At 35.0% G+C, this 124,003-nt stretch overlaps 2 protein-coding genes across 2 annotated transcripts; one reads left to right on the top strand and one right to left on the bottom strand.

Annotated features, from left to right (window-relative positions):
* Positions 1 to 6,080: 6,080 nt before the first annotated feature.
* Positions 6,081 to 78,066, bottom strand: LOC149793460 (glycogen synthase kinase-3 beta-like). The gene is made up of 9 exons (XM_089967454.1): positions 77,657 to 78,066; positions 71,654 to 71,844; positions 51,492 to 51,575; positions 47,855 to 47,965; positions 43,937 to 44,067; positions 39,670 to 39,776; positions 30,109 to 30,302; positions 22,854 to 23,040; positions 6,081 to 18,236 (listed from the first exon to the last, which is right to left on the bottom strand). The coding sequence occupies exons 1-9, from the start codon at positions 77,739 to 77,741 to the stop codon at positions 18,064 to 18,066; spliced, it is 1,263 nt and encodes a 420-aa protein (XP_089823580.1). The 5' UTR covers positions 77,742 to 78,066; the 3' UTR covers positions 6,081 to 18,063.
* A 140-nt stretch (positions 78,067 to 78,206) lies between these two features.
* LOC149793459 (uncharacterized) lies at positions 78,207 to 118,162 on the top strand. Its single transcript, XM_089967453.1, has 9 exons — positions 78,207 to 78,256; positions 81,143 to 81,284; positions 83,852 to 83,912; positions 88,779 to 88,824; positions 97,440 to 97,465; positions 100,556 to 100,624; positions 103,088 to 103,223; positions 112,299 to 112,472; positions 114,886 to 118,162. Exons 2-9 carry the CDS (start codon positions 81,166 to 81,168, stop codon positions 115,563 to 115,565), a joined length of 1,311 nt encoding a protein of 436 aa, XP_089823579.1. The 5' UTR covers positions 78,207 to 78,256; positions 81,143 to 81,165; the 3' UTR covers positions 115,566 to 118,162.
* The last annotated feature ends 5,841 nt before the right edge of the window (positions 118,163 to 124,003 follow it).

Here is a 124,003-nt window from a genome sequence, read left to right as displayed (position 1 = left end):
TATCATGAATGCCAAATACATGCTGGAGACGGTGAAGTAATATATCATGGTCTATTGTGTCAAATGCTGCAGACAAATCAAGGAGGGTGAGGATTGTTATCTTTCCACTATCCAACGCAGAGAGAATGTCATTAACTACTTTTAGAAGAGTAGTTTCAGTACTGTGGCAAGGGCGATATGCAGATTGTACAATGGTAAAAAGACTGTTTGAATTCAGATGAGATACAAGCTGGGATAGAACAACCTTTTCTAAGATTTTTGATATGAATGGGAGATTAGAAACTGGGTGGTAGTTCTTTAAATCGTTATGGTCTAGTGTTGGTTTCTTCAGCAGAGGCTTTACAGTGGCAGTTCTGACAAATGATGGCAATTCCCCTGATGAGAGAGAGGTATTAATAACGTCAGTTAGTGAAGGCAATACTGGATCTAAACACTCAAGCATCAGTGATGTTGGAATTGGATCAAGTTCACTCTTCATCACGATTGTATGTACAAAATCCAATGAGACAGGTACACATGGTATTGGCAGGAAACTCGTCTTTTTTTAAATGCAGCAAAAAACTTGTGCTATAAATGGCACTCGATTGTTAAAAATCATAGTTCCATTCCAGCAAAACTTTTCAAAATAGAAAAAGGATTTATTTAACTTAAGCAGTGTAGGAAGAGCTAGAAACTACATGCATATACAATTAACAGTTTTAGGGGCAATATCATGCATTGATGATCAACAATTTCAGAGTCACTTGCTTTGAAAGTTCAAGGAAATCCGCTGCCTTTTAAGTTTTATGCATTGAATGCTTGGTGTCATCTTGTGCTCACACAATCATAAGTCTGGTATTTGAACCACAATTAAAGAGTCAGTACATACTCCCAAGAGTTGTGTGAATGGTACAAAACAACAATATCTTGCATTTTATTTTTGTATAATATTACTTTTGTATCATCAACATATTTGTATGGTTTTAGCTCCATTGGCCATTGCCTGTTGTGCATCCTCTGTGTCATCCATCAATTGTCCATTCGTTAGAAGAAAAACTGTTATTATTACTTCTAAACAACTGAGAGGAATGCCTTGAAACCTAACTTGCACATTTATCTCACGGTAAAGTTGGTCATTAAATCTTAAATAACATAATACCTAATCTTTGTTTTTTTATAAATTATATATTTCTGCACATTTTTGTTCGATGATTTACAAAAACAGAATCTAACAAACTGGTACACAGCAATGTCTGCCATTTTTTCTCTGTTAGCCTACTGGTTCACTTAAGTTTCAAACTAATTTTATGAGGAAACAGTGTACAGGAGGCAGTTAAAATATCCAGATAACCAATTCTGTTCTTAAAACGCAAACTGCTATTTACATACTATTGTTAAAGTTTCAAAAAACAAGTTTGTTTTTATCATCAAAGGATAACATGCGGAAATTGGGCGGTGATAGTTGCTAACGTACTTGGAGAAACTTAATGGTCAATCAGCTATCAACACACGTGCCTGTGAATGTGCAAGAGTTTGTCAGGGTAATTGATATAAAGACTAGGTCTAGCTACTGATGGCTTGATGAATACGTTTTGCTACAACACAACACTAGAACTACCCTGGCTAAGGCGAGGGGGCATTTAAAAATGTATGAGTAGTCAATGTACCTCTAAAAGAAAATCACAGGGCAGAGTTGTTTTTCCTTTCTTAACAGAAGAAGGCAACGTTTTAAACTTTAGGCGATTTAGTCACCCATTCTGCATGGTTGTGTGACCCATGCTAAAAGACTATGATGTATTAGTTTCAAACAAAACTATGTTAGCCATCTTGAAAGTTCTGTTGCTACTCTGCATGGATGGTCCGATGGGGTTTTCACTACAAGACTTCTTATGTTGTCTAGTTGGTTCTAAATAAAAATGGTGCTGATCAGACAAAAATGTCATAGTCATGGTGGCCATTCTGAAAATATCGCTGCTTTGCTTGAATTTATTGTCATAGTGACATGGTTTTTCAGACCTCCAATATGACCACCACGGTAGCCATCTTTAAAATCTTATTATTATTACATCATCTGAATATATCATACTGACATGGGTACTCAGAAACATGCTTCTTATGATATGCCATTGGTTCTTTAACAAAATAGTGTTGATCTTATTATCATTGCCCCAAGTGTTGGGATGACCATATAAACAATGGGTTTTCAACATAATACTCTGTGCTATATATTGTTGATGTTTGATAAAAATGATACTAATGTGACTTCCCAAAATTTGAAAATCTTGCAGCAGCTAAATTTCCTAAACCACTGCATACCAGCATTAAAAAAAAACATTTGCAAAATGGAGTTGGTCATTGTTAATAGGTTGATCTAACCACCAAAATAGCTGCTGAGACATGGAAATAGTTATAAGGCATTTTTTCCCAAATGGATAACCGTGTCTCAGCAGAACTTTTCACTAAAGCATTATAACATCCTGCAACTGATTTGGAATGAAATGGGCACTCCTCTAACCTTGAATAGTGCAATACAGTGATAATCAAAAACAAATTCATTTCCATTAATATTGGCATTGACGTGGAGTTTTTCCTAACAAACATCTTGGAATATTTAAATGATTCTGAATAAAAATGCCAAATATCTGAACACCATACCAATTAAAACTGTTATTTGGATGAAGCTGATGATAATGCTTGCAGTTTGTTCTTTTACTTCAGCTTATGAATACAGTGATGTATACAAGTAAATTTTATTCAGACTTTGTATTTAGATGGAGTCCAGTGATAAAGTTCATAGATCTCTGATGTTAAGTGCTAAGGTCATGCCTCAGGTTAGTAGTTGTACTGACTTGTCAGCATGATATCCCAAGCATGAATGGATTTTATTAAATCCATACTGTAAATATATCAGATGCATGAATGAGGCACACACTTAGCCTGTGGGGATATCTTAATTGTCTACAAAAAGACAATTGATTTTCTGCATAAAATCTGGTTCAAGGTCAAAGAACAATGCAGAATTTTGTACCATACTTTTAGTTATCTTGGGGATATGGTAACACTGACAAGAGAGTGCTTTTGTTACCAAAATTTGGTGTGTTGGAGTTAATCAGAAATTATTTTCAATACTCAACAGTTCAACAATAGAATTATACAAGCATACTATTATCTTGAAATTCTTCATTCATTTTGGTTATTACTGTTTATTACTTGTGATAAATTCATTGCTGAAAAAGACTAATGCAACAGCACAATATGATGCTGCTTGTAAATGTAGAGAGATGAAATTTAATAAAGCCAATTAATGTTCATAGATATTTATGTTTTTAATATGAAAAATTCAATTGTCTTGAATTAGAACATCAGCAGTTTATGCAAAGATGGAAATAATTCAGAAATCTGGAATTTGTTAATTCTGGATCACATTTTTTTGTATATCAACAGAACCAGGTATTTTATAAATTTTTCATCTTTCTTTTTTGGGTACATTGACATCTGCTTATCACCACAAATCAAGAACTATCAATTGTTGAATCTGTCCATTTAGTTGCTATTATGCACCATTGATTGTTTCATAAATAGAAGAATGGCTCATTTGATCAGTAAAGGACTGTCTGTACTAGTAGCAGTATTTTTCTTCCTTTGTTTCATTTTTTAAATGACTTAAAATAAGCTCCTTGAATGGATTTATGCTTATTTAGGCGAAAAGAATTTCCAGGTAAGATCATTTCTTCCTTTTACTTGTTAAGTGTTAAAACCATCTCTGATATTCTTTGGCAATGACAAGAGTTTCAAAATAACTGTTGTGGTGTTCACAGTGGATGTCAGCTTGGCACCATTTTCATTTATATTACTAAAACATGAAGGCAAATCCAACTTAGCAAGCAAAGTAACAAAGGTGGGGTGTGAGTGAGATGTCTTTACAGAATTCACTTCAATTATTGTTTCATTCTATTGCAATTAGAAATTTACAATGCTCATAAAACAAATTCAGTTCTAAATTGGGTTTTAAACATTATTAGTTACTAAAGTCCAACCAACAAACTATCTTTTTTTTTTATACAGAATACGGTCTCAATAACATATGAGAAACACTTTTCAGTCTCTGGATTCGTTAAAATTATACAGATATAAATTATTGGTCTGTAAATCCAAATATGATGCTGTTTTTGAGGTAAACATATAGGTTAAATGACCTTGAGTTGTTTATTCAGACCATATTTAATGTGTCTGTGTGTAATTAACTTTCAATATAATCTGATTTTGCTTATCAGACATATTTAATACATGTAAAGACTGGTTTTCCTGGAGAAAAAACAGAGATGAGATATATTTTAGGCATCTCAAAAAGATTGGTCTGTTATTTCTTGATGTGAAGTGTAAGAATTTACATCCATAAATAATTATGTTATACAAAATTACTGCAGTACACACACATACAAGAAATTAGAGTATTAGCAACTGACTGAAATGGTATACTCAACATAATAGATTTGTACACGAAAGAATGGCACATCAGAACTCATTTTTCACAAATATTAAACGATTGTTGATGCAAATTAATAAGATGAGGGTAGTGAAGAAAAGACTGATAAAATATTCTTAAATTGTTGATAAAACACCAAACTTACACATTATACAAGCAGGGCAGAAAAAAAGATTACATTATTGAATGAGTTACATTAGTGACACAGATGATCATTTCCAGGAGACATAATTAAATAAGTAAGCATATAAAACGTTTAATAATATTTACTCATTTATTCTGACAATGATAGAGACTATGAGTTTAGGGAAATATTTGATGATGTAGTATCTATCACTTTTTTTAGATTTCTATCTTTAAATATAGGAATCTAGAAAAATGATAGATACTATGAATTTAGGGAAATATTTCATGATAGAAATCTAGAAAAATTATAGATACTACAAATTTTGGGAAAAAATTTAAATATAAAAAAAATTGCACTACGATGAAGAAAATGAATTTAATAACATAAATGTAAAGGAATAAATGCAAAAAGAAATTATGAAATAATTTTCCACTTGCTCAAATATGTGTCTGTAGAGGAAAGGTTTAATTGACTTCTTAATGCTAAAATTTGGTAGTATTTGACAAAAAGGGATCAGACATAGCCAAACCGTAATGATGGATACAATTGGTTGTAAAAAAAAAAGTAGATTAACCCTTATAAAGATGCATATGGAAAGCCCCTTTATAAAATACGTAAGAACAGTCAGGATCTCAATATTTGTCTATTTTTGCTAAAGGCTCTCTCTAACTTTAGAAAAGCTTGTAGTATATTATATATATATATATATATATATATATATATATATATATATATATATATATATATACACAACTTAAAGGAAGATCATATTGAAGGGATTACTTTATTAAGAGGAGTTATGTATATTTGAACAGCATGATAAAGTCTTAAAGAGTTAACAAATTTTAAAACCTAAACAATGAATAAACAAAACTTATGGATTGGCAAAATGGAAAATATATGGTAGCTATTTTAATAGTTGGAAGCGAGAAGAAAATGGGGTATCACTAAAGTGCCGTATTTCTTTTTTAGGATTGTCGTTAAAATTATAATATGGTTATGAAATTAAGTCTTGTGGTCAAATTCAGCATTTAAATCTGTAAAAGAGGCTCAGTACTTCTTCACTGAAAAGTAGACTTCACACTAGCTTAAAAAATGGTAGCATTTACACTGAAATTTTGTACTGAAGTTTTATATTCAAGAAAGTAGTGCTGTGTAAAGGAAACAAATATAATTCTTTTTCCAACTAGTGCAGGTAGTGGTGGTACCAGGAATTTGTTCTTTGGAAACTTCAAAATGGGGAGAAATATATGGGTAGCTGCATGTATTGGTTTAATTTAGTCAAAATAGCAACAGAAATGCCTGGTATCATTGGCAGTGTAATTATTAAGTAGAACGAGATACCTTTAATTATCACTTGAACTAGAAGAGAACTGTAAATTAAACTAAAAAAGAATTGGTACAGAAAAGCTACAAAACTGGTTTTATAAATTTAAAGAAGAATATAGATTTGTACTTGAAAAGTAAATTAAAAAAACCCAAATCAGCTAAATATTCATTTTGTTTAATATTGTGATTTTTACTACATTATCGAGACAGTAAGTAATTTAAACTCAGACATAAACATGCGCTGTAGAGAGTAACACTGCAAACACATTGCATGCAAAATCAGGATGTTGTCTTCACCTAATGATTTTGTTTTCAATACATGCTGCTTTCATTTAATGTGACATTCAGTCTGTTTTGTACTGGATCACATTGTCAGGCTGACCTCATTCAAATGCATCCACGTAATTTAACACCGATTTTGACAAATATACCTCTCATGGTATGTAAATAATAACCTTTCATAGGAATATGAAAGCATGAGGATCCAAATAAAGTGAAAGGTACGAGTAATCAAATGTTCAATGTGGAATAAAACTAAAAAAAGACACACAGTTCAGTTATATCAAAGGTCATTACTAAAATCATACATAAAACTAAATGCATTTTATGATACAAAAGCAATCAAATACTGTTTGAAAACGATTTTCCTTAGGTACTGAATATCTGTCTTCAGAAAACAGATATAAAAGTTTTAAAACAGAAACGGTGTTAAAAAAAAGATGAAAAGAATATTTTAAACTTGAAAAGGATCTTTCATTATTAATAATTTTAAACAATTAAAAATAAATAAGATGTGGTATTAGTTACTTCCAAGAACAAGAAAATATGGTCAAATCACTTTTTTGGTGGATTTACAGTTTTAGAAGTTACTTATGTATGACTTCTACAAAACAAGTTAGAATCAATATGTCGATAAAATGAAACTAAATTTCACCAATTCTGTTTCTCTGTGCACACTTGTTGCAACAGACAATTTCCACAATGATATGAAACAAAACAGAGTTTTATGACACAAACAATAACAAAAAGGATAGCATTATAGAATACAGTAAATTAATATGAAAGTTGTTAGATTGTTAAAAAACCAAATTAATGAAGTACCAATACAAGAATTTTGTGGTCTTAGGTGTAAGCTATGTACGTATATAGAACTGCCAAAGGAGATTAAAAAAATATATACTGAGATATTAAAAAATCAGTTGTTAGAAAAGAATCTAAAATTATTTATTTAAAAAGATAAATTTGAACAAGAAATAAATTAGTTACCATCGCTAGATATACATTATCAGGATAAATTTCATCACCATATGAAATGCTATTTAGTGGATAGAATAAATACACTTCATATGGCCACTACTTCATCTGACAGGCAACATAAATGGATTTTGAAACATTTAGAAAATGTAATGAAAACTAAAAAAAAAAAATTAAATTTTTTTAAACAATCTAAGCAATGTAATGATTGTAAGAACTTGAACAATAAAGAAAAATGACTGAAAAACAAGACCAGATGAAATAGGATCAAGAATACTATAAAAATATTCTGCAGTCAATAAATGAACACAATAGAAAGTAAAAGAATGAGAATTGAACATTTGAAAAGTTTAATACAACTCGTACATTTTGTTAGAGAATTCAAGAAGCACTTAAGAACTGCGAATTGGAAATCCAGTAGTAATCTCGAATCACTAATGGCATCGTCTATAGAATTTGAAACTGAATGGTTAGAATTCTTGAAAGTCACAAGAATACAAAACTCACATCAAGTATCTTGCACTACCATAAATTGCACGAGTTATATCTACAAGATCAATATGAACAGAGAAAGTGCTTTAGTTGAAGAGACTTTTGTCTAAGTGATGCAGAAGAAAAGCCAATTAAAGGTAATACAATGTTATAGGATACGTATATAATCACTTTAAGTAGAATTCAACTGCAACTGCACAGATCCAGACCTGCCATCACAAAATGCACTGGCATATCTGGGTCTGAGCAGTTTCTTAGGAGTAATCAGTAGAACAAATAAAATAGATCCTGATCTGCAGGCACATTATGCTGCAGCAGATCAGGATCATTATTGCTTGCAGTTAGACTTATAAGCGAGTACAAATGGTACACACTATAAACATTTTAACTCATTGATTTGAAGATTTATAGAGTAACCAGCTTGTGATCTACCTTAATTTCATCTTGTATTATTGACTTTCGCAAAATAAATCACCATACGGTTTTTGTCATGACTGCAAAACAAAAAAATAGACCTAGTATTCTCACAGAAGTCAAGAACAATTGCATTATATTTTTCCACCATCACTCATATTGATATTGCCTACCACCAAATCAGAATGCTAATACTGCTAGCTTGTTCCTTTTATATTTACATAATTTAGATTCAAACAATTGTCTATGAGAAAAAATGTACCCAGTATTAGTTTCCTGGTATACACCAATAAGTTATTCTAGCCACTGATCAAGTTTATCACCAGGATTATTAGAATTACATTGCCGTCTTTGAAAAGTCATTTTCTGTTTGAGGTTTTATTTTATACAAGTGACTGGCAGATAAGAACAATAAAATCAGACAATTTTTTATGTTCTATTTCAATTAAAGCCAGTGTGAACTTTAGTCTTTTACACCACATATTATCATATTATGAGATTCTTGTATGTATATTTATTTACTGAACAGGTGATGATTGATCTATGCTATAGAAGTGCTCCTGAGGATATAAATTAAAAATTAGCGTAAATCGGAAGTAATTTTTCCTTAGGATACTTGTAAATTAAAAAGGTTTCCAGCAATTTATACAACTGGGTTTTCAAATAATGATTTATGCTTAGTTTTCAAACAAATTAATGCATATAATACCAACTAGAAACAAGATGTCTACTGTAAAAACCCTGTGTTGATATCACTTTTGTTTGAGTAGTGACGATTCCAAGATGATCATATTGGATATCAGATTGGAACATTATCATTCAAGATATTGTATAAATACTTTCAAGTGAAAACCTCATGTTTATATAACCATAATTCAGGAGAGGTAGTGACAAGATTTTCACGTTAGCTGTCTTTGTGACCATAGCAGATGCTCACCAGTTATTATGTACTTTTGAGAGAGTGACATATGAAAGGTGAAGTTGTTTGCATTTGCACAACATGCACAATGGAGCTTTATTAGTTATTAAAATAGGGAAAACAAATTTTGCCAAGTAGGTAATACCAGCTTCTGAAAGTGCAATGAATGAATTACAAAATTTCTGAAAAGTAAAAAGTTGCCCAGTCTTTTTTTTTATATACAACTTACCTCTAAGACTAGGAAGTGAAAATGATCTAGCAAAACTAAGTTTTTTTAAATAATGTATGAGCACATCTCAACTGAGCCCAGACCGTATATTCTAGAACCCAAATTCCCAAATTGCGCCCATCACTCATAAACCAAAATAAAGACAACATTCTTTTAACAACACCCAAGATATACAAGGTCATTGTTAAGCAGCCAGTATAATCAGTGAGGAAATCATGGTCAATTCTTTTTCTTTAAAATCTAACCCTATACAATATACAAAACTGTACAAACCACCATAATGGCTCTTGGAGCAGCACCATTTTCATTTCAGATTATATGAATATATATGAATGCATCTCTCAAGTTTAATGACAATCCTCCATGTTTTGTGTTGTTTTGAGTAGTGATAACAAACTGACTTCCAAATGAGCAACACCTCTTTGCCATAACCTACCAAACACAGCTTGTCCCGAAGGACTACCAAACACAGCTTGTCCTGAAGGACTACAAACACAGCTTGTCCCGATGAACCTTTGTTGTGAAAGTGCCACTTATGCTACACAAGGCACATCAGTCGCCTTAGGGGTAGTAACATCAAAAAATTATTTAGCCAATTTTCAATTCATCTTAAATCCAATCAAATAAACTTTACAGGCTATTCGGTATGTGGTCATGTAAAATACAAGACAAAGGACATGTTTTACAGGCATTTTCAATTTATTTTGGACTTGGTTTATTTATTTTACAATTAATGAAAAGACACATCCACATGTATCATACAGGTTACCAACAAATGCTTCCTTTTACCCACGTAGCATTAGAAAAGATTTTTTTAAAATGAGGTTCATTTATTTTACTTCTATATAAATATAAAACCTGGTCTGATTATCTGACAAATTTAACATACATGTGAGTAATGGCCAACACTTAACACACTGACGTGCATCTAGAGCTATATTTTGTTTAAAATGTACAAATGTTAACAGAATTTACAAAATTTTAATATTAAATCCACATATATGTACACACATATATATATATATGTGCACCAGCATTCATACTTAGTTTACATGCCATAAGGAAAAACAAAAGTGTAGCATTTCAATAAGCAAGCATTAAACAATAGTTTACAATGAATAGAAAAAGTGTCCATAAAAATGTACCTGCCTGCATACTATGAAATAGATGACCTGAGTAGAAGCTGTACGGTGCTAGATGTTTTAATAGTTGGGGATGTTGCATACATGAATTAGTCATCAGATTAACCACTGAATATCAATACCACATACACTCAATATTAAGTAAAGTCCAACTGCAAAAAGCAGACTCTGATCTGCTGGTGCATTATGCGATGACAGATCCAGGTTAATATAGCTTATTATATTAATGACTCTTAACAAACTGCATAGGAGCAGATTTGCTGATACAATATGTGATGGTATATCGGGGTCTGTGCAGTTTTCAGTTGGACTTGAATTATAAATGAGTACAGATGGTACAGTGTGATCCTGCTATAATGCGAATTTGGATATAATGCGGTTGTGGTGTGGCTCCTGAAATTTCATATATTCATTCACACATGAAATGTATGTGAAATAGTGTGTTTGGGGAAGAGATCGTGTATGAATTTGAATATAATATGATCATCACAAGGTTCCTGAAATTTGAATAACGTGTATTTTTCTCATACCTGGATTATTTTGTTGTTGTGTAATATACGTGAAATAGTGAATACAAATGTTTATTATCATTTTGGGTAAGAGAAACTGTAAGAATTTGATTATAATAAGAACGTGGTGTAGTTCCTGAAATTTTAAATACATGCACATGTATTTTTCTTATATCCGGATATTTTATTATTTATAAGTATGAGGTATGTGTGTGTGATTAGGATTTTTAACATAGTTTTAAAAATTTTGTAGTCATGTCTGCAGTGTGGCAGTTTATAGTGATGTCTAGCACTGTGGCATCATGCCGCAGACATATAGTATGATGTCCCACCCAGTCACATTATCCTGACACCAGGCTGACCAGTTCTAACACTAACCTCTTAATGCTGAGCAATTAGCGAGGCAGCTGTTGGTACCATTTTTGTAAGTCTTTGGTATGACTCGACTGGGTTTGAACCCATGACCTTCTGCTTAGGAGATGGTCACTCTAATCACTAGGCCTCCGGTGCGGTGTTAAAGTACGAGGAAAAGTGTGTAAAATGTTTATTATCATTTGGGGGAACAGTTCGCTTATGAATTTGAATATAATACGACCGTGGAGTGGCTTCTGAAATTTAGCGATTTCAATAGGTTCTTAATCAGTTATGCTAAAATAAACATTATTGGGAATGTTACTTATTACTGATCCATGAGTAAAGCCACTAAGTTGTCTGTGTGATTGTCTTCAATTAATTCTGTATACAATCGTTGCTCAAACAGCCGACATGTGTTTCTTCTTTCACTGCACACACAACCAAGCAGCAGACAATGTGGTGGTTGATAAAAGAGTCTCACAATTTAATAAACATTAAAAAAAAATGAAAGCCAAAACCATGTTTGCTGGGCCTGGCAGTGTTACTAGACACACTCAGTTGACCAGTAAATAATGTCAACTTTATCAGCTGGAAATTTAAAGGGCATGAAATTATACATGCGTTCAGCTTAAAAATCTTTATAAAAGTATTTTTCTTGTTTCTATCAATATTCACAAAATCTGAAGTAAACGTTATATGCATGCTGAAAGCATGTTTTGTTTGTTAATTATTCTTGCTGAAGTCGTTCAAATCAATAGGTGTACAAGTGTTAATTATTGGACATTTACAATGGATAAAGGTACACGGAAACACACAATTTTTTTTTAGCAGCATAAAATTTGTACAGACACCATTCACAGACCCCGGAACGCAATGAACTGTAAATGTACTTCGTCTTCTTAACCTAATTGTGCTGTTAATTTTTCCCAATGAATTCAGACACATAACGATCTGTTACAAAATTACTGAATAGTTTAAATATGTATGCAATTTTTGCAATGGAATTACATGTATTATGGATTAAATGCATGCCAATACAATATCAGACGGTAAGTAATCGGTGGCAACACTCTGTTCATGCTGTATATTAGATGTTGAATTCAGACACAATGATCTGTGACAAATTCACTGAATATTTTATATATGTGTGATATTTTACAGTGGAATTACATGCATTATGGATGAACTGCATGGCACAACAGTAAATGGTGCTGATACCCTATTTATGATATACATTAGTATTTACCCTATTCATGATATACATTAGACATGAATAAATGTATATGTGACAATGCGTTGTTCTCTGAAAAAGGTAAAATACTGTAAAACCCTGCATTAATGCAACCCCCCTTTTAACGCAATCCAATTTTTTAAACCCCAATTATTGCATTATAGCAGGGTTACAATGTACCACAAAAAATAGGTATTTATGCATTCTAACATCTACATATTTTATACAGTTTAATATTTGCCATTAGAAAATCTTGGATCCTAAAACTGACCCATGGTATCAACGAGATTGTAAGGTTGACCTATTTTACTGAAAGGAGAGCAAATAATGAATACTTTAAGCTGTACTAGATATGTTATGGGATCTGTATCACAGAATGACGAGGTTGTGAGAAGAGCACTTGTAAAGATGCCACGGGGAGAGAATATAAAACTCTGTACATTGTACAGGTCAGATAGGATGACAATGGCTTCAACTTTGTTTGGCACTACCAGCTATACTTAAACTATATGTATGATCTACTATGTGCATTTCAATACTACAGATTTAAATTTTTTTTTTAAAACAAGAAATATCAGACAATTCTGGATCCAATCTAAAACAATTACATTCAATATAAAAAACTATCTAACAACAGACTATAGATCAAATGAAGTATAGCACAAAAGAATTTAATATTTTACAAGAGGGTTATTGTTCATAAGCCTGAATGTATGTGTTGCTCTTAGAGCTCTCTGGTTCAAGTAAGGTAACAAACTGGAAGCATGCATGTTTTTAAAGTTTGTGTTTTCTTAATCAAGCTTCTGCATGATATTAACAGAACTTAATTTTTCTGTTCCAGACATTTACGTAGATAATTCTGCTTTTTGGGGGGACATAAAAAGATGTTCAAAATCTTTGAAATCACAATTCTGATTTAGTGCACTCTTTAATTTTACATCTGTCAACATAAAATGTTAGCAAGACATCTGCATGCAATTTCATGTCAGGAAGCATAGTGACAAAGTTCTCCGGTGAAAACAATTAATATTAGATGATGGAACAAATACTATAATAAAACAAATTTTAACGTCTTAAAAAAAAATCTGAAATTTTCTCTACTAAAATATAGTCAACAAAATTATGTACACTGAGGCTTTTATGTATACCCTGACCATGAAGAAACCCTCACTGCATCAAGACATCAATGGCCATGTCTGTGTATGTCATTAATTGGTCTTCAACATCAGTTGCATTTCAAAATCTGACTGTAGCTTTGTGTGGGCTACCAGGAAATCTGCTAGCCCTGCTTAAATACAAGCCCAGAAATGCTACTTAATTTTTAATCTGTTAGCTTCACACTTTCTCCTTCCTTGTAATACGTGATTAGTAATTATTCTTCTTTGGAAATAGTTTCTAGTTATATTCAGAAATAAACTGCAAACAAATCATAGTATCATGGTGAAGACTGCTGGGTTAACTAAATTTCAACTGATCATAACCCAAACCCACCATTTTGATAGCCCCTGGGCACATCATTTGCTAGACACTGGTAATGCTCTAAGGATTACAAGTCTATCAGATTCAGCAACAGTCCCTTGTCTGTCAATTTATATACTTATTTAAACATTGTGGATTTTTTTTTTAAAAACAGACTATATCTACACCTCTATGTATCATAGTTTAATTTTTCCACAAATGTATGTATTTTTCAGGTGTTTACCAACTTAATGCGAATTAAGGTTTTAAGTTGTACTGCAAACAAAGTTAAAACATGCAACTCAAGGACATATTAATGGCGAGAAGAAAACTGTCTTGTTTTTAAAATTACTGTCTCTTGTTCTAATTCCATTGAAAATCCACATCCACTAATGATTTAAATCTCTATTGGAAGTGATTCCAATAAGTGGTTTTCAATAAGACCTTACGATCAATATCATTTCCAATTAAATCTCAGAATGACAATGTCTCATTAAAGGTAAGTTTATTGTCATATTCTAAGACTACGACACTATTAAAATTCTAGAATAACAAGATAAATAACTTAACATGGTACATGGGTACATAGCCATCAATAAAAAAGAAATGTTTATAATGTAACTAATGGTAACTCCATCTAAATTTACCTGAAAGGAGTGAAATCCCACTTTATTTAAACACCCCAACACCACAAAAGAATAATTTTATCTTTTCTGTTGGGTCCATGGTCCATCCTCAATCCTTACACAGCACTAGCATTCCATCCTTTCCTGATAATGGAATAACCCCAAGTGTTGATACAATAACATGTACATGGTATAATGTTAGCAACACAAAGTTTTTTAACATCATGATGATTGCCTTTTTACACCTTAAGGGTGAGAGCATATCTAAGCTACAACTGCAGCTGAGTAACTGAGGATTTGTCAGACATAAACAGGCCTACTTGTTAGCACAGTATCTGCTACATTAGGAAAGATTTTCTTTGGAGCATTATGCTACTTAGCAAGAAAGTAAGTTTGATTCACACTGAAATTTTCTCAAAGCTACATTATAGTTGGGCTGTAATGACTTCAATTTTTACATGTAGTAGAACCTGTCAAATCGTCAGTAAACCAAAGTACTTCATAGGCAGACAAACTCTGCACTCAAGGTGTAATCATGTAATGATTAACACAAAGAGTAACCAGAAACTGTCAGCAGTTCATTGGAATTTTGAATACTAACACAACTGATAGCTGGTGACAGATAGGTTCAATATAAAAATGTGTCAGGTGACTTTTGAATTTTGTTTGTTCTGATAGCATTCTAATGCAATATTAGCTATTTCATGCCAAAGAAATGAGATAAGTGCCTTTCCAAGGACACACAGAAGCAGTGAACCCAGGCCGTCCTAGGCCATTATCTAACCTGCTACCCTTCCTTTCCAATCCAGCAAAGATACCATTATCTTCCTTAAGGGATCCACAGTGACTTATCAGCATGAAAGATGCATGGTCAAGAGGTTATTTCCACAGCCTGTGTCAGTTACATTGGTGTGTCCTTGGATGGGATACATTACTTGAATCGCCAAAGCACTAAATTTATTTGTATCACTGTGCCAATAAAAACAAAACCAGACCAAGTTATTTTCCTAAGATAGCAAATAATTCCATCAATTACTCTGACAAGTGTAAATAGTTGGAGATAAAATGATCACTAAAATACATTTGCCTGAAAACATAATAATTAGTAAGTTGATATATAAAATGTTGTAAAGGTATGTTTAATAAATATAAAGCTACAACACAATATCATGAACTATTTATATACTTACATAATATTGAGAATCATTTATTACTTGCCTGTAAGAATTTGGCAAAGCTTTGTATCACAAAATATTGAAATTATGCATGCATGCAAACTGGTGAAAGGTGGTCCTTGTTCAGGTTTTGCATTTACCTTTGAACTTTTGATCTTAAGGTACATGTTTTAAGTGTTATACATTCTGCATTTCAAAATGTATTTGCCTGTAAGGAGATCAGTTTTGGATGAACAAAACCGTGCAAGAATTTTCTTTTGTTTTTTAAATTGTTCATTAAAAATCAATATAAATTATTTGCTGATGATAAGAAAAGAATGGGGTATCTGAAATGTGTGTCATTTCTTCAGTCAGATCACACCAAAAAAAAAATAAAAAAAAAAAAAAAATAAAAAAAAATTAGATTCATCAAACAAGGCAGGACTATTTTGTCTACCATGCTATTTTACATGCCCCTGATCCCCATGGTATCCAATCTGCAAAAACTTGAAAATGTTGGTGGCAAATTGGCAATGCTTATAATACAGTAAACCCTGTCTTGAAAGACCACTGCTATGTAAGAATACCTGTCAGGAGAGACCACCTTCTCAATGCACAAATTTATAGATTATGTAGCATTTGTGACCTGTTATGAGACCATCTTTTTTGGAAAAATTGGTGGTCTTTTAGACAGGTTCTACTGTACACACAAAGTGGATTGACCACATTATATTTGTACTGGTGTAGAGACGAGTGTAGTGCAGTGAACTTGTGGTGTAATAATCTAACTCGGGCTGTAATACTTTCACCCAGTATAAAGTTACAATCAACTCATTAAGCATGAATGCAGTTTACCTGGCAAATTTAAGGGTTACTTTTTATATTCAGATATATCCGTAAAGGACTTTGCAGCAAGTAGCAACTCCACAGATTGCAAATTAATTCAAGTTTAACACCCAACAGCACAATGTATCCTGGACCTGGCTTCATCTGTAACACCTAGATATTGCGTAGTGTAGATGGGTATAAATCAGTGCTAGCTGCATTGACATGAGTGGAAATTGACTAATACAGTTTGTACGTACTGTATCTGTGCAGCTGCATTTCTGCAGCTGTTCCAATACAACTGTATGAAGAGATGAATAAAAACTTTACACAATTGTTGAAAGTCTTTCTGGAAAGTCTTATTTGAGCTGAAAAATACCGGGTTTGTTCATCAGGTACATTTATACATGGGTTAACAATTTGTTTGGTTTTAATGCGAGTTACTAACCAATGACTTTAAAAAAATGTTGCTGCCATAAATACCATTCAGACATAAAAACTGATCCTGACAAGCATAAATAAATCCACAGTAAGATGAGTTGTGAACATGGCTGTAAATTCAAGAAATAAAGAAAACCAACCAAACAAAATTGACAGCCTCACTTTTTTGTATTTGACTTCTGTAAAATCAACTAAACCTAAAAACCAGAATTTTTGGGATATGTGACCTAATATTGATAAAATCTGTGAGGACTTTACAATATGTAAAAGTGCAATTTTGTGACTGCAGTAAACATACAGATATAGGGATTTATGCAATTTCTTGAACACATGTGAAGGTTTATAAAACACCTTAGTTAATCAACTGCATCATCATGATTAAAATCTTTTCCACTGTCATAGCTAAAATAACTGCCATTATTGCATACTGCATTTAAACTACAGCATCAACACAAAACCTAAACACAACAATTGTTAACAAACATCCAGATGCACGATAATGATAATGGATGTCAGGGCAGACTTGTATGTTTTTCCCCACACACAACAACGCGCATTAAAAAATGTCTTCGTTTCTAACAAGGTCATCATTTTCAGTCGTGTAAAATACGACGTTTGTTGATCTCATCACACTCATGTGTCTCCCTCAGAATGCACAAGTATCATAAGAAAGGACTTGCATATGTATCTTAAGTTCCTTCACTTTGTCGTTATTATGTTTTGCACAGTTGGCAGAATTGGTCAAGCAAATAGGTTTGCTCATTTATCATATGCTTTGCTCATGACAACATTCTGAACAAGTTAAATTACTGAAAATAAATAAGAAACAACATATTATTAGCATCACTTCATGCACACTTGAGATAAAACACAAATCCACAGGCATCAAACACAGTGCTGTTCCTCCTGAATTTCCACTTGACTGTCCCAAATCCATTATTATTATCATCCAAACAATTAAAATATTCCATGCATGCATCTAAATGTGCTTTTAAAATGCCTCCATCTCTTTCATTTGGCAGTCTGACCAGTCATTTACACAGTAAAGTTACAGATATTTAGTAGAAAAAACCTAGTCTAATGCTATGCTATCCTCATGCAGCGCCTCCTCCTGAAGCCCCCTGTGTGTTGCTTGCATCACCACCAGGGTTGGCTGTGGTTGTTGCCTCAGGGGTTTGCCCTGCTGTACCAGTCTGTCCATTTGAGCCCAAAGACCTGGCATGTGGGGGTACCAAAATATCATTTAGCTGTGGTGCAATTGTGAGCTCTGAAATTAAAGTTATTATAGAATTAGCTATCCTTTCAAAGATATGTTGTTTGTATATTTAAAAGGAATGAATCGATGCAAATAGTTTCATATGACATGTTCAATTAAAAAATCTGTGTCTTTAGTCGAGTTGGCAACTGATCAATTCATATGAATATGGTTGTACATGGTACTGGCAGACAAGAATAATCTTTATATTTAAATTCTAAAGGAGAATATCATGTAGACCTAATAAGAGTTCTCTGGGTTGCCGAAATCTGGATGAAAGTATGAGTACTTTTCATTTCTTGATATATGAAAATTACAACTACTCAGTCCTCAAGTTGTATTGTCCGTGAAATTCTGTTATTTCATCCATTTATAAGTGCCTACTTTCAAACAAAGTTCAAGGGATTGTAATGGGATTAGGTGAAGTTGTACTGGTTAAGATTTTAGCAGATAAGGACATTAATACACTTGTTAATCGATTGTGAATTCGTAGTAATCATTTTTATTAAACGACTAATTACACACACAGGTGGTATGACACCTCCCTTAGATATGAAATGTGTAGCAGTTTTAATCCTATATGATAAATCTTTATGCAATGTTTGGAACACTAACATTTTATTGTATATTGCATTCAGAAAAATAGGGCAACCCAAGGAACATCAGGTCAAAATCTTTAAAGATTTTGATCCTAAACCTGCAGGGAGAAATTTGTTAAGTTTGTTTAATAAAAAGTGTAAGATCAAACATTTCTTAAAGATGAGATGATAAAAATGTTAGTTGAATATGGTCATTTGTTTCATCTTCCAATGCCTTGGAAAATTTATTGATCTGAAATGAAATTTAGATCAGGAAATAATTAATACTGAAAATCAATTGTAATCGCGTCAATAGTTCCCTTAAGCTGGACACAAACTTAAATAATGGCTAGGTAAAGGCACTGAGAATTGTTATACTTGTATCTCACAATCAATAACAATTATCATGGCAAATATAAGGATTAAGCACTGATTTAAGTTGAATTCATAATTATATATCACTATGACATATTTCATGTTCTTTTTCTCAAAATGTAGTTAAAAGACTGATCAGCTTGTGGTAAGCTGGTTACAATATAATACTGACAAGCCAAGATGTTAAGTATAATTACCAGGAATCCTAACAAATATTTTGGAATCGAGACAACCAATAATTATCAGGTATCCTAACACAAATATTTTGGAATCGAGACAACCTATAATTATCAGGTATCCTAACATAAATATTTTGGAATCGAGACAACCTATAATTATCAGGAATCCTAACATAAATATTTTGGAATTGAGACAACCTATAATTATCAGGAATCCTAACATAAACATTTTGGAATCGAGACAACCTATAATTATCAGGAATCCTAACATAAATATTTTGGAATCGAGACAACCTATAATTATCAGGAATCCTAACATAAATATTTTGGAATGAGACAACCTATAATTATCAGGAATCCTAACATAAACATTTTGGAATCGAGACAACCTATAATTATCAGGAACCCTAACATAAATATTTTGGAATCGAGAGAACCAATAATTATCAGGAATCCTAACATAAATATTTTGAAATCGAGACAACCAATAATTATCAGGTATCCTAACATAAATATTTTGGAATCGAGACAACCTATAATTATCAGGTATCCTAACATAAATATTTTGGAATCGAGACAACCTATAATTATCAGGAACCCTAACATAAATATTTTGGAATCGAGAGAACCTATAATTATCAGGAATCCTAACATAAATATTTTGAAATCGAGACAACCAATAATTATCAGGAATCCTAACATAAATATTTTGGAATCGAGACAACCAATAATTATCAGGTATCCTAACATAAATATTTTGGAATCGAGACAACCTATAATTATCAGGTATCCTAACATAAATATTTTGGAATCGAGACAACCTATAATTATCAGGAATCCTAACATAAATATTTTGGAATCGAGACAACCTATAATTATCAGGAATCCTAACATAAACATTTTGGAATCGAGACAACCTATAATTATCAGGAATCCTAACATAAACATTTTGGAATCGAGACAACCTATAATTATCAGGAATCCTAACATAAATATTTTGGAATCGAGACAACCTATAATTATCAGGAATCCTAAAATAAATATTTTGGAATCGAGATAACCTATAATTATCAGGAATCCTAACATAAATATTTTGGAATCAAGACTATAATTATCAGGAATCCTAACATAAATATTTTTAATCAAGACAACCTGTCATAAATGATTAACAGATTTGTTTCAAATTACAAACTTCTAAACAATCACATTAAAAATATATGTATGCCTGCACACAGGAACAATTAAGTTCCATAGAGAATAAATGGCATATCCAGTCCTTCAATTCCAGAATGAGTAAATGGCATATCCATTCCACAAACTCCAGAAAAATGAGTTCCTTCAATATTTTTGGCAAAAAAGTCACAATAAACATTCATTTTCTTAACAAAAATGATCTCACATTTCTTTTCTCTTCATCACTGCAACCTAATTCACCAATTACATTTCTGATCAACTAATTCCTTGCGAATCAAGAAAAAATATTACTGTGTCTGTCTACCATACTGGTGCTTATTATAGTTTTCTTTCTACCTTTATCTACACAGAAAATGCCTGCTTAAAATGTTATCCCATAAAACGTAATTTTTTGAAAGTTTGTGAATATAACTCAGAATGCACAATTAAGAAAAAGAAATGTAATAATTCTCCAAAATTGAGGCTTGTTGGCATCTCTGTTCTGCATCTTCCTTGTGGTGTAGAATACAGAACATAGAACCATTACTTGTCAGATCCCCATCAATGATGTCTAAATCTGGGTCTAATAAATATTCTGCACCCATGTCCTGGAGCCACATCTTGATATCATGTTTTTATACATCTCTTTGAAACTATAGAAAATTAGTATCAGTGACTAAAAAAACGTGGAAAATATATAGCAGTATTGTCCTGCCTGCAACTATGCCACTATGACCTTAGCAACTAAATGCCAATGGAATTATGTGACCCTTGACATTTGTTCTTTTCCACACCTACTGCTAGGGTATTGCACCCCACCACCCGCCCGGCCGACACCTATTCTGTGACTAAAAAAACGTGGAAAATATATAGCAGTATTGTCCTGCCTGCAGCTATGCCACTATGACCTTAGCAACTAAATGCCAATGGAATTATGTGACCCTTGACATTTGTTCTTTTCCACACCTACTGCTAGGGTATTGCACCCCACCACCCGCCCGGCCGACACCTATTCTGTGTTTAACAGTCTTCTATTGGGGCCTTAGGAGATCATCATTCATCTCAATAAAAGTGTTATATATTTTTTAACTAAACTTACCATCCAAAAATCACTTTATTAAACTCACCATGACCATGAAATGTGACATTTAGACCACCCCAAATGTGCAGGCCACCCAAAATTTGGTTAAAGAATTTATTCTAGAACAAACATTGTTGTGTAACCAACTTTCCTCTGAATCACAATGGCCATGGCCTTTGATACCAAAAATCAGACCTCTTTCATACCTTACATTCAAGCCCTCCATGAACAATGATTATGGTAGATCTTCTTGAACTAAAGTCATTATGCAAAACCATCTGCTTTCTTGACCTTCAGACCCCAAAACTGATTGACTGCTTCTTTACCTCAAGTAAAAGTCATCCCCAAAGCTTTGTTCAGACTCCTCCATTATATAAAATTTAAATTATTTCAAGTAATAAATGTTACTTCAGACTGGAATGTGTGTGTGTATGTATGTATGTTTGTGTGTGATTGGGATATTTAACGTAGCTCAGACTGGAATGTACCAATGCATACTTTTATGGTCAAAATATTTTCAAGCAAGATTTTGAGTCTGGTAATATTATATGCTGATAGGAACAGGTCTCCGATTTAAAATTAAGTTACTATGCAAAAATCATTTGTATTCTTTCAGTTGCATTAACTCTCACCTTGGACCTATTCAAACAAAATCAATATGCAAACTTTCTTACCCAAGTGTAACCCACCCCCAAACTTTGGTTAAGGTACATTGGTCAAAAACAGTAATTTCTTTTTAATTTTTTAGCCACAGTGACCGTAACCCCAAATTATTCAGAGGCTTTGTCCTTATCTCTAGTCTAAACCATCCACACAGTTTGGTCCACATCTGTTATGCTTAACTACTGTTACTGTTCTGAAACCTTTTTTATTCCATCAGTCAAAGTGACCCTGCGTTTTTACACTCAAATCAATATGCTTCTTCTTTACTCAAAATGCAAGCCATTCATATAGTCTGGCCAAGATCTGTATTGTAAAACTAACGTTAATGTACTGAAACCATTTCTCTTCTTCTGTCACAGTAACCGTTTTGAAATGATAGGTTTTAAAAGTTTCAATGTTCCGGTCTTTAAACGAAACAGGGAAGAGACGGATGGATGGACGACATTTTAACAACATAATATAATTTTTTTAAAAATACAGTGATGCTGTTATTACCAGAAAAAAACCCATCTTGCTTGTTCATTAATATGGGTTTGAAAAAGCAGATCGATAACATCTAGCCGAGATCAGACTCCCTTACCTTGTTGAGTGTAATTAAATAAGGGAGGTAATTCTCTCCCATTAGGTAGCCGTGTACTTGGGTCCCTCAATTCATCAAAGAAACTGTGAGCACAAGCTTCCAGTGGAGTGATCCTATTTTGGGGAATATATTCCAGTAGTTTACTGACTACCTGAATAGCTTCATTCGGTGTCCTTGGTCGGAAGACCTGGATGATGAAAGATATAAAAAGTATAAGCATTTAGACTCTTTCAAGGCCTTTCACCTAAACATATCAAAAAGATTTCCCTTTGCTTCGGCTTGATTTTAAAAAAATTCCCCTGCCTAAAGTTTTAATAAATACAGTGTGACCCTGCTGTAATGTGCAACTGTGATAACATGAATTTGGATATAACACAGTTGTGGCATGGCTCCCGAAATTTCATATATTTATTCGCATATGAAAAGAATCTTTTTCTTCTTCAAAGTACGTGAAATAGTGTATAAAAAATGTATTCTCATTTTGGGGAAGAGATCATTTATGAATTCAAATAGAATACGATCGTGGTATGGTTACTGACATTTTAAATACATGTACGTGCATTTTTCTTGTACCTGGAATTTTTTTAATTTATAAAGTGTGTGAAATAATGCATAAAAAAATGTATTATCATTTTGGGGAAGAGATAGTGCTTGAATTCAAATATAATACAATCGTGGCGTGGTTCCTGAAATTTTAAATACAATTATGTGCATTTTTGTCGTACGCAGAATTTTGTTTGTAAAAGTACGTGAAATAGTGTATAAAAATTTTTATTATCATTTTGGGTTAGAGAACATGTATGAATTTGAATATAATACAATTGCGGTGTAGTTCCTAAAATTTTAAATACATGTAAGTGTATTTTTCTAGTACCCGGAAAAATATATATTTTTTTAAAGTACGAGAAATAGTGTGTAAAATGTTTATTATCATTTGGGGGGAACAAATCATATGAATTCGAATATAATACAATTGTGGTGTGGCTTCTGAACCAGGTTCTTTAAATGTTATGCCAAAATATACATTATCAAAAATGTTACTTATTACTGATCCATGACTAAAGCCAGTAAGTTGTTTTTGTGATTGTCTTCAATTAATTCTGTCTACAATCGTTGCTCAAACAATAGTCAACGTGTTTCTTCTTTAACTGCATACACAACCAACCCGCAGACAATACTGTGGCTGGTAAAAGATTCTCATAATTTAATAAACATAAAAAACAAAAGCTGGCAATATGTTTGCTAGGCTTGGCAGGGTTATTAGATGCAATCAGTTGACCAGTAAATAATGTCCACTTTATTAGCTGGAAACTGAAAGGGTACAATATTGTACGAATTCAGCTTAAAAATCTTTATAAAAGTATTTTTCACGTCTCTTTCGATATTCGCAAAATCTGAAGTAAAAGTTATATGCACAATGAAAGCATGTGTTGTTTGTTAACCCTTTACTTCATGCAAGTGTCTTTGGATGCCTTTATTCCATTCGCATGGAAGCGCCTTTAGACACCTGCTGTAGACACCTGCTGTAAACATCAGCCATTTTGAGCTGGTTTTCGTAGCGCCACCTTCGGGGAAAACCCCCCTATTAGATACTACATTCATTTCTGCGAATGACAATTATGTCAGATCACGTGGTCACTATGTATGCACTGGTCGATATCTGCTATTTTAAGTAACTGGGTTGTAATCTCCACTCTCCAAAATGGCGGTCGCGAATTTCATTCAGTACGTACGAAGTTTTCAAGATTAGAATAACAACTATGAAAGATTCAGTAAGTTAGGTAAATGCTCTGATATTGATGTAGGCAGCAATTAGTTTTTATAAATTATCAAATTCAGACGACTTAGTGATGTAGACGCAGATGAAAACCTTGTAAATTTCGAGTATCGGAAATGGCAGCTATGGTTGATCACGCGGCTTCACTGACATGATGGTGAACGAGTTCTCTCTCGATTTTGAAGCACATAAAAAATTCTTCCGTGAAAAATAATTACACAGCTATAACAATCGGACTTTACTCTTAAATTTTTCCACATATAATAGATGCGTACCAAAAATGTAAAATGGTTAAAATTGCTGTTAAACGTAACATACACTACATTGCTTAACAGTTCACAGGCAGGATTTCATTCAGTACTTACGAGGTTTTCACGATTAGAATCACAACTATGAAAGATTCAATAACTTAGGTAAAGCCTCTGATATTTATGTAGGCAGCAATTAGTTTTTATTGATTATCAAATTCAGATGACTTATTGATGTAGACACAGATGAAAAACATGTAAATTTTGAGTATGGGAAACGGCAGCTATGGTTGCTCACGCGGCCTCACTGACATGACAGTGAACTAGTTCTCTCGATTTTAAAGCACATAAAAATTCTTCCATGAAAAATAATTACACAACTATAACAATCGGACTTTACTCTTAAATTTTTCCACATATAATAGATGCATACCAAAAATGTAAAATGGTTAAAATTGCTGTTAAACGTAACATACACTACATTGCTTAACAGTTCACAGGCAGGATTTCATTCAGTACTTATGTAGTTTTCACGATTAGAATCACAACTATGAAAGATTCAATAACTTAGGTAAAGGCTCTGATATTTATGTAGGCAGCAATTAGTTTTTATTGATTATCAAATTCAGATGACTTAGTGATGTAGACGCAGATGAAAAACATGTAAATTTTGAGTATGGGAAATGGCAGCTACGGTTGGTCACGCGGCCTCACTGACATGAAGGTGAACTAGTTCTCTCTCGATTTTAAAGCACATAAAAAATTCTTCCGTGAAAAATAATTACACAGCTATAACAATCGGACTTACTCTTAAATTTTTCCACATATAATAGATGTGTACCAAAAATGTAAAATGGTTAAAACTGCTGTTAAACTTAACATACACTACATTGCTTAACAGTTCACAGGCAGACCTATGCGTATGCTGTCGACTAGGGAACAAGTGTTCTATTTATAGCACGCCGCACTTTGTCACTATGCTCTGTGAGGTAAAGGGTTAATTATTCTTGCTGTAGTCATTCAAATGAATAGGCATACATGTGTTAATTATCGGGAATTTACAATGGATAAAGGTGCACAGAAATGCATATACTAAAATTTTAGTAGTATGAAATTTGTACAGAAACCGTTCATAGACCCTGAAACATAATGAACTGTAATTGTACTTCATCTTTATCAACCTAATTTTGCTGTTAATTTTTCCCACTGAATTCATACACATAATGATCTGTAAAAAAGTTACTGAATAGTTTAAATACGTATGCAATTTTTGCAATGGAATTACAAGTATTATGGATTAACTGCATGCCACAACCGTACGATATCAGACGTTAAGTAAATATATGTTAATACTCTGATCATGCTATACATTAGACGTTGAATTCCGACAATGATCTGTGACAAAATTACTGAATATTTTAAATATGTGTGCAATTTTTCAATGGAATTACATGCATTATGGATGAATTGCATGCCACGATGGCACGATAGTAAATGGTGTTGATACCCTCCTATTCATGATATACACTGGACATGAATAAACGTATAAGTGCCAATGTGTTGTTCTCTGAAGAAGTAAAATACTGTAAAACCCTGCAGTAATGCAACCCCGCTATTAACAAAATCCAATTTTTGGACCCCAATTATTGCGTTGTAGTGGGGTCAAAGTACAATGCAGACTTTTGGAAACATATGATAAATGGACTTAATTACAGAAGCAGTTGTCTTTCTTATACTGTAACCTATTTTGAGGTTGCCTTTTCATACAATAACTATGCTATACAACAGCAGTAAAAAAAAATATGGAGAGGTTTTGATATTTTAAAAAGGGTTTTCACTGTATTTAATCAGCATTTTAATTAAGTGACATGAAAATATATAACAAATTTAAAGTGATTAACTTGAAATTTAAAAATAGTTTCTACACCCACTTCTTCCAAATTTTGCCAACTGTGCTCTATCCTGTATAGAGGTCATTTCATCAAAAAATTAGTCTGGCATGGAACCTTATACAGTACTCACATTCTCAATACAAAGAAACCTATCACGAAAACTCAGTGAACCATAACCCCCACAGAAATAAACATATTTGCAGGTACTGAAATTTTCCTTCATTTCAACAAACTTTAACTTGGTAAACTGAAAACCATCTACTCAGAAAAAGAGAACAATATTTTGGTCCCAAGTGTACATTTTACACTAAAATGAACCTCATAAAATGGTCTTGGTGTTGTGTGGTTTAACGCCATTTTTAAGCAAATGATAGGCTATACATGGCGGCCAGTAATAATGATGGAGGAAGAACCCGGGAAAACCCTGGGAAGAACCACCGACCCACAAGAAGCTACTGGTAAGCTTTCTCACATACCCACATTAGCCGAATCTGAGACTCGAACCCACGCAGACAGGTGAGATGGCATTGATCCGTAAGGAGAGCACTTTAGACCACTCGGCCACTCGGAGCCCCTAGAGGTGAAGGAAATTACACCCCTTTACAGTGGACTTTGCTCTGGTCTCTGGCTGTATGCAAAACAGCTTAAAGTCTCATTGGGGATATAGGCTAAGAATAGCACAAGTCAGTGAACTGATGTAGTCATTAGAAAGAAAAATAATCATCACCCCATAAAATTCTACACAAGTAGCCTAACCCAAGCTTCACTGAGGTTCACCCTGGTATAGTAGCCCATTTGGGTCCCAATATATGTCTCAACAGGTTGAATTGAGCTCTCTGTGATGAAAAGATCACTGAAATGAGAGCTGAAGAATGTTTTTTTAAAACCTCCATCCCACAGCTCAAGCAATTTTTGATCACAGAGGATTTGCTATGTCGGGGGGTGACTGCCCTAGCCTCATGAGCCAATATAAATAAGAAATTCATCTAGTCTTGTGTGATCATATATCTACTACTCCAGGGGAAAAAAAGAGGAACTTTCTACATAAGTAGGGATGACTGCATTGCCAAAGAATGTTGATGAGGATGGTGAATAAGGTCAGGAGTCTGTCCTTGTTGGGAAACACCGACCTCTTGGTATCAATCTTGAGTGGTGTCAGAAGTTCAGGATGAATACCAGGTGTCTGAAAACAGAAAATTGCTCCAGTCATTACTGGATTATGATATAGACAATATTAGTGATAATCTTGTCTCCTGGTGCCAGTCCATGTTACTTTCAAAGATGTAGTACAAGATATTGTGTCAGATTTTGTTCACCAACTGTGATATCAGTTGCACTGTGCATTTTACGACCAGGGCTGGAAGTAGGTAGAGTCAGTGCTAGATACTATGCATCCCGAATCCAGGCCTGGCAAGACAAGTCACGATGCCTAGTCTTCATGATGTTTGGCATAGCTCTAAAAGGTACAGGAACTGGAAATGACAAGATATGGGGCCAGATGATGTCATGTGCAGACATCTGGTACCAGTTATTGAAAGCCAGACACCATAATTGATACTGGGATCAGCATGCAGTAATCTGTTGTGCAGGATACATCCATTTGGGCTGCTGTACCTTGATATTTTACAGTTTGTACTGTGTTGGCATGGCGAGGAGATAATGGTGGCATGTTAGGAAATGAGATCATGGGTAGGGACCTACTGTGACAAAGAATGCCAGACCTTTTTCTGAGACAGGTGACTTTTCAACCTCACAACTGAGGCAGTGTTGGTGGCAAGGCATCATATCCTTTGAAGAGTACTTTCTGGCTTTCTTGCTAGTCCAGACAAGCAAAATGGTTGCTGATCTGTTCTCTGACCTTTAAGTACAGGTTTCACAAGTATAGTCTGAATAACAGTACATACCAGTCATGGAGGTGAGTCATATTTGGGGGCAAGCTTACATCTTTTATATGTAAAACATTTAATCCTGCCCACTGCTACCTCACATGAAAGACAGAAAGAAAATGGTATCTACAAGCAAAATCAGTCCAAAGCAGCACTAGGCTTACAGTCAGGAGGATGCTAAAACATTAAAAAAATTACATAATTACTCTGCATCAATGATTAACTGAGATGTAATGCAATAAAAAGCTGCTTAAAAATATTAACAATGGTGTAGATAACTAAGATGGCACCAGTTAGATAACTGTGTGATAAAATCAACAATGAAGTGCAAAATATTCATCTACAATGATGATAAGAGTAAAGTTCAGTTAGAAAACTGACGGAGTATTCATCCTTCTGACAAGGAAACTGCCAAGAAGTGCTAAAGCTGGTGAAAAGGCAGAACACAAAAGGTATTTGCAAGATCTCTAAGACAGCACACTGACCAGACCTTGAGTGAAAGTAGTAATTGGCAAATTATGGAATTTGGCACCAAACCATTTATTCAAAGGGATATCACTCAAGTCTTACTTCCGTCTCCGTAAGCAGACAATGTTTACGCACTTTTACTTGATGCAAAATGAAGCCAATAGACGTGGTTAAAGTATGATTTTGAGCTTTGTTGGGCTGGATGTACAAAGCAGTGGATGTTCCAAATACATATTATAATTGGGTAATCAGAAAAAGATACAATCTCTGATAATATTTTCCATTTATTCACTCCACCAAAGCCCAAGTGAACAAAGTGAGGCAAGTTCTGAGTGTGTGCATGTATGTGTGATTTTAATTTTTAACATACGTTTATTAATTTTTCAGTTATACTGCTATGATGTCTAGAGTGTGGCAGTTTACAGCGATGTCTAGCACTGGTTTATCATGTGGCAGACATGTAGCATGATGTCCTAACCAATCACATTATCCTGACACCAGGCCAACCAGTCTTAACACTAACCTCTTCATGATAAGCACCAAGCGAGGCAGATGTTATTACCATTTTTGTAAGTCTCTGGTATGACTTGGTTGGGGTTTAAACCCGTGACCTCCTGCATCCGAGACATACGCTCTAACCACTGGGCCACCGGAGAGGTCAATAGTGTAATAAAGATAATCAGGGCTCACAAATGATTGTTGGTTACTTGTCCTAGAAAGCAAGTGACTTGGAACTTATACTTGCCTGGCATCAATTAGTACTCACCCTACACTGTACATAATAACGAAACTGCTCAAAAATGCAATTTGTCCAACCAGAAAAGTACATTGAAAAGTGACACCCACCTTGTCAACCATCATTCATAAATGCATTTATGCATGTGTGGAATTTCTGAACACTGATAATACTCCAGGATCATTAATTGGCAAAACTACAAGTATGTATCAAGTTAAATTTCAACATATTTCATTACATTTCCATACCTTTGACCATGGGTGTGACTTTATGAGAGGAAATTTAAATTCTGAGTAGTTGGGATTCATTTCTCGAATCTGTTCACGTGTTGGGGTTCCCAACACCTTGATGATTTCCACAAGCTGGTCTACTCCACTGTCTCCGGGGAAAATTGGCTGACCCAGCAACAGTTCTGCCAGGACACAGCCAGCAGACCATACATCTGAAATGATGAATACGCTATACTGTACAATAATACGTAACAAAGTTTAGTGCTGATACAAAAGTAATGCATGTTAAGGTAAGGCACCCGAAATACTTTCATGTAAAGAAGCAAAAATACCTGTAAAGACAACACAAAACTTGACTTCATTGCAAGTTTCCGTACTGAACACGACCCTTTCTACTGACTTTGCCAAACAATTCCTGAAATATGGTTGCTTTGTAATAGCTCGTGATTAATAATACTTAAAATCAGAGCATGGCAGATGTTTGCAAATCTTTTCAAACTCACTTACCCAGCTGGCAGCTGGGCAGGTAAAAAGAGATTTTATTAGCTAAAAACGATGTCTAACTCCCCCAGCTATCAATAAAAGTTTCAAATAAAAAGGATTTCATGAAAAGACGTTTAAATTTATATCTGTTTGCTTCTTATTTATATCTTTTGCTATTAATATATCAGTGTCAGTCATTGTTATTATACTGTTTTCCATAATTCTTCCCTTGCACAATAAGTTTAAATTATTCTTGTGCTAGTGCTAGGAATGGTTGAAACTAAGAGATCCAAAATTAGTTCATCATAACCAATAAAAGATCTATCGGGTTCAGATGGAGATATTTTTTTTCCAATGCAAATACCATTTCTGCATAATTGGCAGCAGTCAAGTTGCTTGAAACTCTTAAGTTGAACAGTTTTACCATCACATTTGTCAACCCCCATGTTGGGTTGCACTAAACAATGAAAGGCTATTATCTTAACTGCAAGCTGTTATTCACATTTACTTTTCTTGAAGAATTTCTTTCCAAATATGTCGAACAATTAGGAAAAGAGACAACTAAACACAGATATTGCATTTTATTAAAGAAAATCACACTTGAATACTGTGTGGCTTTTCCAACCAAATTTTATTAATCATCTTACTACCATTAGCACTAGTGAAATTTTTAGTACAGATCTGTACATGATAAAATTTCTACAACCAGTGATTAAAGTTACAGAGTTTGACAATCTGAATACCTATTTTCTATTCTGGAAGTTATCTGTCTCAATCTTCTTTGACCAATTTATGATGAGCATGTACTGAAACCCATGTAACCTATCTCTACCTAGTGCTAATGAAAACTGAACCCTGCATGGGAAACACATGCATGACCAGGATTAAAATGAACAATAATAAACTTTTGTTTTGAAAGAACTTCTATTGTGCAAAAGTGCAATATATTCTTGACTTTATTCAGCCCTGAATTAACAGTAATCTAATTAACTAAATGGTGGGAAAATTTAATTCACTACCAAAATGTTTTAACTGCCATTGCCCAATTCACCCCAAATAAAACAAAATTAAATTGCTATTCAAGTAGATTTAAATGTAATAGTGTAATAGTAATGAAATGCAATTGTAGAGAAAAATCATCATTAATATTTTTTAATACAAACAACAGCATAGTGAAAAGGTACTTTATATACCTGCCTTTGTTTAATATTCCTCTATGTAGGTACCCACAGGGTATAGTTGACTCTGGAGATTACCAACCATGTATATGCAGCCTTCAACTAAACCTAATGTGCAGAAAACATTCATTTCTTATTAGACCTATCAGGACCTCTTATTTTCAGACCAAAGAATCTAAAGGTTTCTTTGTTACCATAAATGCAAACCATCCGGAAATCTGTCTGCGAACTTACTCATGAAGATAAGTTACTCTGCCCATAAACTTTTATTTATGCTCCACCCCAACTACATCTGATTTTTGATCCCAAAATCAATAGGATACATTTTTAACAAACTATCAAGTTATCCAGAAAATTTAGTAAAGACACATGGTCAAAAACTGAATCTTTTGTGCAGAAACCATTTTACTTCTTTCAGTCAGTGAACCTAACCTTGGACATTCTGATACCAAATTCAAAAGGCTTCTTCCTAACTCCAGGTACAGACCTGCCAACCCTGATGAGTCGGTCTCAGTAAGGCAGTTGATTTTTTTCTGTATGATTGATCAGTTTTCAGTTGTCTTAAACAAGCATTGCTTTCTGGATGTCAATTAAAAAATTCTATAATCAACAGTCTGATCATGCAGATGCTTCGCATGAACAAATAGGTGCAGTTTAAAGCATCTGGGGTGCTGCTGTAAAGTTAGTCTGGTTCACTAATTTCACTAATTCTAAGATGAAAGCCAGATCCAAATAAAACAAGGATGAACCAATTATCCACATTTTGTGGCAACAATCATTTTCCATAGTTTTTGCTACTATGCCTAAAGTCCGTATATTAAGGGTACTTTTCATAAGACTTATGGCAAAATCCTAAGAGTTGGCAGGTATGCAAGTACTAGCCATTCACAAAGTTTTGTAACTGTAAATCTTTGACCTTCTGACCATAAAAATGATGGGGTTCTTCCTTGCCCAAATGCAAGCATCTACATAGTTTGCTAACTGTATCCTGTGGACAAAGTTAGTAACATAATTAAAGTCTTTATGAAGAAACAAGACAGTAACAAACAGAGAGACAAGGCATGCACATTACTTTATGGTGAATGTTTAAAAACAATTTCATCAAAATGCTGAAAATACAATGCCGAAACATTTTATGTAGCTCTTTGAACAAAAGCATTGAATGGCAAAACGAATGGGTTGGGAATACGTCAACTCAAGAAAAGGTGATATCAAATGTGCTTTAACTACATATTCGGGCAAAATGACAGACAATGACTTTTTCTCTGGACTCACTCCTTAATGTGGACCCTGCATATAGTATATGTTATAATTTTTTTAATATTTGGTGAAATTTTCCCAAGCTTATGAGCGAAATGATTTTTTTTTCTGAAAAATGTAACTATACCTGAAAATTTTACATACTATTGAAAATATTGTGTCTGGATATTTAAATAAATGGTGGTAACTAAGTAGTTACTATTATAAAAATAGCACACAACACACATATGGCCCTATGTCATACACACAGGCTAAGGTATCAGTGTACCAATCAAAATACAATTATGACATAATCTGAGGTAAAACAAGCCACACATAAGGTAGGTTAAAGATTTTGGCTTGGCAATTCACATGGAAAATCTATCTCTACTTATAGGAGATTAAAGAATACACATTCTGTTAGCTTCACAATCACAATCTTAATAGAACTTCACAAACTACACTTTCTTTATGCATAAAGTGAGAAATATATCACCCTCAACGAGATAAAATTTCGAATATTTTAAAACAGGACAAATTAAAATTATTTCAAGAACATGTGTTGACAAGGTATAATTTCTATCCTATGTTAGTTATACTGCAGCACCAATTGGAACAAAATGACAGCATTATGTTTATTGTTATGTTGTCAAATTATGGGTTTTTTTCATGCAAAAAAATCTTACACAATTTTAGCCTTTAAGTTCAATACTCTCATTATTAAGCAATTACACCTAATAGGGGGACAACCAGAAACTGGCTGGATATGCATTTTAGACACATACCAGCAATTGGTAACAGCTATATTTAGCACAAAATTAAAAATGGCCACAGTACAGATGGTAGTGCTATTCCACGTGGATTTACAAGTCACCAAACATAGGATTTGCTTGGGAAATACAATCTACATGTCACCATAAGAACTCTTCAGCCAATGGAAGCTCCACAGATATGAAAAATACCAGTACGTGCATAAATTGTACACCAATGTGTGCAGCCAAAATTGGCTGCAGATATAAGCAGCTTTTAATGAATAGGTGATATCAGCCCCATACCCAAAAATCAATATCAATGCAAGTGAGTGCCTGATTTATCAGCCCAGGAAATATTGGAATAGATATAAATATCATTGGGAGTTTAAGGATTAAACAGACTTTCATTCAATATATACTGACACCAATGATTCAACTCCATGTCCATATTTGTCTGTGCATGCTGCAGAAGGTAATTTTATAACAAATTCCAACCATATATTTTAAGGATTACCACTTTTGCCGTTATATCTTCTTATATAAAAACACTTTACAGAATCTTAACATCAGATTTATTTACCTTTTATAATTAGCCTTGTCGTAAACCAAATTTATATTTGTTTTGATCGGTCTGTTTTCCTCGATTTTTCACCACTACCTCTTAGGATCCTTTGCGATAATATCAAACCGTTTAAGCTAATTTCATATGTTACCAAGCATACTCAAGAGACACGCTTAGACAAGTGACAAGGCCAAGGTTACAGCTTGTGGAAAATTCCATTTCCCCGCACCAGCTAACAATTGCCATTGTAGCTATTTTTATGAAACAAATGTATATCAATTTAAATTATTGAATACCGAGGTTACAGTTCATTTCAGTAAAGATGCTACTCTGTATTTGTGCACAGTATGGGCCGATGGCAATATCCTATCATCCAGATATCACCATCATCCTGAATCCAATTACAATGCATAATGATAGCTTCATGTGATAACATCACCAACAGTTGCTGCTCTACACATGTGAACAACCAACAATATTTATATATGCTGCAAATCAGCCTCCTCATGTGTAAAAATAGCCTCTTAATGCTGGTGGTCGCAAAATCAAAAATGGATTTTTTTTTATTAAATTGGATATTCTAATAACTGCTACAATCAACAAAACAATAACAATTCTTTTTCCTAATTGTACCCAGAAAAAATAGTTTTGCTGAAACTTCCAAAAGAGCATTACTTCTGAAGCACCATCTTGTATAAATACTAAGCAAATGAAAACGAAAAGTTTAAATGTTCTACAATTTTTTAATGTTACCATCGCAGTAACAAACATCATTTTGTTTAGTCCTCCAAAGCTGTCCTTTAGTGGTGACTTCAATAACACATGTACCCATCATCAATGAAAGCCAACAACAAGCTTCAACAAAAACAAACCTTTCATCAATGGAAGCCAGCATCAAACTTAAAGCAATGGAATCTGATGGACTGTTGCATTTTCCAAAGTGACTGGAACATGGTTATTGTGAGCGAAAACGTTTATGCTTCAAATCTTCTAAAACCATAGGTATCTGGCTGTCAAGCTAACTGAAGATGGGGTATCTTGCAGAGAGATTGTTAAACTTTTTAATTTGTTCACGTTTTCATATCTCTATGAACAGCCTCCTCCCCGGGTAGTGTAAGCAAGATGATCACGGTCTCGATATCTAGGCCAATTTAAGAACATGTAGCATGTAAACAACTTTAACCATGTGCAACAGGCCACTATCAGTTAATTTTTTTTTAGTGACAATTGGATTAACATTTTTTATACCTTGTGTTTTTTAACACGTGATCTATACTCAGATTCATTGATTTTTCATATGTGCAGTACTTTACGGATTGAGGATTGTACTACAGTAAAACCTGTTATGAGAGACCGCCCCTTCTGCCAACCAAAAGCGGTCTCTCAAGACAGGTGGTCTCTCATAAGAGGTGTGTGAAAATGGACTGGTTTTCAGGGTCAATAGTTAGCATTGTTGAAAAATAAATAATACCCATACTCACTGTACATGTATTATATCCTTTATTCATGAATCTTGTTAAATAATGCATGCATTCCTCTCAAAATATCTTTATATAATAAAGATATACATCTATCAAACAAGAATAAAATTTATATTTCAACATCACATTAATATATACAAAAAATTAACAGTTAGATATGATGTATATATCTTATTTTATACACTTATTCACTTGTTTTTTTTTATTAAAGAAATCCATTATACTTCTTTGTTGACATGTTTTACTCAGCTATTTGGTCTGAACATGTATCTCAATTATTGCCCTTTCATGAATCAACTTCCCACATACTGGTATGTTTTTACTCCTTGCGACACAAAACCACTCCCATACTCGCTCGTTCAGATCTCCGTAAACTGTCCGTCGTGCCGTGGCATATTTCCTCTGTGCTTGTGCACCTTTCTGCCATTCGTTTCTAATGGACTTCTTGTCTTTGATTACATTCTGAACTTGCGTTTTACCGACGCTTAAGCTGACTGCTATTTTGCGAGTGGTCTCGCCTTTTTCATTTCTTTCAATGACATTAATCCTTTCTTCCAGTGTTAAAATTTTTCTTTTTTTCAGCGGAGATTCTGCCGTTGTTATTAGTGTTGACGTTATAAAGACTATCGGTTTTGATCAGGTTTTGGGGAATTGTGGAATAAATATATATTATGTACCAATGAATGAAACCAAAAGACATAATTAACTCATCAGGAAACAATACTGTACATTTATTCTGAGACGAAGTTTAAATCAACAGCGTTATAGCTCGATAAACAAATGTTCCAACCATCTGCATCCACGTAAACAGATTGTGGCTTGGTGAAACACTAACAAAAGAAATAAAAAATAATTTTAAAAAAATCCGGAAATGATTCTCACTTACTAGTATTAAAGACAATGAGCTCATTCACCCTCCAGGCATTATGGATTAACTGGAAAGCAAACGACGTACTCAAACCAACACTGAAGCCCTTTCAAACGATTTCTCACTTGGACATAAGGACTACCGGCGTTTTGTGAGTTTTCATACAGATAAAGAAAAAATACAAACCTCTAAATTGACTGCGTATATCCATCATTACTCCCTTTAATGTTACTCTTACTGGCTATTCACATGACTTCGGCACTACAATGGCGGTTAGTGACATGTACTTTAGTCTGGTTTACTGCAGTTTACAAATGACACCGTAAGCTGGAGTTGTAAATTTCACAAAACTGGTACTGTAGTAAGACAAATTATTTTTAAATACTTTATTAGAGCAATCTTTGCTATTTATGCAGTCTTTGTTACAAAGGATTAAATGATGGTTAGATGTGTTTATCCCGATATATGCTTGTTCAACTATAGTGTTATTTAAAGTGTACTTTGTTTGCATACTACATTTATCCCGAGCTCTAGTGTTTACAAAGGATTAAATTAAGGTCAGTGGTGTCAATCTGTTTTGATTTTTTGGCGATGCGGTCGTTCATAGCAGTGTCAAAATGCATATTTTGCCAAGAAATCGCGGTCGCTGGTCGCGTTCAGCAGGTGGTCGTTCATAACAGAGCGTTTATATAGTAAAATCGATCCGTGCATTACGATTGTGGTCGGAAATGACAGGTGGTCGCTCATAGCAGAGGTCGCTCATGACAGGTTTTACTGTACACAAATGTAAGTTGTCAATATGCAAGTGTATTTCATACTAGTTTGTTTTCATTTAATTAAAAGCATGCATTTTTGCACCTTGTCTTATTATCCCACCATCAGTTAACTGACTTGGATGGTTATAACACGGTTTGGTCTATAACACAGTCAGGTTCTATAGATCCCAACCACCATGTGAGAGTAGGGTTAAAACTGCACATCTAATATTATCTTGCAGAAATGATTTTTCTTCTTTCCATCTTAATAACCATGACCACTGATCTTTTAACTTTCAACTGATTGGCTTCTTCCTTAACCCAAGTGCAAGCCATCCAAAAGTGTTTAGTAATGTGATGTTAACTAATATTATTCGGCAGAAACCATTTTTATTCTTTCACTTACAGTGACATTTCTTTCTTACCCATGTGCAAGCCATCCCTAAAATTTGATAATTGTAGATGGTGGACAGCTCTAGTAATTTTGTAAAAAAACGTTTTTCTTCTTTCAGTTACAGTGATACTGACCTTTGAGACTGACCCCGAAATCAATATTGTTCTATATTATTCCAACTGCAAGCCATCCATAGCAAAGTTTGGTTAAGTAAAGATAGTGGACAACTAGAGTAACTGTGCAAATGCTAAACCTGTAACTAAGAGATACATGGAAATGCTAAAAATGTAACTAAGAGATACATGGAAATGCTAAACCTGTAACTAAGAGATACATGAAATGATGGTCACCAACATCACAAAGGGCATATAAAAATGCAGTTTAATTAGTTCTGACTTCATTCTGAAGCAATGTGAAATAAATCCTGTGAAGCATAGCTGCCAACCTTCCAGGCTCACAATTAGTGAAAATAGGGATAAAAAGTCGTGAATTTGGACAAGAATTCGTGAAAAATACCATGACAATAACTCCATCCACTCTGACCACTCCATCCACTCTGACCGTCAATACTACACTATATCAAGTTCGCAATATAAAACTAAAACACTACATATATGCAGAAAGATTTATTTATCAAAACATGATACTGTGGCAGACTTGAACTTCCTCAACTGCTTGATTGTAAATTTGTTTTCTAAACAGTTCAGGCTTCTTGCCAGCTGGCTGATCTTGGCAACTAAAATTACTGACAAATTTTCTGCAGCTAAGGAAACCCTAAAGTCTTATTTTTCCTCACTAGAGAAAATACACTTTCGCTGTCACTTTTGCTGTGAGGAATGCACAGGAGCTGCAGCACTTTTGGTCCTTCCACAGGAAAATTTGGAATCGATTTTCGAGTCCGGCAACATCTGTCAGAACAAATGTTTAGCATGGTCTCCAGCTGATAAAGGTAGATTGTGTTCGACAAGAAAACTCACAAATAATGCTTCAGCGTTGGTAGCTTGCATTTCTTCCACAATTGTTTAAAATATTCCGGAGCTGAAATCTGCGAATTTTTCATTTTCCCAACTTCCACGTGTTTTTTGCAACCGACGTACTTCCTCACATCATCTCTGCGATGGCACATTGAGTGCAAAAAGCATGATGAATATCAATGTTTAATGGCAGAATGCACGACCAATTTTTGATATATTCCAAATTAAACTTTACTTTTTGAGTAATACATTTCTTTTTTCTTGGTGGTGAAGACATTTTCTAAAGTACACGAGATGCTGAACCATAACTCAAATCAGTGTTGGTGACGCATGCGCAGAGCAAAATTCCAGTTAGACCCCAGTTTCTCTCAAAAGCATTTGTAAAACTACTCTTATACATATAGATTAAAATAGGCTAAAATGCTTGCTACCGGGCCAACTGTACTAATCGGCTGTAGATCTACTAATATCGCGACCAGCAGAACCGGACCGTTTCGGCAACTGCGAATATCACGACTAGCGCTTAACGGGAAATCGGTTATTTTATTAAAGATTTAAAATAATTGAGGATTGGAGAATTCGTGAATTTTTGGCTTGCGGCGTGAATTCGTGAATCGCTGAAAAAGTCATGAAATTCACACCAAATTCGTGAGGGTTGGCAGCTATGTGTGAAGTAGTTCCCAGTTACCTAAGATTCAGTTTGATGACCACAAGTGTAGAAATAAAGCTCATTTGGGAGGACAGATACATAACTAGATTTCTGGGTAGACAAAATTCTGCCATCTGTTTCTCAAACCCAAGGCAGTGTCTGAGAAAGCTTTGCCACAACTGATTCTGGTGCACTGAACTGTTTTCAAGATTCTAAAGTATCTAGAAAATACATCTGCACATACCAATCTGACATGTGTAGTCTGTAGCACCAAATATCAGCTCCGGAGCTCTGTAATATCTGGAACAAATGTAAGACACATTTGGCTCACCCCTTACTAGGACTTTGGCACTGAAAAGAAACCAAGAAATCAAGGTTCAATAATCCAGTGTGTATTGCATACAAACTAAACTATAACCAGGGATTGTCCTGGGCTTCGCCAATGTCGCAAATTGCGATTTTTTTACCTTATTGGCGACAAAAATATCCCATCTGGCGATTTTTTTGGCGACAGACTTTTTGGTTATTTAATTTGTACATACAATCATGGATTTGGACTGGATAAATTAAAAGGGAGAATGAAAGGAAGCCACAAACTTGACTAAGCAATGCATTGGAATCAATCTGTTACACAAACGATCCTTTGTTCGTATTGACAACCCCATCTTTACAGTGCATTGTTACATCATAATCTGCTTATGCTGACATCTGGGCTGAGTACTGTATGCTGTGTTACAGTCAATCATGCTACCGAACTATACCTACAACTGACCAACTTCTGAAGACGCGAATAGAACAGATACAATTAATTAATGGCTAATCCTTCTGTTATTTTTTTTTTTTTTTTCACATATACCAATACAATAGTTTTGTTGAACCTTCATAGAAAACTGATAACCTTTGAAGTACCAACTACTGCGTATAAATACAAAGCAAATGGAAAAAATCTCAATCACAATTATATCTGTCGCCAGTGCAGCATTTTACTCATTGATCTTTTCCTTTTGCCATCAATCCCGTGTTACGGCTGCAGAGACTTAAACTCCGCAACAAAAAATATAAAAAAAAAAAACAGTTTTGCATAATTAATAATAATTATTTATTTCTCAAAATACAGGAGTGAAAGAATACCTAAATTGGGTGTGAATTTATGCTTATATATAAGGTCCAATATTGCCAGGTGTTGACTCATGTAAGTTTCATTCGTGGGAATGGAGATCCTATTTTGTTTGTCGAGAAAATTTATACAGCATTCAGTGATCATTCTTGGGATTTAGGAAGCAATTCACTACAAGCTTTGTGAAGTTAGCCATGGGGGGGGGGGGCTGCTGAGAGACTACTGGTGTCACCTGTCAGCACTGTAGACTGTGAATGTGGATTCAGTAAGATGAACCTCATAAAAACTGACATCAGAAATAAACTCTGCATCTCATCTCTCGAGAATTTAATGAGAATCAGCATGTACAGATGTGACAAATTAGACTTTGAAACTGCATTCAACAAGTGGGCAGCCCTAAAATCGCGACGGATCTTCATGTAACACTTTGTAACATTTTGTTAATGCTTGTTGTAATTAGAGTATTAACTAACCCATCTTTTGTAATTTTCATTGCCTGTTACATTAATAGACTAAATTAACACTTGAAAAAATGTACACTACTTGTTCTGGCGACACTTTTGGAAAATTGGCGACAAAATATTGAGGTTGGCGATTTTTTTGGCGACAGCTTTTTAAAAGCCAGGACCATCCCTGTATAACGCTACCTCACTACAAACAATTTTCATAAAACTTCCTAAAGAATCTAACTTTGAAATCAATGTTGTTGCTGTTGGAAGAGTGGAATTGTTATCTCAGCTGGCCTATTCTTTAAACATGATTTGTAGACCCTGAGATTTGTTTGTCTAAGACTATGACAAGAGTTTAAAATGCTACCAAGAGGTATTTTTTCTTAACAAAATGGAACCTTCTTCATGTTAAAATAGGTACAACAGTAGAAAAAAAGTAACTAATTAGTTAACTACTACTGAAAAGGGACTCAATCTCATCTGGTGACTGCTTGTGCTGTGTGTCATCTGATCCACCCAAATTTATTTCATTGAATTAATTTGTTAATTATATTTTGGAACAAATAGAAAGTTAGAATTTAAAAGACATTTTTTAATTAAGTTTCATCATTTTGTATTTCCTAAGAAAATCTTAAGACATTTTTGGAAACAAGTCAAGGAAGTTAATCAACAAATTTAAGGATCTGCCAATGCAACCCTTCCAATTCAAGACTTTTAATGGATGTACGAACCATATTTAAAGGCAAGACAAACAATCAATTACAAATCCCATGAATAACCCAAATCAGCTTTGTTGATACAATATGCCCTAGTAATTCTATCTTGAGAATCTGCCTAACTATACTTGCCCCTGTTAGCACTAATTATAGCAAGGAGGCCATTCTCATAATTATTTACTACATTCACACGATTCCATTTTTTATGACAATTTTATCTGCCCCTAAAAACATGTGGCAGAACTTTTAGATCCTTTAGCAGGTTTGGTTTTGGTACTTAATCACACAGCAGCACAAGCAGTTTTTTTTTTTATTGCTGAAGACAAATGGAATAGACCATGCCAACCCAAGGATGTGCCATGGTATCCAAACCTGGCTAATTTGGTGGTTGCATTCAAACCTGCAGCATATTGGTTGTGAATCTGGCATACTAAACACCAAGTCACTTTGACTCCTTCTTTCAACAGGCCTTTAAGTCAATTCATTCAGAGTTCACACAGAATTCTGAATGATAATTTCAAAGACATTCCCCAAACTGTCAAAGACCGCAAACATAGATTTCCAAGACCTATTTTTGCTAACATGTTGTATAAAAGTTATGTTATATGAGGAAACAACAAATGCAAAGTACTACAATATCATTTCAATGATGAAATGAAACTGAACAGGTCATCAGAGGAAACAAACCAGGAAAACTCGACTACATGCGAATCTAAGAACCTTGGACAATTTTGTTTGTGATTATGGAAAGAAAGTAAAATATCTGGATTTATTTCAATTTTCAAAGACTTTTAAAGACCTCAGGGTAATCTGCTCGAGTTTCCCAAACTTTCAAGGCCTTGAAAATGCTACCTCATTTTCCCCAAACTGTGAGCGACCTTCAAAGACCATATGAATCCTGATTATACCAGCTCTCATTAATCTTCAACTACGGATGTAAGATGTAGAAACTGAACAAGTGAAGTTAGAATAAATTTAAAAAAAAACAAAAAAAAAAACGTTCATATCTCAACCCCACCACCAAAAAAACAAAACAACAAAATATATGTTACTCTAACTTATAATATCATTGGTTTACAAACCATTCCATTATAGGACAAACAACATGGCTGGACACCTGCTTAAACAGTTGTTGTTGTTGTAGGGTTTAATGCCATTTTTCAGCACATGATAGGCTAAACATGGCGGCCAGTATTAATGGTGTAGCAAGAACCCAGAACCCCACCGGAAAGAACCACAACCCACGAGAAGCTACTGGCAAGCTTTCTAACATACCAACATTGGCAGAATCCGAGACTCGAACCCACGCAGACAGACATGAGACAGCAGTGATCCATAATGGAGAGCACTTTAGACCACTTGGGGCCCCCACTTAAATTCCTTTATGTTTTTTCCCTGCCATACACATCTCCCTCGATAACTCGCGCACAACGGGATCCACAAACATAGACCGCACTATTGAAAAACAATTGATTTTTGTGCCTTCTAACTTTTCTTTTATTCCAACTCCTTTTTTTATATTCAAAAGACATAATTAACGTGATAATACAAAGGAGGACAGCTTTTAATTCAGTGCAGCAATAAAACAAATGCTTCCGGAAGTCAGTTATCAAAACATGGTCGGCACTTAATTAGGTTCTCAGAGAAACGCTAGCGGACATAGCTGTTATGGTAGATTAATGCATTTTATGTTTAGTTACATGAGGACACATTGCATTTATGAGGATAACACTTAAAAGGAACTAAAAGATGGAACCAGAACACAAATTTCAATTGATAAATTTTTTAAATTTAATTTGTATTTATTTATTAAAGTACTGCCTCCACTCGGCGTAAGTGACATTTTCATTGATCGAAATTTCCTTATATAGCGCTAATTGCGGTGTACTAGGAATGTTGGAAAAAAAATGTAAAAAATTGTATGAGCTATTTTTTAATTTGATATTTCATAGTGCTGATTAAAATTTCCAGGTCCTATCTACTGTTTTCAACACTAAAACGAGCGATACATCAAAGTTTCTGTTACCACTTTTGATTGAGAATTTCTTCAAGTTCAACAAATAAGGATACATTTTTGGGGTATTTTCGGCTTTACAAAATGGGATCCATGCCTGACACCACGTTATAAGCGGGTTCACATGTTATCGAGGGAGTGGTGTATTATGATATTTACAATTTCAAAGATGACAAATAAATAAAAACATAAAAAGATTTTAAACAACCTCTTACCTTCCAAAGTCGCAAAGTTTGAGAACACCAGTTTCTGGGTCAAGAAGCAAATTTTGTGGCTTAATATCTCGGTGACATACCCCTTGTGAATGAATATATGCCAAACTGCGAAACAGCTGGTACATATATAACTGAAAGAAAGAAACAAAAAAACGAATGAAAGTCCAATATATCCAAGCAGTACTGCAAAATGTGCAGTATGCTGAAATTTCAAAAGTGATGTACATATGTACGTAAGTATGTATGTATGTACAGGGCTTGAAATTAGATTTCCTGTCGGGCTGGTAACATTTATAATGTTTATAGTCCGATGGGCTAGTAAGTTCTGGTTATCAATAGTCAGCGTTTGTTTACGCCATTCCCTAATAAAGACTTGACTTAGCAGATGTTCTGTATAATCAAAGCAGTGGCCATTGTAAACACAGTAATAAAATATTAGCATGAGAAGATGAAGTCAATTTCTGCCTCGGAAAGGTGTGTTTCTATAACAAGAATCCATCTGATTTTGTGCATTTCACTTAACAGCGCAAATTATGGTCCCGTCATTAACAATGGAAGTTTGGCAATTGATCCTAATTAATCTGATAACGAATTAAATGAAAAAATGATGTGGTATCACACTTTTTTCACTCGACCACAGTAACAAACTACAAAGCTGTATTACCACACAAAAGCAAACGGCAAAACTACTCAAAGAAATTAGTTTGCACGTTTTTTGTTTTGGTTTAAAGATCTTTTTTTTGGCTTGCTACCTAAACGCTCCAACAGTCACAAACAAGAAACTACATATTTTAGATTTCCATCGAAATAATTATAAGAATTAAATCAATTTATTATGATTACGTTATTGACACATCCTTTCCATACAACTACTTTTTCTATGATGATAAGAATAGTTTTTATATTTTTCCCTTACAAGAATGAACAAATAATTGAACACACATGGAGATATCCAAGCAGAATGCCATACATTTGTTGGGAATTAAAATCTCTGAGCATGGGCATCTAAGATTTGAAAATTTTCCGCCTTATTATTAATTTCAACAATACATTGAGGTTCGATTAATTAGGAACAATTACCAAACTTACGACTTATGATACCGCAATTGGAGCTGTTAAATAAAACGCACCGAGTGTCAGATGGCTTAGTTTGATGGGAACACACCTCTTCCAAGCTGAAACTAACACTATCTTCTGATGCTAATATTTTATAACAGTGTTTACAATAGCCACTGCTTTGATCCTGCAGAACATCCGCTTAAGTTAAGTCTTTGTTAGAGAGAGGCAATTTAATTGTGGGAGGGGGCAAAGACACGTTTTGAAACATGTTTCTTGCTCTGACTTTCTTATATAAAGGACACTGTGCCATTCCTTTCCTTGCTTTAAATAATTTGCGTCAGCTATACTATAACATCTCCTATTTCAAAACGAGGCACAATTCCCTCCTTATAAGACAGGCAAAATGTGGCATTTGATGAAAGGTGTTCAGCCACCGGAAAAAAGCAAAAGTTGAATGAGAATGATGAGGAATAATTCTTATGATAGGGAAAAGCCTAATGGAAAATTTCAGAAGAAATTACAAAATACAGGGAATGGCCGAATTATGACAAGGAAAGGAACGTTATGTGGTGTAACTGGTGTAAGCAATTCGCAAAAATAAACACAGAAAACATCCAGTTTTGTTGTGGGTTGTTCAAACTTTAAAATTTAATTGGTGAATGTACACGAAAACTGTGTGATATTGTTCTGTGAACAGGACTACTAAAGATTGGGCAGGACTAGTAAATTTCTCAATATACTAGTCCTTCTGGCTACAAAGAAATATGTGTTAAATTCGAGCCTTGATGTATGTATATGCATGCACACGTTCACACACATTCGTATGTATGTTTATCAAATGGCTAAATGGTAAGTTTCTATCAACTTCCAATCCACTACTCTAAGTTGACTCATCATAATCCAATGATGGTAAGTATGATTCTTTTTAAACAATAACCATTAAGATTTTAAGTACTGGTAATATTTTGCATGAAATCTACTAAATTCATGAAAATGATCATCTAAAATTGTTGCGAGCAAAAGATGATTGCTGACTGAAAACAATGATCCGGGAAGTAGGATTATACATCGTGTATGTGTTTTCAAGAGAATGCTGGACTATAATATCATATAAAGAATCAACAAAAAGTTAAAAATAATACAAAACAGACTATGATAATCACATTTTAACAGCTTTATATGATGCATCTGATCCCCTTCCCAAGGCAAATAACTCCTGTAATGTGAATTACGAATACAAATGCACAAGATTAAATCACTTTTAATTATATTTTAAATTCAGTAATAATGATATATTATTTCCTGAGAGTAACTTTGACCTGTTAGTGAGGACAAGGAATATTCTATGAGAAACTAAACATTTTAATCATTTTTTTCTTCTTTTGAACAATAATTTACATCAAAAAATGTTTAATAAAGATGGGACAAAGAAATAAAATATGAAAAGGAAAAATGTGATTATTTCAAGAAACTTCAGGAACACAAAGTGATCATGGTCTTAATAAGGCAGCAACATTTTGTATGGACCCAGGTGTGGATGCACTCTCCCACTTCACTGACTGTCTCAAAACAACTATATAATACTTACAAACATACTTAAATATATGGTGACCTACTAACTGCATATCCTTAATTTGACAAAAACATCTAATTCTTATTTTTTTTTAAAAATATATATTTCCTATGTTATACAATATCTTCAGGGCATACATGGAAAATACTTGGATGACACCAGTTTGTCAACAGGCATTTTTATGGTAACAAATAAAATGAAAAAGATTATTTTAGCAAACTGTGTTTTTCCAAGAATGCTAACCCAAATCAGATTAGCTAATAAAATCTGCAGCAATCCTGCAAGAATGAAAAAATATTGTCTTTCCAGTCAATATTTCAAATAGTCAGGAAAAAAAAAATCTTACCGATTACCTCCTCTTACAACTGGTAGGTGGCTATATCAACGAGAATACTCATATTTTTTGGGAGGTGTGGGAAGGTTTGACAGTAATAGAACCAGTTAAGTATTCCTAGTGAAAAATAATACATTTTTTACATGATGTTCATGATAAGCAGCCTGCGATTATATACGTATTGATACACATATATGAGCTTTAATTCTTTTAATCTCTGGAAGGTAGGTGATGACCTTTCATGTATGTTGACAGTCTTGGTTGTATTTCCAGTATGCACACTACAGACAGAAATATAGTTATCACATTGATGGGAAGATATCAACAATATTTTCAAACAGACTACCTGTTGGTTGCAATGAGTTTTATGCCATTTAATGATGGTCCCATTTAACTCCGTTTGTTTTGTACAATATGAATGATTTGAAAACATGTTATTAATTTTGTGTCTCAGTTACACTTGGAAGACATTACAATGTTATCTTCAAAAACAAAAGAAATAATGCAATTTCCTTGTGCAAAGAAAATCATATCTAGAACAAATCCAGGATTGGGAATAAGGTCGAATACCAACAAAATCTATCACAATTTATTTTCTGCAGATGCTAAAGACTGCTGCAGCAACATGTACTTGTATTTGTTAGTGAAGAAGGAAAACTACTGACTACAACCAGTCCTATTCTACAATTTTCTTTTAATTTACACAATGTGATAAACTTGAGCAGTTTGAAATCTGCCCCATCACTCATTCTATGCTAATTTCCATCAGCACCTTCATTCACTGGTTAAATATCTCTGCATAAAAAGATAAATTACAAATTTGTTTCACACGTACAATTTGAGAGGTGATAAGTTGTCACAATTCACTAGTCTCCAAGCATGCAAATTCATACAAATTTTGCACGATTTGCACAATGATTCCCTTTAAAATTGATCACTGTATTAATCTTACCTTAATGTAAAGTATTGGTATAGTTTGCTTTGATTTACTATACTGTCTGGCAACTCTGTACACAGTTTCAGGAACATACTCCAGTACAAGGTTCAAGTAAACTTCGTCCTTCTGAGAAAGGGAAAAAAAAAATAATAAAAAAATTGCACAAGTCTAATATCAAAATCATAAAACTAAGCCTTATATTAAGATATTTCCTTTGAAAATAATGCTAATACTGCCTTCTCCAAGGGAACTCATCTCCGACAGTGTTCACTGATGGGTGTTGTGACTGTGCCAAATGTATCTACCCTATATCCCACCACACAACACTATGAGAACAATTCTCAACAGAGATGAAAATAAATTAATGGAATATTTCATGTGATGTCACAAGATGTGAACATGGGGCAATATATAATCAACAGATAGCACTTTAAAGAGATGATGCTTCTTTCTGCTAGTCTACGGGTCTTTTTGGAATCGTAAAATATACATGGAAATAAGATTCTATAGTGCGTTTCGAAACAAGAATTTTAAGGGAAGAAATTTATAAATCTTACGATAACATTACCCATTATAAAAAATGTACTATACTGTATACTTCAGCTCCCTGGTTTTGAAAAAATTGTTTTTTTCTTGTAAAGTTTGATGGTGTATTTTCTGAACTTCTGATTCCAAACTTAGTCTTAAACATAAAATCTGAAAAAATAATCAAAGCTTTCACATTAATTCATCTTCATTACAGCTATTATCTGTTATAATGTAGTAGTTGGGGTAAATAACTGCCTACAGCATTGTGTATTGTACAGCAGTATAGCAAAAATTATGTGTACTTTTTTGTTGGATGTGTGTGTGTGTGTAAACAAAATGACAAATAATGTAAAGTAACACTGCTAGTTTATGAAAATTAGGTTTTTTCAATGCAAGGTGTTTAAACATTCCATTGTGTCTGATAGCACATTATTTCAAAAAGTAAATAAAAACAATAACCAAGCTAAGGTTGCTTTCTTTCAACACATACTGTCTCACATATGATAGATCAGAGAGTGAATAACAATAAACACAATTTAAAATTGATTTAAAATGTTTGTTTTTTTAAAAATCACTTGCACTTGAGGCCAATGCATCTGGACATTAAAAGCTAATTCTTTTTTAATGAAGAATTCAAAATTGCATATTTACAACTTCTACACCCAGTTTTCAATTAAACAAATGAACATCTGTAAAAAAACAAACAAAAGAAGGGCAGAGTAAAGTTCATTTATATCAATAAAATATCTTGTTTTCAGTTACATATCATGATTAGTGACCAAGTGATGGCACATCATATTCAGCACACTTCTGCGATTCCAAAACATGAAGCAGCAGAAAGAAACAACAAAATGACAAACCCACATACAAAATCCATCGATGTCTGAAACAAATACATTTATTCACAGATAGTAATAATCCAAATATAATAATCAATGTTCACTCAAATGATGTGCATTTCCTACGGTGAAGTATTTTGAGATTTTATGTTGTCTGAGACCAGACCATTCTTGCTTTTTCTTCCACAAAATCAAAGATAGTTCTCAGCTGCATCATTTTCAAGGTCTCAATGTCATGGCTTTCTAGCCACATCAGTCTTTTCTTGAATGCAAATACTGTTTTGGACACAGCAGTGTCCAATGGGTCCTCCTGGTCACTCTCAATAGATCATACTTCCTGTGGATAAAAGTTTTCTCTTTTGGCATCCAGAAAGAAATGGATGATGTCAGCATCATTCTTACATTTTAACATTTAGGGATCCTCATCAATTCTGATCCTGTCTGAACATTGTTAAATGAGTTAAAATGTCCCTTTAGCACAGCTTTAACGTCTTAAACATACTCTGTGAATCCCTCAAAATCACAATCCTGATCACAGAACAAGATTTCCTTTTCCTGTACACATCTAACACAAAAGTAAATCTTATAATTCACTCGTAAATACTGATATTACAGAACTCACTTTCAAATATGTCACCAAAAAAATTATACTCTTTTAAGCAGCATTGCAACAAATTACATAAAGTTCATAAGACAAGCTGCCACTAACCCTTAATGTGATCTGTTGCCATCCAGGTGTCAATAAACAAAAGTCAACAATAAGATGGATTTCTGTTTTTACAGAGATTAAGTCACAGATCAGCTGGGATGGCATTAGTGCTAAAGGCAAATTCGACAGTCATGTGTACTTTAGCCAACAGACCAATGACAATTATGAATGAACCTAGTTCTACAGCTGGTCAAAATTCAACAAATGGGAAAAGCTGATACGGACTTGAACCAGAATACAAACACAAGACACAGTGACAAATTATTTATATTTAGCATTCATTTTAACTAGTCTACATGTGTAACATTCACTGAATTATCATGAACTAGAATTTTACACTGAACATGATCCTGTGCTCAGTGTGCTGTATCACATTACTTTCACATTCTTCTTTTAAAGATTGTAAAGGTGTTGATTTGTCCTTTTTTCTAATCTGTTATTTCTTAAGTTTAAAAAGATCAATCTGATCCAACATTTTCTGGTCTATAACATCCACATCTCGCATCATAAAATGTTTTGCTTAACATGTGGTGCCATTTTCTTTAAATATATAGACTGGTCCACTAACTAACTAGCTTAACAATATAATGAATATGTGAGGCAAAGTTCAAATTTGAAGAAACCCATCTGTTTTCTTGGAAATGAGTCAAATACAATTGCCATTAATAGCAAATATGGAAAGTACTCATGCTTTTCTTACACAGCAGTGATTTTTTTAAAGAATATTCTCAAATTTATATGAGTGGTATTAAAGAGACGATAATAAAAATGACGAAAACTTTTAATTGATTTTTATTTTAGTTTATGGTATCGGAAATGTAGAGCCCATATACAGACAAGCGTAAAAGTAAAGGCACATCATTAACATCATTTGATATGGGATTAGACGGAGGAAGTGTTTGTTTGATGTCATCATGCCAATTGACAGGGACATCTGCACTGTGTTACTTCTAAAGTAATGAAAAAAAGTAAAGAGTTTTAACTGATTTTGCCATTGAACACATTGTCCCACCACATGAGCATCTACAATAAACATGATCACATGACTTTTCAAAGTAACCAATCAGAAGTGAGCATGTGACACACAGAAATGTGATTTTTATAACTACACAAGTAGAACATATCCGCAGTGACAACCGGGAATTTTACAGTAAAAATATTATTAAAATAGTGCACTCATCACAAAAAAAAATGCACAGAATTCTTATTTTTTTGTGATTTTGTCTGCACAGAATTAAAACATTTTGTGGGAAATCCTAAATTTTGGGGCATTGTCACGATCATGAATCCTAGATGCAACCCTGAATTAGTACAGTCAAAGCAAGTAGTCAGTCTACCCCTTGTGACTAATAACCTGTGAAAGCATTACCAATCATAAAAATTGCACAATCCAGCAGTGTTTTGATCAGGTTTTCTTTGCTTTCAACGAGAAATTGATAGAAATTAACTGAACAGCATGAACTGGGCCAACATATATGAAAAGTGCTGTCAATCACGTTTCACAAAATCCTACATGAATGAGAACACTAAATGATACATGTCTGCATAATAGTGAAACTGCTACATGTTTTCTTACCTTTTCACCAGCGGAGTAGAAGAAGTACCTCAGTTTCACAATATTGCAATGCTCAAGTTTTCTCATTATCTGTAGTTCACGATTCTGCAGACAGAAAGAAAATAACTGAATTCAAAACAGTCAAAAAAGACTACAGTGAAAAGACAACTGATCAGTACAACTATTTGTAACAAGATTTAAGATGGTCATAATCTCATTTCATTATTATTATTACCATTTCTTATATTTGTCGTTAAAAAAAAAGGACAATGAAAAAATTAACCACATTGCCATTCAACCCCTCCCCTTTAACAAGAGGCTCAATTGGGCTTTACATCACTCACCTGGTTCACATCTGCTTCAAATGCAGCTTGACCAAGAAATAAGGGCTAGCAGTATGCTTTCAGCAGAAAATTATAGAAATGCTGCTGACTGTATATGCAATGAAAACAACTGTTTTGAGGCTCTTCTCTGCTAATGTCTTCAGTCATATTGTATGACATCAGTAATATTTTCCTACCTTGGCAGACCTCAATAATCTGTATGCTTTCTGTCAATGCTAATCAAATTCTGTTAAGTGTTTTTTTCTTTCTTTTCTGACAAAGTTGTTTATATGCTCTTCTACCATATCTTTTAGTAAAAATGCATCAATTGTATGAATCTGAAGGCTTTCAATTCTGCAGAGCTTTTCTATTTTCAGTTACAATTATCACTGTACGATCTTCAAATCTGTTGAAATATCTTAATGAACAAATCTATCTTAACTCTTTGCCTTCTGCTAACGCATATATGCGACCATAAAAATAGCCTTGTAACCCCAGAGACGCATATACAAGCTGCTAATAATACTCTCTCTGTCCCGGCTGGCTCATACATGCGTTTCCGGCCAAGGGTTGGGAAACCCCAGATATGCATATACACGTTTCATATTAAAGCTTTGTACTGGATAAAATTACAAACATCCATTCTCTTTTATGATATTTAGCCAATGAAAAAAGTCCTTACATAAAATGATGAACGTATTGTATTAGTAGTTTTACAGCATATAAGCGGGAAATTCTACTGAAAACGAGGTCAATGGTGACAGTAAAACAAAATGTCAACATTCATGTATTCCGACGATGATTCTGATGGAAGTTTTGAAGGATTTGAAAGTGATTATATTAATTTGAACCAGATTCAAGATGAAGAATTGGACGTTAGTATAAGTCCTATTTTGACACCTAACATTTCAGATTTATCTGAAACATGAGACAATCAAATCTGGTCGGAACACGTGAGACCGGTAAATGTGGACGACTTTACAGCAGTTTCAGGGCCAGCATTTATTTTAGAAGAAAATGCGAGGGAAATAGATTTCTTTTTACGTGCTTCAGGCAATATCATACAAAATTACCAAATCTGCAATAAAATAGTGGACACACTGGTGTGCTAAATAGTGGTGAGAAAAGTAATCTAATATACATTTTTAACACATATATTGAGATATATTTTTTATTATAAATATGTGAATATAAACATTGATTCCTGTGGATTATATGTACTTGTTGGTGGAAATGAGTGGCACAAAACATTGGTAAGTGTTTAAAATTTTATTTTTCATTAAATTACATAGCTTGCATGGGACAAAATTGATACAGAAAATGTAGACAGCATGTAAATAACTCAAGAAGTTCTCACTCAGGCAGCTATTATGATACTCTGGGGTTCAGCCTACAAACAGCTGCTAGAAGGCAGGCTGCTTATCAGGCTTAGTAGCCAGGGCAGCAAGTACTTGCAGAAGGTAAAGAGTTAAACAATTTGGTCAAACCAAGAAAAACATTGGTGGGGGGGATTTTTGTGAGTGTAATCCCATTTTTAGCATACACGAATTACATTTTTAGCACATGATAGATCATACAGTGGGACCCCGCTATAACGCGTTCTGTTATAACATGAATTCGGATATAACGTGGTCGTGGCATGGCTCCCGAAATTTCAGGTACTTTATTACAGGTATTTTTCTCAAAAACCAAAAAATTCTTATAAGTATGAAAAATAAAATATGCAAAGAGTTTTATTATCATTTTCGAGAAGAAATTGCACATAAATTTGAATATAAGACGACTGTGGATGAAATATCATATACATGTATTATTCTCATACTCTTCTTAAAAGTGTGAAAAAGAACGTGTAGAAAATTTATTATGGTTTTGGAGAGGAAATCACACACAAATTCGAATATAAAATAATCATTGTGTGGCTCCTAAAATTTAAAAATGTAACTAATTTCTTATAGTTTTGTGCCAAAATAAACATCGGAAATTCGAGTATCCGAACCAGTGGCTGGGTCTTTTGAGAACTTTGATCTTTGTTTATTGCTGAAAAATGATAGCTCATAAGTGTTAATATTATTATTACGGATCCTTGAGCAATGAAGCCATCATGTCTACTTTGTGTTTGTCTTGAATGCATTCCGTATACAATCGTTGCTCTAATAATATCCGACACATGTTCTCTAAATTGCGTACACAACTAAGCAACAACCAATGCGGCAGTTGAAGATTCTCGCCAGAATTTATTAATCAATTAATTTAAGTACACTGCTCATCATCAACGTCAACTGCTGAGCTAAACTTGTTCAAATTAGGGGGCAACAATTTATAAAACATTAAAAGAAACAAAAGCCGCCAACATGTGCATGTAGCTTGGTGGTGTTGTCTTATGCAATCTGTTGACTGGTAAATAATGTCGTCCATTTCCTACAAATATACCCCCATTGTTTAATGACAATTATTCTTGCTGTAGTCTTTCAAACCAATAGGAGTAAAAGTGTTAATTAGTGGACATTCAGGATGGAAAATGGGAAATGGAAATGTAAAGCTTTTACTGTTAAAGAAAAGATTGAAGCATTGGACAGGATTACGTCCAGTGTTAAACAATCACAGGTAGCTAAATATTTAGGTGTGAATGAATCAACAGTTCGAGGATGGAAGAGGGAAGAAGCAAAATTAAGAGAGATGGTTGTGGATATGCATGAATGTGAGGGAATGATGAGGAAAAAAGCAAGACTAGCAGGAGACACCTCGGCGGCAAATCTTGGGATGCCATTACGCCACGCTGTATTGAGAACTGCTGGAAGAATGGACTTGGGGCAGCATTTACTATTACACAGGAAAACAGAGGCAACATCAGTGATGATGATAATAGTTTATTTGATGGATTTTCTGAGAATGATGAGTTCCAATCTGAGACGGCATTTGGGGAGCTGATGCAGCCATGTGAAAGTGTTGATGAATGGCTCAATTTTGATAATAACTGCACAGTTGCTGACCACATTTTGGAAGCAGAAATTATTAAAAATATTAAGTTCAAAAACACCAATTGTGATGCTGACGATGGTGATGCTTCTGATGATGACAGCGAGGACACCACACCTGAGGATAGTCCACCATTAGCAACAGAAGCAGTCAAAGGATTAGAGTGTGCTTTGGGATGGATGGAGACGCAAGATATCGACTATGTTCAAATTCTTCAGCTGAGAACTATAATTGACTTTGCCAAGAGCAAACGTGACAGTAGCAGAAAGCAGCTGAACAATAGTAATGTATTACAACTGACGGATGAGAAATGTAGTGGTATGAAATTTATACAGACAACATTAATTAACTTTCGGACATACTGTTTCATCATCTGTTACGTACATCTGTTTTTGGTATTTTTTTCCATTGAATTCAGTCACATAATGATCTGTGACAAAATTATTGAATATTGAACACAAGAGGCCAGTAGTGAAATCTTTAATGCACAGAGCTAATTCCCTAGTCACTGATGAGACAGAATGTTAGAAATAGAGCATATGAAAGTTGCAGTAAGGGTAAAGGGCTATCCAGAATGAATTTTCAAACTTTCAGAAAAGTGAAAAAAAATAAATAAAATAACAAACTAAACTAGGAGTGGCCAAAACAGAATCAACATCAGTATGCCATATATCCATGATACCTTAGAAGTCCTAGAGCATTCAAACATGGGATCAACATATATCACAAACTATACAACTCTTTAAGATAACAACTTACACATATGAAGGTCAAACAGAAAATGTTAAAAAATGTGGTGTTGTTTTTTTGTATCAAATGCTATGATTGTGAGAATGACTATATCGGGGAAATAAACAAGAATCAAGGAAGACATCAGTAGAGAGTCATTGGTCCTACATGAACACTAGCAATATGGGTCATTACATCATTCGTAATCAGACATCACATCAGAGGACAACATTTGGAAAAGGAAGGTGAACAAAGCATTTGAAATAAGATAGTGGAGGTCAAAACTAAACAGGGACAATAGGCTTGAATCCCAACCATCTACACCAGTCTCCTTATATCTTGTGATCATTAAAGGTCACATGATCAACAGTAGTCGCTGATAAAGTCTGTGTGATATTGCTGAAAATGTAGAACTGTTAAGGTATTTATGGAAAATTATTAATGATGATCAAGTCTAAATGTTCTCAAAATAAAAGATATAAAAAGTTCCAAATAAAGCAGAACACATTTGCCACTCAAAGCTAGTTCAATGTAACAGATGGGAAAACAACATTAATTTATATGCTGTCAGTAGCCCCAAATGCTACAATTCACTTGTCTAATAGTCCAGAGTCCTCTTACCTTCCAGACCCCATTTTTAGATTTTACAACATTTTTGTTGTCAAAATACCCAAAATGCAGTGGGATAGGTCAGAGACTACTTGACTGCTCAACCTGAGATGAACTTTGACTTGGCTATCAGAGGAAATGTGTGTTAAATGCTAGCTTTCTCCAAGCCATCAGTGGGTGTTGGTCTTATCAGGACAGAAATCAACCATCTGATCTGGTTAATAACTCTTGTGAACTGAGCTTTGTACAGGCTCAGGGAATCAGGGTCTTGAGATTGAGAGGAATACAGTTACGTACTATCAATGGGTCAGTTATAAAATTGCACAAGCTTTTCGAAAAAGGCACTTGAACGATTGGCCGACTAGGTATGAAATACACGCAGAACATAACATAAATGACCTCTTCTCGTCATAATCATTACATGGCTTGGCATTTTTCCAGTGGTCAAGGAAAGGCAAATTAACATTTGTATTCATCATAATTTCTGTCCTTTTCAGGTCTGGGGCATCTGAAGCCCTATAGTGCGACATGATTTGTAGCAGACAAATTCCCTGTGGTTTATTATTGCCTTCCAACATACTCAGACTCGTAGCATCTAGAACATACGGTAAATCCAATACTATTAATGCTTATTTTTGGCAATGGTTGAGAACAAATGCTCGACTGATGAAAATCAATTTCAGACTGGTGATCAGTGTATTGCATGCTAAATTTTGTAAATTATATTCTGTAAATCTAAATTCATGCACATTTTCTGTTCAGCAAACTTGTGAAGCTGAAATAATGAAGTGTCATATATACCTCCCAATGTTGTTATATCCATGTAGTGTGATCATTGTCAAGCTATGCAAGGACCAATATTAAATTATCCATTTTATGCATCCCTTAATAATGAAAAATGAAAGGGTTAGCTTAGTTTTATCCGTCTGCAATTGTTCTATGCTAGCAAAGCATGTCACATTTTTGAAATATGATAACCTGTCAACCATTTCATCTCGATCTAGTCATTATCAATGCAGTCTCTCATCATGAAATGCGTTCCTGGAGAGTGTAATTATATATTCCTCTTGATTAAAAGAAAAAGTTTTACCAGTTTTTTGAAAATCTCGGATAACAAAAGATCCAAATGAGTATGAAATCAGTATTGATTTGCAACCTCTAGTATATGCAATGATTTAAATCCACGACTGATTGGCGGAGTTGAGCAGAGTTTGCTGAACTATGTGAATAAGGGTTTTTCCTTGTTTCTAAACAACAGAAAAACATCTGAGGAAGTGATTCTTGGTCATTTCCTCTTGCTGAAATGGACATAAACGTAAGCAGTGAACACACATCAGTAAAGTATTTTTAGCACAAAGACTCACTGCCATGTTCGATATCAGATCAGCACCAGATTTGTTTAGGACCAATTAGACATTGAAGCAAGTTCTTTAGCAAAAATATCATGTTCTTATGATTATCCACTCAGGACAAGTTATAAAAGGAATTTTAAAATACATGGTGTCCATATTGGATCAGCACCATTTTCATTTAGGAGCAAGTAGACATCATAAGGAGTCTTTTCGATGAAAACTCAATACTGATATGACCATCCAATCAGGAGGAGAAACTATCAAAAATATAATCAAGTTGGTAACAGTGTTGGCCAGACTGGATTTCAGATCGGCAATATTTTCATTTAGGTCCAACCAGACGTCATCAGAACTCTTTTATTAAAAAACCCATGTTGATATGGTCATTTATTTAGGAGTAAACTTTACTTGGCACTGAATTTGCTATATAACATGCTTTTAACATTTCAATAAAATATTGTTATTGGTTGTGCTCTTCTGCACAGTGCATATTTTACTTTTTTGTGTGGTTGCATGTTGATGTCATGTGAGTTCTGCCCAGGGGGTGGGGAAATGTTTTAAAAAAAAACTTTTAAATCCTCAGAATATAGAATCATTAGATAGATTACAGCAATCTGAACACAATATACTTTACATTTTAAAAATTGATAAATAAATGGCCAAGATATTGAATTTTTAATATTTGTGGCTGTATTTGCCGTTGACCAGTTTAGTGAAAATCGTTAATTTTGGGCGTCTGCTACATTGTTATTTCAGAGAATTGAGTTCCAAAAAAAAAACTGAGCAAAGTCTCTACATAAGAGATCTGGAAAGCTCCCGACTTAAACTGCAATTAGTTTCAATAATATCAACTACTTAATTTGGCCATTTATGCAATTTGACAAATTTGAAGAAAATCTCGGCATTTTATAAAGAATATTTTTACCCATTACTTTTGAACCAGATGAGGCAGACGTATAATCTTTTTTTTTTTTTTCATTTAGTTTTATAAAGATCTCTCTATTGGTTATAAAATCCACACAGAATTTCGAAGTTGAAATTTTGGCTGCCAGTACATAAGTAAAGACAAAAAGATTTTCAAGATGGCCATACTGGTTATGCAAGCAGAACCATCATCATCTAGGACCAAGTAGACCATGCAATGAAAGTACAAAGTTTTCATGGCAATTCTTCAAGCTAGGTAGTCACAAGAAACTTGTGCAACAGAATGATGGACAACATACCAATCCCATAAGCTTTATTGGTCATATGTAGAATATATAATCACAGATCTGTTGCACATACAAGTCTTTTAAAAAAGTGTGATGGATAACCCTGATTGTATTCAACTGAGAGAAAAATGTTACAATTCTTTCTTGTTAAAGACTTACTTAAAAAATTCCAAATTTTTTAATGATTTACTACAATATAAACTTGCAGTGAACAATCAGAAAGATTCCTAATGTTTACTTCATTATTACTAGTGGCTGGATGTTTTAAATAGAAAATAATCTTCATACTCATGTGACAAGATCAGCCCATCAACAATGTCTTCATGGAATACAACATGATGCTGAAATTTTGACTAAAACTCATAACAGGTGAATTGGGGATACATATTGCATAAATATAGTTTTGTATATTTAATTACCTGTATGTCACACAAAAAACATCTAAACACCATTTTTCATAATAATTTGGCCAGTGTGCAATCTTCAGATGTTTTTTCTTTTTTAAATCTGGGTGTTGTTTCAATTGCTAGTTGATCATATGCCTGAGGACATGATCTACAATGTAAACTATTACTAATTAATCCATTTTCATTTTAATCTGTTCTTATTTTGAATTAAATCAGGAGTTTACCTTTATCAACTCTGAATCCACCTCTGCAGCTACAGTTCATAATTTCAGGCAAAATGTGTATTTTTTTATAGTGCTGAAAGTAGCAGAGGTAATTGGGTTGGGTTTAATGAAATGTAAATTTGGGGAACTTCACAAAAATGGTCATTGAGCAAATTTTATAATCTTCAATGGGGTCAGTTATTAATCTAGATTGAGAGCAGATAATAGCAGATTCCATTAAGAGTTATAGTCAGTTAACCTGAAGTTACCAGGTGTGAGAGCTGATCCTGACACAAGCCCTAAGGCAAAGACTATTTCTCAAGGACCGTGGCCGGTTTACTTGATGGAAATGAAAGGGTATCATTTTGATCTATGTCAATGCACGGCAGGTGGATACCACTGTAAGTCACCAACCCATAAGGCACCCTGTGTTGCCGGGATAATCAGATGGCCTGTGACGCACAAGCATGTCCCTGCTGAAGTATTATTGGACAAGTTATACACTTCTGAGACATGTAGACAAATGGCAAAAGCAGTTGGACAAACTGGTATATGAACAAATAAAAGCAGCTGCAGGTATACCAAATCAGTTATTTCAACACCTGAATGTCAAGAGGTAAAACTACAAAATAAAGGAACCAAAATACATATATACCCAAAAATATGACGCAGTGGTTCCACAAAGGACAAGTGAAAGTCATCTCTGGCATTTTAATTTAACTCACTGATCCCTGAAGATGTACTGATCTTCAGAAGGATAGGAAATGCATTTTTTGGGGTAACTTCTGAAAGCATCCAAATACATCTGTTGCTGCTTGGACCGATGCTCATGTGAATAAGAAGTTTTTCAATTGATTGATCTTTTGCCTGTGCAAAAGGGCAACAATTTGATTTTATATTTTTGCATACTGGAATCATGCTTTTCAAGCCCTGACCCATGTCAACTCCAATGTAACGTTGCTTTGCAAAGGTTCATCGTTCTGTGTACAGTTCGGACCAGTCTAATTTAGAGCGAAGGCACAAATGTCTCAAATCTGGTCACAGGCTCTGGTTCCAAAAACTGTCAACATTTTCTTTAAAATAATGATCTTTAAATTTTTATTTACTTGCTGCATTTTTTTTAAATGCGAGTAGAAAGCCTACATTTTTTTTAAGATTCTTGAATTATACCATTTTCCACCTCTGTAATACCATCAACGATGTCAATGTTACTGAACTCAGAAGTAGGGTAAAAAAAAACCGTGACACATAAACATGTACATACCTGTTTCAAGAATTAAAATCACAATATCTGATGTAACGGAGATCAAAGACACACCAGTACAAGGCAATGCTCTTCTGACCTTTTGATCTACCAAGCAAATTACAGTCTCACATTAATGAATGTAAGAAAAATAATATTTGCAATAAAGTATCTAGATTTTCCGCATTTCAAGAATACTAAAGCCCTTCTGCCATATTGGTTTTATAAGTAATTCCAAATAATAATTTTAAAAAACCCCAAAACATTCTATTGACTTAATCCACTTTATTGATCTTCCTAAAAAATATGAATAACCTTCTGATGTATTTGTTCTCATCGTACTGAACTCTGAAAACAGCTTTATATCCTCTCAAGAGTCTCGGATTTGGCTAATGTGGGTATGTGAGAAAGCATGCAAGTAGCTTCTTGTGGGCCGGTGGTTCTTTCCGGGGTTTTCCCGGGTTCTTCCTCCACCATTAATACTGGCTGCCATGTATAGCATATCGTGTGCAGAAAAATGGCCTTAAACCCTAAAACAACATATCCTCTCAAATTCAAATCTGACCAATGTTGTTATACTGTTGTCTATTGCCACACTTTTCCCATATCCATTTCAAGTTCAATGCATGCATAATGATGGTTAAACATTGTGAGATAACAAATGAAAATGTTTTTGCATTCTTCCAATCAAACTGTTCCAGACAGAACATGAACATACAGGGTCTACTCAGTTGTCTGCAAAAAAATGAAATACAACAGTTTATCTGATAGGTTATTAAAAGCAAGTGGACCAGGAATTCTAAAGGTTACAGAATATGGGCCTATATTAATGCACATCAGATGTACTATGTTAATCTCTATTTTAACTCTTAATAAAATCATACCCACTGGAAAATCAACCCAACATGTCTTTACATGTAATTAATGCCAGAAGAATTAAGAATTAAACATATTAGAGGAATTAAGGATTAAACAGGTACTACAGTCACAACCATAAAGGTGGTGGGAATGTTGCCAGTAGAGATGCACGTCATCTGGAACTGACAGAGGAAATATACAAACAGATAAAAGAAAACATATCCATGTAAATCTGAAACTCTGAAAGTAAGACAACTCATTCCACATTCATGAGGACTGGGATGCCTGGGTTGCAAATGAATGTATACACTATTAGCATGGTGTACTGTAAAAAGTGATACAAGGTGAATGAAACAGGATGCAGTGCTTGTATATAGATAACACACATCTTGATCAAGCCATCAACATCATCCTGAACCTTATATTCATTACATTTTGGGGCAGCATAACTGTCTTTAAGAATAATCATCAAACTACATGAATTTGGGAAATGGCTCTCAGGTATATGATCAAAATGGATGAAGAAAAAAAATGCCACTATTTCAGGACATAATGAACAAAACTTGAAGAGTCACTTAATATCATTTGCAGTCAATAATAACAGGTTAACATATATGTGTTCAATTGCTTTTTTGTATACAAATGTACTTGCATATTTGTATGGGTTGAGAAGAACTTTTTTTTACATGTATACTGCTTGGAGAAGTTATTCTTATAAAGTATACTATCATTCTGAACTGTTAAGTTTTATTTTAAATTAACACAAGAAAAAATCCTAAAAAAGACTAACTTAAAGGTACTGACAGTCTACTGGGGAAAATGAATATCCAAGAATCCAAGACTATTTCTTCCTTTTAACTGTCAAGTCTTCAAACCATCACTAATATTCTTCAGCAAAAACGAGATTTTCAAACAGATGATGTGCTACATATACATGTAATGGACGACATCTTGGTACTATTCTTATTTAGGACATAATGAACATCATTAGAAGTTGTTGTTGTTGTGGGGTTTAACGCCATTTTTCAGCACGATAGGCTATACATGGCGGCCAGTATAAATGGTGGAGGAAGAACCCGGGAAAACCCCCGGAAAGAACAACCGGCCCACGAGAAGCTACTGGCAAGCTTTCTCACATGCCCACATTGGCTGAATCTTAGACTCGAACCGCCGCAGACAGAGGTGAGATGGCAGTGATCCGTAACGAAGAGAGCTTTAGACCACTCGGGGCCCCTCATTACTAGTGAAAACCCTTGTCATAATGATCATAAATGCATGGGGAGTAGTGACAAATAGCAGCCATATTGGATGTATGACTGGCACCATTTTCTTTTAAGACCAACATGGTATCATAAAAAAGTCTACTGATACAAGCCCCATGCTGACGTAGCCATCCTATTAGGAGTCAAGATATTCTCAAGCTGGTTGCTGGTGTTTATACAATTGTACCATTTTACCTTTATGACAAACTGGACATCATAAGAAGTCTTCTAGTGAAAGCCCCAAGTCAATATGTCTTTGTGTTTAAGTATAGTTGTGATAACAAGATTTTTAAGATGGCTGTCGTAGATGTATGTATGTGGGTTTGGCTGGCCAGGATTGGTCGATAATGGAAATTATGTTTTCATGAAATAATATTTTGAGAGCTTATTCAAGTTGTAAGTGAAAAAAATAGAGACTGTTTTATTGACAGAATTTCAGCCCTTTAATGGTCTTAAGTTTGGAACACTCGTACACTGAAATTAGCACCCGACTCTTTCGTATGAATTCAAACACATGTAGGTCCAGAAAATGTCTTTGATTGTATCCTTTTCTCTACATAGAAGCTGTCATCCAGGTTTCATCTATACCGATATATATAGATTTGATCATGAGCACCCAGAAATTCAAAGTTAATGAATTTTTAATATGGTGTTTACATATGTTTACTATGGGAACTGAATACTGCAAGTCCTTCAGGAACAGTAGTGATATAAATTTTAAGATGGCTGCCAAGGTGGCCATATTGGACAACATAACACGTATTTAAGTTGACCTGACCATACGGGATGTCTGAACAGCACCAAGTTCATTAAGGACCAACCTAGACCATGGAATGAGCATGCAAGAAATCTTTCTGCTTATAGTAATGAATTTCATTTTTTTCCAGATGTCTTCTGAACTTCAATTTTTCTGAATGCAGCTTCTTTTGTAGGTGCTGTTCCAAACTCTTCCAACTGCAATTACCGTAATTCAGATCTTTCTTGCAGAGGTCACAAAATGCCAGTCCTCTTATAAACAGACCAACCAGCCATTCCCATATGTTTGTTAGACCTTTATCTAAATGTTTTGTGTCATGCTCTCTCTCAACAACTTGGGACACCATGTTTTACATGCATGCTTCTTCTTTCCAATGCCATCAGTTTCCATTACATGAAGATTCAATGGATGAATTTAAACCTCTGACCAATCAGAATACTCTTTACGAGAGTCGTGTGCTAACTATATTTTGGAATGAATAATTTAAAAGGGTTGCTGCAAAAACAGACCAGATGACCATTTTTTTAAAAACCAGATTGGAGATGATATAAAAAATGGACTATATCAAGAAATATATGACTCAAATCATGCAAAAAGAGGAAATCCGCTTTAAAACCGAAAAAAGTCATGTCTGATCACCATCATCAAAAGTGTTCTGTTATAAATCCAAAATCCCACCAGGTTATCTTGTTACAATATCTTTATTTGATATAAGCTCAGCGAAGATTAAATAAAAGCTTATTATTACAGGAAAATATTCAGCTAATATATCAGCGGTTTACTTTGGTGCTTTACAGCAGAACAGCCGATGAAGGTTGTTTAGTGATGTGAAAATTAAAATTGACTTGCAAATCAATAAAGCATATCAACAACTATCACCAAACCACCTTGAAATCAGTGACATGCACCAAAAGAATCTTTGACAAGCAGATTATTGAGAGCTGGCTGACTGCATCTGCCAGGATGAGAAAATTAACTAGGTGGTTTCATTGACCAGCACATTGATTAGAGAGGAGCCTACTTATTCACTAACAATTGCTTGGAAAAGGGACTTAAAATGTTGGCAATTTCCCATAAACTCCAAACGTTTTATGATTTCTTTAAAAATGACAACTTAAAATATGCATATTTATTCCCAATTTTTTTCCAAATATAGCTTCAATTAGTAAGATACATTTATATTGTCATGTCTGCTAATGAGAGATTGTGTATGTCACCATTTAGCTGCACCACAAAATGATACTGGCTGTGTGATACAAACAAAAGAAACATATCATTTGAAAAATTTACAACTGAAATGTACAAATACACCTCTCTCTCAATAACTCGTGCACAATGGGGTCCACAAACACAGACTGCACTATAAGAGAGGATCCTCCAAAAATTGAAACAAATCTGCTTAAACATCAAGAAACCTGAGCGGGGAGTTAGGGCACTGGGTTGTTTAATGACTGAATACTCGTTTTACAATCACATCAATAATAATTGTTAATAATTAAGTTGTTCGTTATTCTATATAAATAACATATATTTTCAAAATGTCTTACATGTGAAAGATCATTCCATCTACTTTCAACAACTATCAAGTATTTGCGAAAAAATCTGCATCATGTCACTGCTTCTTTTGTTGTTGATCAGTCTGGTTCCCAGAATGGTATTTAACAGTACCAAATTGGGAGACTGATTAGCAGGGAAGTAGGCTAACTGTTGATACACCAAGAAACATGATTCCTTTTTTTTTAAAAACATGTGGTATTTATTTCATGAGACAATCGTCTACGCCATGATTTCATTGGAAGTAATAGTTAAACTTCTTATCATACTTGATGATATATCTATGTGCAAGTTCAGGAATTCTATGAAACTCGCTTTCCCACAGTGGTCTGTATCTGTGAAACCATGTTCTATTTTTTGACAAAGTATTCGTTTAGCTCGGTTGCCTTGCTATCTTTGATCACAGTTATGAATGAGTCAGTTAATTTAAGGTAGTTTATGCTACATACACAATAATATTTTAAACTGTGTTCGATTAATCAAATGAAGTGAGTTCACCCGACATATGACCGGGGCTGATAGATTTTAAGTTTGTATGATTTACGTACATTTTAACTTTTCTTTTAATCCACCTCATTTATTTGATTCAAAAGACATAACTAACATGATAATACAAAGGAGGCCAGCTTTTAATTCAGTGCAACAATACAACAAATACTTCCACAAGTCAGTTATCAAATCACGGTCTGGACTTAATTAGGTTCTCAGAAATGCTTGCAGACATAACTGTTATGGTAGATTGACACACTTTACATTTAAATACACATTGCATTTATGATGATTACACTTAAGAGGAACTATAAAAAAAGACAGAAATAAAACACAAATTTCACTTAATTTTTATATATTAAATTTTCACTGATCACAATTTCTTTGAATATCTTTAATTATGGTATATTAAGAATGTCGCTTGTAAAGTAAATGTAACCAATTATATGACTTCTTAATAAAAGATGACAATTTCAAAATGTTGATTGAAAAACTGAAGTCCTATTTACCATTTTCGACAGTAAAAGGACCAATATATCAATAATTTAGTTACCAATTCCAACTGCAATTTTCTCTAAGTTAATCAAATAGGGATCAATTATTTTTGTATTTTCTTGTTTTAAAAGATGGGATCCACGCCTGACCATGTGTTATAAGCGGGTTCGCGAGTTATCGAGGGTGTGTATTTAGGAAACTAAGCCATTAAAAAAAATGCAAACATCAAATAAACAACAGTGTTTCCCTTTACGCACATTTGTGCGTCAGGGATGCACGCTGGAGAAAATTGACATTTTGTTGATGTGCGTTTTTTTAAAGCAATGGATTTGCATAATGCGATCAGGATTTATTTAATATCCAATGCATTGGACGAGGGGTGGCACTGTGTATACGTCGAGCATAGGCATTGACTGGTTCCCCGCTTTGTTTACTCTCCGTGTTGCGCTCCTCTATTCGTATAGCAGAGTGCAACGCAGGGAACATATGATATAAGGAACCAGACTACCATAGACAATGTCATGACTGAGTAGCTTCCCTATATCTCGCAAGCCCTCACGCGATATCCATCGAGCTCAGCAGGAAGTTATCTTGATGTTTAACCTCAGTGCTTGTTGCATTAGAAAGTAATCTCCAAATTAAAACGTTGTGCAAGGAGAATCCATAGCTGCCAACCTTCCAGGCTCACAATTAGTGACAACAGAGATAAAAAGTCGTGAATTTGGACATGAATTAGCGAAAAATACCATTACAATAACTCCATCCACTCTGATCGTCAATACTATGATATATCAAGATCGCAATATAAAACTAAAACACTACATATATGCAGAAATATTTATTTCTCAAGACATGATACTGTCGCAGACTTGAACTTCCTCAACTGCTTGATCGTAAATGTGTTTTCTAAACAGTTCAGACTTCTTGCCTGCTGGTTGATCTTGGTGACTAAAATTGCTGACAAATTTTCTGCGACTAAGGAGGCCCTACAGTCTGTCTTATTTTTCCTCACTAGAGAAAATACTCTTTCGCTGTCACTGTTGCTGTGAGGAATGCACAGGAGCTGCAGCACTTATGGTTCTTCCACAGGAAAATTTGGAATCGATTTTCGAGTCCGGGAACATTTGTCAGAACAAATGTTTAGCATTTGGTCTCCAGCTGATAAAGGTAGATTGTGTTCGACAAGAAAACTCACAAATAATGCTTCAGCGTTGGTAGCCTGCAGGTCTTCCGCCGATGGCTTAAAATATTCCAGAGCTGAAATCTACGAATTCTTAATTTTCCCAACTTCTACGTGATTTCTGCAACTGACATGCTTCCTCACATCGTCTCTGCGATGGTACACTGAGTGCAAAAAGCATGATGAATATCAATGTTTAATGGCAGAATGCACGGCCAATTTTTTTATATATTCCAAATTAAACTTCACTTTTTGAGTAATATGGTGAAGACATTTTCAAAATCTTATATGCGATGCTGAACGATAACTCAAATCAGTGTTGGTGACGCATGCGTGGAGCCAAATTCCGGTTAGGCTCCAGTTTTTCTCAAAAGCATTTGTAAAACTACTATTATACATATAGATTAAAATAAACTAAAATAATAATACTAATAATAATGATGACTTTGCAAAGCGTCTAATCTTTAGAAGCTCTAAGTGCTTTACAACATAAGACAACACCTACAAGATAAAAAAAACATAATAATATTATTACAAAAACAAACACCATGAAATTAGAAAAAACATTAAAAAAATAAAAAACATGCTGAGAATATTTCAGGTAATTATTAGGTCTTTAGGTTTGTTCTTGCAGTCGAAATAAGTGAGTTTTTTGAGCCCTCTTGAATGTGATCACTGTCTTTGTGTCTAAGTTCAGTGGGTAATTCATTCCACGTTGCTGGGCCCTGGTATGCCAAAGAACACTGTCCATGTGACTTTGTTATCATAGTGGGAATAATGAGTATACGATTGTCAGAAGAGGAGCGTATGTATCTTGCTGGTGTGTACACATTGGTTAGATCGGATAGGTATGTTGGACTAGAGTCCGACAGTGAAATGTAGCACAGAGAACAAATTCTGTGTTTGATTCTGGATCGAATGGATAGCCAGTGTAGGGTACAGAGCAGCGGGGAGGTGTGCTCTGATCGTGGTACTCTAAGTATGATCCGAGCAGCTGTGTTTTGAATTTTTTAAGTTTCTGGAGTAGATATTGAGATGAACCAGACAAAATTGAGTTACAATGGTCCAGTCTTCAAAGTACTAGTGAACACACAAGTGTTTTAGTGGCATCAACTGAAAGATATTTGCGAATTGAGCTGATGTGTCTCAGCTCAAGATATGCAGCCTTGCATATGTTCATGACATGTGGGTGCAGTGTGAGAGTAGTGTCCAGAGTAACACCTAGGTTTCGTACTGATTGAGTGAATTTAATGTTGGTGTTGCTGATATTTATTGTTTGAGGTAAAGGATGTGAATGAGAAAGTATTTTTGTTGTGATCAGATTGGCCTCAGTTTTATCATCATTCATCTGCAGCTTGTTACGTGTCATCCATGATTTCACATCAGAAATGCACCTCTCTACACCTTGGATGGTAGCATCAACTTCAGGTGGGTGGCTAGATCTGTATATTTGGGTGTCATCAGCGTACAATTGGTGAGACACTGGATGATGATCTATAACACTTGAGAGCGACTGAGTGTACAGAATGAAGAAAACAGGTCCAAGAACAGACCCCTGTGGAACACCACAACATAGATCAACTGGACTGGAGTGTATTCCATTTGCAGATACAATTTGTGTCCTGTTGACTAAGTAGGACTTGAACCAGAGTAAGGCTTGCTACCGGGCCAACTGTACTAATCGGCTGTAGATATACTAATATCGCGACCAGTCGTACTGGACCGTTTTGGCAACTGTGAATATCACGACTAGCGTTTAATGGGAAATCGGTTATTTTATTAAAGATTTAAAATAATTGAGGATTGGAGAATTCTTGAATTTTTGGCTTGCGGCGTGAATCTGTGAATCGCTGAAAAAAGTCGTGAAATTCACACCAAATTCGTGAGGGTTGGCAGCTATGAGAATCATTAGCGAATAAAGTGAAAGAAGCAGAACACAAAAGAGTAACTGTGGATCTAACTTTAATGAAAAATGGAGAAAATAATTCCCTTGACTGGAATACGGCACATCCATTAGGATTACCAGTGTGACTTGTGATCGCGAAGACTGCAAAAGTGAATAATCCTTTCGTGGCAGGGTTTAAGAATTTAAACAAATCTGCCCTCGTTTGCCACAAGATATCTGGAGAAAACATTATAACCCAAGATATTCTTTCACAACAAAGAGATCAGTAAACATGCCGCGACAAATGCGTTTATTTGGATTACACAGTCAGGGGGTCATTGCAGATTTTTGGTTTTTAACTTTGTGGCAATAAAGATTATAAAGTTCAAGTGTAACTTATTAGAAACAAGATGAATCATTAGCTTCCTTGAATTTTAAGTAAATTTGTTCTAGGATGAAGTACAATGAAATTGATGATAGTACATATTTTATTAGAGGCAGTAAATTAACTGCCTTTGGTTAAAAAGATTTATTAGTCTTTTTGCATTGGCTTGTATGTAATGTGTTGGTCTATAATATTGCTTCAGAAAGATTATAAGGAGAGTCTGACCTTAAAAGAAAAAGGAATAAAATTATTCTTTGAATGGACAATGCATTTGTTGTTAGTTTATTTGTATGTTGAGAGAGAGAGAGAGAGAGAGAGTGAGTGAGAGAGATAGAGAGAGAGATAGATAGAGTATGTTGTGCAAGTTGCAATATCCTATTTCCAGCTAAAAAAAAGTACGAGTCAGATGAAAATTTGTTGGTATATTTATGACCCCCTTCCCCATTTTTTATTTGACACCCAGTTCTGACATCAAGTATTTTTTTTAAACCCTCAGTTTTACACCCCTGGGGGATACACTGAAACAAACAATCCCATACATAGATACATCGTATGCAATCCACAGAAACCATATTCAATTTTATCAATTGTGAATACTGCTTTGACGAAATAATTAATATCACACTACAAATTTTTTCTTCTTCAGTAAACAGATTGTTAAGATTAAACATTATTCACATAAATTTGGAATAATGGGTTTTGTTTTGTTCCACAACACAAATGAATTTATTAATCAATATTGACTCGTGAGAAAAAGTAGTGTTCGTGGTTTCCGAATAGAGATGTAAATGTCACACCTGCTTGAAGTGGTTTCATGTGTAACAAGTTGTACACTGACAACCGAACATATTTTTGATAACTGAATGAAGCTACTAGAATAAGAAATAATGATAAATAATTATCCAATATGGTATGCAGAGCTGTTAAAATTTTAGAAAACTTCTATTGGGCACCTAATGATTGGTTACCTTGGTACCCAATCAAAGGAAATTGTATTAAATGTGTACAAACCTGAAGTTAATCTGCATTTGTTAAAATTCACATTATCCAATATCACTACATAATGTCATCTGCTACAAAGTCAAAGAATTTATCCTTATTGTCTGAGGCACACAAAAAAACATTTCTAGTCAGCCAACCCAAACATTTCAATTTGCTGGCCTTTTGAATCAAAAGGAGTTTCACAATATGACCATCATATGTGCTTCAGTCAGTCTGCTTTCAAGCAACAGATGTGACATAGTTCACCCTCCTTGAAAATCTCAATAATTCTGTAAATTTCAGATTTATATCTCTTTGAACACATGTACAAAAAGTTCATCCTTTATATTTGTTTAACTTGCTTCAGAAATGTTAAAACTAGACGTTGCAAATATTGAACACAGATGACACAGTGTTTACTGAAATAGACTATTCTAGAAACCAGAAATAAACATCAAGCAGTCAATCTGCTTGTTTACATTGGGAGCTTCCATTTGCATTTAAATGCCAATAGTTCAACCATATCTGTGACCCCTTTGTGACAATCAGGTCAGAAATTACACACCATTGGATGAAATGACCAAGTTTTGTGCAGTTTTTAAAAATCCTTGATACCTCTCATTTTTAAGATCATTAAGGGGGCACAAACAAATGAAAGGGTATGCGAAAACTATAGTCATCATAAATATCTGACTCCCTTTACTTGACCTCACTGTCATATGCAGATGTTTATTTAAAGTCTGAGCTAGCTCAAATAAGCTCAGTTTAGAGGCTGTGTTAGCTCGAATAACCTATTTACCACTGCTAATTGTCACAAACAGGTCCGTTTTGTTGCAAATATGATTGACATGTGGCCAGTCTTTAGTAGTACAAGAATGCAGTTGGACAAATGCATAAAACCACCAAGCAAGCATGTCAATAAACTAGTTTTGTGAGTAGGCTACAAATTTGTGGAAAGTCTCAATGTAATCAATTTTTAGGAGACAAGGAAAATGGTATGGGAAAAATTTACCATAATAAAACTTATAGCATCAGTTTCTGTAACGTTAAGGGAACTTCTAAAATTGTTAAAACTAGCTTAACTCATGAATGGATTTTATAAGTTTAATATGAACATTGGAATCTGCATCAAGCAGACAAAATAATTTATTTTCTGGAAAATTCAAAAAATCTTTGCAGTAAATTTTGATTACAACAAGAAAATGATGACACTGGAAATTATTATAAATACTACGATCTAACTGGTTAATGAATTTGACACAGATGTGTAGAATTTAATATTACCTTAAATCGTTTATCCTGCAGAACCTTTTTGATGGCTACAAGTTCTGAAGTGTCAACCAACTTAGCTTGGTAAACAACTCCAAAGGAGCCATTGCCAATGACTTTGGCATCTGTGTAGGATACCTCTTGGGGTCTATCAGACCCCTGACCTGGAGTTGCCAGTACGGTGGTAACTTTATTTCCGTCCTTACCTGAAAAATACATAGAAAAAAGTTTTAAGTTGGTATTATGGTGATCAGATGAGAGGCTGAGGAGATGACTCTTGCACAGCAGAGGGGTGTGTGTATCCACCTCCATTTCTTTCCAGCTGGTTGTCACGTTTGCCTGCCTGCGATTACGTAACTCAGGAACAAAGGAATGGGTTAGTGCCATGAGTATGTCGACCCTGCACTGTCATGTCGATTCGCGTTTGTACAAGAGCCACTCTGTTAGATGTTAAATTTCACATGTAGACGTTGAAAGCTTTGAATAAAGGACCCTTGATGCTGTTGTAAATCTCCCCGCTTTGACAGAAGGCCTGAGGCTCTTCTGTTAATCTGGACCGACTGGGGTAGAATTGATATCCAATCGGAACTGAGGAAGGGTGGGGCCATCAATTCGAACCAGAATTTAACAGTCATTTGGGCTGGGAACGAATTAGTCATTGTGAAGCATCATGCTGACAAGTTGTACCAATAACTCCAGGAGCCACTCATGATTTGGCGGGAAAAACCTTGGTACATTCAAGGACAGAAATCTTCGTAAAGGTCAGTGAGTTATTTGCTCAATTGTTGCAGAATGTTACGGCATTAATTGTAATTATGTGCAGTATGTATATTTACTTACTAGAATCATTAGTAGGTAGAATTACCTTTGTATTGTTTAATTTACATGCGTACTTGAGAAATGAGCTATGATTATGTAGATTGCTTGCTTGTCATAATTAATATTGTAATTCGCTATGTAGTTACTTCGTGGTAAACTAGTGTAGTTATTTATGTGATATTCTAGATTTTGCAATTGTTGAATTAAATTGTAACTTGGGAAATGGTTGCAGTGTGTAAATTTAAATAATATGGATATCTGAATATTTGTGTACACTTGTGGGAGTGTAATGTACAGAAATGCGTCGGATTGTTGTGATATTGTTGAGAATAATAAGATTAAGAATATATATATATATATAGATGTGATGCAATTTAGTGATTTCTGTATGATACGTAGGATACCGCTCTTTTTGCAACGTTGTTTCTATAAGAACATGTGTTTTTTTTTTATGTGCACGAATGCAGGACCAAAGATGTAGATAGCCTTGATCTGATGATTGATTGATTGTTGATGTAGTGTGAGGCAAGATGGCTAACACAAATGCTAACGTCCTTATGTTTTTCGTAGGAAGCTTCTGGGGACAGAACTACCGGGTAGTCAAGTCCCAAGTCTCAGAGAGACAGGATAGAACAAGGCAGTAGGCCCAGAACAAGCCTAGTTGCTGGATGAAGAGAGAAGGAGGAGGAGAAAAGGAAACAAAGGGGGAAGAGGATAGGAAGAATCAGAGTACGGAAAACGACGGAAGGAGGAAAGGAATTGGCGGAGTAAACACAGAGGAGTAGAAACCAAGTACAGGGGAAAGCCATCTCACACTATAATCACGTGATGAAATAGGTTGTTACATGGTCGAGAGGAAGAAGATTGGTTGGGAAATTAATATCGTTTAATTTGTATTAAATTGTTATTCTTTTGAATTTCACCTTTGTGTTCTTAACAATTTAATTGTCGGTATTGCTGACTGGGGGCTCAGAGCTTTACCTCTCTCTATCACTAATTTCACTTCCCACAAAAACGAGCCAGGGTGGGAATTCCACAGTAATTCAAATAAATATTGGGAGCATCCCACTCCAACGTATAACAGTGGGTCACATAGAACTTCACACTGGATCAATGTAATTGCCAAGACTAGAGTCAATAAGATTTGACTGACTATTAATCACTGCAAATGGCTGTCTTCATTCGATACCACACTGTGTACTGTGAAAGTGACAACAGCAATGTACTGTTCTGTATTCAAAATGAGCATACAAGTCATTCTGATAAATGCACAAACCCCTTTGTAGTTATTAATGTTTTAAACTCGAGGCCCATTCAATGTACAGTGTGGCCCCACTATAACATGGTCGTTGGGAGCCATAGAACCTGACCGTGTTATAGACCGAACCATGTTACATTAGCTACCAGGTCAGTTAGCTGAAGAAAATGTTCCATGTACCCCAAAAAGCTTTGTGCGCTGGAGTGTGTGTAGGTAGGTACGTAATATAATGTGGGTGATAAAATATGTGATTCAATGGCACAGTTACCATCTTTAATCGATGCATATTAAATGTGAAATACACCAGTAATTTAAACAAAGAAGGCATATATAATATTCTACTTTATTTAGAGAACCACGGATTGGTAAATATACCCGTATACTCAGGGATCGTCCTGGGCTTCGCCAATGTCGCAAATTGCGATTGTTTTTCCTTATTGGCGACAAAAATATCCCATCTGGCGATTTTTTTGGCGACAGACTTTTTGGTTATTTAATTTGTACATACAATCATAGATTTGGACTGGATAAATTAAAAGGGAGAACGAAAGGAAGCCACAAACTTGACTAAGCAATGCATTGGAATCAATCTGTTACACAAACAATCCTTTGTTCGTATTGACAACCCCATCTTTACAGTGCATTGTTACATCATAATCTGCTTATGCTGACATCTGGGCTGAGTATGCTGTGATACAGTCAATCATGCTACCGAACTATACCTACAACTGACCGACTTCTGAAGACGCGAATAGAACAGATACAATTAATTGAATGGCTAAATCTTCTGTTGGTTTTTTTTTTTTTTTTTTTACATATACCAGTACAATAGTTTTGCTGAACCTTCATAGAAAACTGATAACCTTTGAAGTACCGACTACTGTGTATAAATACAAAGCAAATGGAAAAATCTCAATCACAATTATGTCTGTCACCAGTGCAGCATTTTACTCATTGATCTTTTCCTTTTGCCATCAATCCGTGTTACGGCTGCTGAGACTTAAACTCCGAAACAAGAAATAGCACAAAACAAAAACAACAACCAGTTTTGCATAATTAATAATAATTATTTATTTCTCAAAATACAAGAGTGAAAGAATCTCTAAATTGGGTGTGAATTTATGCTTATATATACGGTCCAATATTGCCAGGTGTTGATTCGTGTAAGTTTCATTCGTGGGAATGTAGATCCTATTTTGTTTGTCGAGAAAATTTATACAGCATTCAGTGATCATTCTTGGGATTTAGGAAGCAATTCACTACAAGCTTTGTTAAGCTAGCCATAGGGGGGGGGGGCTGCTGATAGACTACTGGTGTCACCTGTCAGTGCTGTGGACTGTAAGATGAACCTCATAAAAACTGACATCAGAAATAAACTCTGCATCTTATCTCTCGAGAATTTCATGAGAATCAGGATGTACGGATGTGAAAATTTAGACTTTGAAACTGCATTCAACAAGTGGGCAGCCCTAAAATTGCGACGGATCTTCATGTAACACTTTGTAACATTTTGTTAATGCTTGTTGTAATTAAAGAATTAAGTAACCCATCTTTTGTAATTTTCATTGCCTGTTACATTAACCCTTTACCTCATAGAGCATAGTGACAAAGTGCAGCTCGCTATACATAGAACACAGGTTACCTAGTCGACCGCATACGCATAGCTTGCCTGTGAACTATTAAGCAATGTAGTGTATGTTACGTTTAACAGCAATTTTAACCATTTCACATTTTTGGTACACATCTATTACATGTGGAACAATTTAAGAGTAAAGTCCGATTGTTATAGCTGTGTAATTATTTATCACGGAAGAATTTGTTATGTGCTTTAAAATCTGGAGAGAATTCGTTCACCGTCATGTCAGTGAGGCCGTGTGACCAACTGTAGAGCTGCCATTTCTCATACTCGAAATTTACAAGTTTTTCATCTGTGTCTACATCACTAAGTCATGTAAATTTGATAATTTTTAAAAACTAATTGCAGCCTATATCAATATCAGAGCCTTTACCTAGGTTACTGAATCTTTCATAGTTGTGATTCTAATCATGAAAACTTCGTAAGTACTGAATGAAATCCGCGACCGCCATTTTGGAGAGTGGAGATTACGACCCAGTTACTTTAAATAGCAGATATCGACCAGTACATAAACAGTGACCACGTGATCTGACGTAATTGTCATTCACAGAAATGAATGTAGTATCTAATAAGGGGTTTTCCCCGAAGGTGGCGCTACGAAAACCGGCTTAAAATGGCTGATGTTTACAGCAGACGTCAAAAGGCGCTTCTATGGGACTTTTGTAGAAGTGTCCAAAGACGGTTGTATGAGGTAATGGGTTAATAGACTAAATTAACACTTGGAAAAATGTACACTACTTGTTCTAGCGACACTTTTTGAAAATTGGCGACAAAATATTGAGGTTGGCGATTTTTTTGGCGACAGCTTTTTAAAAGCCAGGACCATCCCTGCGTATACTGTTTATATATACATGTCTAATATATAGCATGAATAGTGTATCAACACCGAGTACTCACACACGAATCTCATCAAATCCATTGAATCCACAATACAAATAAATCCATCAAAATATGCACAAACATAGATTAAAAATATTTAATAATTTTGTCACAGGTCATATAGGTCTGAATTTAGTGGATAAACATAGCACAATCGCATAATGAATGATAAAGCACATTTACTTTTCAGTACACCCCAAGTCGGTAAAAGTTGGCAAGAAATTTCAAGCAAAGTAAAACAATCTTGCAAAAAATTAGTAAAGTTCAACATGTTATAAAAAAAAATAAACTATTATGTAGAAGAGAAACAACAATGAATAGGATGTGTTTAAAATGTCTTGTTTTTTTAGAATAATTACTAAAGAATTAAGAAACAGACTATCAGTGGGGAATTTCTTGAGAATCCCGTTCTAGCGACAAGTTAATACGTTAGGTAGCTGACAATTTTGTATGTGTGGAACAACTTCTTGCAAAATTGGAAACTTGGATTAAGATGCAGGAAGCAAGTTATAAATAAATATGTCATTTTCTTTTCACCAATGGGAGGACAGTAAGCAGGTGCAATCAGGGCCACGTTGAGCGGTACCATGGAAAAATGATTAGGCATTCCTTAATGGTATGATATTAAGTCAAACTTTTGATAGGGATACAGTCGAATGCCGTAGCTTTATATCTATACCAAATTTATTAAGCTACGCAAAGCGTAGCTTGGAATATAAACATTTATTCTTAAATAGGTCGTGTGAGCAAGAAGAGAAGTGTCCTCCCTTGTAGTTATTATATAGTACATGTATGAAAGGTCAATTTTAAGCAACAATACGAGCCTCTGTGACAAAAATAACACATGATCCAGTGTTTACAGAAATGACATATTGTTGTGCAGAATTACCTGACACACATAATAACTGGCCCACATGGTGGTATATTATACCTAAACAACATATAAGTTGTATGTTCAACATATGATTGGTTGTTTTTACGTAACCCTCTCCCATGTGGCTTGTAAATCTCCAATAAACACTAGATTGGTTTTTTAGACTACAACTTGCAAGTAGTTTTAATTTTATTATTCAACTCGTTGTGACCATATAAACAGGTAATAAACCGTCTAAAAAAAATCAAAGAAACCCCAGTGAAATCGTAACTAACAAATGTTCATAGACTACTTGCCACGGCTTAAACCTTTTGCTTAAAATTTGAAACGATTTCGTTTATTCCTTCCAAATTTACAATCATTGTAAGAAATGTACACGATCACCATATAAAATGAATATAAAGCTGGAAATAAATTTTAAAAAAACCAAGTGATTAGGCTTAAGTGTTTTCAAGAAACGGTACGTCGCCATGTTAACAGAGTACTGAAAGCTAGCAACTGACCTAAAACTCAGGATGCATAGAAACCTTCATTCACTGACATAGTACTTACTAACTGTCCTCATACCGCCAAAGGGTGCAGTCTGTCCCCCTTTTCCTCCTTCTGCGAACGATGTCGTTCTAGCTCGACCGCTCATGCTTCAATGAAAGTCTTTTGGTATCGGATCTTTCGATCTGTCTGACATTTACAACTCCAGTATGGCGCTATGTATGTGACATGAAAATGGTTCCCGTCGGTATTCAGTTCGTATAAAACAAGACAATTCGACACTTTAAGTTCGTCCCATGTGCGCAACTTTGAAGGAAATATACAAAATAATTATCCTTCGACGAAGATAAGTGGTTATAATACAGATCACTTATTTCTATCCTACATAAGGGGGGGTTAATTATGAAAGCCTATAGTCCATTTAGCGTAAAAAAATCGTCTCCAATGGCCGTTCTACCCAGTACAATGATGCACTCGTAGATGTCCGTCTCCAACCGGCAATCACCGGTATCCAATCACATCTTTCATTTTCACGAGACGCTAATTTTCGTATACTTCGGTAGTTTCCGTGTCGACGCATTCATCAACTGTGGTGATGTATAAAATTTATGCGCTTACCTACTACGTCACTTTTACTCAACGCAAGTACTAGGCAAGTTAAAGGTTGGCTGCTACAACATCCAGAAAGATGATAGGATATAAAACAGCATATTTATCCATAGCGAATTTACTCTGATCAAACATTTTTTTTTCGTTGGAGTGCATGTCATTTTTTATTTTTGAAGTGTTAAACTCAAACTGCAATGCACGATAGTACATGAAAAGATATAAAGCTGCAGGGTCGTAGTTGTGGTAAAGAGTTACCTCCCATGCTTTGCGAGCTGGGTTTAAAAGTGCACAAAAAATATTCATTATATACTGAAATAGCGTTGCCACTGGGGTTTTTTGTCGGAACGCACACGCATATGCAAGTATCTAGTCAAAGATGTCGAACTTGACGTCAATACTGTTTACGAGTTCTGAATTAATTTTAACTGAAGAGATAGATTTTAAAAAAAAATAAAAACAAAATTAACCAACTTAGTCATGCAACGTACGACTCGTCACCCGATATTTTTGTTTTGGGGTGATAACACTAAAACATACAGGACCGGATAATCCATTGGGCAAAGTGGGCAACATGCCAAGGGCCCTTGAGGATCGAGGGGTCCCGTATATTATCGTCTGATTTCACAGGCAATGTTGTTAATAATACTGTAACCATATCTATGGACAAGCTTGGATAGCTATAGGTCCTTCTGTTGGCTGTGCCCAGGGCTCCCAATGGCCTTAATCTGGCCACGAAAACATAAATAACGTGTGATACGTCTTACATTGTAGGACTATCATAATCTATGACACGTTCATGATCAGTTTGGGAATTGATCTCTTACACTGTATCCACTAGTACTAATATTAGTACCCTTACTCCTACCTCGTGGACAAATCAAGTTGAGGCTACGACATCGTAGCTATGTATCCACCAGTTTTCCTTGGTGAACTGGACGCCAATGTCCAGCATTTTATCACGAGGAGCCAGTGATTATTTTAAATTTTACTTACTCTCACAGAGGCATTTATAAACTTGGTCTATGTTGTTCGCTACCACATGTTTCACGCCAGCTTAATTTGAAAAAAAAGCAGTAATCATATTACCCATTCTGACATAGGTCTCTTTTATAATATGATAGAAAATGTCCTATTTCCCAATGGGTTATGTCGGTAACCTTTGGTAATTTTTTCACTTGAAATGATTTTTTTCTTAAGGGTTTTTGCCTTTGTAAAAAATAAAAAGCTCTCCTAGAGCACTGTGTTCACTACCACTCATCACAAGTTATGAAAGTTTTGGGAGCCATATATAGGACAACCCATGCTTACTGTGTAACTGCTGTAGTCCTGCTATATAGTATTGACACACCCTCACATTGGTACCACTCAATAAAAAAACACATGGACTGAACTTAGTCATTTCATTTATCAATTTATACTTTCTATCCAGATTATCACCATCGGGTCACAAACACAGTTATCATCTTTGTGTTTCAAATCAAACAAGTTTCTTTAGTAACACTGTTGCCATATTTGCATGAACAAGTATGTTTTTAAGCAACATGTATAATGTAGTTTGCCATCTTTGATGATCTCATTCTTTAAAAATTTTAGTTACTTTGAGTTCTTTCTTTATATTCAGATAACTTAATAGATATTAAAACTAGACATTCCAAATATTGGACACAGATGCAGAGCCGGCGCTACCATATAGGCAAACTAGGCAGCCGCCTAGGGCGCTGATTCAGGGGGCGCATTTCTCCAAATCAACAACAGTTTTGAAAAATAAATAAATTTCAGTTTTATTGAGGGTCGTTTTTTATCCTGGTTTATTTCATACAGGGACAAATAATCGGGTAGATTCAGTCTGACCGAAACACCAGGCTGACCGGAACAAGCAAAATTAGTGAATGAAAATCGCGTGTATACGAAACTTTCAGGACGTAATTACGTTCGCGTGTTTTTATAGGCTCGAGTTTTTCTGTGGAATTACGCATATACGAAACCTTCAGTTTGCCACGGGGGGGGGGGGGTGTGTGTGTGCCAGAATCTAACCTTGCCTAGGGCGCCAGATAGTCTGGCGCCGGCCCTGCACAGATGAGATAATTTTTATTGAAAAGGACAGTTGTAATGGGTTTAATGCCATGTTTCAGTACGTAATAGGCAATGTTTGATGGCCATTATATTTGGTGGAGGAAGAACCTGGGGAAAAACTTGAGTAAGAACCACTAACTCACTGGAAGCTACTGACAACCTTTTTCATGTAAACACACTGGTTAAGTCCAATACTTGAACCCACATGGACAGAGGTGAGATGGAAGCAAGCACTTTTCACCACTCAGCTACCTGGGTCCCCTTTTACAGCTGTAATCCAAATAGTACTTAAGAGGTCAAAATACTGTGCTGCACAAAACTTTCTCGTCAGACATATATGCATACAATAAATACCTTCATAAAAGTAAATTGAGATGTCTACTATTCTAAATTTTGTTGATTTAGTTTGGGAAAGTTACCCATTTGGACTTTTCTTTTAAAAATGACTCATTCCAAAGTGTGATGAAATTCAGGAAAATAAAAATTTGGATAGAGTGGGATTGAGAACAGGAGCTTTCTAAGACCCTTTTTTTTTAAGGAAAAGGTTGCAGATTCTTAATCTGTATTTTTCAATGTAAAAACAAGGTAGATATGAAGAAACCAGTGTATTAGTTCATAAAGTCATGCAAAATTGTGCCACTGATGAAGAGAAAAGAAAGATACTAATAGTTTTTGAGGAAAACTAACTTTTAAACCCATAGTTTAATACTAACACATGCAGACATTTGCAAAGATTTGATTTTTGTTAAAAACAAGTATAGTTGTCAAACATTAAGGCTATCTTTGTGTTAGAACAGAAGAAAGATATGCTAATATCACTAGGTTTTGATAGTAACAATTGTGTAACAGGAATTTTTTTATTTTCAGCTGCTATTTGTCAGACTGGAAGCATGGCTCAGCATGGAAATTCAGACGACATTGGTAAAACGAACCTGAAGACAAAGTCACGGCCTGCAGTACATGCATGGCATGCTAAGGACAAAGCTAAGCTGCTGGAAGCATTGGAGACGTATGGATTCTAATCTCTTGTTTGCACTAAAAATAGAAGAAAAATTTGAATGTTTGGGCACTGTTAACTGCATCTTTCTTGCAGGGCTAGTTCTTCAAACTGGAATTTTTGTTCCATGTTTTTTTAATGCTCTTCTAACTCTGATTGAAATAGATCTGTCATTGTAAAACATACTGACTGGCCAGGCTCTGTGTTGTAATGTTCACTTGAGAAATGTTGAAGGCTATCCAGAATCTGTTAAAAAGTGTACAAGTTTGTTTGCATTTTCTTGCAGTACTCCTTATTGACTCTCCATCTCAAGAAAAAGTCACTGTATGGAAAAGTATTGGAAATCATAGTTTTTTAATGTGCTCACCCTGGTTTAATTTTTAGCGCAACCTCACATACTATTTAGAGAATTACTTCCTGTTTCTGGACTAAAGCAATCCTTAAATTGAAACATTGAATAGGTTGCAATATTTATAAAAAAGCTGGTAGTATATAGGATGTTGTCTGATAACGGAAAAAATCCCTGTAGAAATAATGTCTCCTTACATTAGCAGTACAAAAGCACCATTAAAAATGCAGACAGACTTGGATTCAATTACTTTCGTCATTTACAGTTATGATGTGCTTGCAGACGTCAATCATAATTCCTGAAAGTTATGACTTCAATTACAATTACACCATATTGGCAATGTTCAGTTACAGTTGCAATTACACTTAGTTTAATTGTAATTAATTTTTGATCTGGGACGCAGAAAATCACTTAGGCAGGAGTCCTCCGTACACATGTAGTATGTGTGCAGGAAAATTCGAAGACTTTCATTCCTGCTTCAGCCACCTGCTTTGTGGGAAAATGTGTTGATCATTTAGCTGTGCTGATATTTACAATGACAGAATTCAGTGACTGAAAGACTCCTTGATGAACATACATGTTGATATTATAAGAGTACATAAAAAAGTACATGATGCAATAGCTGAACGGGCCAGTTCAAAGGCTTTGACTGGCGGCCGGGTGGTAAAATGTACTGATATTTACAGTGATTGAATTCAGAGTCAGAAAGACCCAGAGATGTACATGTGGTCATTTATAAAAGTACATCAAATAAACAACTTTAGCTTTCATTATTGTGTTCATTTCCGAATGTATCAGAATAAGTAGTGCACGAGAATCAAGACATGTTGAGACTTAGAAAAAATGCCATTCGTAAATTTGGATAAGTATTTTGGGGTTAAACGGCAAACTTACGAAGATTGTAACTAGATTCAGAAGAGTGCTAAAGCTGCTAGAATTGATAGTTCGGATAGGACAGTAGCTAAGTGTAAGAAAGTGTGTGATGCCTAGCTTAGTGTTTGGAATAAAGCCTTACTTGGATTGACAAAATTCAGTATCACTCTGATGGACGAACAAGAGCTATTTAAGAGGTGCATTAACTGACCATACTCTTTTAAAAATGCCCCTCGCCTTAGCCCGGTTCTAGTGTTTTTAGCGAAATGTATTCATAATTAGATCAGTAGCTAGGTCAAGTTTTGATATCAATTACGCTGACAAACTCCTGCCTATTTACAAGCATATGTTTTGATAACTGATTGACCATTAACCTTTTTTTGAGTAAGGTAGCAACTATCAATTTTCTGCATGATATCCATTGATGATAAAACATGTAAACATGTTTTTTAAGATCAGAATCGGTGATCTGGATATATATTAACTGCCTCTTGTACACTATTTTGTCATAAAATTAGTTTGAAACTGTAAGTGAACCAGTAGGCCTAACGGGAAATAATGGCGGACTTTGCTAAGTCCGGGATATACCAGTTTATTAGATTGTCTGTTTTCGTACATCATTGGGCAGATATTTTCAGAAAAATGTACAAATTATTGAAAGCAAAGCCAAGGTACTATTTTATTAAAGATTTAACTTTAAACTACAAATTGTGTAGGTCAGAAACGTAGAGGACAATGCTATGTTGTGGAATTCGCGAGATGCGCTTTAAGGTCTAAGCTGTTTTCCGACTTGACGCATATTTGCGAAAATACGGGTGAAAAAACAGCAAATCAGATACTATTTAACCAATGCCTAAAATTACTACAAAGATGTAGACAAATAAACCATAAATTTGCAATCCTGTCAGTGGACTGTTGTAATGATGCTATATTAAAGTGATTGATTACATTACAGAAACCTCTCCATCTAAAAATAGATGCACTCACATCTGTGTTGATTTTGTAGGAAAGAAGGGACTGCAACTTTTGATGATGAGACTCCTATTTTTACCAAACTGGGAGTCCTGTACTCCTTGTTTTAAAATCATAGCGAGATCTCTGAAATAATAATTTTCGTTCAGTTTGTGCAGTATGTGATAATAGTCAGATCTCAACAGGCATACAAGGTGTGAAGGGTCTGGAGAAAACTTCTGTATATAAATCATTTGACTGTTACAAATGATTCGGTCCAGACAAAATAGGTCACAGTAGCTTAACTTGACATGCTGTATGTTTAGTTGGTACTGTGACTCTAAAATTATAGAAAATAGACATCTTTCAAAATATTTTAAACAAATATATGATGAATTTATTCCAGATTTTCTCCTGACGATATAAAAAACATCCAGAAGTATCTTCCTCACAAGTCAGAATCAGAGGTAATGTGGACTTGGCATATAGTGTATACCCATGTCTGTCGGTTATGTTTTATTTTTTTTGTGTTCAGTCACTGTAAAGGGGTATTCATGTTTAATGAAAAATGTATAGTTCTGAACTGCATTATTCTTTTCATATTTTAAATGGACTAGTTTATAGAATATAATGAATAATACATACTTGCATAATGATCCTGTTTCAGAGTTCTCCATTATGCGTGAGTTGGTGTAAAATATGCATGGTTTAGTTTGGCATAAAAGAAAACAGAGTCCCATGCATGAGTGCATCACATTTTTACAAAACACATCATGTCATTTGTTTGACAAAACTCACCAGTTTATTCTGTCAAAGAATTTGACCAAGTTCCAGTTTAACTTCAATGAGAAATTTATTAAAAATGCCTTTGAGGAATTTTAGACTTTGTAATTGCATACCATTATAAAATGCATATTATTCATTGGTCGGAAAATTTGACTTAACATATGATTCATTTTTTATGTTGTGCAAATGATTGCCAAAAGGTGTCACTTATCACACGTGTTGATTTGTTCCAGCTTAAACAAACAATTGTATGATAAGGAGATTCAAATTTGTTCCTCTTATCAGCTGAATTAGCTTGCAAAGCCATCATTAATCACTGGGACCATTCTGGTGCCTAAGTGGCCTAATTAGGAGAATGGGTTATCATTCACAATAAGAAGCCAACCAATCTTCCCAAGAAGGATACCCAAGGTAGAGTTCATATACTCAGCATTCCTTCCTCCTATAACTTCATCTCCTAATGTAATGTGATTGGGGAGCGTATTAAAAGAGAAAGCAAAGTTTTAAGTAAATTATGTTCCACCAAGGATACTTACCAAATCAGATTACTTAAAAACCCTTCCAACAACCCTGTCATGTATCTACATTAGTATTTCGTTCAGCTAAAAAATAGTGACACCTGCCGGTTCCAAGGGAAGATAATGGGCAAGAGTCATTGGTCATTGTCTTTTTAAAATAGACAGGGAAAGATGATTTTCCTTTTTAGTAGAGCTGGAATCACAGGGTAGCAGGCCAATATTCCTCACATAATATGATTGGGTGACTATTTTCGAAGTAACATAATATACATTAAAATTTGCTTCCACCAACTTCCTTGCATTTCAAGCCAGTGCACAGTTGGCTTATTGAGTTTCAAGATCTGGTTCAGGTTTTTTACAGCAGTAATTGACCATCAGCTGTTACTAAAGCTTAGACTGTATGTGTTTGCTTTTAAGATAAGACCAACTGCAACTGTACACTTCCAGATTTTCTGCCTCATAATGCATCGGCAGATCTGGGTCTGTGCAGTTTATGAGGAATAATAAACGTCATAAACCCAGATCAGCAGGCAAATTATCCTATGGCTGATCAGGATCTATGTTGTTTGCAGTTGGCCTCAGCTTGTGACTACATATGGTATTCAACTGGTTGTGGTGTTCTCTCATAATACCAAATAATATTTTGAGTAAATAAAAATAGTTCCACAATTAGTCTAATAGGAAGGATTAAAATTATGATACAGAAGAATTGGTACCAGTATGAGTTGCAGTATGGTAGTATACCAGTACATATAAGTATTTCGCTGTCACTTAGTGGTTCAGATTGGAACATACTCATAAAAGTGATATGGTATAGTAATCCAGTTTGTCATCCCTCAAAAGTGTATTCAGGGTTCCCATGCTACCGGGAAATATGGAAAAAGTCGGGAGAAATGATAATTGTTTTCCCTGACCATGAAAAGTCCATGAATTTTGCAAATATTGATGAAAGTCACAAAAAACATGGAAATTTTCCGGCACCACTTGAAGCCTGAAACAATCATATAATTACGTCATAATTAAACTGATCTTGAGTTAAATTTATTTCTAACCAGAATATTCGGAGGGTGCAGTATTGATCATTTGGGTGCTTGCAGTAAACACATATGCTAAGTCAATCCAAGTGCTCAGTGGATTAGATTTGTCTTGTAGACTTTTAGTTTCAAACTCAGCAAGATATCCATATCTTTCATTACACAGAAGGTACGAAAACAAGTCTAGCATCACAAGAGGCCAACAGGGTCGTGGCAAAGCGTAGCCGCTTACCGGATGACCAAGCAAACTTAAACATTGTTAGATCTAGTGATACATGCATGAAATAGATATGAAAATTACTTTTTTTCTCAGAAATTGTGAGTACATGTATTAGAATCATTATGTCTTTAATCTGCTGAAAGGCAAGATAAAACTACGGCATTGATGAAATGTTACCTGGTACTCGCAATTTGCATTGGTAGTCGCATGATTACACAAATCTAACAACCCCCATTTTCAAATGTTGTAAAGTATAAAGAAAATATTAAATGAAAATCATATGCTGGTTGTAATAAAAATGCAAAAATGAAAGAACACAAAATTCTCCATATTTATATATTCCGAGAACAAATGAAGTTTTGTTGTATCACATGACTACCACGTAGATATGTGCTCTCTGCTTGATAAATCAGATTGGCCAGATTGCTGGTTTTCATAAAAATATTTGACTTTCATTTAATATTATTGAATTTCTGTATAACAACATTAAAAAGGAGTTTGTTGTTGATATCACGTGACTATAGGACTTCCAATGTCGTCTTTTGAGATACGTGAAGTAATGTGACTAGTAATGCAGATGGTGAGTACAGCATTGGGTTTCATCTATGTCATAGTTTCATCTAGTCTGTCAGCAGATTAAAGACCCAATGTTAATAATACTTGCCATTTCTAAGAAAATAAATCATTTCCATATCGATTTCATGCAGGTATGAGTCGATATAACATAAGTTTAAATTTGTTATGCGCACTGATAAGCGACTAATATATGTTGCTACGCACGGTAGTGGCAAATTCCAAATTTTCTATATGCAGTTGCAATGACCCCATGCCCCAACTTAAATGTCCAAATATGAAAAATGGGGTGGGAACATTCAGAGGAAACCCATATTAGAAAACAGACTGCAATTTGTTTTAAGCCAAATTTGTAGTCCAAATTCTTGAATCTCAAAGCTGAAATGAGAAATTGTCATCCCTTGTATTATATATTAAAAAATGATACAAGCCCCTGTATCAATACAGGCATGGGGTCTGGTTTAACAAATTAGAAGTCAAGTTGATTTTATAGAAAATTCAGTCCTTGTTTAAGCAACAGCATATAATTTTGAAGGCCTTTTGTCAGAATTTAAATCAACCTGTTTGAAAATGTTTTTTAAATGATTTTTCACTAGATCATCTTAAAGAGATATGTTGTTTAAAAATCTTGTTTGGGATTTTATTGGCACAGATAAATTTAGGTTCAAACTCTTTTTGTTGCAAGACAAGATTTTAATTTGTGTTTATTTTTTTTTTCAAAAACTGTAATAGGAAATGTTTACTTTCTATCAAATGCACACACACACACACACACACACACACACATATATATATATATATATATATATATATATATATATATATATATATCTATTGCTATAGAATCCTTTAGAATTAAAGTTTTGAAAGGAAAAAACTAATTTATGTCCAGTATGTTGTTCCCACTTCCCACTTTGCAAAATAATGCAGGTCAGCAAATTAATGTTAGAATTTTTATTATGTACATCGAAATTACTTTACATGCCAATTTATAGGAATATAATCAAACTTGTTTCATATGATACATTTTGTGTTTTTTTTTTACATGAGCATCTTTTCTGACTAAGATGTTTTGGAGAGTCTTGAAAGAGAAAATTTTTAGATTTAGAAAATGCATGTTTTGCAATGTAAAATGTTCTTTAATTCCATTAAATAATGGTCATATGTGAAACTTGAAAAAATTAATTTCATCCTGGAAATGACCTTGAAATTTATCTTTAGAAAAGCGTGGGAACCATGTATATTGATGTGTTGAGTCATTTGGGGTCAGATCTCACCCATTCATAAAACTCTGCCGTTTATTGCAGACATGTTCAGATGGTGATTGTTTTGAGAAACCAGAGTTTCTTGTTACTTTTTGTCTGATGCTTGAAAATTTGTAAAACCTACCACCTAACACAATTCTAAATTTAGTTGGCACAATTGGTGGATAATCAGCTGTTCAATCAGTATCTAGGAATGAATCAGATGCAGTGTCACTCATTTTGAAGTGGTTGTTTTTGACATGTGACTGAAGCCTTAGCAATTGTCATGTGACTTACGAATATCTATGGTTCACCAATGCATGCAGTACAATATAGGTGGATTAATTGACTGTACTGAGCAATTTTGTTAGCAGTCTAAAATTAATCCATCTGTTATGTAAAATGTTACACATCTTTCAGGACATTTGACTTGGATTCAATACCAGAACAGCCTCGCTTGGCTTGCTCAGTGTGTGCTTGGGATAGGCACTTAAATCCCATTTACCCAGTATGATGTAGACGGCAATATGTTAAAAGAATTTCTAAAACCAACCAACTAACCCACCAATCCATCATCCATTATTCACATATTTCTGTCTGTGACTCTAGAATGATTCAATATACTTTGAATTTTGGTACAAATATTAAACTTATGGTGTAAAGTTGCCTTTTTGCTATCCATTATTCTTAAAGTTTAATTTTTTTAGTGTTTTATCCATTTTGTATGTTAATCCATATAATATTCATACATTTGCTTCAGGAATAAAACTTACGATGCTTATCATTATTCTGTGTACTTTCTAAATATTAACTTAGAAGATCATTGATAAATCCTTCTGTTCACTAGCAGATATTTTGTTGGGATGGGTGACATAGATGTTTCAGTTTTCTTATTTTGTTACATATCTCCACAACCCTTTTGTCAGCAACGGGCTGCATTTTATTTCTTCTATTTCAGATAAAGACATTCATACAGAAGATACGATACTCTGCAGAAATAAATGGTATGCAGAATGTTTTGTTCTTTACATCTTCTTTTGTTAATCATGAAATCCTTTTCCAAATACATTTGTGTGTTGGACCACTGGTTGTTCAATCAAATTGTAAAGTATTTCTTTCAGTTTCTTTGTATGAAGGATAATGATTCTGTTGATACTATTGTTAAACTACTACAATGATGACAGTATTATTTACATCGCTAGTATGGATTCTGTTTGCTTTTATCCCATTTTCATCTTGAAAGTATGATTTTTTGTATGTTATACCCATGTATAACCATTGTTTCTTTGTCTTGTGGTTAAGGTATTTATTCCATTTGGGTCAATGTTACATACTCTACATCTATTGGTCTTTTGGTTAATGTATTTATTCCATTTGGGTCAATGTTACACTACATCTATTGGTCTTGTGGTAAATGTATCTATTCCATTTGGGTCAGTGTTACACACTCTACATCTATTGGACTTGTGGTAAATGTATTTATTCCATTTGGGTCAATGTTACACACTTTACATCTATTGGACTTGTGGTTAATGTATTTATTCCATTTGGGTCAATGTTACACACTCTACATCTACTGGATTTGAGGTAAATGTATTTATTCCATTTGGGTCAATGTTACACAATTTATATCTACTGGTCTTACTTTTTTTGCATCCTTGTATCTTGATCTTACTGAAATGATCAGACATGATGCTGTTGGAGTTAGAATGACAATGATATCAGGAAAACATATAGATTTTATATAGGGTTTAGATTTGTGATTCTTATTTACTACAAGAGCAGGGTACATTGAAACATTTTGCACCGATGTAGTTATGAACATATAATGTGATATGTTCTGCTGTATACCACACTTATTTTAGGGATCAATTCTGTATTCTGGGTCAGAAGCCTGATACATTTTTGTTTTATTTCTGTCCGTCAGTAGTTGTTAAAATATTTTGCTACGATTTATAGCAAAATAGTAACATATCCACATTATTATTTTTGTAAAATTTGATTATCTTTAGATAAAGAAATGAAAATATTTCATCTCACAAGATAATCACTCACCCTGAAACTTAAATAACCAACACCTTATTGTAAATGAATTTGCTATTTTTGTGTTAACTGTTGTATAAATTACAATCTAAAGGCACTTACTCAAGTGGGATGATTATGCTTACATCATTGCTGATACTATTCAAGACATCATGCTGCCATTCAAAAGCAAAATGATAAAGATCAAAGGTGTTGACACTGAAGACAACAATTTACTAGCAACACTATTGGTACCACAGGGAGAAAACAGTAAACATACATCATGCTTACTCATCAAAAAAGAAAATGTGTAGTTGACTTGAGAAAATTAATGTTCATACAGGAAACAATTGTGCTCCTGTAAACAGTACAATGATTCTCAGTCTTACAAAGGAATACATATTCTTAACACATTAACATTTGTTTGTGAGTAAATAAAGTATGATGTGTGTTTTTCATTTTTAATCTGCATTTTTTTCAGAAAGTTGGATTTGCCTTGAATATGTTCGACAACATTGCATTTGGCCACTGTGTTGGCATATGTGACACATGTCAAATACTTATTTAAAGGAACATAAACATATAGACACAACCACATATGTGTTTTGTTCTGAACTGGTGGAAAGACATGAGTTTAGTGTGGTTTAGGAATATGTCAAGATTGTCAGATACAGATGTATATATTTCTTTGCCTTTTCAATAGAGTTCTTTCCTGTGCAGTTGTGCATCAAGTTGTCTGCATTGCTGAGATGGTGATTGGCTCTTTAGCTTTGAATATTTCAAACAAGTTGTATGGAACATATGAATTGATTTAAACTGCAGTCAACAAGTGGAGTTATCCATATTTCTCAAACGGAACATCGGATTTGTCCCATTCTTCATATACTATCCTTACTGAATACAAACACTTTATTTGCAAGTGAATTTTATGACAAATTTCACGCAGTATCGGTACTTAAATGCATTCAGTTTTAAACAAATTAGCTCATTACTGAACAGTACTTTCAAACTATTTTCATGTATTTATTGCAAGAAATTATTGATGCATTAAGCTTCAACTTTGCAATTTAAGCATATATTTTAAATAAAATGAAGACTCGGTCTCTTTTTAACATGTGGACTATACTTTTATCAGTCATTTGGATATTACTAAGAAGAAAATTCTAAATAATATTTGTTCTGCATTTTTTTCCGTTTATTTTGCTACATGGACATTAGGAAGAATTTAAGTATAAACAAGCATACAATTCCTAGTATGTGTCCCAGCAATGGTAAGGTCTCAACTACAGTGTGGTTACAAGGGGCCCCTAGTGGTCTAAAGCGTTCTCCGTTACGGATCATTGTCATTGAACCTCTGTCTGCGTGGGTTCGAGTCTCGGATTCAGCCAATGTGGGTATGTTAGAAAGCATGCCAGTAGCTTCTCGTGGGTTGGTGGTTCTTTCCTGGGTTCTTCCTCCACCATTAATACTGGCCGCCATGTATAGCCTATCATGTGCTGAAAAATGGCGATAAACCCAACAACAACAACAATGTGGTTACAAGATGTTATTCTTTTTACTTTGTGTCATGTTTAAAAAAGCTGTTGCTTTCTGTGATAGTCTAATTTCGTGTTGCAAATGTTTGTCAGTTTTATTTTCAGATTTACTAAACAATTACATTAATATTAATTAATAAATTGAAAGTTCCTCAATTTAAACTTGCTTCTTAAAATAAATTATATTTTCAGATGATTTACATTGTGGAATGTTTCTCAGTTTTGTTGGTGGCTGTTGTACCCAGAATTCAGCATGTTGTGGCATATTATCAAACTCATCTGAAGATGAAATGCTGTAGCCTTAGTTACTGTCACTTATCTGTCTGTAGCTCTCGTATAGCTATTAGGAGTATCTTGTTCTAGGTACAAACCACCCGTTTTAATCAATGTAGTCGGTTAGGCTCCAATTTAAGGGTCCAATCGAACCAGGGAAAATTGTTTCCAAATGTGGAGGCATTTCTAACGATGCCTTAAATCTTGGCATGATTTCTTGAGTCTTTCGTATTTTGTATGGAGTTTTAAAAATCCAATACAAGAATCCAGCAGCAAAGTTCTCTCTCTCTCTCTCTCTCTTGCTTGATGTCACTTTGCACACAAGCTTCAACTGAAAACTCGCTGACAAACATTGTATCCAAGATATTGCTGTTGACCTCAACTAACTCTAATTTCTTGGCTTAGATAACCTTGAAATGCACACAAACTGCTTGTTGCTACTTAGAAGTCCTCCCATTATCCCCAGTGATGAAAGCGGACATATTCATTAAATATGACTGCATTTCTTAAAATTACAAATGTTTGTTTGCATTTTTATTAATTTAAAATGTATAGCAATAAATGAGTACAGATATTTTACAAGAGGATTATTTACTATTTCAAGATCTAAAAGTTGTTCAGGCTATGTGTGTGATATAGAATCACAGACTGAACATCTGTATCGCATGCCAAATTAGCCATGTAAGATTAATAAAAGTAATTTTGTTTTTTTAACCATTAATTTGCATCAGCTACAACAATTTTGTAAAAAGAAAGTTTATTTGGTGAACTTTATTTTCACAGATAATGAAAACACATTGATATTAACAACATTTTTCTCAGAAAGTAACATACATTGAATTATAATGGAAACTTTCAATTTAACAGTACATTGAAAAAGTAATGTGGTATGTACAACTGGAAGAAAATTGCTGTGGTGCACCAGTTATACAGCATACCTCTACTTCCTCCAAATGCATCAAATGTAAATACATTTATGTTGCCAGTTCACAGAAACACTGCATTGATACATTATTTCACATTTACTGTAGTCATCTGTGTCCTTGGCATTATTAGATTTTAATCAAATTATGCTTGTCAGATATAATTAGCAACAATCTTTTTGCAGTGGCAGAAGAGAAAAACTGGAATTTACTGCAGGCTGTAGCCATGGCATTTGGCGCAGCATGTCCTCAGTGTGATTGGTAGGGAATGGCTTCTTATAAATATAAACTTTAGAATGTGACCGTGATATCATAAGAAAACAAGACATTGTGATGTGATACAATGTTAGGCTAACAATAACATAATAATAATAATGAGGACTTTGTATAGCGCCTAATCTTTAGAAGCTCTAAGCGCTTTACAACATTAGACATCACCTATAATATAAAAAACATAATATGATTACAAAAACAAACACCATGAAATTAGAAAACATTAAAAAAGCATGTTGAGAATATTTAAGGTAGGAAACATTATTAGGTTTTTAAGTTTGTTCTTGCAGTCGAAATAAGTGAGTTTTGAGAGCCCTCTTGAATGTGATCACTGTGTCTTTGTGTCTAAGTTCAGTGGGCAATTCATTCCACGTTGCTGGGCCCTGGTATGCAAAAGAACATGTTCACATGACTTTGTTTTCATAGTGGGAATAATGAGTTTACGATTGTCAGAAGAGGAGCGTAAGTATCTTACTGGTGTATACACATGGGTGAGGTCGGATAGGTATGTTGGACTAGAGTCCGACAGTGAAACGTAGCACAGAGAACAAATTTTATGTTTAATTCTGGATTGAATGGATAGCCAGTGTAGGGTACAGAGCAGCGGGGAGGTGTGCTCTGATCGTGGTACTCTAAGTATGATCCGAGCAGCTGTGTTTTGAAGTTTTTGGAGCAGATATTGAGATGAACCAGACATAATTGAATTACAATAGTTCAGTCTTGAAAGTACTAAAGAACACACAAGTGTTTTAGTGTCATCAACTGAAAGATGTTTGCGAGTTGAGCTGATGCGTCTCAGCTCAAGATATGCAGCCTTGCATATGTTCATGACATGTTGGTGCAGTGTGAGAGTACTGAACAAAGTAACACCTAGGTTTCGTACCGGCTGTGTGAATTTAATGTTGGTGTTGCTGATATTTATGTTTGTGGTAAAGGATGTGAATGAAAAGTCTTTATGTTGTGATCAGAATGACCTCATTTTTATCATCATTCATCTGTAGCTTGTTACATGTCATCCATGATTTCACATCAGAAATGCACCTCTCTACACCTTGGATGGTAGCATCGACTTCAGTTGGGTGGCTAGATTTGTATATTTGGGTGTCATCAGCGTACAATTGGCGAGATACTGGATGATGATATATGACACTTGAGAGCAACTGAGTGTATAGAATGAAGAGAACAGGTCCAAGAAAAGACCCGTGTGGAACACCACAACATAGATCAACTGGGCTGGAGTGTATTCCATTTGCATATACAGTTTGTGTCCTGTTGACCAAGTAGGACTTGAATCGCAGTAAGGCTGTATCATGAATGCCAAATAATGCTGGAGACAGTGAAGTAATATATCATGGTCTATTGTGTCAGATGCTGCAGACAAATCAAGGAGGGTAAGGACTGTAATCTTGCAGCTATCCAACGCAGAGAGAATGTCATTAACTACTTTTAGAAGAGTAGTTTCAGTACTGTGGCAAGGGTGATATGCCAATTATACATTGTTAAAAAGACTTTGAATTTAGATGAGATACAAGCTGGGATAGAACAACCTTTTCTTAGATTTTTGATATGAATGGGAGATTAGAAAATAGGCAGTAGTTCTTTAAATCGTTATGGTCTAGTGTTGGTTTCTTCAGCAGAGGCTTTACAATGGCAGTTTTGAAAAATGATGGGAATTCCCCAGATGAGAGAGAGGTATTAATAACATCAGTTAGTGTAGGCAATACTGGATCTAAGCACTCAAGCAGCAGTGATGTTGGAATTGGATCAAGTTCACATGACTTTGGTCCACTCTTCATCAGGATTGTACGTACGATATCCATAGAGACAGGTTCATTCAGATAATTCCCCGGATGAGTTATTGTTATGGGGTTTAACGCCATTTTTCAGCGCACAATATGCTATGAATGGCGGCCAGTATTAACGTTGGAGGAAGAACCCGGGACGAACCACCGACCCACGAGAAGCTACTGGCAAGCTTTCTCACATACCCACATTGGCTGAATCCTAGACTAGAACCCACGCAGACAGAGGTGAGATGGCATTGATCCGTAATGGAGAGTGCTTTAGACCACTCTGCCACTCGGGCCCCTCCCCCGGATGAAAGAGAGGTATTAATAACATCAGTTAGTGAAGGCAATACTGGATCTAAGCACTCAAGCAGCAGTGATGTTGGAAATGGATCAAGTTCACATGACTTTGGTGCACTATTCATCAGGGCTGTACTTACGAAATCCATAGAGACAGGTTCAAATGCTGCTAATGGTTGCCGCTCAAATTCTGTATCCCAACTGTATGGTGTCAACGAGTCAATTGAAATTGTGGTTTCCAGCTTATCTCTAATAGTTTGTACTTTCTCACGGAAGAAATTTGCAAACATGTCTGGAAGATCAACTAGAGAGAAGGTAGTTGGAAGTGGTGTAGATTTGTTTCTTGACATTATCTTGTTAGTAATCTCGAAGAGCTCTTTGCAGCTGGAACTTTCCATGATCTTAGTAGTATAGTGGGCTGATTTCGCTGCATGGACTATATTAGTGACATTCTTGTTAGCGACTTCATATATTTGCTTATGAATAGTGAGTCTGGTGGAAAGCCAAAGCCTCTCAGCTTTAGGGCGGTCTCTTTTAGCAGTACGAAGCTGGTCTCTAACACTGCTATACCATGGAGAACACTTTTGAATTGATACTCTGCACTTGGTAACTGGGGCATGTTTGTCAAGCAATGAACGCATGCAGTTATCGAGTTGTTCTGCGGTAGGAGGTAAGCAAATTGTTAGGTTAGCTTGGATGTTGTGCATTAGTTTGGTTCTGTTTATCATACAGAGGTTTCTCTTAGTAGCAGATAAAGGTGGAGGGTTAGGGACTGATGCGTCAAGATTGCATATAATGCAGAGGTGATCTGATGCAAGGTCATGGGATACCAAGGTGGACCGTAGAATGTTATCATCAGGTCTATGAAGAATCCAGTCTAAAATGTGACCATGTTTTTGGGTGGGTTGGTTAACTGACTGTTTGAGGTTGAGAACATTAGTGAAATTTATGAGTTTTGATGTATTTGGGTTTCCGGGACAGTCAGAGTGACAGTTGAAATCTTCAAGAATAATCAGGTTACCAGCTATCGAATTTTCATAGTCAAGGAGATTCAGAAACTGCTCCAAAAACAGAGTCAGCCAGCTTGTTTTTTCTACTAGGAGGAGGGCGGTATAGGCAGAAAAAATCGACTGACCTTTGTTCCAGTGTGAGTGTGGTTTGGACTAGTTCAAACAATGTGTGGTCGAAATTGAATGTTGTGGTGTGGTTAAGATGTTTTATCATGGAGTTCTTTGTGATGACGGCAATTCCACCTCCGCGAGAATTACGGGGGAACGACTTGATGGAGTAACTGGTTGGTGTTAGATCCACACACTTGGGCTCATCACCTGATGTTTTTAGCCATGTTTCTGTCAGGAAAAAGGCGTCAGTATTCTGGTCGTTGATAAAATTAAGTATTTCTGTGCACTTTTCCATTGGTCCTACTGAACGCCTATTTTTATATTAAAAAAATTAAGAAATTCCTGTGTGATAATTCATTTATACTTTGATGTAATACTGTATGGTAAAGATAAAAATGTTTGTTTAATCTGGTGAAGACTTTTCATAGCTTGAAAGGGGAAGCCAATGGATGGTATATATCTTGGTTTGTATGGGTTGCAGATGCAGCAATTAAAGCTTTATTTAGTACAGTACAGTCTTTTAGTCTACATGACAAATACAGCCAACAAAGTTTTATTTAGTACATTATATTCTTTAAGTCCACATGACAAATACAGCAAATAAAACTTTATTTACTACATTTGTTATTTTAGTCCATGACCGATACAGTGAATAAAGCTGCTATTTGGTACCTTACATGTAGTTGGCTAACAAGGATGCACATTGTAGCTAGGCAACAGGCTAACAGGGATGCACATTATAGTTAGGCAACAGGCTAACAGGGATGCACATTGTAGTTAGGCAATTTGTTCTGATTTCTGCATTGTTTTTGGATAGTTGTGGGAGGATATTTAAAAAATGTAAAAACCTCGTATTTTGCTTACATTGTGCATGTTTGTAATTTATTCCTAATTAGGCCATTGATAAATACCACATAAAGGTTTAGTTTGTACTGCCATGGTTGGGTTCATGGTGTTTGGTTTCTTCTGTCTGTTTATTAAGTGTATCAACTTGCAGAGCAAGTGCAATAAAATAGTGAGGGGTGCCATAAAGCTTTTTTTGGCTGCCGTAAAATTTCCACTAGGATTATGAGAACATGCACCATATTCAGTGCACTTCCACTATAAGTACTGAACAGTTAATCCCTTTCCTCCAGTATCCATATTTACTGGATTGCATGGGCAATCCATAATAATTAAGTGTGTAGTTAAATGTAGTAGATCAAGTTATTATCTACTTCTTTTATAATTTATCTGACATTTCTGGTGCCAACACCAGTTGTGTCATAAAATACAGAAAAGGAGCCAGATAAAAAGTTGTAAGTCTGATTGGATGTCTAGTAAGTGACACTGTATATTGCTGGGGAATTTGAAACACATTTTTAATCCTGTTCTTTATATTTCAGATACTTATATACCAGCACCAATTGAGGTAAGTGCATGCTTAGGATGCAGACAAAATCTATTTTCACATCATTAATGAAACTAACGTCGACTTCTCCCATGGTGTATAGGTTCACTAAGCACAGGCTAATCACTTGCCAATTGAAGTAGTTGGAAAATTAAAAGAAACTAAAACCAATTCTTTTCTTTCATTATTTCCTGGTTTAAACTTAGAGTTACCTTGTTTGGTCTTTGTACATTAAACAGGATACATGTAGCCAATTTTTTCCTGTACTCAAGTTTTTATTGCTTCTTCGAATATGTTCCATGACATTGGGATATAAGACTGCTACCTCCTGAATTCAGATTTACTAAAAGATGAAACTTTTATCTTTTCTATCTGTTTGAGGTAGACAAAGGGCAATAACTCTTATTCTTTACCTCCCCTTGGAGACACCAGGGGTTGATATATTTTCAGGTTCGCTGCTGTACAGTCAAAATCATACAAGAAACCTCCCATAAATCCCTGCCAATATTGATATGAATTTTAACTATCCATCCAGAAATTATGATTTATATTGTGTATTAATCCTCTCCAGGCATTCTTGGTCATAGTCTATTTTGATTGCTTGTTAAAACATGCTATTGTTGCTGCTTGCTTTGGCCAGTGATTTAGCATGCATTGATTCAGTTGATAAATTCCAAGCAGATTTTGCACTTTTATCTCTCTCTTCCTTGGGTAATTTTGACAGTGGGCATAAGCCTTCCCCCAGCACATGTGTGATCTATAAGGCCAGGCGCATGTTTTCATCATTATGGATCTATTGGATCCATCTTATACTATTGTATCTACATCCATAGCCATCCTAGCTATTCATGCTGTCCAGCCATCTCATTCCAGGGATCTTTCTGATAGATACATTTGGCCATGCCATCACTGTATAACTATGGGGATCTTAGTGATAAATCTAAACCATGACAGATTTCATGATAAATTTGTTTATCCAGTCATGCTTATGGTACGTCAGTATCGGGTCTAATCAGACTCCCTTCTACATTGCCTGGCAACTATGCAGACTATGCTCTCGACATACCATCTGTCCATGTCGTTACGACAAAATTCATTTGGTGGTGCTGGCTTACCACATGTTCATAGCTTACCTGAACTTAACATGACTTGTATAAAATTGATCACATTGGATCATCTATGCCACCATGGATGGTTTATCCTGATATTGAGGCAAACCTTAAACAGTATAGTTCACAGCATGTATAAAGATACTCCCAAATAACAGTCTTACTCAGATTCGACCATGGAGTGGACTGAATTTAGTATTTAGACTGCTGTAAAAGAGATATTCTAGGGTGTTGTTAGCTGACTGCTTATAAGAAAAATTACCTGATCCTTTAAGCCACATCATGTTTTAATGCAGGCAACTCAGCTCGCTGCCCATCCCCAATCTTTAAAGTACAATCTGCCTCTGCTATGGAAGATTGTTGTTGTGGGGTTTAACGCCATTTTTCAGCACAAGATAGGCTATACATGGCGGCCAGTATTAATGGTGGAGGAAGAACCCGGGAAAACACCGGAAAGAACCACCGACCCACGAGAAGCTACTGGCAAGCTTTCTCACATACCCACATTGGCTGAATCCTAGACTCGAACTGCCACAGACAGGGGTGAGATAGCAGTGATCCGTAACGAAGAGCGCTTTAGACCACTCGGCCACTCGGGGCCCCTGCTGTGGAAGAGGGATGATAGGCAGAGAATGGAAAGAGGCTCTTTTATGTCTCGGGTTAAATTCAGATCTAAGCCAAAAGGGCTAGAAATCACTATAAACTACCACACTGCAGACATTGTAGTCATATGACTGAAAAAGTGTTAAAAGCTACCTTAACCCTTTACCTCATGCAAGCGCCTTTGGATACCTCTACTCCATTCTCATGGAAGTGCCTGTTGACATCTCTACTCCATTCGCATTGAAGCGCCTTTTGATGTCTGCTGTAAACATCAGCCATTTTAAGCTGGTTTTCATAGCGCCACCTTCAGGGAAAATCCCCTATTAAATACTATATTCATTTCTGCGAATGAAAATTATGTCAGATCATGTGGTCACTGTTTATGCTCTGGTTGATATATGCTATTTAAAGTAACTGGTTTGTAATCTCCTCTCTCCAAAATGGAGATCGCGGATTTCATTCAGTGTTTATGAAGTTTTCATGATTAGAATCACAACTATGAAAGATTCAATAACTTAGGTAAAGACTCTGATATTGATGTAGGCAGCAATTAGTTTTTATAAATTATCAAATTCAGATGACTTAATGATGTAGACATGGACAAAAAACTTGTAAATTTCAAGTATGAGAAATGGCAGCTATGGTTGGTAATGCGGTCTCACTGACTTGATGGTGAATGAGTTATCTCAAGATTTTATAACACATAAAAAATTCTTCCGTGAAAAATAATTACACAGCTATAACAATTGGACTTTACTCTTAAATTTTTCCACACATAATAGATGTGTACCAAAAATGTAAAATGGTTACAATTGCTGTTAAACATAACATACACTACATTGCTTAACAGTTAACAGGCAGGCCTATGCATATGGAGTCGAATAGGTAACAGGTGTTCTATTTATAGCATGCTGCACTGGGTAACTATGCTCTGTGAGGTAAAGGGTTAAAATTCCAAATCACATCACATCTTCTGGTAAAGACTAGGAAACAAGATATCACCTCTCAAACCATAACTTCTTGTCTTTTCTTGATGCTTTTTTCATATACCTTTTACACAATTTAACAATTTTATGTTAATATTTTATCTTGTATTTCATGCATACATGTAATTGGAATGGGTAAAGTTTTGTGCAATTTTTCATCTTTACACTTTTCAAACATTATCTGTAGTTTGCACATTATGACGATGGTTTTCTTGAGGTGCTGTCAAATGTTACTGCATACATAATTAATCTCAGTATTTTCAAAATATAACGTCTGCTGGTAGAGGTTGTACCCATTATTACAATGAGTTCATTCTGCGGTATGGTTAGGCAGTACATCAATTTACAATGGATTCTAAAAAATGGCTACTCTAGAGCTTACTGTAGGATAATACACTTCATACTGTTTTCAGAGTTGGTTGGAGCTTGCACAAGACCTGGTGGAAGCAGAGGAGTTTGATCACTCCACTTTATTGTCAAGGGTAAGAGATATATAGTAGGATGGGTAGGACATGTGTAGCGGCAAGGGTAGATCAATAATGGCAAGGGGTAAGAGACCTGATGCAGTAGGGTACGCGATCTAAAGGAGGGATAACAATATTTTCAGCAGTGTACTAACATGATCAGGACTTGATATTGCACATCGATTTTGACACGACAACTGGTTGTGTAAACACCATAAAATATAAATTGTTTATTTGGATAATACTCAAATGTCCATATGATCAAAGGTTTATATTGATTCAGAGCTGGTGGAGGGGCATAGCTGCCAACCCAAATGATTTGGGCATGAATTTCACGACTTTTTCAGCGATTCACAAATTCACGCTGCAAGCAAAAAAATCACTAATTCTCCAATTCTCAACTATTATAAATCATTAATAAAATAACGAATTTCCCATTAAGTGATAGTCGTGATATTGGCAGTTGCTAAAACAGTCTGGTTCTGCTGGTCGCAATATTAGTAGAACTACAGCCAATTGGTACATTTGGCCAGGAAGCAAACAGTTTAGCCTATTTTAATCTATATGTATAAGAGTAGTTTTACAAATGCTTTTGAAAGAGAACTCGGGCCTTACCGGAATTTGCTCAGCACATGCCTCACCAACACTGATTTGAATTACCGATTAGCATCACATCCAAGATCTTGAAAATGGCTTCACCACCAAGAAAAAGAAATGTATTGCTCAAAAAGTGAAGTTCAGTTTGGAATATACCAAAAATTGTCAGTGCATTCAGCCATCAAACATTGATATACATCATGCTTTTTGCACATGTGTGCCACTAATTTTTAGTATTGGGCATGGTGGCAGAGACGATGTGAGGAAGCACATCGGTTGCAAAAAAACATGTAGCGGTTGGGAAAATTTTTTGGCACATATAGTATGTCTCATATTCCATCTGTCCGTGTTGCATTTTTTTTTATAATTATGAATGTTCAGTACTTTTGTTTTGTTCGGAAAGATCAAAAAGACTGATGAAGAGGAGTTTTAGTAATAGATTCATATCACTAATATATAGGTTGAGTTTGATTTTGCAACTTTTTTAAAATTAATGATCAGCATAGTTATTTCCCTTGAATTATTGCAACATGTATCAATGTTTTAGGTAGGCCAAGAATGTTTTTTGTTATGGAGCTTAATTCATCCAGTATATTTTAATTTTCTATTGTTAATATTGTAGAAATTCACTGGTAAAGACACTAAAAGTAATTTAAAACCTTATTTTAAAGATGTACTGAACTAAAAATTGTCGTCTAACCACAAAATGATCCAAAGTTTAGGATTTCAAATGAAGAAAGTACTAATTTGTGTTAATAAAATACTGTAATATCTTAGTCATTTAAAATTGAATGTTTTTGCTTTTTCTTCCACAACAGCTTTCTGAATGAATTGCTGAATAGCTGTCATGTATTGTATTCATTTTGAAGGATCATTTAATTGAACTGTACTGTTTTACATGGTTAAACCTGTCCAGAAAGACCACCCTACTGCCCAAAAATGTTTGGTCTCCCATAACTGGTTATATATAACACTATATAATCAGTAAATCTGTTCATTGAGAAGCTGGTGTCTCAAGACTAATGGTCTCACGTAGCAGTGCTCATTATAGTCCTACAATGTTAGACATCTAACTCTGATATTTATGTTTTGGGGTCAGCGTCTTACTGCCTAAATAATGGTGTTTAGCATTTTCCCCGGTTGACTGATGGGGGAACGAGAGGCCAAATTTTCAGGAATATCACACACACTTGGTAGCATATATTGATGTTTTTCCACAAATTTAAGTTTGTTGCTTTAGTACGACTTTACTTATTCTGTCGTTTTAAAAAAATAATAAATTCAAATTCTGACCCAAGTAAATGGACTTGTTTTTATTGACCTACATTTCAGTTGGCTGTCAATCAACTGGGGAACACGCTACACCATGCCGTTATTTAGACAGTAAGATGTTGACCCAAGAACATAAATATCAGGGTTAGATGTCTTACATTATGCAACTATGCTCTTTAAAGACAGGTTATATTTTGAAATAGATTGTAATGATGATTTTAATGATGAATTAAGCAATTGTTTTTATGCTCTTGCCATATTTGTGTCAGATCAGTATCTGGATTTGTTCTGCTAATTGCTCCTAACAAACTGCAGAGGTTAAGATAATGCACCAACATATCTGGGTCTGTGCAGTTTGTTAGGGGTTATCAGTTTGCAATTGCTGTTGGACTTATAATGATACACAATATGGCATCTATTTGACCAATTGAAAATTTTCCATGGTTACCTATAATATTTCGCTTCAGTTGCATCCTACTGATATGTGCATCCATGATGAATAAACACATTTTTTATTCCAAGTATGTTTTTGATAACTGGAAAATTTCTATGGGCTGATCTTGCATTCACACAAATATTATAAATGCATAAAGTATTGTTCATACTTTACAGGTTTTTTCTGTGATTGCAAATTTTGAACCTTTTCCCTTGCCTAACCGAAGTTGTGGTATCCCAGACTACCATGCCATCTACAGGTACATCAGTGCACTGCTAAGGGGACTTAATCCACCTGAGCTTGGTGATATAGGTATGTATTATTGAGCTATTTCTTTATGCTTGAGAGCCCTATTTATTAAAGAGTAGGAGGGCTTTGATGTGAGTGTAAATATTGCAAAAGTGCTGAGGGACCAGGGATGTGGAGTCTGCATAAACCCTCTCTCATTGGGATATAGGGGCAACACATTTTGGCTTGAAAGATGGACATAAGATTACTCCAAGAGAAACTGTTGGTGCTTAGCAAGTTATATTATGCAATGAACAGACTGTCACTATTAATTTGATGCCACTTGACATGTCCAAGAGATCAGTAACCACCTTTCGTTTTTCTGGACACAAGTAGAAGAATAAAACAAAATAGAACTCTGTAATTATCATAGCTATCTGCCTTCTCAAGATTAAGTCAGAAGTAATGTTTCTACAAGTCTGTGACTAAGTGTACTTCATATGCTCTGGCTTGACCCTGTGTAAGCTTGTATGACACTTTCATTCTATCCATGGACTTTCTTTTGATGGCCTTTTTATCGTGTGCTGTGTCCTTCACAGAGATACATAATTAGGCACCATTGTGACTGAAAAAGAGTTCAGCAATGAAAGAAAAGAGCATTGCATTATGAATTCAGTGAGTCACAGGTGTCGGTACTACTTTTTATTTGCATTCAAAACTGCTGCAAATCTATGTTGGTCTTTGAAGTGTGTACTTGAAAGTGCTGTACATTTTCTGGGTGCTCACAAAGCACAATTTCTCAGTCACATATATTACCTGATCATATTAGATTATGATAACTTTTTCCACTACTTCCAAATCCAGCCCTTCCAAATAGATGCAGGGGCCCTGAGTGGCCGAGTGGTCTAAAGCGCTTTCCGTTACGGATCACTGCCATCTCACCTCTGTCTGCGTGGGTTTGAGTCTAGGATTCAACCAATGTGGGTATGTGAGAAAGCTTGCCAGTAGCTTCTCGTGGGTCGGTGGTTCATCCTGGGGTTTTCCCGGGTTCTTGCTCCACCATTAATACTGGCCGCCATACAAAGCCTATCTTGTGCTGAAAAATGGCATTAAACCCCACAACAACAACAACCAAATACATGAAAAAAATGTCTTTCTGTCTAAATATTGTATAGACAAAGAGAAGCAACTCTTACAGATTAACTCCCCTATCTATGTACCATGGTTATCGTTTTCCCCATTATACTTGGATGTACCCGGTTTTTCTTCACTCTCATGCTGTAAAGATGTAGTCATTCATAGAATCCATGTAGTCTCTCATACTTACATTTTATCATCCATCATTATTTAGTCTTGTATAGTAGTAGTTCAGAATATTGTTTTATATGGTACACACAACATTTTTGTTACTTTTGGTGAATTTATTAAAACTTGTAAGTGAATTAATTTCTCTGCTTAATTAAATAATTGCTATTCTTCAGTGTCAGTATCACGGCTTTAAAGTTGTTTAAATTATGTGGTACTATTTTGTAACAACATACAAAAATGAAGGCCACCATCATAAAAAACCCTCTAAAACACTGAAAGATGCCATCATATACACATTACATAACCATGTTATTAAGCAGACATTATGTGATCTTTGGACCAGTCAATCATATTGCCCCCCCCCACGTAAAATGACTCCATTTGCTGTGAGCATGTATTCTTGCTATTGTTGATAGAATTACATACTCAGATTCTTATAGAGTATGGTAGAGAAAATTTCATTGGTTTGAAATTTTTACGGACAGTACCCAGTGCCATTGACATTTATGCATGCATACATACTGAACCTGTAAAAGCATGTTATCTTACTTTAAATTAGTTTTGGAATTGTTTTTGTTTTTCACATTGAATTTAGACTCGTATGATCAGTGATGAAATGACTCAAACATATTAGTCTTTGTTCTTATCTTTGATGGAATCATTATGGATTTACTTATGGATGCAGTGACATATGATGACAGGTACTTCTATCAGTGCTTTAATTTTTCCCCTTATTCATGTTTGTACTGACATATGATACTGAGATCAAAATCAAATATTAAATATGTGATTAGTATATTTTTAGTAATTCTTTAATAAACATTGAGGAAAGATTGTCACTCTGTCATTGAATTGTGAGCTTTGTACCAATGCTTACAGGCCCTTTCTCCCATTTGTATAGACTAGGGGATGTGCATGCATTGTTTCCTCCATAAAAAAACATTACCCATACACATTTACATTATTAAATTGTTCTGCCACCTCTGAACCCATGATGATCTTGATGAAAAACAAGGCATCATTCCTTCTAAATATCATACATAGTGAAGTAAGTACTACTGATTAACTCTCCATTTTCCTGCAAGGGAGGTCATCCATATTCCAGGTGTAGCCAGTTTAAACTTTCAGCTACAACTGTGAACAGTGACATCAAAGAGTTAAATTGCAATTGATATCTAAATTTTACCATCCAACATTTTTTTCCAGTGGTATAGCAAGTCAAAAGATTTATATACCTGGCATATACAACATCATCATTTATCCCAGTTAACTTATTTATATTTATGCATTTCTTATGGGTTGTTTTTGTCCATGTGATATTGACAGGTAACAGTGAAGTTTTCACTGTTTGATTTTAGTTTTTTATGCAGATTTTTAGTTTTCTTGGTAATATTTTGTATATTTGATTGTTTTTTTATTCTGCCGTTCATTCCAGACATGTTAGTCAAGTGCAGACGTTAACCACAAAATGGTCCTCCTCGTGTAGCATGTGTTCAGTATGGGCCGAAGACATTTGGTCTAACATACTGAAAAAGCAGTTAAAGGGCAGTGAAAGAAGGGCACACTCTCAATTTTCTAAACTCAAAGTATTAAGCTTTCCCCTGAATTTGGAATTATTGTTTACCAGTTTACCCCCACCCACCAAGAAGATACCATGTTGATGAACATATAGATAGCACTGAAGCCATGCCAAGCAGTTCCACTCAAAGCTGTGTTGGAATCATGTCTGGTATGCATACTACAGCAAACTCTGTTATCTCGAATGATGATGAGGAAATTGGACAAAACTTGCACCATTTTTAGGCTAGCTTGGCAGCACACTGGGCATAAATCCCTATTCCAGCCTGTGGTTGAAATTAGAAATATATTGGAGCCAGGCAGGCAAGATTAACTCCAGACAGGCCTGCCAGTTATAAATTGTTCACCACATGCCATCCTGGCTGCCAACCAACTTGTCCAACCATATAGATAACAATTGTATGGTTTGGGCCTTTGTGAATCTATTATCTCAGGCTGGTGAACAGCATGTCACTTGATAGATACACAGTGACAGTATTTTACACTCAGTAGACCTTCCTGACCAGCCAGACCAGCCATATCCATGATACTAGTACACAGCAAACCAGCATTGCATTTGGAGTTTTCTGGCCCAGCCAAACTGACCATGCTGGACTGGCTTTACTCAGACAGACTGTGTTTCATGCTGGAAATATCTCAGCTGGCCCTACCATATCCATGTTGCCAGTACATTAGAAACCAGCATCACCTTTAAAACAGTCCAGTCCAGTCCAGCCATCAGATTGGCGTGTGCCGCCCAAACCATGCTCCATGCTGGATACTAACTCTGCTGGTGCTACCAGCCTATCTGAGAGCTAGAACCATTTTTACACATTATAACAGTTTAGTGGCATCTTTGCCATATACAAAGACAGAGTATACAGGAGGATAAAAATCTTTGGTATAAAAGGAGGGCAGCAGGGACTTGCCCTAACATTCTAATCCAACCATGGAAAGGATGGAATGTATAAGAAATATACAGAATATTGCCTCCACTGTAATGTCCTCCTCTACTGGCAAAGCTACATATAAGGTTATGGCCTCAGTGTATGTTAATGATGATGACAAACATACATCCTTTTGAATTTTACTGCAGTTGTTTAACATTGCAGAAATTACCAGCAACCCTCAGATAAAAATTTGTTACACAGGTAATTAGAGGACCTTCATTTTGGTGGGTCAGTTGCTATAAATGTTTTCAGACAATTGCACAAATCACATTCCAGTATGTAAAATTCAGATATACCTAGCCTAAATGAGGATATCACTACCATCACCATGGGGGCCCCGAGTGGCCGAGTGGTCTAAAGCGCTCTTCGTTACGGATCACTGCCATCTCACCTCTGTCTGCGGCGGTTCGAGTCTAAGATTCAGCCAATGTAGGCATGTGAGAAAGCTTGCCAGTAGCTTCTCGTGGGTTGGTGGTTCTTTCCGGGGTTTTCCGGGTTCTTCCTCCACCATTAATACTGGCCGCCATGTATAGCCTATCGTGCTGAAAAATGGCGTTAAACCCCACAACAACAACAACAACAACCATCACCATGTCTGCTGCACTTATAAAGTGGACAGACAAGTATTGCCATGTCTAAGCTGCTCAGGAATTTTGTATTGGCTTTTTTGTATTCATCCTGACATCTGTGGTGATTTCAGGAGTAATTCTTGACAACAATGTAAACCTATTTTAGCCAGGCAAGTTATAGCTGGCCATATGCCCCGAAATCCCACAGCCAGACTGAGAGGGAATGAGAAAAAAATGTTTCTACTTCCCAGAACTTCCCACAAGCAGTCAATGACTTGCATCCATCCTGGCAACCCTCTTTTGGGTGCCAGTCTCCTATTCCAGAGACTTAGATCAGCCTAATTCCAGCAAATGACTAGGTCATCCAAGTCACTTTGGAGGGGCACCAGTTCTCATTCATCCAGCCCCTCCACTTTCATCGTCCCCAGTTATCATGGACATCTAAAGCAATCCCATGAAGGCAGATGTTTTACAGAATAAGTTGGATCTTTTGCTTTTAAAATAAGCAGTGGAGTACTCTGAAAACCAGAACCTTGATTTCTATTCCAGACTTTTTCTGATTACAAAAACCATAGCTATTCACATGGTATCACGCAAATACTTATGCTTTGGCAGTCATGAGTTAATGTACCAATTCCATGCCCTTCCATTTGTCTTCAGTCTCAGCTCTTGGACCTTCAACAAGATGTTTTCTGCTCCACATCCCTCTTCAGTGCATCCTCCATGGTGATGGTGGCACACCGAGATATACTGCAAAATGACGTTCAGTAAGTTTGGTGTTGGTTTCATTATGAACAACCTACACCATTTGCTCTTTATGGGTGGATAGTCAGTTTAGAAACGTCGAATCTTTACATTTCTCAGCATTTGTTCATCTGGGTATGGAGTTTTTCAGTCCTATCACCCTGGCTCATGTACCTCCCAAGCTCATCAACAGTAATGTTCGTGTGTTGGAAAATGATGTCTGCCAGGTCTTTCATTTGCAAGTGATTTTCATCAACTCCTCAGCCTTCTCATTGTGGCAGCAGACCTGTTATATCTAAGATGCCTTTACATGTGCTCAATGCATGTGGCTATTGTGATACACCTTCACCCAATCTGGTTCGTTTAGATCACAATAACTGTGAAAATGACCAGAATAAAACAAGTTCAGGGCAAAACAGGGAGTGGTTAGTGGTGGGAATACCTTTAAAAGCCCCCAACTGGAAATCACAATTTGTTCAAATACAAGTTTGTCCAGTTGGGTGCACAATTGCTACCAGACTTTGTGATGGTCAGCTGCAAGTGTACACTGTAAGAGAAGGCTCATCACATCAGTCTTCTGGAAATGAAGGATATTCTCATTGCCTCCTTTTGCTTTGGTGGAAAGCAAGATGTTTCTGATAAAGTTGGACAATTGATTTAATGTAAACTACATCTTCGAACATGGGGGTGATAAAATTACTGGATGTTTGCATTTTGGTATGGGAGTACCTTCATTGGGGTACCCATTATCATATAAACATGCATGTCTAACACATCCCAGGCAGGCTTATCCTTTCTGACTCATTATCAAGAAGAGATCAACTGATTTATATGGAGTGGTCTCTGTTGGTCAGTCTTCCATCAGATCTACACCATATACCATTCCATGAACTTGGATATGTTCATATATCAGAGAAGATGATATTGACCACCAGAAGGACGTTTCCCGCGTCCTGTCCAATTTCCACATATCTAGGTCATGGTTTCTCATCTCGCTCCAAAAATGGAACCTATCCTGGGTCTTGATGTGCCTCAAATCAACCAAGTTTAAATTGCTATCTTCCACATCACTAAAGCAGTTGTCATGCAAGATTTGCTTCTTGATAATACTAACTTCAGATTGCAGTGCGAGTTAGCTGCAGACTCTGGCCATGAATCCAAACTTCATGATGTTTCATTCTTACAGTTCATTTGCACTAATTACTCAGCCTGGTAACCAGCAAATGTCTCTTTGCTCTTTCTTTACAGTTATACTAGTGAGTGAGGCTAAGCTGCAGTACCTGGTATATGCCTTCAGATGCAATCAGAGGCACATGGACAATGTCTGTAGCAGCCATCAAAGGCTTTTTCTGGTTAAGGCAAGAAGGCTAAAAGATAACCCCACAAGGTCTGACTACTTGCCTAAAGTTGGTTATTTGATTACAGCTTACTCTAAACTCAAAATGGGTCAAGTAGGACTCCTGTTCCTCCAATCATCATGCTTCTACTGGGTGACATACACAGAGTTTGAATCCTTAAGCATTCCTCCTTTTCCTTATTTTTTCACTATTCCAGTGACATAAGTGGTTAGAGCATCTGCCTCAGATGCAGGAGGTCACATGTTCAAACCACGACTGAGTCATACCATATATTTGTAAAAATGGTACAAGCAGTTGCCTCGTTTGACTCTCAGCATTAAGAAGTTAGTGTTAGGACTGGTCGGCTAGGTGTCAGGATAATGTAGCTGGGGTGGGACATGATGCTACATGCTGGCGGCATAATGCCCCAGTACTTGACATCACTTTAAACTGCCACACTGCAGACATTGTAGCGATGACTAAAAAATTGCTAAAAGCTATGTTAAGATCCAAATCACACTCTTACCTACTCTAATATTAATGTAATCAGGTATTGTATTTGACACAGAAAGGACATTTTTTGGTGAATTTTTTTCTCACCAAAAACTTAGTCACATTACTCTCAGTCTTGGAGTATGAGTAGTCATAGGCAGGAACAAGGGGAGGTAATCTGTAAGAGCTAATTTTCTTCATCTGGATGGTATATAGGTGGAAAGATTTTTCATCATTAAGGGAGGGTCAGATTCAGAGTTAGACGAGAGTAATTGAGAAAGTATTTTTCAGAGAAATATAATTTACTAAAGTCTCTCATTTCTTTATTTGCTGACTTGTTGAGTTATTGCATAATAACCTTACATAGAACGATGACTCTCTTTGGACCCCAACCATTGTGCAGTAGTGGAGTTTTCACTTTCTAAAGCATTGCTGTATGTAATTTATTTTAGTTGTCTTCTGCCATAGTAGGTGATCTGTTGGGCTTTTTTATGTTGTTTAAACTTGTAAAGGAGTCTTGAACCCTGGAGTAGTTTGTTGGCAGTTTCAAATGTACATTAAGATGTTTTAGTTGACAGCTCAAATTATGCTGCATTTACTTTGACCACAATATTGGAAGGGGTCAGTAATTGCTACTCTCATTTGTGTGTGTGTGTGCAAAATTACTCTTGAACCTTTTGGTGGAGCTGAATTAAAAATGGTAAGAAATTAAATCTGTCTCATGTTTTAAAAGAGTTGTAATCATTTACATGAACACTGGAGCATGTAATGATTCCGTTTAATAGTGATTAATCCATCTATATGCCAGGACTGGCATTTTGTGGCAAATGTGAGCTGTTTTATTAAGGAAATTTAGTAAAGTCTTTTTAAATAAGTCCAAAAATAAATAGTTCAGAGAAATTCAGATTGCTCCATAAGACCATTTACTGGTTTACTTAAGATACTACTTGAATTATGTATCTTATATATATGTGTGTGTGTCTGTGTGTCTGTGTGTGTGTGTGTGTGTGTGTGTAAAGAAATTTCAGCAAGATGAAGTGTATTATGGACTACTGACTGAGTTATTGCTTTAATATTCAAATTTTTCCATGCATTACATGACTTTTATCAAGATTAAAGCAAAAATCAGACTTAAACTTCATATCCAGCTGAGTGCATCACCTATGTTTCCTTAGTATCACCCATTTAGACCAAATCTTTATAAAAAAAATTGTATTCCTTGACTACACTCTTAGACAAAACTTAAGCCTAGAATATCAGGTTAAGCCAAATATCACTTCCTGCTTAGACCTGTTTACTCTCATTACTGTTAAACATACTCCTCAGAGAATAACACTACTGCCACAATGATGTAAATTTGATGGTAAAATGTCATATAGAGAAAACTGTATACTTGAATAACTGGATTGCATTTAATTTGCATTGCAGTGATTTTGTTTATCTGCTGTGTTTTTTTTAGTGTAGAATATGAAGCTTTCACCAAATACATTAGAGGTCAGGAATCTTTGCTTGCAGTGATTGAACAAAGAGCTGATGATGTTACAAGGCGGAATATGACATTTTGTTTGGGATCTGTGTTGATAGTTATATGGTAGGATCCAATCAGTGTCCTCATGTTCTAATGACCAAAGATGATTTACTGAGGTTTAGATGACTCAGGTGTCAAAACAGCCTTTTGGCAGTGATATGTTCAGAAAGAGTTTGAGCTGTGCGGAGTGTGACCATTTCATTGCTGGAGCCAGTGTAGCTTACTTTTGTACTTAAACCAATTGAAGATCAGGATTCCTTGTGCAAACATTATATGTACTTTGAAAGACTAAGATAAAATAATATTTGGTTGTAATTTGAATTTTTTTCATAAACTATTTATGAATAAAAAGAAAGTGTTCTTTAATGTGATAAACAAATATGGAGAATTATTTGTATACCAAAGCAATAGCAGTAGCCACAGCCTCTGCTACTATCCACACATTTATTCATATTATTCATATTATTATTATTATTATTATTCTAAGCTACAATACTTCATTTTGGTATCATTATCAAGATGTATGAAATGTCATTGATGATATCTTGCTTCTCCTTGTTCTGGTCCGATGGAGAAGAGATTTATTTTTACCAACTTTGTAAGTGTGGGATGGTCTCTGTTCTACATTGCAATTCTTATTTTATAAACTCAGAATTTTATTTTCTTCACTGTAGAGTCAGCAGTTGTACTTGACCTTCTGCATAGCTTGGCAGATACACTCAAGATGTGTAGTACTGAACTTCAGCAGAAAGTGGTGAAGTGGAAATATGATCTTCTCAGGCACACAAGTGTTGACTTCAGCAATCCTCTGCCTCGTCTGGAGAGCTGTAAGAAGGCAATTGAAAATGGTATGATACTGAATCATGTACAGGAAATTAACTGTCATCTATGCGGAACAAATTTCCATGGTTGTTTATTGTTGATACAATGAATTTGAATAAATGTCAAATATTTTTGCAATAATTGCCATTAATGTAAATGAATTTAAATATCAACAAATGGACAGGTTTTTTGTTGCAGAAAAGCAACAACTTAAATGGCCTCTATTAACCATCCATATGAGTAATTGAATAAGTTTGGTTCTTTGAAGTGTTGTTTGAGACAGCTGTTTAAAGTGAGGTGAATCTTTTGGAAAATCAAATGAGAGTTAGCTATGAGTGACAGTTTTTAAGAAGGTGTGTAAGGTTTGACTACTTTTCAGGAATGATTAGAGGCACTGATGAAGGTTTGAGATATGTATGTTTCCTTTTGAAGCACAAGCTTCTGTCCTTCTTAGTCTGTGAAATTAACCTGATGCTTTGAATCGAAGATATTAATTTTATTCTTTCCAATTACATGTGATATCATTTTGTTTCATTATAAAAGAAATAGGAAAGAGTATGCTATCCTTCCAACATCATTTTGATTGCAGGAATTGGGTTGATTCTTTTGTAATTGGTTGCTATTGCTTTTGAAATACCCTTGCATCACATTCAACATAATTTTCTGTTCAAACTTGAAATTGTTTAGTTAGTACATTTAGTAGTCAGTGGATAGTTGGATGTTTAATTCAGTGGCTTTGACTTCAGCAAGAGCAAGTTAGATAGGAAAAAAGCTCTTGTCAAAGATGTTTCATAAATAGTTTGAAGTTGTTTTTGATTAGGCAGGTGTTTTTGAAAGCGGTGAGTTTGGTTTGCTATGGTTTTGTATTTTATTGAGTGGCAACACAAGTATATCATTTAGTGTGAAAGTAATTTGAGTTAAGTGTCTTGCTTTAGGATACACCTCAATAGCCAACCCAGGCTGAGCCAATAGCAGGATTCAAACCTGCGTCCTTTCTGCTTCTAATCCAGCATGCTATCTACTTAGTTGCTGTGGATGCTCTTCCATTTGTTGCTTTTTACACCATGTGGAATTGTGCAAAAGGCCTTTTCTGCATTCCAGTGCATGCAAAATGTTTTCCACATAAGGATACAAGCATATTACTTCAATTTTGGTAATTTATTTACAATTATGATTACTGAACAAAAAGTAGCAGATATTTCACTTATCCCAAGTTGGTGGAAATTATTTGACAAGAGGGTAGGATTTTTCTTGACACTGTTCTGATACCAGATTTTATTGATCATTGTTTTGATAATAGAGTAAGGTGGTTCCTGACACTGTCGTCATACCAGATTTCATGCATCGATTTTGATGATAGGGTAAGATGCTTCCTGACACTTTTGTCTTACCTGATTTTGTGCATCATTATATTGATAACAGTTTTTTAAGTGGTGCCTGACACTGTCATACCAGATTTCATAAATTATTTTCATCATGATAGGATAAAATGCTCATATAAAACTATTTGGTCTCACAGAACTAAGTTTATTTAAAAAGCACTATCATGTATGGTATTACACATATGACTGGGTGGGACATCATGCTACATGTCTGCGGCATGGTGTCCGAGTGCTAGACATCACTATAAACTGCCACTGCAGACATCATAGCAGTATGACTGCATTTTTTTAAAAGCTATGTTAAAAGTACAAACCACACACACATACACACATTTTCACAAGTTTATACCACTTAAAGGTCAGATAATGAGAAATTCTAAACAAAGTAAAATCATACATGCTCTTTTCTGGTGTGAAAATTCATGCTTACACTCTGTGCTTGATGCGGGAAGTACCAATTAAATTTTCATAAAACAAATCATAATTAGATAGTGTCCTTTCATTGAAATTGGTTTTGTTAGTGACTCTGTTGCTGACAGTCCTCTATAATTGTTGTATGCAATGTAGTTGAGAAGCACTGACTCAATTACTTTGTCTGCACTAGCAGTTTTTTCTCATGATATACAGTTATGAGCATCTATATGGTCCATACCAAACTTTGGAGTGTCACTAACAATTTCAGGAAAGTGTTAGGCTCCAACATTATGCATGCTATAAAACAAAATCATGGTCCGGAAATATAGAATTTCATGTATAATTCATACACACTGTACTGCAATTGCAATGCCTTTCACTTGATAAACACATTAATTGTATCCCTTTGAAGTGACAGCTGTTGCACATAACCATAAGAAAGTTTAATGGATAAAGAAATAAAAAACAACTGACATAATGAGATTTTAATAAGATTGGATGCCAGGTGTAATGTTTAAACTGCTAAACATGTACCACAAATACAGTGATTTAAGGATGCTTTATGTATGTATGTATGTATGTATGTATGTATGTATGTTTTTTTTTTATTTCCACTATTTTTTTGTTTCTTTCACTCTTTCAGATTTTACTGACTTCGATGCAAGTATAAATTTGGGACCATGTGGGCCTGAGTTGACTTGTGTTTTAGAGAAATCTACAAATGACAAGGAGATGTCAAAGTCAGCTGATGATGCACACCCAGGATCAGATGAAAGTTCGAAATTGTGCAGTTCATCAAATAAACCAGGTCCTACAACTAGTGTCATACCAATGCCTACATCTTTGGGCATATCTAAATCATCAACCTCAGATTTCTCCTCTGGTCAAAAAGATTTTAAGAATAAATCAGAGAAGGGCCCAAAGTCAAAAACAGTCCGAATTGCTGCCTGCCCCAATGAAGAAAATGGATCAGAATCATTTATTGACCTGGAAAACCCAAATTCTGAGGAAGTTGTAGTTTCTGAAAATGCAGCACCAAGACCAAGTACGAGTGCTTCTCAATCTGAAACCACCAGGGGAAGCGCAAACGAGAATGGTAATGCTGATGTGAGTTGTAAAAGAAAAGGAAAATTACCAGTCCCAGATAAAAACTACGACAAAAATTTTATTCCTGCCAAAAAACCCAGACTCTTTACACTGAACCCATTTTGTATTCCTGTAAAATTACTTAAATTGAAGCAAAAACCTATTGTGCCAGTATACAAGTCTGTGGAGCATAAGAGAAAATTGACTGATGAAAACGCTAGTAGACTAGAACATTGAAACTTTATTTCAGTAAATGAGATCCAAAACATTGTCCATCTTTGTCAGATGATGATATTCACGAAGATAAATGAATGTCAGAATTGTTTCAGTCAGTATAAAGATTCATTGTTATTGTTAGTTTTTTTGTAAGTTAGGTAACTGTAAAATTTGTCATTGTTTTAGCTGTCACTGACTTAATTCTTTCTTTCATCTATCAAATCCACACTGGATTCATTCAAATATATGAACATTAATTCATGTAATGTTATGTACATTCTTCCAGCTTCATAGTTTTGATGTTACTGTTTTTGTACTGTATATGAGGCAGTGACAGTCAAAGTTTGCCTTAGAAAATATCTAAAAAGAACAATGGCATCAACTTATACCAAATTCAGTACTGAGGTGCCTTGAGGGCTTTCCGAGATCAGTATAAGTTTTAGTGTCTTCGACCATAGTTGCCATCTTATTTACACATTCTTGAACATTTTTACTCTTGAACTTTTTTGACAAAAGAACTTAAGGTGCAGTTCGGCAAAGCTCACTTGTAGACAGATCTAATGAACGTACTTATCTATTTAGATGACCATATTAGATTTTCAGACAATTCTTTGTTTAATTTTTATTTTTATACACATTTTGGAACATACTTGTACATTTTTCCCCTCCCCCCCCCAAAAAAACATTAAAAGAACTATGAATCCAAAGCACTTGCGGTGGAGAAATGACATTTTATTAATCATGTTTGTATTTATACTTATGGTTTCAGAAAGGAGGCTTGGTCAACCCCTTAATTCAGATGCAGACAAAGCTTGTTGATTATTTACTGATGCATATTGTGATACCCTTTTGTGACTTCCATCTTGGCTGAGACAAAAATGACTGTCTTGTAATCAGATGTTTTATTTTGTCTGTCATTATCATGAGTTGGATAGTTAGAGCTGATCAAGTCCACACATGTATGGCTTTGTTTCTTTTCATATGTTCTCTGAATATCACTCTGGACTGCAATTTAGTTCTGTGTCCTTCAAATTGGATATTGCAAAATTCCAAATTTAATACCTTATATAGTCAGTTGCAGGATGAGTCCAACTGCAAGCTGCAAAGACCCAGATCTGCCGTTGTATAAAGTGCTGGAAGATCTGGGTCTGTGCAGTTTGTTTGGAATAACCAGTAGAACAAACAACATAGACCCTGATACTCAGGCACATTGTTACAACATTTGGATTTTCTTATAATGTGGATTTTTTGGGGGGGAAAAAAACCTAGAAAGTATTTGAAAGAAAATGCATGTCCCTCTGCCATCTTCTTTGAAAACTTATTTTATTCTGTGTCACTGATACTTGACAGAAGTGAATACAAAATCTAGCAAGATATATGAAATTGCACTCTTGAACAGAATTTCAAGGGCACTAGATAACATCAACGTACATGGAACACACTGAAAATATTCGAAACTACACAACACAAAAACTTGTTTAATATCCATGGATCATGAAATGTTCATTATTCACACTTTAATATTAAATCATGTACGTGTAAAATAAAAATGGATACAAAGTGTACTAATAAAATACAAGACAATAACTTTATTTACATGGAATGTATTTGTACCATTTCAGACTTTATTGCAAGTATAGCTATTGCATCAATTTAGTGTTGAATGTGAAGTGATGCAATGCATGTTTGGAAAAACTTAGAAAACATAATTTTGTTGATTATTCTTATGAAAGTATCACTGTAGGCTTACTGGTTTCATTGTGTATTTTTTACAGTGACGTCTAACACGAGCCATGCTGTTCTGCTTCCATCTTCATTTACATCTCGATCTTCTTAAATATAATGGTCATTGTTATGACCAGGAAATGCCAGATATTGTGTACTTTTTGCAGGATTCAATTTTGTTTTAATTACGGTTGATAGAAAATAGATATTTTCTTTTATCACTTTCCAATTTTTAAATGGTTTTTGAGGTAAATCCCCTCATAATGCTCTTACCAAAGCAATTGCTTCATTTTTGTTGTGTATTTATGCGAGTTGCTCATTGATGGTCTTCACACCCTCTTCTTTTGCACAGCATATGCACAATTGGCTCCATCTCTAGTGTCCTTTAAGAAACAACATGCTACATTTTTTAATGTTTTAAACAGAATATCCACTTGTTATAGTTACTCCGTTTCACATTAATAGGACCACTCCTGTGGCCTAGTAGTTAGAGTGTCCACTTCGGATATGGGGAGGTCACGGGTTCAAACCCTAGCCGAATCATACCAAAGACTTAATAAAAATGGTACTAACAGCTGCCTCGTTTGGCATTCAGCATTAAGAGGTTAGTGTTAGGAATGGTCTGGCTGGTGGCAGGATAATGTGACTGGGTGGGACATCAAGCTACCTGTCTGCAGCATGGTGCCCCAGTGCTAGACATCACTATAAACTGCCACACTGCAGACATTGTTGCTATATGATTGAAAAATTGTTAAAGCTACGTTAAAAAGTCCAAATCAATCACACACACGCTCACATTAATAGGGGAGATGTATATATTATGACAAATGCGATCATTTATGTATTGAGACTTTCCCGTGCAAGCAAAAATTAAAAAACCATGTTTATTTGTATTTCTTTTGATTGCTTGCTCAATTTTCCTTGCTGTAGTCATGAGTCTGTGCTCTTAAAATAAGTAACAGAAAAGAGTGAAAAATAATAAGCTTTGTAAAATTCAACAGGTAATTTATATTTCTAGAATACAAAGTGAAAATGTCAAAAGAAGACCAACTAATGATATTGCGAATTAAATTCCAAATAATCTTAGAATTACAGACACAAGTGCTAGTGATTAAAGTTTTGAATAAACTTGAGTGGAAATCCAAATTATATCCAATGCTGAAGGTGTTGATATGCCTGTGGTGACCTGTATCATGGTGTTGTACCAACTGTCTTTTGATGAATAACAGTAGTATAATGGCAGGTTTGCATTCACTATAAATCACAGTGAATGCCTCTGTCTAATAATGTATTTTTATGAAAATTCTCTATTTCCATAGAAAAAATCACTTGAATTAAATAATTTGAAGAAATAAATTCTAGCACAAACGAATTACTGGACACAGTATAATAAAAAAATTGCTTATGCCAAGATCTTAAAGCACAAATAACAGATTTTCAGATAAACATCAGTTACATAACAAACTAAGATGCAAAACAAAACCCCAGATGAGGATCAAAAGTTTATTGTTCTAGAAGGAGTAGAAAGTTTGTTACCATAAGACATGTTAAGGACATCGTGTAGTCCAAGTATAACTATACAAAAAAATTACAATACCCTTTACTCGGTTTAAGATAATGATCTTCACTCAGAGGAGGAAGAAAAGTTGTTTAAAAATTGTCACTGATTTTGGACAAGGCCACTAGCTAGATACAATGTTGGTTACCCACAACATGTAATGAAATAAAAAAAATATTTTAAAAAACTTGACAAACAATGCAAATTAAATATACATAACAACTGTCATCTGTGATTTATTGTGATTAGTAATTTGGACCCCTCTACATGAAATATATACATATGCATATGCACGTGAAGTTCATACACATTTTAAAGACTAGTTGCATAATATTTGGAACGATTTGCATTGATCTTGCTGTAGTTTACATTTGTGGACATCATAAATTAAGAAGTCTAAAAGCATGAATCTGCAATGCTTGACAGAGTTTGAATATGAAACTTGTATCAAGAGATGCAGAAGAACCCATCAATGTAGTCACTGGAGCCCAATAATAATCGTGTCTCTCAGTCTATAAGCAATTTGGTTTCTACATAAGAACTTTAGAGAGAATTGTTGGATTTTAACCAGACTTGGTATGCAGCTTTATATTTATGAGACCTGAAAAGAACTTGATTTTTAGCCTTCTGCATTATCATTTAGATGATTCTGACTCCCTGCCTTTGTTGTCCATGTCATACTGTTACTTAGGATAATTGGAGTAGAACCCATATGTGGCATGAAACTTTGTAATGATGAGACTTTAAATGATTTTCCAAGTTCCACAACTTCATGTACAAGAGTTATGTCCCTATTTGCTAGGTCGCCTGGATTTGGTTTCAGCAACAAAACTTTGCACCATTTGTTGGATTTCAGTCATAATTGGTTTGTAGCTTTATGTTAATGAGATTGATTTAGTGTGCTACTACTTCATTGAGAGAAGTTATTTCCCCTGATTACTTGACCCATATTTGTAGCCTTTCTATCAAATTATGCATGCAACTTTATGTTGACAAGATCTAGAATGACTTAATATACAAGAGCTACTCCCCCTGATTGTTGATCGGAAGCCTGTGACGTTGGCTGCTACCATCAGGACTTTGCCATATAATCATTGTATCAAAGCCTGATTTCTCAAGCTACTTTATTTATTGTTGAGACCTAAATAAAACCACAAAAACCAACTAATTCTCAGCTGCTTTACAGTTAATTTAATATCTACGTCTTTGTTTAGATTTCAATCAAATTTAGTATGCAGCTCAATATTGAGTAATTCTTTGAATGATTCTATTCCCCTATTTCTTTAGAGACATTTTAGCTCCAGATTAAATGTCCTTCTAACTTGGTTTCATCGTGATAACTTTAAAATTCTTTGATGGATTTGAGTCAAATGTAACATTCATCCTTATGTTGAAGATATCTTAAATAAGCTACAACTTATTTCTTTCTTCATGTGAGGTTTGGTCAGTAATACTTAGACTTGAAAGGGACATCCTAGCCATGAATGTGTAAGATTTCGTATATTAAGATTCTCTCTCTCTCTCTCATTAAGATTAGTGAATGCAAAGCTGCTATGGAAATGCAGAGATTTGTAGATTGAAATCATCTGTTACAACAACAGCTCAGAGATGGAGAGTAATTCATTTTTGTAAACGAGACTACGGTTGTGTTTGTCAGTTTTTTCTGCTTATTTTCCTGCTTAAGTACTTTTTTATCTCTGTTTTGCCGATTCTGCATTTAAAGCCAAGTGAGCTTATGGTACCTTTGTCGGTAGTGTATCAACTGTTCACAATTGTTATTTACGATTTAAAAAATTGCTTGACCATTTTCCACAATACTACGTACAACAATTTGTGAACACTTATTCAAACAAACGGTGAAATGTGATCTACTTTAACTTGTCCTAACTTAGTTTTGGACATGAAGATACGTGTTAAGAAAATATAGGTATGGCAAGTTTTCAGACAGCATGATTCCAAAATGTTTTCCATCGTAAACTAAAAGTAAACTTTAATTTTTTTAAATTTTTTAAAGTTAATTTATATGCCAATATGTGGAACAAGTCCTAGAGATTTCATGCCATTAAAGTTCAAAATGAAAGCGAGACATAACACTATGAAGACAAAAACTCTTTGAAATACGTTATTAATATGTTCTCGAATACTGGAACAATGTGCGAGCACTGAATTCACAGCAATGAGGCTTCTCATTGGAGTATTTCCTTACTGAACTTAAAAGTGCACAGTAATTGATGTACAAAGTTGGGCAAAGTAATGAATTAATCTCGCCCCCATCACTTTCCTCCTCCCATGTCACTAATTTGCAAAACAGATTTAATACTGTGACATAATGTTTGAAGGAAAATTAAGGAGACCAAAAAAAAAAAAAGTGTACAGATGGTTTCTAGAAATAAAAAGGGACACTAAATGGAAAAGGATGGTATAATATTTCTGTAGAGATTATATGAATGTCAAAATGAAAGTCACTGATATGCTTGAAGTGTGTGCCAAACAACAAACTTAACGTCTTTAAAGCCAAAGAAAGGCAAGTTATTCACCATAAAACTGTGATGATTAAAAGTAATGAAGAAGAAAAAAAATCAAGAAAGTAAAATTTGAGAGCCAGATTACATACTTTATTAGTAATACAAGCCTTATTGCTGCATTTATAGAGAGACATGTGATGGGATAATCAAGAAGAGTTGCATAAATTGTACCAGTACTGAAGCACGGACTTTTGGGATTTTCTGCTGGATTAGATCCACGTTTCAAAGGGAACTTCATAGCAGAAGTACAAAAAAATTAAAGTTAAGGTGGAAATTGTAACAGCTGTGTCATTATCTCAATCTCAAGATGCCAACACTGTCAACAACATGCAAGTGAACTCTGAAAATCCACCCAGTAAGAAAACTAGGAGTGCATATTGTTAAATCATGGGATTCGATGCAGTCATGCAGTAACCGGCCAGGAAACAGTACCTCAATTCTTACAGACAGCAAATTGAACAAATTTATGAAAGAGACTAGTATTCCAAGGAATATTGATCTATTGTCATAATGGCAGACCAATGCTGACAGGTTTCCTTTACTATGTTCTTGTACCCAACGTTAGCAAGCAGTGCTAAGTGAATGTCTGTTCTGTACTGCCGGCAACACCTTGTCAGACAGCAGATGATGTCTGCTGGCAGAAAATGTCAAGAGACTTGTGTTTTTAAAAGTTAATGTATCCTTCATGCATCAGTAACTGTTGGACTGCATTTGAAAATTTGAATCTTCCTATTCATTAGTTAATGTATTAAGCATTATCAAGACATTTAACTGTAGCACTTTGACATTTTTGTTATGCCTTCATTACTTTAACCTTCCTATAGTTGTTATTAGTAATGAGACTTCTACATCAGTGGGGCACATAGAGGGAACCTATGTTTACATTTTAATTTCATGGGTTTGTTCAAGTAGATAATAAAGAGAAGAAAACAGAACAATATTGCAATATTGTTTAACATTTCTTTTTAACACATTATCCCCTAGCGACGACTTTACGGGGCAGGAGGTAGTAGCCTACTGCCGAGCTTTGTAGCGTCATGGTCATGCATGATACACTAAAGTGGGTGGTATTACAGAAAGGGAGACAGATGTAGCTCTACAATGATACCAAATAATCTGGAATATCTAGTTGCACTACAAAATACAGATATAAAAATCTCATTTTTTGGACCCGACAATTTTAACCACAATTTCGCCCGTGGTTGGAATTCGATTTTGTGTCGGGATATTTTTTAGACCTTTTGGTCTCAGATCTAAGGCAAACCGGTATGAACTGCAAACAGACGGATGAGCCTTTGCAAAAAGTAGGATAAGATGGGCATTTGGAATAAAGACAGGTCTCCATACAAAAAGAATGGCTCCGTTTAGCAGGAAAAAAAAAACAAAAAAAACTACCCCATAATTTTACCCTTTTGCTCATGCGCGAGTCAAATAGCTAACGAAAATCGATGTTTCTAACACCACTAGGCAGTATGTTATTGAAAGATGACCGGGATTTGGTGTTTTTGAGTCTATTCAGAAAAAGCTTTCAAAAAAAAAGCTTTCAAAATGTGTTTCCCTCTCGATTTTCAGCCAAAAATGACAAAAAGCTCCATGGGTTAATGTGTTAAAATACACCCAAATGAATATTAAAAATCCGGTCAGCACATTAGAAAGAGACCGGATTTTCTATTTATTAAATATATATGCTAAACTTATCACTTTACGATCACTGCGTCAATATGTTTTTGCATTAAATGAAAACATAATAATAGAGTTTGAATTTACTGTAAAATAAAGATTTTTCTATTTAAAATTGAATGTATTTAATTACTGTTAGACCATGAACATTGCCCTGAAATTTTGATCGGAAGTAGAGCGTCCGTTCAGGAAGTGTAAGACAATGGGTCAATTATTGGTCCAAAACCAATGTTCCATTTGAGAAGTAAGGAACAAATTCACTTGCCTGTGACTGCAGATTAAATCCATTCATATGTCCCATACAACATTAAAAATAAATAAATATCAAAGCTAAAGAGTAAATCCATATATGTGATGCAGACAGACAGATGATGCAGCTGCACAGTATCAATCTGGACCTAACCCTGCTTACGTACACCAGGGTTGTACATCTTTCATAAAACGACACGTCACATTTTTTAAAAGTATACATTACAAAATAAAAGCATTATGTGAAAAAAATGGGGATATGTAAAATATACACAATCACATAAGTGTTTTGTTCTGAGTTTGGAGAAAGAATTCGTTTGATATGGCATAGGGACATGCATCTCGGCATGACAGCCTCAACCGCAGGGTATTCTTTCTATTTTATATACTCCATTGGCGCTAATTGCTTGCTTGGTTATATGTACATATATGGACATATATAGGCATCCTTATTTCTATATTTCTATGGGAGATAATGGTGTAGTTTCAGAGTTGTTTCGCCTTCTTCCTGGATCTCTTCCGCGTGCTTTATGCTCCTGTCTTCCTCGGCTTTTTGAATGCCCTGTCTGACAGATAGGCACCAGATGGAGCGGTCATTAGCACAGCTCTCCCAGTTGTTTATGTTTGCAGTCGTCATGTCCTTCTTGCCGACAGACTTAAAAGCAACACTTCACAAGGTGAGACAGGACTGATGAAATATTTAAATGCTATATACCTCTAGC

The sequence above is a fragment of the Sinohyriopsis cumingii genome, chromosome 8 (assembly GCF_028554795.1).
Source record: "Sinohyriopsis cumingii isolate HCF-2022 chromosome 8, ASM2855479v2, whole genome shotgun sequence".
NCBI classification, from domain to species: domain Eukaryota; kingdom Metazoa; phylum Mollusca; class Bivalvia; order Unionida; family Unionidae; genus Sinohyriopsis; species Sinohyriopsis cumingii.
This window is presented reverse-complemented; position numbering and strand designations above follow the sequence as displayed.

Excerpts from the sequence above, each read along its gene's own strand:
- LOC149793460 (XM_089967454.1), bottom strand. The coding sequence starts at position 77,741 with ATGAGCGGTCGAGCTAGAACGACATCGTTCGCAGAAGGAGGAAAAGGG. Across the intron at positions 44,068-47,854 it reads TACCAATACTTTACATTAAG|TTATATATGTACCAGCTGTT; the intron begins GTAAGATTAATA and ends TCTTTCTTTCAG. Across the intron at positions 39,777-43,936 it reads AAACTTTGCGACTTTGGAAG|TGCCAAAGTCCTAGTAAGGG; the intron begins GTAAGAGGTTGT and ends GTTTCTTTTCAG.
- LOC149793459 (XM_089967453.1), top strand. The coding sequence starts at position 81,166 with ATGGCTCAGCATGGAAATTCAGACGACATTGGTAAAACGAACCTGAAG. Across the intron at positions 81,285-83,851 it reads CTGCTGGAAGCATTGGAGAC|ATTTTCTCCTGACGATATAA; the intron begins GTATGGATTCTA and ends AATTTATTCCAG. Across the intron at positions 83,913-88,778 it reads CTCACAAGTCAGAATCAGAG|ATAAAGACATTCATACAGAA; the intron begins GTAATGTGGACT and ends CTTCTATTTCAG.